We start from the raw sequence: 121,981 nt of genomic DNA, 5'->3' as shown, positions 1-121,981 counted from the left end.
TTTATTTATTTTACCTTTAGGGGTCCCGGAGACCATAAAGGGTCTCAGTCATTAAAATGTTAAAAATAAGTCAGATTATTATTTTTTTAAAATTATTTAACGCTTACAGTAAATCTCTATATCAACTTCAAGTTGATATAAAGTAATACAAATAAAAAAAAAATGTTTTATGGCTTTTCTGTCAAAAACAACTTAGTTTTTTTTATAGTAAAACTGAAATATGCAGTATTTAGTAATTAGAGCCCTAAAAGATCAATAATGCAGGACACCATTGATTTTAATTATTTCATATTTTTGAGTAATCACAGTGAAAAGATAAATAAAAAATCACTAAATATATTTGGGATCCAAAAGTTGCCCCACTCATAAAGTGATACATTTTTTATTAGGTTTTTCTTTTACTTTCAACACTTAAGTTACGAGATCAACTTCAGATATATCTGTCGATTTTATGCTGGAACAATTATTTTGTTTGTTTTATGCGCTTTTGTCAAAGAAAACTTTGATGTTTTTATATGGCTACTACACAATATATGCAATATTTACCACATAAAACATTTTAAAGTGAAATATTTGAAGTAATTGGAGCCCTGAAAATAATTCATTATAATATGGATTTTTTGTCATTATTTTTTTTTTTTTGAGCAATGGCAAAAAAAATAAAAATAAAGAAAGACAAAAGAAAAAAAAACAGCCTGCATGGCAGCTTTTGTGTCAACATTGCAACTTTTTCTCGTTAGATTTCACCTCATTCCACTTTTTTTAATGTTCTTTTTTATTTTTACAATAGTATTTCTGGAATGTGTGGCAGGCCGGTAAACAATTAGCTGCGGGCCGCAAATGGCCCCCGAGCCGCACTTTGGACACCCCTGCTTTAGATGCATTAAAAACATCCATACATCTTCTTCTTCCGCTTATCCGAGGTTGGGTCACGGGGGTAGCAGCCTAAGCCGAGAAGCCCAGACTTCTCTCTCCTCAGCCACTTTGTCCAGCTCCTTCCGAGGAATCCCAAGGCGTTCCCAGGCCACGTTTGGCCCACGGCCCATTTTCACTTGGGCCCTTAGAGGCAAAAAGTTTGCAATGTGTCCTTGGATTTCTCTGTGCCCGAACCACCTCATCTGGCTCCTCTCGATGTGGAGGAGCTGCAAAATTCATTTAATGCTTTTGATACTCAGTGGCCTTGTGGTTAGAGTGTCCGCCCTGAGATCGGTAGGTTGTGAGTTCAAACCCCCGTTGAGTCATACCAAAGACTATAAAAATGGAACCCATTACCTCCCTGCTTGGCTCTCAGCATCAAGGGTTGGAATTGGGGGTTAAATCACCAAAATGATTCCCGGGCGCGGCCACGGCTGCTGCTCACTGCTCTCCTCATCTCCCAAGGGGTGATCAAGGGTAATGGGTCAAATGCATAGAATAATTCCGCCACACTTAGTGTGTGTGTGTGACTATCATTGGTACTTTAACTTTAACTGAATGCTCTGCGGGAAACCTGTATGTGCTATTTTCAACTTGTTGTGCGCCGATGATGAGAAAGTTTGTAGCTGCAATGCCAACACATTACCTCAGTTTTATCTTAAGTTCCATCGGATTGTTTTTAAGTTAAATTGGCCGCCCCTTATCACTCATCTTAGAACCGTGTAACAATAGGCGCCGCCTTCCGGGTTTACGTGCAGTCAACACAAATAATGATACATTTTGCTTCATTTATTATAACGCGATATTTTTTTTAATTAATCACGTGCGTTAACATTGACAGCGCTAAAAAAAAAAATCTAATCGAGCTAAACAGTCTTTCCATCTTAATATAAGGTCCAACCCCATAACGTGCTATATGATAAAAGGGGCCTGCATTCAATGCTTATGTTCAAGGTCATGGGTAAGCTGAAGCCTAACTATGCTGACTTTGGGCAAGAGGTATAGTACACTGCAGTGCTCGCAAGTCAATTACAGGCAGGGCAATTCGGTGTACCGTTTTGGAGATTGAATGATGATGACCTATGAGGAATTTTATATTTTCTGACTTATGTTGTTACAATGTTGAATGCTTGTGTTAAACAATGTCAACGCATCAAATCATAAGGTTAATGCTTTTTAGCCTTAGCTTGCACACAGATAGACATACTTATTTGGACACTAGGTCAAGCTGTCACAGACAGAGCTTAGGCTGTGAAGAAACATTTTAAAAAAGTCAAGACAACGTATTATTCTCATCTAATTTGGCATGTGCATAATAACACTGACATGTGACATGCAGTGACATAAATACTGTCAAAAGCACCTTTTATACACAAAGTTGAATAGATCGGAGTGAGTGCAGGTGTACCTAATGTTGTGACCGGATGAATTTGTGTTTATTTTTGACCGTGTCTGGAAAAAAAAAGCGGTGACGACTAAAATATATATATGAAAACAGTGTACGATTTAAAAAGATAAATAATTATACTTTTGGAGCGATTGCATGGTTACACTTGCAATCTGGGAACACCTCCAGAATTGAACATCTTGCAGAGAAACTCTAAAAACGTGTTAATAAAACTGACTGTGGAGCAAAATCTACACCTAAGAATATCCATTTTGTATTATCTGGACCACAAGAAAGTGTTTAAAAGTAGATTAAAATCATAATAGGTCGCCTTTACTGATACACACTGATTATAAGGTGACTCAATATACCAGAAAAGCTTTACTGAAGTGTAATAATATGGAATAATGACAACATCCCCAGTATTCAAACAGGCCTTTATAGTAGTAAAGTATCGTTTAAGCAAATCAAAAAGTGTAAATCATTAAGATTCATGAAGATATTGAATACAATTAAATGAATGTAGTTACAAGGTGTGATCTGGTCTGAAAGCATTCCTTTGCGTTGGTTTAATTGACTCTTTTATATACAGCAGTATTCTGATCTATTTTTGCAATTTAAATCTTTTCATTTGAGCGCCAGGTGTTGGGTTATCCATAGAGCACTGTTCACAAACCCATCAGACTCAGCATCCACATTGGACAGGGAGTGGTTGTTTCCTGGATACATCAGTAAACTATACACGCCAGAGAATGAGAGAATGAACAAGTGAGACAGTCAATGAAACTCGTATCTGATAGAACATACAAAACTGGTCATTAGAGCTGCTTACCGGACTGGGATCTGCTTTGTTTTCAAAGCTCTGTAATATTCAATTCCTTGTTTGTGGGGCACACGCTTGTCCTCTTCTCCCAATAGGAGTAAGACAGGTGTCTGCACCTGGATCAGAGTAATAATAGACAGAATATATGAATTATCACACACAGAAAACATTAACAGACACACAAAACATGCTCATACTTGTGGGATATGTTTGATTGGAGACTTGTCCAACATTTGTTCCCAAATCGCAGGCTCATACAGAACATCTGTAACATAGTCAAAGCCAGCCTCAAACATACACCTGCCAAGAAACAAAGGCGTGAGAGGAAAAAAAGTGTTGTTTCATTGACCACAGAACATGATGTTTTGCTGTGTGCTAAAGACAGTAACATTAACAAGGAGGTCAAGCTGTACCAGTCTGGGATGTCTGTGCAGCCAACCATGGAGGCCAAATTGACGACAGGGTTGAGGACTACACAAGCCTTGTAGAAATCGGGATATTGGCCAATGAGATGACAGGCTAAGAAACCACCGTGGGAACCGCCCATAACTGCAAGCTTCTGTCTATCGAACACATCACCTTTGAGAACACTTTCAACTGCAAACTGGTCGAGAAAAAACATGAACACACCAGGTTAGACAACATAAATAACTGTGGAGAACTTTATCATTGATACTGTCAACCTGTCATAATTACACGATATAGGGTTTCCAGGTAAAATCATTTGAATGAGAAATAACCTTTTGGGAAAACAAACCACAAGACCACAACAACATATAACTTGAAATCAAAAAGCATGTACTGTTAAGTACTTATAAGATAAGATAAACTGTTTTAATCCCCTCAAAGGGGATTTAATTTTGTTTTTACTTGAACATCTTTGACGTCTTGAGTGCCAACATTGCCAGGCAATGACAGGATATTGTCTTGGCCAAATCCGAGTGAGCCACGATAGTTCACTGAAAGTAAGCAAAAAAAAAAACATGGATTTCTGTAATTATTAGTAATTATTACCTATTTATAGTATCAGTGCTAAATATCAAAGTGAGCAACAGGACTGTTGTAGGTTAAATTACTGGACTACATAAAAAAACGAAACAGTCTGTGACTATTGGAGCAAGTATAGATAACATGGCGGATTTGAAATTACCTAATAATATAGCAAAGCCCACTTTGCAGAGCACACCGGCAGACAGAAGCCAGTCAGCTACGATCACTGAGTGTGGACCACCTAAAAAAAAAACGGAAGTTAAATACAGATGCTTCCAAAATGTTTTCATTGTTGTAAACGAAAATGTCAACCTGAGCTATATTATACATGCATTATCAATAAATAATTATTCATGCATTATGAATCAATTGAAGCCCTAGACTAGTATGTGTGTACATTCAGAAAGGGACAATTAAGAATACTCTTTCATGGAAAAAAAATAATTTCCCCCCCAAAAATACCCATTGTATAATTACATAATATTTATTTACATATGTCTAACAGGTGAAAAGTAATTCAGAGTAAGATGTTTTATTGCATGCTTATTGCAGATTGACCGGTATTTGGCATTTTGATGTATATTGTATCGGCCTCCTTTTGTCTGTATTTTTTTTTACCACTACAACAGCAGATACAATATACACACAAAATAGCAGTAATTCATATTTTATAAAATAAATCATTAGTCAAGTCGATATTTATAGAAACTGCTCCAGCACCAGCTCGTTTGCCCTGCTTGTGAAGAGTTGCCTTTTTTTATCCACTGCAGCGCTAACGCAGCTACGATCCTGACCCGCTGAATTAGATACATATAATAACGTTGTTGATGAAATCCCCTGATGTTGTTTGGCGCTAAATCAACAACAACAGTAGCGCCGCGTTAAACATCTTGTCGCTACTGGTCCGACTTTTCTTCAAAAATAATATTAAACAGAAAACTTAAAGCGTTGTCCAGCTGTTTACGGACGTATCCTGTTCATGTTTAAATAACTTTTACTGCAAAATAATACTGGCTCTAAATATCGGCTTCCTTGAATACTACGGTAATAATCGGTATCGGCCATGAAAAAAACATATCGGTGGATCTCTAGTGCTTACAGACAATGTTTGATGTTTTTTTAAGTGTGCAGGAATAAGGTGCACGTGGCTTTCGGTATACGTGACCTGATTGTGCAAAATTTGGGACTGACTAATCATTGCTAAAATAACCACGTTCTCTGTTTTGTTTCCTCAGCTAAATTATTAAGAATCAAATAATAAAAACTTGACCAACCGTGAGGATACACAATAAGAGGCAGCTTCACATCATCTTTCAACTCCTTTGGTTTAATCAGCAAAGCTTCGAAGTCGAGGCCAGCTGAAAAAAAGAAAACAATTCAATTATGGAAGTCCTCTCTCAAATTAAAGCTAAAAGTCTGCAGTTATAGCACATCTTGTTGTTTCATTTAATTTCAAATCCATTGTAGTGGTGTATATTTACACATAGATAAACACCCAATAATAACGATATAAACTATCAAAATGTATTGGTTGGAGGAAAAAAACGGTGGCCGCGTATGTTTTGCTCTATTTTTCAATTGTTGCTGCTTATTGTGTACAACGTACTTTGTTAAGAATTTTTCAAAAGTCCAGAGACTTTTTCCAGTCCTTTCAAAGGACTGTCCTCTTATATTTTGTAGATCGCTGTCCGCGGGTATATCTCTGATATATCAAAGTACGTCCACATTGCTCATGCTGCCTCTGATCCAGACAGTCCCGTGCGTACTGCTTACGTCATCACAACATCTGGTATCGGCAGCGCTGTTTTGGTGATTTAAGTATTTTTTTGTCCACCGAATTTTAGGTGTATATGTGTATATATATATATATATTAGGGCTGTGAATCTTCGGGTGTCCCACGATTCGATTCAATATCGATTCTTGGGGTCACGATTCGATTCAAAATCAATTTTTTTTTCAATTCAACACGATTCTCGATTCAAAAACGATTTTTTCCCGATTCAAAAGGATTCTCTATCCATTCAATACATAGGATTTCAGCAGGATCTACCCCAGTCTGCTGACATGCAAGCAGAGTAGTAGATTTTTGTAAAAAGCTTTTATAATTGTAAAGGACAATGTTTTATCAACTGATTGCAATAATGTAAATTAGTTTTAACTATTAAATGAACCAAAAATATGACTTATTTTATCTTTGTGAAAATATTGGACACAGTGTGTTGTCAAGCTTATGAGATGCGATGCAAGTGTAAGCCACTGTGACACTATAGTTCTTTTTTTTAAATAAATGTCTAATTATAATGTCAATGAGGGATTTTTAATCACTGCTATGTTGAAATTGTAACTAATATTGATACTGTTGTTGATAATATTCATTTTTGTTGCACTACTTTTGGTTTGTTCTGTGTCGTGTTTGTGTCTCCTCTCAATTGCTCTGTTTATTGCAGTTCTGAGTGTTGCTGGGTCGGGTTTGGTTTTGGAATTGGATTGCATTGTTATGGTATTGCTGTGTATTGTTTTGTTGGATTGATTAATAAAAAAAATAATTAAAAAATTTGATTAAAATAAATAAATACATTTTAAAAAATGAGAATCTATTCTGAATCGCACAATGTGAGAATCGCGATTCGAATTCGAATCGATTTTTTCCCACACCCCTAATATATATATATATATATATATATATATATATACGGTACACATACATATACACATACTGTATATACACACAAATATGTATCTCCAATGTGTATGTTCGTGTGTTATAATGCTCATTGCTCCCATGATTTGTGAACACACCGTGTTGGCAGAGAATGAGGGAGTGTTGTGTTTCTGGGAGTGAAGCACAAAGACGGTTGGAATTGGGCTGGTTATTAGCATAAAATTGGCAATAAAAGTTAAAGAGAGCGTCAGACTTTGTGTCTTTTTCTGGATGCTACAATACATTACTTTAATGATTTTTCACATTAAAAAAAACCCTAATGTTTAAGGTGTGGCGATATATATTTTGCCGTGGCGGTGCGCCACGATCAAATAAATTAAGAGGAAACCCTGATAACTATCTGCAGATCTTTCAAACAAAATAAATACAGTATATTAATTTAGGCTGTAAATTTAAGAGAATAATAATCTAATAACTGAATTATTAAATCACGATTATTCTGAAACGTGTACATTTTGAGAGAAATTGAAAGGAGAATGATATATGCTAGAATGATACAGAGAGGTGTGTAGTAACGCGCTACATTTACTGCGTTACCTTTACTTCAGTAACTTTTTGGATCAATTGTACTTGTCAGAGTAATTTTAAAACAACATACTTTTTACTTTTATGTGCATATTTTGGTGAAGAAGAAACGCTACTTTTGCTCCGTTACATTGAGTTTCATTCCTAATCATTACAATTATTTATATCACAATTTGGTATAATTCATTGACTAAGGCTTGCATCTTGTTTTGTTTTTTTAAGTCGCTCATGTGAGTTATACGCACACGCACAACCATCTACACAAATGGAACCAACCCATGTAAATTAACTTCATGATCTGTTGTTAAATAAGGAATAAAAACATGAGATAATGTTGCACCTTTCTAATGACACAAAGCAAAAAGTCTTTCTTGTCAAAGATGTCCCATAAACTGGCGGTCCGACAGCGAAGCTTATCCAAAACAGCTGACTATCATTGGCGCTGCTTGGCGCGTCGCAAAGCCCATTTGAATGCGTCTTTTTTGTCAATGTTGAGTAAAACTAGCAGTATATTTACATTCAAACATACAAGCCGTCCTCTTATAATGTGTTTTGATCCAACAAGGCAGTGCTGTTGAGCTTTGGAAATAACAGAGCACAACCATGATATCATCAGATGAGTACAAGTCTCTGTTTATGCTGTCTACACACATACGCTGAGCGGAGAGTTTTGGAAGTCTACACCTTGTCCAGCGTTTACAAACATCTGCGTTTTAAAGGACAAAAGTATGTGTTTGCATGTGGACAAGAGGCCTAAATGCAGAGATAAGTATGCCTTAATTAAGTATCTGTGCTCGTGTGGATATGGTCTCAAATAGCATTTTTTTGTATGTCTCTGATGAGCATAATAATCACAACTGTCATTTAAACACATTAAAACAATACCAACAACACCAAATAGCAGTGGAAAATACTTATCTGTTAGATCCAGAGCTTGAAATTTACTAGTGCTAGCTAATTAACATGTAGTGTTCTCTGCTTCTACGGTATTGATGTATTACTGTACTTATTGTCACATAGCTAAACAAGCTGAAATGACCACAATTTCCCCCTGGTGTACGAGGGCCAAGTACGTATAGCCAACAGTCACATTAGAGCTAATAGCATGGAAACTAGAACTTCACATATACTGTATGTTTGAAAACAGAAGAAACTGAATTATTTGACAAATCTAACTAATATAGTGCATAGAAACGTACAGACTGTAAAAACTGACATGACGTTAGACAAAGCAGCACACATCTTCAAGCGAGTAAACAAACATTTATATCATGTGCTGTCATCTGTGTCAGTAGAAATGTTCACATTTCTGCCTACGAGAATTCTACTTCTGACAGAGAAAACATGCTGCAGTAAATTGTATATGCGTTTTATGTTTTACGCACGCATGCACACACACATACACCTAGGGAAGGGTACCGTTAACATTTCAACCGTGACTGGTGCCGTATGGTCGAGGGGCCCCCGAATCGAACCCACATTGCTCAAGTGAAAGACCATCGTACTACTATTGAGCTAAAACACAGACAGTCTCCCGGACCGCCAACACTTGACTCAAAATGTACTGGCTTCTATTACACTTGCACGGACATGAACATGGAATGAAATGGGTAATATTTTTGCATTGTTGCTGTCCTGATGAGTGAAATCATGATTTTTTTTTCAAATTGTGTTTTTGGGCAAGGGGTTATTGAGGTTTGGGGTGAGGGACAAAAGCCCCTCAGCCCCAGGGTCACCCCTTTTAAGTCGGCCCTGCGTATGGTACCAGTTTTTGGTACTTTTGTGTATGAACATATGTTATCAAATATTAATTTCTTTAATAATAATATACCGGTAATTGTTTTTATTTGTGATTTAACAATGAGCTGAAAATAATGATGTTTTCTAGGTGTTAAATCTTTATTTTTTACTTCTGAGTCAAATTTATAAAATGTATTATTTAGTAGACTTTCCATGCATTTGCAATTCCAAGAAGTTAAATCATAGTACATACTAAAATATTTCTAAAACTCTCTTGAGACCGAGACAGGCATTGTAGTTCTGTATCGGCTGTGCATACAGTGTGTATCAGCTGACATTCACATACAGACCACGCCCTTTGGCTCTTCCTCACAGCTATGCTCGGATGTAAGAGAAACGGCTACAACTCAAGGAGAGAGTCCGCAAAATATCTTAATGGAGCCATGTTTCAATGAACACCATCGCCATTTGATTACCTGTACTCAAAACAAACTTTGCTTTTCAATTTTCATCTTTAGCGATCGGACATCATTGTTTAGAAGGCAGCGGCAGTGTTTCCTCCTCCCCGCCACGGTTCCATATTCCCCATCGTTTTTCCTCCTCTGCGCCGTTGTTTTCCCCAAGCCGCTTGTATTTTCACATCATCGGACAGATCAGCCGGTGAGGGAGCTCCCAACGACACAGGGACAACAGTGTGATTTTGAAATAACAGTGTCTTTGTCACTGCTCGTGAACAAGCAGCTGTTTAACATCCGCGCCAGTGCAGTTTTTGTCCAAAAGTCGCTATGGTGGTCAGTCCAACACAAACTTATTGCAGTCACACGATGCAGAATAAAAGATTACACTTAAACAACAACAACTGAATGGCATAACAAATGGCAGCAGCACAAGTAGTCAGGAGAGTAGCTCAACCAGAAGCGTGCAAATGCAATAAAGGTATCAAAATATGAAAATGTTTGGTTTTATGTGAATCGATACCCGGTAGTACCGAAGGAATTCAGTCGGTGCCTATGAAAGTACCGAATTCGGTACCCACTCCTACACACACCAACTACGGTTGTAGTCGAAGAACCAATAAAAAATTGCTACAAAATAAATCAAAAGTTACTCACAAGTTATTCGATAAATCAAGTAATTATTTTGATGACTACTTTTTACTATTACTTACCATATTATTCTAAAGTAACGGTACTCATACTTTAGTACAATTTTTTGGGTACTCTACCCACCTCTGATGATACATTAATTAAAGGGGAACTGCACTTTTTGGGAATTTTGCCTATCATTCACAATCATTATGAGAGGCATGACGACGGATGTTTTTTTTTTTTTTTTAAATACATTCTAAATATTAAATAAATGCGTCCAAAGTCCGCTTACAATGGAGTCTAGGGGAGCCACTCAATTCTGCCTATAAAGCCCTTAAAAAACATCCATACACCTCCATTAGGGTTTTATATACATGATGTAAGTGTATATGTAATGTAGTAACGGGAACATTTATAATAATATTTAATATTTACATATTTTGATCATTTTAAGCATATGGGGCACATTAATTTCAACAAAGCACAACGTTTCCTTTTTTTTTTCTTCATCACTTATTACTACTCACTGCAGACTTCATGAGAGTCAACAAACATAATAAAACATTTACTGTAAAAAGTCTGCTGTCATTAGGATGCCTACTCCTGGGATGTTCATATATATTACCATTTTGATGAAGAATGTCTGATAACCGGGTTGGGTGGGCGGCTGGAAGAAGCGCTTTTCGTGTCGTTCCAGGTCCTAATTGGCTGTCAAACTGCACCAACTTGTCGGATTACATCCTCAGCCATCTACTTTCCAGTTGAGAGGCATGATTTATGATCTACAATAAACTTCCAAGGAGCAGAGAAGCGAGGAAGCAGCAGACCACTCGATGATTTAACATAGGTACACCCAGTAGTGATCACGTCACCGCCATAAATAGTTTGTCTGCCTTAGCGCTTATAGCAACAATATCACTAATACTTGGTTAATATTCAAGTCACGAAATGTAATTGGAGTACTGTTGCTGCTTTTGAATGGTTATTTATTGGATTTTATGGGCGAAATAGAGGACCTCCTATTGGTTATGCTGTAAACTGACTTTTATTTATGTTTATTTAAATATTTAGAATGCATTAAAAAAAATTCATCCATCATCATATCTTTCATAATGATTGTGGACGATCGGCAAAATTCACAAAAAATGTGCAGTTCCCCTTTAAGGTAGCTTGCAATTTTACACTTACGGTATTGACTGTTTTCTTGCTCTGAGGGAGGAGTGAAAGTCAAGATCTGCCAATCGATTTCTGGCAATGGCTGAGATTCCTCCAGTGTAACCCAGACCACTTTCTCCTGAGAATCCCTGCCCGGAAGGAACCCCACCCTCTGGACAAAGAAGGGACATAGCATTAGAGGAAGCAAAACACAAATTAATAGCATATATCAATCTGACCTTTAACACGTTTGATCTTATTTATAATAAATTGATAGAAACTTGTCCCTGACATTTTTGAGAATCAATTAACATTAATTAACAAAAAAAAAACGCTTCGAACAACGCAACCAATGTATTATTATTTATCAAATCCTTTCGATATGCATACAACAAATAGCAGGGTCTCAGCATGTTTCAATAAGTCAAATTTAACACTTTTTAAGACCACAATGAAACAATTTCAAGACCATTTCGTATCGATACTGACAAAAAAGTACAAAGACGAAAGAAAATCAGGGGCCCAGAATGAATTGTAACTACTGTATACAAATTCATTGACTGCACTTTCACATTGGAAAACAAAATGTTTAACATTGCTTAAAACACCAGAAGCGTCTCTATTGTTAACTAATATTTGTTGAGACAATCCCTGTACAGTTGTACAGATGTTTTTGTGGCGTTTGAGCATCTTTTGGCATGGACTTGTACTGAACTTGCACTTTTAACATTTTACACACATAACTTGGCTTTGCTGTGGGCTTTCGTAATGTCTGTATAAATTCTGATCAGGCTGCACAGCATATTCATTAGTTTTGTTTAGTAGTTATGAATACTGCCCCTAAATATTTACCAAAACATTCATTAACATTTTATGCATTTGTTCCAAATGAATATCATATAATTTATATTACCTTTGATGGTCGTATGTAAGACTTTTTATGCAATTTTGAAAGAATTAAAGACGTCTTAAAAAGTCTTAAACCCAATAATTGGAATTTAAGGCCTTAATAACCCACGTTACACTGAAATACTTGAATAAAGATTGTGCGTCATGGATCCTACCAGACTTGGAGGGCAGTTTGGAGAAGCGCAGCTTGTCACTATCAGGTCTCTCTCTACAGTCAGCAAAGACCAGGAACCCATGTCAGAATCTACAGTTAAAGAGAAAACAACTATTACTGTTGATTACTGAGAGGGCCTTAAAAGGGAACTGCACTTTCTTAAAAATGTTGCCTATCGTTCACAATCATTATGAAAGACAAGACGACGGATGTATATATATGTTTTTGCATTCTAACTTGTGTATAAACCTAAATAAAAGTTTGCTTACAATGGAGCCAATAGGAAGTCCTCTATTCCGCCCATAAAAACCAATAAATAAACATCCAAATACCACCAACAATACTCCATTTATATTTTGTGACTTGAATATTAACCAAATATTAGTGAAATTGTTATTATAAGTGCTAACGCAGACATTTATAGCAGTGCCATGATCACAAGCTTATGTAGCTACGTTGACATCATCGACTGGTGTCTGGCTCGTCTCAGTGCTTGTGGAAGTTTATTCTAGATCATAAATCATGTCTTTCGCCTTGATAGTAGAAGGATGACGACATATTCCGACAAGTTGGTACACTTTGACAGCCAATTTAGACACGAAAGACACTTGGTTCCACCCCCCTTTTCTTCGCGAGGATTATGAGTCATTCTTCTTCTAAATGAGATTATAACAAGATTCTTTCAGTTGGCATCCTAATGACAGCAGACATTGTACAGTAAGTGATGTTTTATAATTTTTGATGGCTCTCATGAAGTCTGCAGTGAGTAGTAATCAGTGATGTTGTTGAAAAACAAAAGGCAAACATTGTGATGCGTTTTTTAAATTAATGAGCAAAATAGGTAAATATTAAATGTTATGATAAATGTGCCCGTTAATATATTACATATATACTTACAGCATGTATATTATACCTTAATGGAGGTGTTTGGCTGTTTTTAAGGGCTTCATAGGCAGAATAGCACAACTTCCATAGGCTCTATTGTAAGCAGACTTTTGATTGCATTTATTTACTATTTAGAATGCATAAAAATGTGTTCTTGTCTTACATAAGGATTAAAGATTAAAAAGATTAAAGTACCAATGATTGTCACACACACACTAGATGTGGTGAAATTTGTCCTCTGCATTTGTCCCATCCCCTTGGGGAGCAGTGGGCAGCAGCGGCGCCGCGCCCGGGAATCATTTTGGTGATTTAACCCCCAACTCCAACCCTTTGTTGCTGAGTGCCAAGCAGGGAGGTTATGGGTCCCATTTTTATAGTCTTTGGTATGACTCGGCTTGTGAATGGTAGGCAAAATTCCCCCCAAAAAGTGCAGTTCCCTTTTAAGTACTGGAGGTACTGTTTAATAATTATATCACAACATTTTATTTTGACATTAAACTATGAATGGGATGTACAGCAAGGTGCATTGCTTTTTAGTTACATATATTGAGGAAGAAGGAATTTTGTTGAAAACTATAAGATAGTCTTGTTCAACCTGAACAGAATAAGCAGTAGAAAACGAACACTCAAATATGTCACAAGCACATTTTCACATGCACAGAAATAACACTATTCTGCTGTGATATCAAGCTGCATATTGATTTAATGAACTATGTAAATGGATTATTATAGACATTTATGTATCTAACTGTATACATTGAACATTAGTATAAAAATATTTGATGACTCACTCGAAGTCAGAGAGGATACACTCTTTGTGTTTATATCCACCATCAGAAGCTCCTTCAAAATAGACAAAATAAGCCGTTATATAGAGGAAGAGCTGTAGACACGTTTAAAAGCAAAAAAGGAAATACTAACGCTTGCTTTTTTACTTTACTAATTTATGCTGTAAGTACCTTGCGGCTGCGCTGAGGACAGGCAACAATAATATGTTGACTATCAGCTGACCAGCATTGAGGTGGCAGCTGAGTGCAGTAAATGCCAGTGAAGCCATCTGTAAAACCAAATTAGGGCACATTTCACACAAAAGGTATAGGTTAAAGACTATAAATGTTACTTGCCTTCTCCTGGTCTCTTCACCACATCCACCACCACTGAGGTCTGCTTAGTATACCAATCATACTAGAGAGAACATAAGAATATAAGAAAACCATGCTTCAACATAGCCAAAAGTGAAAAGGAGAAAGTAAACATGTCTACTGTGGAAAGGGCTTTACCATACACAGTCGGCTACACTGCATGTGCGGTCCATAAACTGAATATTCCTGATAGACAATCCGACACTGGTCTGGGCTTAACCTGGGAGAGCACACTCCACTCGTTCCAGATGACAACTGCTCTGAGGGACACAACAAATGCAATAAAATGATTGTGCTTATTTTTGAGTTACACTTTTGCTACCTAAATAACCAGATTCATCTCATTAGCCGAAACAAATAAAATAAAAAGAATAGTGGAAGACTTTTGACAGTAGGGCATATCCTTCAATTTTGACAATGAGTTGAAGAAATGCTGAAACTGTAATACACCAACTTCCCCACTAGGTTGTGCTCCTCATAACATTTTGAAATGCATACCACTATCCAGACCATGCACAGTATGGTACGATGGGTTTAAAATTAGTTTAAATTTTTGTTCAATAATCACTCCATGCGTCTATTTTCTACACCTATTTTCTTATTCAGGGGCAGAGGACACTCTGGACTGGTCGCCAGTCAATAACAGGACACATTTACACTGTGTAGGAACTGAACCCCCAAGCTGGCTGCACAGAAAGCAGTTGCCTGAACTACATGCAGTGACTCTTGGTAAATTGTTTCAAATACATAATGTTCATCTAAATAGATTAAGAAAAAGAAAAGTAATATAACAGATCTTATGCGAAGGTGCACTTACCACATTTCCCTCCAGTGAGGTCCACATAGAACAAGGACGACCTGACAAAAAAAAAAGAAACATGAGTTATATACTAAATAATGCTTTTAGTTCCCATGCAGATTTTAACTCCACAATCACCTCCTGTTAGGACAAAACTTGAGGCCAAGTCTAAAAGGCTCATGCCACCATCCAACAAACACCACACCTGTGTCACCAGGAGCCCAAAATGCCTGTAGAAACAGAGAGAAAAAATAAGTGGACTTTTAAAAAGCTGTTTATTTGTCAATCAAAGTAACAATCCATTAAAATAATCTCCCCAAAACATGTCAAACACAAACAATACAGCCACATTATTATATATTACTATTATTTTACAAATTACATATTTTTTGTGTGTACATTTTAGAATGCGTAATAAGAAAATGTGTTTTACTGTGCTAAAACTTGAATTTACCATTAAAAAACAAATTCCTTGAGATTAATTTTCAATTGGTAAGTCAAGCTAATGTTTTATTAGTTAAGTACAAAATAATAAAAGCAAACAAAACCATCCACATCATCACACCAACCTGTCCTGGTGATATGTTCTCAGGTATTCCTTCTAATACAGACACATTGTCACTCTCAATGTCCAGAACACAGAGCACTGGGTGGCTCTTTTGAACTAGTGTCTCTCCCCAGTCCTCATAGAAGACAAACTGCTCCCCCTGTACATCAAGCAAGGAGGGACATTACATTAACCAGACAAGACGACAAAAATAAATGTGTCAAAACGCCTCATTTAATACTTTGACAGACTCCTTTTTCTCTGAAGTATTGTCTTCATCCAGAGTAGAGGACAACACCGAAGACTCTTTCTAAAATCAGAAAATAAGACAAAACAATAACAGTGATATTTTGAGTGATATTTTGAGTGACACTTTGCGAGCTGACTTGTGCATATAAACTAGGTGACACAATTAACACAATTGATGGTATCAATGGGGTGGCTGTTCTTTTCTTCTTGCCCCCCCTAATGTATAATATTAAACAACCAACTGATCCATTTTAAGGGTCACAATTAATCACTAAGTAATTTGGTATGAGGGGTTCAACATAGACCTCCAAGACAGGACATCACACATATACCACGCAAAATCAAGATAGTTGGGTATTATTCAGTTGTTCCAACTGTGGTAAAGAGCCAGGATGGCAGATGGTGGAGATGAGCAATAAAACTGAGCGCTCGGAGCCCTCGAACCATGAATTGTGTATATTGGTCGTACCAGGTACGGGACATAATATTGTGTATTTCATTATCTGTCAGGATAGTTTTTGACGTGTTTTGTGTATTTCTAAAGACGAGTTGGACCCATGTGTTGTGTCTCTAAATTTGCTGGGTGAACAAACAATGACACAAAAGCTAAATACTTGCTGCTTACTCAGCTTCAAGTAATTCACAGCAGAATACAAATGTAAAAAAGTTGTTGTTCTAATGCTGAAATGCTGCAAGTTACCGGTACTGTATTTATAGGGAAAAGTGAGTAAGATCTGATTGACTAAAGATTGTAGGACGTTGTAATGTTAATGAGGTACCGTATTTGTATGTCCAAACAGTGTAGATCTCAAACTTTGTCCTTCTTATGGCTGACTCAATAGATGTTAAAAGCACACTGGGAACATTATACTGGTCTATTATGTTTAACCAATTAAGTTACAACTAATATCCAAATACTTAGAATGTGAAGTACACTTTGAAGGCCTGAAGCCAATGCTGGTTCAAATAATTTTAGCAGTTGCTTCTCCTGCCAATATGGCAATGGAAACAAAACTCGACATGTAACGTCTGCAGCTGTAACAAAGAAAATTGGTATGGGTTAAAACTTTAACCGCATGGCATAGAGATGTAATTCGGGTTTAATTCGTCACTTCCTGTCAATGAGAAAGGACGCAAAAGAGAAAGGCTCCGCTCTTGCTACCGGAGTTTTTTTGTTAAATCTGAAGATTTTGACCACTGATTTGCGATCACAGCCACAGGAGAGTACCCTGGCATCTTCAATCTGATTCTGGTCAGTTGAGAGGCACTGATGCGCTGAAAGAAGGCGAGTTGGGAGAGCCGTTAGCCTCAAGCCAAAGGCGCCTTTGCCGCAGTTCAAAGCGGTTGCCTAGCAACCAAAAGCTACGGCGAGTTTACAGCTGTTTTAAAGTGATCCCGACGTCGCAGAGTGATATAAGTTGACAGGCTGACACCTCAAATTGATCTCTGAACGGCGCAAGATACGAAATTGTTGGAAAAAACAAGTTAAAGTGCCGCAAGTCGCTAAAGAAGCAACTGCCGTTAAGACACAAGCAAGAGGCAGTGACGTCAGTGACTGCCGCGATGCGAAAAGGTAAAGGAAAGATTGAAATCCCGAAACCTTCGGGGTCAGCTGATACAGAACACAACTGGGAACAAGATTTGAGGTTGGACACAGGACATGATGGGAATCAAGAAGTGATCCTACAAAAACTTGAAGAAATGAAAGAAGAAATGAAAGAAGAAATGAAAGAAATGAAAAAAGAAATGAAAGAAATGAAAAAAGAAATGAAAGAAATGAAAGAAATGAAAGAAATGAAAGAATTGAAAAAATATCTGAGAAAAGTAACAACAGAACACAAACAAGATGTGAAAAGTCTGCAGGAAAATATAGAAAATCTGCAATCTCAGAACAACAGAAGAAATAATGAAGCCACTGAAATGGGCAAACGAATGAAGACCCTTCAAGAAGACAACAACATGTTGAGGAATATCATAGACGAAATGGATCAGGACAAACGAATGAATGATATCGTGACAGGGCACCGAATTAAACCAAGATCCTATGCGAAAGCTATGAATAATGAAGGTGAACCTGATGAAATGGATATGATCTCAGCAGAACAGCAAGTGGTCAACTTTCTGCAATCAAAGGAAATTGAAATTGACATTAACACCATCGAAACATGCATCCCACTGAACGGAAGAAACAACAACGCCACTCCAGTCGTGCTCGTGAAACTCGTAAACAGAAAATCTAAAATGGCATTGCTGAGACAGGGAAAGAAGCTGAAGGGAACAAATGTGTACATGAATGAGCATCTCACAAAACGCAATGCTGGAATCGCCAAGAAAGCATGCGACTTGAGAAAGCAGGGAAAAATCCAGGGAACTTGGAGCACCAACTGTAAAATCTACATCAAGCTGAATGGAGGTCCAGAAGCAAGAGTAATTGTTGTCCATGACATCAAGGACCTGGACAATTTTTAAAGTTTACACAGCTACCACAACAACGATGATAATGGACTCCGACAGAAAACAAACACCCAAATTCAGCATCGACACTACTATGTTCCAAGGGACGACTAAACAAGAGGACCTACATTCAGGATTACATCCACCTACACTTATTGAGATTATTGAAACAACATCAAAGATTGTTGAACAAGAAAATATGGAACTAAAAAATTTCTGCAACAAAGATTACAAAAACCAGGATTTGGAAAATGATATAGATCCAGATACAAATGTTTTCTCCCACATCAGTAATAATTGTTTTTATTATACAGATGATCAATATAATAGCAACATTACATGCAATAACAAATTGTCAATTATTCATTTTAATAGCAGAAGCTTGTATGCAAACTACAACAACATTAAGAACTTTTTGGAACACATCAACGAACCATTCAAAGTGATTGCTGTCACAGAAACATGGATTGATGATAAAAAAGGAATAGATTTTGATCTGGAAGGATATGAACTAAACTACATCAACAGAACCAACAAAAATGGAGGAGGAGTAGCTGTGTACGTGATGAAGAACCTGAACTACAAAGTGGTAAAAAAACATGTCATTTGCTATAGATAATATCTTAGAATGTATAACCATTGAAATATGTCAGGAAAAAAGCAAAAACATTTTCATCAGTTGTATATATAGATCACCTAAGTCAAGTATAGAAACATTTGAAGAATGGATCAAGGCTACTTACATGGATAATGGTCAAAGAATAATGTTCTTATGTGGTGACTTTAATATTGACTTATTGAACCCTAACAAGCACAAGTCTATTGATGACTTCATTGATACAATGTACAGCATCAGTTTATATCCAAAAATCACAAAGCCAAGCAGAATCACAGCACACTGTGCCACGCTTATTGATAATATTTTTACCAATGAGTTTGTCAATAACACTACAAGTGGTCTACTTATAACCGATGTTAGTGATCATCTGCCAGTTTTTACAATATATGATGGACACTACAAGAAGAACATGGAAGACAAAAGGACATTTCGAAGACTGTGCACAGAGAAGAGGATGACTGCTTTCAAAAGTGAGCTACAAAAGCAAGATTGGGACAATGTGTACAATGAAAAAGAGGTTGATGAAGCATATGAACATTTCTTAAACAAGTTCATAATACTTTATGACAAACATTGTCCATGGATACAACTCAGTAACAAGCAAAGAAAGAATAATCAACCATGGATGACAAAAGGATTAAAAAATGCTTGTAAGAAGAAGAATACACTATATAGAGAATTTATAGCACAAAGAACTATAGAGGCAGAAATTAAGTACAACAAGTATAAAAACAAGTTAACAGATATACTACGATCATGTAGAAAATAATATTACAGTGAATTATTGGACAGGAACAAAAATAATATGAGAGCAACATGGGGCATCTTCAATAGCATTATTAAAAATGGCACAAAGAGGGACTACCCTCAATACTTTTTAGACGGAAATAAAAAAAATGACAACATAAAGGAAGTAGTTGAAAGCTTCAATAATTATTTTGTAAATATTGGACCAAAATTGGAAGAAAGGATTCCAGACCCAGTTCCAATTGAGGAATATAATGATACCATAGAGCGAAATCCCAACTCCATGTTCCTCAGTAATGTGACACAGGAGGAAATGTAAATCTAAGACTTCAACTGATTGTAATGGAATTGATATGGAAACGATAAAAAAGGTTATAGAAGAGATCGCAGGACCATTAATGTATATTAGTAATCTATCATTTCAAACAGGTACATTCCCAAACAAAATGAAAATAGCTAAAGTTGCACCAATTTATAAGACTGGAGATAAACATAAATTTACAAATTATAGACCTGTTTCTTTACTTCCACAATTTTCTAAAATCATTGAAAAACTGTTTAATAACATATTAGAGAGTTTCATAAATAAAAATAGAATACTCGAAGAGAACCAATATGGATACAGAGCTAATATCTCAACTTCAATGGCTTTAATTGAAATAACAGAGGAAATTACCAATGCAATAGACAGTAAAAAATGTGCAGCAGCAGTTTTTATGGATCTAACTAAAGCATTTGACACAATTAATCACAATATTTTAATCAAAAAACTAGAACGATATGGCATCAGAGGGTTAGTCTTAAACTGGATAAGAAGTTATCTAACGAACAGGAAACAATACGTGAAGCTAGGCGAACACATGTCTACAACGCTAAATATATCCTGTGGTGTACCTCAGGGATCAATATTAGGACCTAAATTATTCAATCTCTATATAAATGACATTTGTAAAGTTACAAAATATTTAAAGTTAGTATTATTTGCGGATGATACAACAGCCTTTTGTTCAGGAGAGAACACACAGGAGATAATACAAATAATAACAGAAGAAATTAACAAATTAAAAAGATGGTTTGACAAAAATAGATTATCGTTGAATCTCAGCAAAACTAAAATAATGCTATTTGGTAACAGTAGTAGAGAAAGTCAAACACAAATACAAATAGACGGAATAGAAATTGAAAGAGTAAATGAAACCAAATTTCTAGGTATAATGATTGATGATAAATTGAACTGGAAATCTCACGTAAAAAATATACAACATAAAGTAGCAAGAAACACGTCAATAATGAATAAAGCAAAACATGTTCTAGACAAAAAATCACTTCATATTCTCTACTGCTCACTAGTGTTACCATATCTGAGCTACTGTGTGGAAATATGGGGAAATAATTACAAAAGTACACTTCATTCATTAACGGTGTTACAAAAAAGATCAGTTAGAATAATACATAATGTTGGATATAGAGAACATACAAATCCTTTATTTATTGAATCAAAGATACTGAAATTCCACGACATAGTGAATTTGCAAACAGCTAAAATTATGCACAAAGCAAACTATAAACTGCTACCCAAGAATATACAACAATTCTTCTCAACAAAAGAGGAGAAATATAATCTTAGAGAAAAATTTAATTTAAAACATTTGTACGCACGTACAACACTTAAGACCTTCAGTATATCAATATGTGGAATTAAATTATGGAATGGATTAAGCAAAGCAATCAAACAATGTACTAATATGATCCTCTTCAAACTTAAAGTGTTTACAAAGTACAAAGAAGAAGAACCATGACAAACATTCTCAATTTATTTCATCCATCCATTCATTCATTCTTAAAGTAATCTTACTTATCTCATCACATGAAATATGACTTACTTCACCAATTATTATTATTAAATTCTTACTATTATTTATTTATTTATTTTTATTGTGATTACCTATGGAGTTATTGTGAATAAATTGAGAACAGGAAGTGAATAAAAAAGTTTCAGCAACTGTTATGTAAAGAAAAGGGGTAGGATTAAATAAGCTCTGCTTCTTCCTACTCCTTTTCGAACATGTTGAAAAGAGAAACTGGAAATTGTGATGTATCATGTTGTATGCGTGCATGTTCGAAATAAACTCAAACTCTAACTCTAATTTATTACCAAAAAGTCTTGACCAGCGACGTGCGGTGGGATTTACACCAAGTGAGGCAATGAAGCCTTTTGACTTTTAAATTAATAAGCTCAAATCAAGAAGAAAAAAAGACAATAATTTACTTTCATGATAATGCTGTTGTCAAGTACTTTAGTCCTATTTATTTACTTTTATAAACTTAAAAAAACATTTGTGATAAATAAATGATAAATGGGTTGTACTTGTATAGCGCTTTTCTACCTTCAAGGTACTCAAAGCGCTTTGACAGTATTTCCACATTTACCCATTCACACACACGTTCACACACTGATGGCGGGAGCTGCCATGCAAGGCGCTAACCAGCAGCCATCAGAGGCAAAGGGTGAAGTGTCTTGCCCAAGGACACAACGGACGTGACTAGGAAGGTAGAAGGTGGGAATTGAACCCCAGTAACCAGCAACACTCCGATTGCTGGCCCAGCCACTCTACCAACTTCGCCACGCCGTCCCTTTAATTGTATTTTAAGTGCATGTGCCTAACCTTCTTGAAGGAAACTTATTTTGCTGTAGTATGATCACCTTCTGTTTTGTCTGAAAGTCCAGTTTGTATATTTATTTTAGTTTGGTTATATATTGCCCCCGAGCATTAACATATATTTCCTGCATTTGACTTGTTACCAAAAAAAGAGATGTTACCAAGTTGCAACATGCCATACTCTCTCTATACATGGCTGTAGCACCTTAAAGAGTCGTGTATAACCCGGTTTCAGGCAATCTCTTCAATGATTGGTAAAAAGGCACTCACGTACATACAGGGCGCCATGACAGCTACCAACTTTGGTTGATGCTACAGTATGTGACTGCGACGCTTCATTGTTAGTTTTTCTGTGTGTAAAAATGCCCTTTTGTGCAGCATGGGGCTGCTCCACCCACGAGAAATGCGGAAAGCGTTTACATCGATTTCCCAACAACCCTGAAATTAAACAAGTATGGGAAGAACACTGAAGAGCCACACACTACAGTGTCTTGTGCGAGGTAAACACACGGCAATGTCTGCGTTTTGTTCAGGACAGAACACCCTGAAGCTAATAGAAATAATACAAGAAGAAATTAACAAATTAAAAGAGATGGTTTGACAAAAACAGACTATCACTGAATCTCAGTAAAACTAAGATTACCGGTATGTTATTCGGTAATAGCAGAAGAGAAAGTCAAACACAAACACAAATAGACAGAGTAGACATTGAAAGAGTAAAATAAACACATTTTAAGTGTAATAATGGAAGATAGTGGATTAATAAAGTTTGTCAAAGTCTAAAAGCACAGGCATAGCACAGTGATTACAAACAATACATTAGAGGAAGCCCCCACAGTTGACATATTTGACACAAAAGTCATAATTTCTTTGTGACTGTTGGTCCAAAGCTAATTTTTGGTCGTTCTATGTATTTTTTTGTACGTTTCTTGCACCATTGGGTGCATGTTATAGAGCCTGCTGGTCACGAAACACTGCATGAATGTAGAAGCAGATTGCATCAAATACGGCAGCAAAACTATAAAGCATGCTTTATTGTACATTTATGAGTGGGACTATGTTTAGAACTCTATTTAAACTGGGGGGGCGCTGCTGCGCTAGGACAATGTAGGACGTGTTTTGTAGTGGCTGCGCAGAAATGTGACATTATATATACATTTTAAGTGCACTTCTTAATAATTTTAGCCGTCAATAGCTTCTTTCATTGTTGTAGTCTTTTTTGTTCAACTTTTTGTCCAACACTGGTGGAATTTGCGATGTTAAGCCGAGGGAAACTTGACTCTGCTAAACCACGCCGCAAACTACTGGCCTCTCCAGAGCATGACTCTCCAGTAAGATCAGTGGCTGATTCGGCTCAGCTCCTGAGCATAAGGGAGATGATTGACGAAATACGCACATTTTTGATAAACTTGAGTCCATAGTTTTGGGCACTGTAAGAAGAAAGATAGCAGCTGCTCTGGAGCCATTCGATTTGTGTGGTGGGTCTCCCTGAGGGCTTTGACGGACCTTGTCCCACTGAGTTTATGGCCCAGTTCCTGCAAAATAGGCTTAAACTAAACAACATGCCCAATTTGGACTGGGCCCATCACACTTTAAGAGCGAGGCCGAAAGATGGCAAGTCTCCTCAACCCTTGTTGTCCAAGTGAAATTATTTCAAACTCGTAACCAGATTTCACGCTGGGCTGGCAAAGCTTCCCCGCTCTCCTTCATGGGCAACAGGATCTCAATCTTTCCCAACTTTACGCCGACTGTGACTCGGAAACAGGCTACCTTTGCCCAGTTAAGAAGAGGCTACACTCCTGCCCCAACGTGAACTTTGGTCTTCTCGACCCAGCGACGTTACGGATCACGCTACTCAACGACCAGACCCACAAATTCGAAGATCCAACACAGGAAACTACCATCCAGTTGAACCGGGCGACCGGGTCTGTTATATTAGCACCCCGCTATGTTAAGAGATATGATCTAGCAAATCATATCTGAGGCAACTCCCACAGGAGGCATCCTAGCATGCTATCTAGCAGTCACCATTGTGCATCTTGAAGACTACAAGTCCCAGAAGCGTAAGATATCTCGTCTTACTTTTCGATCGTGTTTTAACTCACTGAGATGGTATTGTTGCTGTGTTCTGTCAAAATGACTACTAAACATTTTTTATCTTGTTGACTAATTTTGTTTTTTATACAATGTAGTACAAGGGTTTCACAGTTTCATTTTCATTTACAGTGTATTCGTTCAAACATTGAAAGAAAAGGTTCTCACAAATTCAGTGAAAGGGTTTCTGGTCTCAGATAATTTCTGTTGAGCTGGGAATAGTCTGTATCTGAGCCTCTCCAACAGCAGTAAAGACATTACCTCCTTCAGCCATTGCATAAACGATGGGACCAGATTTCCAATGGAAGAGAATAAGCCTACGGTACGGGTAAGTAAAGTGGCGAATGCCATGGCATGTTTGAAATGTATTGGCCTTGTAATGTGGTGGGTTCAAAAACCACAATCTTAAAGTCCACTGTTAAGTCTTGTCCAGCAATATGAGAAAGCACCTGAAATATTTGCTTCCAGTAATTGTCAAGGCTAGGGCACGACAACATCATGTGACCCTCTGTAGCTGGGCTATGACTGCACCTGAGGCAGGCAGGGTCCAGCTCAGAATACATTTTTGCCAGTTTTTCTCTTGTGTAATGCAGACAGTGAAGTACTTTGAACTGGATTAGACTATGTCGAATACACAGGGAGGAAGTATGAATACGGACGGGTGAGGCAGGATTTCCACTCCTCATTGGAAAGACTAATACCACTGTTTTTTTCCCAGGCAGATTTCCACTTCTCCCATTGAATAGGATTAATTTCTTGCATTAATTTGTATAAAACGGAGACATGTCTTTTTGCCAAACAGGTCCATGTCTAGAATAGTATCCACCGGGTTCTGTGGCAGTAAGTAGCGGAATGAAGGAAACAGTGTCTTTTTAAAACTACGTAGTTGAAGGTACGTGTGTAGCCGGTATGTTGTAGTCTCTGAGTAAAATGTCGAAAGAACTAAATGTGTCGTCTGAGAACAGATGACTGCAAAATTGAAAACTTTTATTATGCCAAATTTTGAATGCGTTATATGATACTGAGGGCATTAAACATAGGTTCTGAGCTATTGGGAAGAATATACTGGTTTGCTGGCGAGAGAAATGTACTTCTGAACTGTAACCGTATTTTCAGAGAAGACTTGACACAAAGGTGTTCGTCATTTGGTCCTTATGTTCACAAGGCGGTGAGGAAGTCAACAAGGGCATTGAATTGGATGTTAACTCCATGTGTGAAATACCTATAACTTCATTATCTATTCTTACAGCTATAGCTAGGGGTTTGGTGGCCAAATTGAACAGATCGGGAGAGAGGCTACATCTTGGTCTGCAACCCCTGCGCAGATCAAAAAAGTCTGAGTCAACATTGTTTGTACGCACTATCGCCAAAGGGGAGAAGTACACTGTCTGTATCCATTTCTGAAAGGTACCTCCATTCAAGGCGGTCGAATGCCTTTACCGCGTCAAAAGAGTTGTTTTTTGTAGTTTTTCTTCTGAAATGCGGTGCAATAATTGATCTGGCCTCTGAGGTAGGCCTTTAAAGCCTCCCAGATAGTACTAATTTTCTTTCCTGGGGTTTAAGTTAAAGTTAAAGTACCAATGATTGTCACACACACACTAGGTGTGGTGAAATTTGTCCTCTGCATTTGACCCATCCCCTTGATCACCCCCTGGGAGGTGAGGAGAGCAGTGGGCAGCAGCGTAGCCGCGCCCGGGAATCATTTTTGGTGATTTAACCCCCAATTCCAACCCTTGATGCTGAGTGCCAAACAGGGAGGTAATGGGTCCCATTTTTATAGTCTTTGGTATGACCCGGCCGGGGTTTGAACTCACAACCTACCGATCTCAGGGCGGACACTCTAACCACTAGGCCACTGAGTAGGTTTGATTGAGGTTCATGAAATAATCTCTGAAATCATCTTTAAAACGAGTTTTTAGTCATGAGTAGGGGATCAACCGACCATGTTTGACTCGGCCTTGGGCATTCAGGGAAACTAACATCCAGTTGGACCGGGCAACCGGGTCTGTTATATTGGCACCTTGCTATGTTGGGTAGTAACCTCACTGTCTATGGCAAAAAAATATATTCTTAAATAATGTACCGGAGAGAAATTGTTTAGTAGTTGGGTTACTATTCCTCCATGGGTCATAAACAGCATATACTTCCATAAAATTCTGAAGAACAGTACCCACTTTTGAGAGTTTACAGTTTGGTCTAGGGTTCAATCAGTACAATTGTGGGTTAAGTACATCATTAAAGTTTCCCCCTAAAATGATTTGGTATTCGGCAATGTCTGGTAACTTTTCTATTAAAGTGGAGAAGAATTGGGGGTCATCCCAGTTTGGCCCATATACATTTGCTGAGGCTGTACGCCTTCCATATAGACTGCCTTGTCGATAACATAACTACTGTCCGCAATGGTTGATATTGGCATGAAAGGAATGCTCCTCCTTATTAGTATGGCTGTACCCCAGGTACTATCCTCTGATTGAGAGCAGAATATTTGTCCTATCCATGATTTTTTGTAGTTTGACATGTTCATTAAATCGAAGGTGTGTTTCCTGCATGTACAGTTGTGGTCAAAAGTTTACATACACTTTTGAAGGACATAATGTCATGGCTGTCTTGAGTTTCCAATAATTTCTACAACTCTTATTTTATTGTGATAGAGTGACTGGAGCACATACTTGTTTGTCACAAAAAACATTCATGAAGTTTGGTTCTTTTATGAATTTATTATGGGTCTACTGAAAATCTGACCAAATCCGCTGGGTCAAAAGTATACATACAGCAACATACATTATCAATTTTGGTGATGTAGAAAAGTTACAATCAAATCAAATTAGCTTCATGGCATGGCCTCTTAACTTCATGTGAGTGATTATGATTGACGACACCTGTTGACTTCTCTGAGCCCATTTAAATAGGGCTCATGTGATGCAGTCATTAGACTCGGTTACAAACGTGACAATGGGAAATTCAAAGGAACTCAGCACAGATCTGAAAAAACAAATCACTGACTTGAACAAGTCAGGAAAGTCACTTGGAGCCATTTCAAAGCAGCTTAAGGTCCCAAGAGCAACTGTGCAGACAATTGTTCATAAGTATAAAGTGCATGGCAGTTTTGTCACTGCCGCGATCAGGAAGAAAACGCAAGCTATCACCTGCTGCTGAGAGAAAATTGGTCAGGATGATCAAGAGCAACAAAGAACCACCAAAAAGCAGGTCTGCAATGAATTGGAAGCTGCTGGAACACAGGTCTCAGTGTCCACAGTCAAGCGTGTTTTGCATCGCCATGGACTGAGAGGCTACCATGCAAGAAGGAAGCCATTGCTCCAGAAGCGACACCTTAAAGCTCGTCTTAAGTTTGCTGCTGATCACGTGGACAAAGATAAGACCTTCTGGAGGAAAGTTCTGTGGTCAGATGAAACAAAAATGTTGCTGTTTGGCCACAATACCCAGCAATATGTTTGGAAGAGAAAAGGTGAGGCCTTTAATCCCAGGAACACCATTCCTACCGTCAAGCATGGTGGTGGTAGTATTATGCTCTGGACCTGTTTTGCTGCCAATGGAACTAGTGCTTTACAGAGAGTACATGAGACAATGAAAAAGGAGGATTACTTCCAAATTCTTCAGGACAACCTAAAATCATCAGCCTGTAGGTTGGGTGTTGGGCGCAGTTGGGTGTTCCAACAGGAAAATGACCCCAAATACATGTCAAAAGTGGTAAAGAAATGGCTAGATCAGGCTAAAATCAAGGTTTTAGAATTGCCTTCCCAAAGTCCTTACTTAAACCCCATTGAGAACATGTGGACAATGCTGAAGAAACAAGTCCATGTCAGAAAACCAACAAATTTAGCTGAACTGCAGCAATTTTGTCAAGAGGAGTGGTCAACAATTCAACCAGAAGCTTGCCAGAAGCTTGTGGATGGCTATTAAAAGCGCCTTATTGCAGTGAAACTTGCCAAGGGACATGTAACCAAATATTAACATTGCTGTATGTATACTTTTGACCCAGCAAATTTGGTCTGATTTTCAGTAGACCCATAATAAATTCATAAAAGAACCAAACTTCATGAATGTTTTTTGTGACAAAGTAGTATGTGCTCCAATCACTCTATCACAAAAAAATTTGAGTTGTAGAAAATATTGGAAACTCAAGACAGCCTTGACATTATTTTCTTTACAAGTGTATGTAAACTTTTGACCACAACTGTACATCACATCCGGATTTAAAGATTTTAGGTGTGTGGAAAGTCTGGTACATTTAACCGGGTTATTTATACCTTTCACGTTCCAACTTATCAATTGTCTTTGTGTGACTCAACCAATATAAAAATACAAATACAAATTTGGAAATAAAAGATGCACCTGTTGCTAAACCATGAAATAAAAATAAAAAGGAGCATTTGGTGGTGGTGGCCGCAGGCTTCTATGTGCTCAGTTCAGCATATGCCCAACATCTCCTTCAAAATCGTGGCAGTGACATCTGCAGGCTTCCCATTGTTCTCGTAACATAATGGGTGCATTACATCTGCGCTGCCGTCCCTCCAAGTCGTCTAACTTTTTGGTTAGCTTAGGAAGCTCGGCCTTTAGCTCGCTGACATCGCCCTCCAGCACGGTCAGAATATTTGTTTAGACTAGACTTAACCTCTTGTAGACGAGTTTGTGGTTTCGCTGAGTTATCTTTTATTGAGCCAATTTTTTTCATTTAGGTCTTTCGTGCTTGAGCTAGCGATAATGATTTATATTTATATAGCGCTTTTCTCTAGTGACTCAAAGCCCTTTACATAGTGAAAACCATTATCTAAGTTCATTTAAACCAGTGTGGGTGGCACCGGGAGCAGGTGGGTAAAGTATCTTGCCCAAGTGACTCAGATGGCGGAAGCGAGGATTGAACCTGGAACCCTTAAGTTGCTGGCACGGCCGCTCTACCAACCGAGCCACGCCACCCTACCTCCATAGCCACCTCCGTGATCCAACTTTATCCGCAGGCGGGAGAGCAGGGCTTGAGGCTTTTGCGGCCTGTTCCTTCCCAGATCTGTTTTGCTCATAATTCAACCAGAGTGATCGCAAATGTAAGGGATAACGGCGTCAGAGCAATTTCTCAAAGCTTTTTTGCAATGCCGAGCAGTTTGTAGTAAATTCGGAGTGGTTACATACAGTGGGGCAAAAAAGTATTTAGTCAGCCACCCATTGACAATCAATGGGTGGCTGACTAAATACTTTTGCTCTGACGCCGTTATCCCTTACATTTGCGATCACTCTGGTTGAATTATGAGCAAAACAGATCTGGGAAGGAACAGCCACCCATTGACAATCAATGGGTGGCTGACTAAATACTTTTTTGCCCCACTGTATGTAAAAAGGTTATACCTGCTGAGGAACTTGGCAAATTTTTGCACATTCAATTGAAGCTTTTGAAAGAAAGCTGTAATTAAATGGCCTTTTTTCATCATATTCAAAGATATACAGTACCTTAGTGCACTTTATTTGCTAACTCGATGTCACAATTTTGGTGCCTACTGTGTTGTTTGTTTCTAAAGTAGAAGAGGCGCGATGGTTGTTTTTTGTAACGAGGGGATGTTGCACACACCCTGTTTAGAAGGATGCTTCTGCAAGAGTTTGGGGGAGGGCTGGTGGGGGACACTGGTTTGTTTTTCTTTTATTTGCATCAGTCAAGTATGTTTTTTTGAGTTCTACAAGAGACTTGCTTTTTTGTACACTGTATATTTGATGCTTGCACCTTTTTGCTATGACCCAGCCTAACCTAACAGCGAAGTCCGGCGGGTGTGGTATTGGTTTACCAGTTTTAACTGTCAAGTGCTTAATAATCCTATAAAACGAGAGAAGATATTATCATCTTCATCATTTGGGAGCCCAAGTAATCTTTTTGCAGGAGACTCTTCTTAAACCTTCTGATCACTTGAGGCTGAGGAGAGGATGGATAGATGGATGGACTTACCATTTTTCCTTTTCGGGCAATTCGAGGGGAGTTGCTATTTTGCTACATAATTATGTTCCTTTAGTACACTTGAATAGTATTTCTGATCCAAACGGGAGGTTTGTTATCGTCACTGGCCAGATTTCCAACAACCCAGTAGCCCTCGTAAATGTTTATGCTTCCAACTATGACGATGACACATTTTTCTGAATCTCACCGATTTGTCAATGTACTATTTAATACCAGATTGAGACTTTAACTGTTAACTTGATCCCCAGCTTGATTGCTTAACATCCAAAACTTGTCCACCACCAATGTCTGCTAAGGTAATTCAGTCTTTAATGGAAGAATTTTCTGTTTCAGATGTCTGGCGTTTTTGTAATCCCTTTAAAAGGCCATATATTTTTTTCTCTAACGTACATCACACTTTCACCCACATTAACTACTTTTTAGACTTAGACTTAGACAAACTTTATTGATCCACAAGGGAAATTGTTCCACACCGTAGCTCAGTTACAAAGGATGGAAAGGGTAAGGATGGAAATGATAATGCAGGTATAAAGTAGACTAAAAATGTACTATAGTAGCAATATAAAAAATAACATATTTAATATTTACATATTATATATACAATATATAATATATACTGATATATTATATTACATTATATTTTTATATGATATATATATTATATAAAAATATAGTTTTTATAATTGTATATGAGATATATATATATATATATATATATATATTATATTTATAATTTTGGTTAATAATAATTTAATTGTGCAAATATGATGCAATTGTTATCTCTGATCATGCTCCGATTGCAATGGATTTAATTTTTAAAAACCTGAAAACCACATGTGCGCTACGGCATCTCAATACACGATTACTTTGTGGATTTAGTTTCACGTCAAATTGATTTTTTGTGCTCTTAAACAAGGCTTCCGGGGTGTCGGCCTCTGTACTATGGGAGGCGTTGAAGGCATACATTAGGGGGGAGATAATATCCTATATAAGTTAAGAGAAAAAACTCTTAACTTAAATTGACCTGTTTGACAACGCAATTTTATCACTCTTTCTTGTCTCTGCTACTCACAGAGACATTAAACAAGCGCACGTTCTTACATACGTCACATACTTATACGCCCTCGCGGAGCAGAGAGGTGCGGCATGGGTACAGTTAGCTGTGGTGCGAGTGGTAATACGAGAGTAAAAGGTGCGAATCTGGTAACAAATGAAGGAAGAATGAATTCCCAAGAAAAACAGCACGGGGTCCATCGTCTGGCGGTGATTTGGGCTTCAAGCGGGACTATGTCGAACAGACTACCGTAATTTGTCAAGTGTGGGGCAAAAGTGTTGCTACAAAAAGTAGCATTACTGCTAATATGTAGCATCATTTCAAAAGTCACCCGCTAGAGAATGAGTGCTTGAAACTCCGCATGTCAACATCTCCGTTCGGTGCCACACCAACAAAATGCCGAGGCAACCATTTCCACATCAACACCGTATGAAAAACATAGTCAACAACAGAAGGAGATAACGTCCGCAGAATCCTACCACATAGCCAAGGACATACACTATTTGATTTCCTATTATGCAGCTAATTTTTATTTGACAGTTATTGAAATATCTTGTGTGACATCATGCACAAAAGTACACTTTATTTGTTTTAAACAGTTGTAGTGGCGTTCTGTACAAAAAGTGCACTTAAATTTAGTGTTGTTTTGATATGTCATCTTAGTGACATCATGCACAAAAGTGCACTAATAGCTTGTTTTAAAATGTCTCTGACAATCTTGCACTTTCTGTTTTGAAATGACATGAATGTTTGTGGCACTGCTTAATAACTGTTTAATAAATACAGTTTCTGTCAATTGATTTAGTTGTGATTTCCCTCTCTGCATGAACGTTTAAAATGAGCATATATTAATGCAGTATGAACAAGAATGTTTTAATGTAGACACATAGAATCATCATACTGGTGTGATTTTATGCATCGAGTGTTAATTCAAGGCTAAGGCAAAATATCGAGATATATATCGTGTATCGTGACATGGCCTTAAAACATCGAGATATTAAAAAAAGGCCATATCGCCCAGTACTACTTATTTCTAACCGTTTTTTTTATATTGCGCCCTGAGTCTCTGAAGTAAAATAAGTAGATTTTAAATAGAGTTCAGTGTTTCCCATAAACTGCCAAGATACCTGTGGCGGTGGGGGCGTGGTCACCATGACATCATCGAGTAATTTGCATAATTTATTACAATGATATGATTTTCTCTAAAAAGGATCAAAAAATTTATACTTACTAATTAATAATAACAGTTTTGTTTTAAATGTCCATCCATCCATCCATCCATCCATTTTACAATATAATTACAACACTTTATGTACATATTTATATACAGATTTGAACAATAAGTTATTCACTGAAATATATTTATTAATTGTGGTTCTTACAAAAAATATATCTTATAAAATAAAAGCTAAAATTTCTCTTAAAGCTCTGCCCCTTTAATTAGTGCATACTAAATAATTTAACTTTAGCCTACTACTACAACCATATTATTTACCAGCAACATAAAGTAAAACAGAGGCAGAGGTGTCCTGCCACAGTCAGTAACAAATAAACAGAAAACAGTAGTGGTCAAATACAAATAAGGCAACAAGAGAAGTATCCTACACTTCTCTTTTGTAAAGTAAATCTGAACAGCCTATATGGGCATCTACATCAACTATATGATTTGCCTGAGAAGCTGGACAGGACAAAAAAATAAAATAAAATAAAATAAAATAAAATAAAATTATTTTTTTTATTTGTGGCGGACGTAATTCTTTCGTGGCGGGCCGCCACAAATAAATGAATGTGTGGGAAACACTGGAGTTCACATGTCTTTTTTTTGTGCCAGATACAGCCTCATTCAATGCATGCTAATACATCATACATATTATACCAAGGTCCGACTGGTTAAGATGTATGATGGAATATCCATATTATGTGATCGGTGTCAACAGTCTCCAGCTAACTTAATACATATGTTTTGGGTCTGCCCATCTCTGTACAGTTATTGCTTCTATGGATTAGTTTAATTAGTAAAATATTCAGACATGGTTTCCGGAATAATGCTGTGATAGATCACACATGGGAACGACGCACCTATTGGTAATGTAGGTTGCTCTGTGGTCGATGTGGTTTGTGTGTTTGTGTGGCGGGAACTGCGGAATGCTGAGAGTGATGTTCAAAGAAAAACAACAAGGTGGAAAGCGAGCCTAGGGCCCAAAGAAGACAAAATAAGTTTTGTGATAATTTCAAACAGAAAAAGACAGTGTGGTGAAATGTTTTCACTGCCAAAGGGAGGTTGCAATTCACAATAACACTACATCAATGCACATTATCAGAAAGCATCCTGCATATACTGGACACAAATATAAACGCAACACTTTTGTTTTTTGCTCCAATTTTTCATGAGTTGCACTCAAAGATCTAGAACTTTTACTATATACACAAAAAACCTATTCCTCTGAAATATTGCTCAAAAATCTGTTTAAATCTTTTTAGTGAGCATTTCTTCTTTGCCAAGATCATCCATCCCACATCACGGGGGTGGCATATCAAGATGCTGATTAAATGCATGATTATTGATCAGCTGTGCCTTACGCTGCCCACAATAAAAGGCCACTATGAAATGTGCAATTTTGCTCTATTGGGGGTCTGGCAAGGTCAGAAAAGCAGTCAGTATCTGGTGTGACCACCATTTGCCTCACGTAGTGCAACACATCTCCTTCACATAGAGTTGATCAGGTTGTTGATTGTGGCCTGTGAAATGTTGGTCCACTCCTCTTCAATGGCTGTGCAAAGATGCTGGATATTGGCAGGAATTGGAACACGCTGTCGTATAAGCCGATCCACAGCATCCCAAACATGCTCAATGGGTGACATGTCTGGTGAGTATGCTGGCCATGCAAGAACTGGGATGATTTCAGCTACCAGGAAGTGTGTACAGATCCTTGCAACATAAGGCTGTGCATTGTCATGTTGCAACATGAGGTGATGGTCTCGGGTGAATGGCATTAAAATGGGCCTTAAAATCTCTTCACGGTATCTCTGTGCATTCAAAATATTGTCCATAAAATACGCCCATACCATAACCCCATCCCCACCATGGGCTACGCGATTCACAACGTTGACATCAGCAAACCGCTCTCCCACACACGCTGCCTGCCATCTGCCCTGAAGAATGAAAACTGTGAGCATTTGCCCACTCAAGACGATGAAGACAATGAACTGCAGTCAGGTCGAGACCCCGATGAGGACGATGAGCATGCAGATGAGCTTCTCTGAGACAGTTTCTCACAGTTTGTGCAGACATTATTTGGTTATGGAAACTAATTGTTGCAGCAGCTGTCCGGCTGGCTGGTTTCAGACGATCATGGAGGTGCACCTGCTGGATGTGGAGGTCCTAGGCTGGTGTGGTTACACGTGGTCTGCAGTGGTGAGGCCAGCTGGATGTACTGCCAAATTCTCTGAAACGCCTTTGGAGACGGCTTATGGTAGAGAAATGAACATTCAATTCATGGGCAACCGCTCTGGTGGACATTCCTGCAGTCAGCATGTCAACTGGACGTTCCCTCAAAACTTTGGACATCTGTGGCATTGTGCTGTGTGATAAAACTTCACATTTCAGAGTGACCTTTTATTGTGGGAAGCCTAAGACACACCTGTACAATAATCATGCTGTTTAATCAGCATTGTGATATGCCACACCTGTGAGGTTGGATGGACTATCTTGGCAAAGAAGAAATGGTCACTTACACAGATGTAGACAGATTTTTGAACAATATTTGAAAGGAATATGTATTTTGTGTATATAGAGTCTAAGTTTTAAATGTTTTAGTTCAATTCATTAAAAATGGGAACAAAAACAAAGGGGTTACGTTTATATTTTGTTCTGTGTATGCAAGAGCATCAAACAACCAGAAACAAGGTAAACTTTTATTTAATCTTATATGTTCGATTGCATAACGAATGCTGTATTAAAACATATAGGGGCTTGTGAGGTCTACTGTTTGTATGTTAATGCTAACGAGTTGTTTGTCCTAAATTCCAATGCTACTTCTCCAATTAATACCTTTTTAAATATGTATGTGTTAATTGGTTAAATACAATGTCACTCAATATATTATACTTAAACTTAGTGTTTTGATTACCTGGTATTAGGATGCACATTTATTTTCTAATATAAGTTATATATAATGATGCTTCAATGGTAATAGTGCAATTTTAATGTAGTGTGCCGTAATAGGAAGAAAGACTAAAGGTCATCTCAAAAATTCTTGTTTATTTCAACTAGTTTCCCTAAAAGACGCAACGTGGCTAGAAAGTGTGTTCCGTTTGATAACTCGAAAAAATTTATATCACTGAATTACTAAAATATTGGATAACTGTAGCCCTACTGACAATGTTTACATACCTGGAAGTAAGACTCTGCATTGGGTCTCTTTTTTTCAGCCACATATAAGAGGTGTGTCTCTGAGTGGGACCACACCAAGGAACTAAATTGCTCTGAGGATACAAGACACATACATTGTGGTTATCTTTATTCTGAAGAACCCTTTCCAACACAAACTGGGGAGTCACATTAACATTTCAGTGAACCGTGGAGTTACTTACCATCTTCATAAACTTTTCCATGTTTCTTTAAAGATGTTAGATTGATGCTTTTCACTTTGATGTTTTTACTCCAGATCTGGGAATTGCAGGCACAGGAGAGGCTAGGCATAAGCTCAGTTTCAAAGACCAGAGGGGGAGTATATGCTAATTTAGCAAGATACAGGTATACAAAAGTGACTACACCATGCACATTTTTGTAGTTTTTTATAAATTAATATTTTCATGGGACAATAATAAAGAAGTGATACTTTGGTAATGTTAAGTACTTGGTACACAGCTTGTATAACCGCGTAAATATACCATGCCAAGGCCTGTTCTCAGTGGAACCTGTACTGTTAAACCACTGTGTGGTCTTGGCTACTGTGCCGAAGTTTCTTGGTTGCCAAAAAGTAATGCAAAGTAGTATTTTGACATTGACACAAGTTACATTACTAGCATAACTAGGAGATGCACATATGACATGTGTCAATAGCTGGGTTGCATATGACGTCATATCCGGTGTTCTTCTTCGCTGCTCAATTCACACGATGGTCAAGCAGTTTGAGCGTAGCTTTAAAACAAGTGTGAGTGAGTGGTGAGTTTGAGCAGAAAATGGCGTATTGCTGTATTGTTCCTGGGTGTTTCAATCGTTCAAATAGAGCAATAAGAAAGAGCTTTCATAGAAGTGGTTCATAAAGGTAATAAAGTCAGGGAAAAAACAAAAGTTTGTCGAAGGAAATTACTCTTAAGAATAATCACTTTCATCATCTTATGGAATACAATCGAACCAATTGTGTCTGCAGCGATCACGTTGTAAAATGTTCGTTGGAACATTTGATTTGAGAAACTTTCTGTAATGCAATCAAATTTATTCTCCACAATATTAGTAATGTTTGCAACAGAACTAAATTCAAAGAAAGAACAATAAATCCCATTGTGTTCTTTTGTGGTTGCTATGCCTAAATATACCTACCAAGACCTGGTTGTGCAAATAAACTAACGTCATGTTAAGTACTAGTACTATATATATATATTTATATATATATATATATATATATATAGATTAGGGCTGTCTAACGATTAAAATATTTAATCGCGATTAATCGCATATTTTTCATACTTAACTCAAAATTAATCGCGAATAATCCCATATAGGTATAATTTTTTATCATTAATAAGTGTACCCTAGACAGATACGTTTCAGGGGGGGTGGCTTTATATCGCTGCATGACAATGTTTTAACCTTCTTTATTAATTAATAAATTTGTAATATTAAGCCTGCTAATCATTCTGTAATTGAAGACTCGACCAGAACATGTTATAAAAGAATTTACACAATATTTTAGCCAGGCAGAAAAATTGTCCCCCCCACCCTCATATTCCTAAACTGATGTACTAGCATTTCTTTAGGTGCAAATATCACAGAATAACATTACAAAACATCTCTGACAAACCATGATTGTAATGGAAGACACTTTTATTTTGTTGATGTCAGGCTTTCCCCTAAATTGCCAAAATACCTGTGGCGGTGGGGGTGTGGTTAGGGTTGTGGCTGATATGATGTAATCGCATGATTTGCTGTGATGCATATATTCTTTAAAAAGGCAAAAAAATGTGAATATACATTTAAACACACATGTTATTATTAAGTATAGTATTAACATGTATATTTGTCTTACATAATAACGTTTGGTTCTATTTTTAAAATGTTGCTGCATATTATGCAATGTACTTTGTTGACATTTTTTTTTTTTTTTTTAGAGATTTCTACAATCCTTTTAGTCACTTTTTCTGTAATAAAAACGATTGGCAACAAATCAAGCATCTATTTTTGGTGTTACTAACGACTGACATGCTGCCCCCGCTCCAGACAACCCTGTGCGTATGGCTGGTTTTAATGTGTATGTTAGTGTGTTATGTATGGCGGTCCTTTTTCTCATGGTCTGTGAACACAGCGTATCCGCGGATAATGAAAAAATGTTGTGTGTCTGGGAGTGAAGCACAAAGGCAAACGTAATACTTGTTGGAATTGGGGCCCATTGTTGGCATAAAATTGGTCATAAAAGCTAAAAAGAGCGTCAGACTTTGTTTTCTTCTGTACGCTAAAGTACATTATATTTAGGGATGTCCGATAATGGCTTTTTTGCCGATATGCGATATTCCGATATTGTCCAACTCTTAATTATTGATACCGATATCAACCGATACCGATATATATAGTTGTGGAATTAACACATTATTATGCCTAATTTGGACAACCAGGTATGGTGAAGATAAGGTCCTTTTAAAATAAATAAAAAATAAATAAATAAATTAAAAACATTTTCGTGAATAAAAAAAAAAGTAAAACAATATAAAAACAGCTACATAGAAACTAGTAATTAATGAAAATGAGTAAAATTAACTGTTAAAGGTTATTACTATTAGTGGACCAGCAGCACGCACAATCATGTGTGCTTACGGACTGTATCCCTTGCAGACTGTATTGATATATATTGATATATAATGTAGGAACCAGAATATTAATAACAGAAAGAAACAACCCTTTGTGTGAATGAGTGTGAATGAGTGTAAATGGGGGAGGGAGTTTTTTTGGGTTGGTGCACTAATTGTAAGTGTATCTTGTGTTTTTTTATGTTGATTTAATAAAAATAAACAAAAAAAACCATACCGATAATAAAAAAAAAAACGATACCGATAATTTCCGATATTACATTTTAAAGCATTTATCGGCCGCGGACATCTCTAATTATATTACTTTATTTTGTTAGGTGTGGCTGCTAATATGAAGCCTGTACATTAAGGAGAAACCCTAAACATAGTTAAACCGGATGTATAGCGTCACACTTTTATTTTGAAGCCAGAAAAGTGTGTAATTGGTTTGAGAAAGTGTCCTGACATTATTTGATGTCTGATCGCCTGTTTGCAATAAAAAAAAAAGTCTACTTTCGACATCCTGCTGACCGTCTTTCATTTCTGTTGAGCTTTTATGACATCTTACTTACTAAACAGAAACAATCTAAATGGGATGTTATCACTGCACCTTAACCGTAATCTGAACAAGGAAGTGAAGCACCACCCACCTCTGAACTTCTGCAGATTCTAAAGTTAACAAAACAACACACCTCCAAGAACTGGTTGTCCTCCCCTTTGACTGTGCTCTTCCTGACAACAGCCTTCATTTCTCCAGAAGGGGCATCTTTACTTAACAACCTGCCATTGTGGGGAAAAAAACCACAATCATACTTGTGTCTATTAGAATAATAATAACAAAACTCGTACATACACTCCTTGGACCTCGGTGCAATTTCCTGATGGCGCTGAGAAGACCACTGATTTGTCATCATGGAACACAATGTACTGCTTGCAAAACTTGACACTCTCACTCCTCTGCAGATCACGCTGGCTCCATTCTGCAACACATATTGTATAATCAACATCTATAATCATGCTGAACAAAAAACAAAAAAACAAAATACTAACTCAATGATTTTGCGCATTTACAAACAACTAAAATTATGCACAAAGCAAACTACTACTACTTGTTGCCCAGGAATGCACAACAATTATTCTCAAAAAATTTGAAAAAATTTAACCTCAGAGGAAAATCTTATTTAAAACATGTGTATGCACTTATAACACTCACAACATATTTAGCATATCAGTATGTAGAATTAAATTATGGAATGGATTGAGCAAATAAGTCACACAGAGTACTAAGATGATCAAGTTTGAGAAGTTGTTCAAACTACAAGTGTTTGTAAAGTGCAAAGAGGAAGAAATTTGATAAACATCTGGAACCTTGTTGGAAAAAAAGATATTACTTGCCTTATTATATGAATCATTAAAAGAACGGTTGTATTTAGAAGTCACTGATGTACATTGTGTTACAAAATGAGAATAGGAAGTGAACAAATGTGTTAGTAATTGCTATGAATTGGAAAAGAAGTAGGATTAAATGTGAATTAAAGTTATATAGCGCTTTTCTCTAGTGACTCAAAGCACTTTACATAGTGAAAATGAGCTTTGCTTCTTCCTACTCCTTCTCTGAAATGTTTTAAAGAGAAATGTGTATATGTAAATTATATGATGTATCATACTGAATCTGTATACATATTTGAATTTTTTTCAACCATAACAATAACCATACTGGCAGCTGCATGCATGGGCACAAACCTGTGTATATGTTGCTGTATTTGCCTCCATATTGGGAGGTAATAACAGGTCCCACGTCTGCCCTGGTCAGTGAGGGGAAGAGGCTGAGCTGTCTGTAGAGTTTGGCAATATCCTCAGGGTTGGTCATCACCTGACAAGAAGCAGAACAACTGAAACTACGCCTTAGTAGCAACAGTTCCCCCCAGGCGGACAACAATGTGTTCATTTTCTAGGGAGACAAGCTAACTAACCAACAACCAGCACTCATGGAATATTAGGAATAACACAAAAGTCTGACGTCCACGTCTACAAACTGGAGAATTGCCAACGATAGCAACTTAATACTTATGGAAGAAATGATATACAATGGCGTCCAACATTGTAACACAAGGTTGTTTCAATAAGGAAGTTCTTGTCAACGAAATAGGAACGAATAACTAGACTACCAGTGCGCTAGCTTGACTTGAAATGCTAGCCAAAAAATACTTAAGTTTAATAGTATAATTAATGGCAATTTAACTACCACTAGAAATACATTTCTACATAAACCAGTGTGATACAACGACTAATTTACCAACGTATACCTGTGGATCCATGTTTGGGATGTTGGTCGCCGCTGTTGTCGAAAGGACAGTGGAGTAAATGCCAACTGCTTCCTTTCTGACATTCCAAAATAAAATAAAACAATCCGTACAAAATGAATATAATGGAGAGGGAAGGCCAACATACCTTGATTTTCGAACTTTAGAAGAATGTGCCTGTAATCGAGCGCACCAATGTAAAGGTTGTTATGACCATTATTTAATAGAAAGTGTTCCTGTGTGGAATAACAGGAAGCAGTAGGAATTAAGAGCCGAAAGTTTAACCTTTCAAATACTTTGTTTTGTGTCGATCTTGAAACATTGATGATGCCGATAATGTAGATATTTGTCATTGTGGCATTTGGTGTTTTGCTTTTGGGTGCATGAAGCCACGCTTTTAATTTTTGGTGGTACATCGTATTGGACGTCAACAATATTAACATTGGTTCTCTGTCAGTTGGAGTAGGTGGGGTCACGCAGAGCCAAGATGGCTGACTTTGAGGAACCGCTGTCAGACGAAGAGAAGGTTTGAACATTGTAAAACGATTCCTTAAACGCCGCTAGCTGCATTTTTATGCTCAGAAGTAACGCCGACACTGCGTATAAATATCTGTAGTCGACTATGCCGATAAATTATGCATGATTGTGTATCCCAAGCTGTTTTTAGTTGGCCATTTAGCCAATGCTAGTGAAGGCTAGTTAGTTGGCTAGCAGAAATAGATACAGGTACTTGACTCATAAACAATTATGTAGGTTTGCAGACATTGGAATTAAAAGCGCATTGCTCCAAATATAACATGTTTACATTTAAATTAGTTGTAGTACGCAGTCACCGAATGCATGATACTAACCTCATCAACTAACGTCGTTTGCTTGGGTCAGATAGCTACAGTTGCAGCTCAAATATTTGCTGGCCTCATATGACTTGAGGTAGATATTTCAGGCCGTTTAGTTTGGTTGGAGCCTGCGAATCTTCTTTTAACCGCAGTCGCATAGATGTTGGAGCCAACGCTCCAACGAATAATAAGGGTTGGGAATATATATTAAAAAGTTAATGTGATCAAAGTGTGAGTGTCAAAATACAAACGTGCAGGACATACCTACTGTGTACTAATGTAACAACAAACATTATACAGTAAGACCAATTGGCTTGTCTACGCGAATAATAACATGACCACTTGGTGTCCCTTCAAACATGCAAATTAAAGAAGAAAATAATTATGACTTTATCAAGTATTTGCAAATCTGTCTTCTATTCTCTGTAGTCTTTTGGACATACAGGTAATTGCGCTTCATTGGATGCCAACAGATGTATGTTGCAACAAACATAATTCAATACTATCACAGGTGTCAAACTCAAGGCCCAGGGGCCAGATCTGGCCGTCATATAATCTTATGAGTTTAAAATGCTAGTCCTGACATTCCGTGCGTTGCATGGTGGGGCTCCTCAGTACATCACTGACTTGTTATGCTCCTACTCTTCAGGGCGCAGCCTCCGGTCTTCAAGCCAGGGTCTTCTAAAGATCCCGAAAAATCGTTTTATAAACCCGTGGAGACCTGGCATTCCAGGCTATAGCTCCCAGACTCTGGAACAATTTGCACCAGTCTCTCCATGAGCTTGACTGTGTTGAAACATTTAAAAACTTTTCTTTTTGAGTAAAGCTTTTAGTTAATACACCTTTTAACTATAATTTTTAATCAAATTTGTATCATTTTTATGATCTTAGACCTGTTGTTTTAAATTGAATTGTTGTTTTACTTTACTTATGTTTTGTACAGCGCATTGTGATTTTATCTGTGAAAAGCGCTTTATAAATACAATTTACTTACTCACTTTCTTATGTGGCTCGCCAAAGCCTGGACATAATGTGCCTTAATAAAGTACTTTACCTTTCTGTTATCTCCATTTTCACAGAAAAAATACATATACTGCACACTTAAATATTATCTAAGAATTAAGATACATTCCAAGTTAAATCCAAATACATTCCATAGTTTTTGTTAAAACAAAAATAAATACTTAAATATCTGCTTGACTTAGGCTTTCGAAGCAAGTTATTCATCAAATTATACACTGTAAAAATGAAAATTGATTGTCGGTAGAAAAAAATGCCAGCTCAGTCACCAGAATTTTACAGTGAAAAAAACTGATGTCGTTTTGGTGTCAAGGTGATGGCTCAGTTTGATATTCATTCTGTGTATCTTTTTTATTTTATTTAACTCATAGGTTCGCATAGCTGCCAACTTTGTGACCCGTGCCCCGCCTGGCGAGTTCAACGAAGTCTTCAATGGTAAGGGGTGTCAGTCATTGCCATTATACACTACCGAGGATGAGTTATGTGTTTATTAACACAAATATTTTTGAAGACATATGTAATCAGTGTTTTTGTCAGCTAATAAACATTTTTGAATAAGTGAAACAGTGCTTCACACAATTAATCAAAATTAATATGATCCTAAAAATCGGTTGTTGCCTTATGGTTTTAATGATATGTAATAAGGGCATAATTTATGTTTTTCTTAACAGATGTGCGACTTCTCCTCAACAATGATAATCTCCTCAGGGAGGGAGCATCTCAGTAAGTAGCATTTTCCACCAAATTCATCAAGAATGTGGTGGTACATTTAATAAAAATAAGAAGATTGGTTTTGCCTTTGTCAGTGGAAGGCTTCTCAAACTAGATTTTTTTAAAGGGCTGTGTTGCTACGTGAAACATTACCTAGCAAAATAAACCCAACATAAAACAAAAATTTAAATAGAAAAAATAAAATATGATAGCCAACCTTCGAGTGTACGATTGTACATATACATAAAAATGGACAGTGAGCAGCAGATGTAAATGTGATTTGTAAATATTGCAAGATACTGCAGTGCAAAATGTAACAAGCAAGCAGCAGTAGCAGATCAATTAGTGGAGTCTTACGGCTGAGGAAACAAAACTGTTTTTGTAGCAGGAGGCTCTGGTCTAAGTTGACCTTAGGCCCTATCAACACAAGAATGTTTTTAGGTGGGAACGGTATTGTATCGTTTCAGCCTTTCATCCACACAGGAACAGCAATTTGGGTGGCTTCAAATGATAGTTTCTAAGAACGGGCTCCAGAGTGAGAAAGTGATGACGCCGCCTTGACGTTATTGTGTGGACAAGCAAACTACTACTTTTTGATAAAGCAGACAAAGCTGCGTCGCCACGTGACCAGAAAAAAAGAGTGAACACACGCAACAGCTGTTAACAACAACAACAACAATGTTGAACAACAAAGCAGTTTGTGATGACAACAAAATCTTGACATCTACTAACTTGATGTGCAGCACAGACACACAGACAATTGATGATAATAATAATAATAATAATAATAATAATAGACGTGTCATATTATATTAAATACTACCACAATGTCAAGCTAGGACCACCAAAAGAATGTTTGCTTTGTTGTCTCTTTTACTATTTTGTGACTGCAAAAAACAGTGTTTTACCGTCATATACTGTACTATTGTTTACTACTGTGTTGTATGGTAATTTTTGAATATGATTTATGTAAAAAGTGGAATGAAAGCAAGATGTTGTTGGTCAAAATGAATAAAAAGCACAACCAAAAGCAATACAATATGGTAAGGAAGGGGTTGCCCTGAAATGTACAAAACCAAAACAATAAATAAAATGACTAAATAAAGTATTGACAAACAAGGCTGCACTTCAATATTGAACATGTAGGCAGAGATAGAGTTGTACATTACTTAACTGACAATTAAGTTAGGACCTTTTTTAACAAAAGTGCAGAATAGCTATATAAACACAACAGTCTAAGTTGATCTACTAAAGTACCAGTAGAGGGGAAAAACAAGTTGACTTTATATGCTTAATTGTGTTTTATTGTATCCATTAAACCATGTCCAATTGTATTTACAAGCCGCAAAGTATGTGAAAATACTGTCCAAACTTCACAAAATGCCACAAATTCAGTCAGGTTTTGTTAATATTTTGTTTCGAATGTTTACGGTAATTTTTGTAGATTAACGTCACTTTAGTAACGCTTCTGCACTGTGACCATGTTATCAGAGCAGTCATACAAGAAATTTGCACAAATTAGAGAGATATGTGCTGTCTGTCGTTCACAATCCTTATATAAGACATTAACTTTTTTATTTTATTCTAAGTTGTAAACACATAAAAAGTCAGTTAAACAATGTAATCAATGAAGGCTCCCTGTTTCGTCCACAAAACCCTCTAAATAACCATCCAAAACCTGCCAATAATACTCAATATACATATCGTGGCCTGAATATTAACCAAATATTAGTGATGTTGTTATTATAAGCGTTAAAGCAGACAAACTATTTTTCTAGCGTCGGATAGATAGCACACAGCTAAGTAAATAAATCTTGAAGTTGTTCATCTGGGACATTCAATGTTCACCCGGAGACGTAGACAAACGCACACAACAGAAGACAGTCAAGTGTCTACAGGGAGACTTTTACTTGTTAACCCTTCGTGTGCATCATGATTAATTCTTCATATAAATTGGAAGATATGGACATCCTATCAGTCGTCATTGAAGTAAGAGCAGACATTGTACAGTAAGCTATCGTTTTTTTTGATTTTCTTGTTTAGCACTTGGCAATATTCCTACATGATGCTTAGTGTTTCATTAAAGCTGGATCTGTTTAGCAGAGTTTCTAAAACTTGTAAACCATCATCCTTATATTCAGGATCAAAGATATAAGGTTCTTGATCATATTTTTTCTCAAAGTAATTGTTACTGGCTCTCACAAAGTCTGCATGATTTGCATTGTTGTTGTTGATTAAGGGATCTGTGGTTCCCAGCGCTACGTCACACGATGACGTGTTTGGCTATCTTATTATCTCTCAAAACGGCCCGGGACTCTCGTGAGATTGATACTATTTTGATCATATCTATTTAATCGCAAACTTTGTATGTCTTTCGGTGTCAAAATCATATATATGATAATAACTTTTAATATAGAGGTACCTTGTTTTTCCACTCTCCTGGTACCTAAAAACCCCACTTAAGAACTTTCAGTTTTAGTTAATTTTTGGAGGCGCCAGTCGACAAAAGCGGTAGTGTTTTGCCAGAAGGAAGACCATAGTTCCCATGAGGACCAGCACATGGACGGCGTGGCGAAGTTGGTAGAGTGGCTGTGCCAGCAATCGGAGTGTTGCTGGTTACTGGGGTTCAATTCCCACCTTCTACCTTCCGAGTCACGTCCGTTGTGTCCTTGGGCAAGACACTTCACCCTTTGCCTCTGATGGCTGCTGGTTAGCGCCTTGCATGGCAGCTCCCGCCATCAGTGTGTGAATGTGTGTGTGAATGGGTAAATGTGGAAATACTGTCAAAGCGCTTTGAGTACCTTGAAGGTAGAAAAGCGCTATACAAGTACAACCCATTTATCATTATATAGCGTCAAACTGACATGATGTCCACTGTAATGTTGGCACAGATTACAAATATTAAGTCTCTAATGGCTATGCTGATGTTAAATAGCAGACACTATCAAGAAATGGTCTTGGATTACGCTACAACATGACGCTACTACCAAGAAGGTATTGGGGCGGATGCAGGTCCGAAGCAAAGAAAGACCTGGCGGGAGAGTTTTTTCGTAGGAAGTAGTGTGGAACTGCGAACTATTAACTGGTGGCTGTTTTTTGCTACCACGCAAATTTCCGATAGCTAACATTAGCATTACCATTTTGATTTGAGCATCGAAAGTCGCTCACTCGTTTGGCAGGAACATAGCCAAAGCAGCATCGACATAAAATCCCTCGTGATCTTTGAGCTCACGCTAGCGAGTGAAATCCGGGCCAATGTTGATCCTTGACTGTCCTTTTAACCTCCCTTTTTTCTTTTTTTGTCTCCTCAGACAAAACTTTTTTCTTTGGTTGTTTTGCAGCTTCAGTAATGATATCAGTAATTGCACTTCGGCGTTCTTCTTCTTCTTTTAATTTTCTGGAGGCACGCAGGCGTTCGCATCGACTTCCGTCTTTTTAACAAATGGGGAAAGGGGGAGTGACTTATGCCGCAAAGCAAATCAGCACATTTGTAGTTTTTTGCGTGGCAGGGTACCTGCCGCCCTTCTCAAAGTTGCTAAGGGCCAGTGAGAGCAATACAGACCCCCTCAGGCCATGACAAAGGTGTCATTCCACTAGTTGTAAGTCGATGTATCATCCCAAAAGTTGTGAACATATTTTATGAGAGTTAAAAAGTTACTCTGTGCTGCTTTAACAGGTCATATGCAAAAATAAAATAAAAAGGTCTGTCAGATTCCAAGTGAGGAAACACCATCATGACATGACAACATGACAAATGTCTGTCAAACGTTTGCAGCATTTTTAGAAACAAGAGTATTAAAGGGCAGCGTGTCTTTGGCTATGTTGTGTTTTGAACCACATTTTCTGTGAGTGCACACCAATTCAACGCTGTTTCCTTTGGACTGAATTTGTACACCAAATGCCTCCATAAGTGTGGACTGACAGGTGATTGGTTGTGTTTCAAGTGTGTGTGCAGGTTTGTCGTATTGGAGCACATTCGGCAAACTGGCTCCTCGTTGTTGATAGGCTCATCGTGTTCCGAAGGTTTGAACTGAACTATTCCCACAGTGGTGCGGTGGTATTTGATTTTGTGATCATTTTGTTCATGTTCGCTACTACAGTACATGTGTTGGTTACGGGCTAACTTGTTGCACTGTGTGATGCTAGCACGCCAGCGGCCCCGCCTCGCCACACAGAGTCCATCCATTTTCTATCGCTTGTCCCTCTCGGTGTCGTGGGTTTGCTGGAGCCCGTCCCAGCTGCATTCGGGCCGAAGGCGGGTTACAATGTGGACAAGTCGCCACCTCATCGCAGGGCCCACACACAGAGACAGTCCTTAATGAAAGACAAGAGAATTCCCCCCCTTTATATAATTCCGCTATGGCACAGACACTTGCAGCTGTTGAAACCGGTGAAAAGCGTGAATGCTTTTGAAGCACGTAAACTTGCATGCACATAGCGATTTATTTACGCTGGAAAATTTACCGACTTAATTTTCATTTATCGTTCAGGTAATTGACTTATCGAATATTGACCTAGACCTAACAACATAGTCCTCTTTATGATTCCCTTGCCTGCACCTCCTCCATACACTTTCTCTTCAGTCAATCCCCTCCGCAGCTGTTGTATGTCTATGTAAACAAAGTTACCAATTTATAATGTTCACCTAATGGCAAACATTGTTAGGAAATGTGAAGAACGCACCAACACAAAGATAATGCATTGTAATTTACACATTAAAAAATGACACCGTGCTAGCTAGCTCTGATGTAGCATAACAAACAGCACGTAGCAGTAAGATCAGGGATGTCAAACATGCAGACTGCGGCCGAATCAGGCCCACGAACGGTTTAAATTCAGCCCGCGAGATGAGTTTATTAAGTGTAAAAATTAGCTGCATTTTTAGAAGAAAGAAACTGCTGTTCTCAATGTGTCCACTGGATGTCGCAATAGCGATTCTGTTGGGCAAGCAAATGGTTTATACCAGGGCTGAGCAAGCAAGAGGTACACAGTAAAGCGAGGCTGCGGCTCCTCCCCCTCGACCCAATGTAAAACCTGCCGTTTTAAGTCTTCTGCTTCAAACACATCATGCTTTAGCAACCTCATTTCCACAAAATGTTTCTGTCAAAAAAGGAAAAGTGGATGCAGAGTGTTCCAAGAAAAATGATTATCGTCCTATTTATTTTCGTAAATGAATGCCAAACCACTCATCTTTTGTGAGCAAGTTTTCTCTATAACGAGCATTAATAAAACAAATATATAAAATATTGTCTTCTGTGGAAATTTAATGAAAGTGAACAGTGTGATTTACTGCAGTAGTGTAAATCTCTTAAATTCATACATTTGGTTTGTTGAAATTATTCATGCATTGCACAGCTTTTATTTTTCTATCAATACACAATGATGCTTACAAGGCAGGAAGTAATTCGACTGAATAGTTTTTATCTCAGTTTGTTGAGTTCGCACAGGATTAAAATGTGAACATGATAAATGAGGTATTTGATACATCGATGAGTTTTTATTATTTATTTTGTGTTTTGTTCAATCCCAGATAGGCTGTACACTCTTTATACACGACTCTGGTCTGTGTTGGAGTCGTCTATAAAGAGAGTATGGCCAACTAAACAACAGCCGCCATGACTGCTACTAAGGACGTGTGTGGCTGTGCCCGGATACATGCAATTGCTGTCATATTGACGTTGGTTTCTCTGATGAAATAAACCATGATATGTCTTTATATCGTTCTAAACCTACTCGAGCTCACAACTTACAATTGCTTTTATTTCGTGTAAGTATATTTTTGCAGCTGTATCTGACGCACTCTGCTGCTACATTCCTGCAGTGTTTCGTGACCAGCAGGCACTGTAACACACACCCGAAGGTGCAATAAATAATAATAAAAATATACATAGAATGCCCCAAAAAATTTACTTAGAACCCTAATTTTGCTGAAATCTTCATTAGCTTAAGACCAAAAATCACAGAGAAAATGTACTTTTATGTTAAGTATGTCAACTGTGGTGGCTGCCTCCAATGTATTTTTAATTACTGTATGTATTACTCATTATTGCACAACAGGGCATTCATGCACATCGAAAAAGTAACAAGGAAGTGCCGAAAACACATAGCATCAGCTCAAAGTTAGTGGCGGTCATGGCACTCTAGTCACATGAGTACCTTTTTGGCCAATCATTGAGGAGATCATCCGACTCTGGTCTGTGTCTGCTTACAGCACGATTTGTGGCAAAGCATTGTATAACATCATTTTCACCCAGTGACGCATTCCCATCTGTTCCTTGACTTGTTGATACAACACTGTTTGGACGCATTTATTTTTTCAACCCGGCAGCATAGTCTACTTGCTAAGGGGAGAGGGTCACGTAGGCTTTGATGTAACCTAGAACTGCACCAATGTCTTTGGTGGCAGCATGAGTCATAACTCAACCACTGTCTTAATGTGGCTTGTCATAAAGGTCTTAACCCATTACCAACCTTCACAAAAGTATTTATTCTCTTCCTTTTGCCCAGCTCTTTTGCCCAGTACAATATGGATCAGTTCACGCCTGCCAGACTAGAAGGCTTTGATGACCCGGTATGTCTTCCTAATCTTTCCTTTCAGTCAATACCTTTTGTAACCCTCATTGGTGTTATACACAGGTCCTGATTACAGAGCATGGAGACTTGGGTCAGGGGCGTTTCTTGGACCCTCGGAACCATTTGTCGTTCCACTTTGACCACCTTAGGAAAGAAGTGAGCGATGTTAAGCCTTATGAAGGAGTCACCTCTCTTAAATCCTGGAGAGATTCCTGTGACAGCATCCTTAGTGCCTATGTCAAAGAGCACTACCCTACTGGAGTCTGCACAGTAAGATGCACACAAGTGCCATAAAGTACAATACTATTTTAATTGTATTAACAATAGTGATAATTATAACCTTTAGTAAATACTTATCAGTAGGACCCTTTCTCCCACCTATGTATATAATGTATGTGTTTCACAGGTGTATGGCAAAAATGTCGATGGTCAGCAGACGATCATAGCCTGCATCGAGGGACATCAATTTCAACCCAAAAATTTCTGGTATGGTAGGGCTATCTTGGAGCTTGGTATATTCAATGTGTAGGCCATTGGGTAATCTGTTTATATTCTATATCAGTGATATAATTCAGTCCTGTTGATACTTACAACTGTGTAATGAAGGATATCTCTTAAATTATCAAACAGGAATGGGCGCTGTAGATCGGAGTGGAAACTCACTATTGGCCAGTCCACTGCACAGGTGGTGGGAGTGTTGAAAATTCAGGTGAGTTAACTTGAGTCTGCTTTTTTTTTTTTTTTCAACCAAAAAGTAATTTATTTATTAGCTCAAATTTAAAAAACAATTATATTCAAAAGTGTAACACCACCACCACAGACCAGCTGTGTTACTAGGGATGGGTACTGAAACCAGTACTTTTATAGGTACGGACCAATGTCAGTAGGTATTATTGGGTACATATTCACATAAAATCAAACATTTCGATATCTTTGTTGCATGTAACGTCAAATTTAGTTGCAGATTGGCAGAGGCTCAAGCACTTAGTCAGGAAACCAGCAGTCAAGCACTGGGAGCTAACTCAGCCGAACTGCTTCAAGGTAATGTTACAATTTTCCATGCCAACAAAGCAAGAAAGCGGCGCTCAAAAGTACAGTAATGCTCCAATTCTCAAAATGACCAGCTTGATGCTAATTTACCCTGGATTTGCAATAGATATAGGCTCCAGCACCCCCTCGCGATCCCGTAAGGTACACACAGTAGAACATGTATGGATGGATACTCTTAAATAGCATTAGCGATTTTACATGGCGATTTCAACACCTCCAAATTCGTAATGAAAACTACAACTAAGATGAACGTTATAATCACAAAGCTGCTGTGTAATAATCATCAATCAAATATTTCAGATATAGCCCTTAATCACAAATGTCTCAAAGGGCTGCACAAACCACAACGACATCATCGGATCTGATCTCACATCAGGGCAAGAAAGAACTCAACCCAATGGGAACAATGTAAAACCTTGAGATAGCCAATAAAATGCTTTTCCTCTTCAGAAGAGGAAGTCAGAAGGCCCCGCCAAAAACGAAACCAAAATGTGTGGCTTTAACATTTTTCCCTTTAAGTTCCTTAAAGGGAACTGCATTTTTTTTTGGAATTGTGCCTATCGTGTACAATCCTTATGTAAGACAAGAACATATATATTTTTTTTTAATGCATTCTAAAGAGTAAATAAATGTGTTTAAAAGTCAGCTTACAATGAAGCCAATTGAAGTTGCTCTATCCTGCCTATTAAACCCTTACAGAAACCTCCAAACTCACCTATTAATGTTTTATATACATGATGTAAATATATATGTGTGTAAGTAACTACATCATCTGCATACATCTGAAGAAATACATTTGGGCACACTGATGGAAGGTCATCAATATATAAAGAAAATAATAGTGGGCTTAAAACGGAACCTTGTGGGGGACCCCTTTGGACAGAGGGAGGAAGGGAGAATATTGATAGCAGACTGTACGCAAATAATAGGCTGTTGATATCAATTATTATTGTAATGATCATCTAGTGTTAATGTTTTATGTTTGTTTGGTTTGGATTTGATGTCAGTTTTTCCCATGTTTGCAAACACACCGTCCGTGCCTGAAGAGCATTGTGCCTGGGGAAGCGCAGAGACAAAAGTGTTTGCACGGGAGGTAAAACCTGTTGGAATTGTGCCGTTTGTTATCATAAGATTGGTAATACAAGTTAAAAATACCATCAGACTTTGTGCGAATTGTTCTCGGGGCTACAATACATGATATTACTTTATATGGGTTTCAAGTAAAAAAAACATTATTTTCAAGGTGTGGCGACAATGAAAATGCCGTGGCGGCGCGCCACATTTAATTACATTAAGGGGAAACCCTGGTAATACCGTATTTCCTTGAATTGGCGCGGGGAATATAATGTTCGCCTGCCTACAATTACAGCCGGGTCAAACTCGTTTCGCAAAATAATTAGCGCATGCTTGGCACTTCCGCCGGGTCAAACTCGTTTCGCAAAATAATTAGCATATGCCTAGAATTTCCGCCGGGTCAAACTCGTCACGTCACGAGTGACACTTCCCCTGTCATCATTTTCAAAATGGAGGAAGCTGATTTCAGTAATTTGAAATCGCATAAAGGGAAGAAAAATATTAATATTGTGTTATTATATACCGGTAATTGCAATTCTTATTATTAATATTGTTAGTTTGTAGTGGTGGAGAGCTGACTTTTTGTTGTTGGAGTTGCGTCTTTCAAAGCGCTTTATTATGAAAAACCGGTATGCCTCGTTTCACTGCCGGGTCAAACTTGTCACGTCACCAGTGACACTTCACCTTTCAAGGCATCATTTTTCAAAATGGAGGAGGCTAATTTCAATAATTTAAAACTGCATAAAGGGAAGAAGATACAGAGCTATTCAGTAGGATTTAAGGTCCAAGCTATTGAATATGCTAAAAAGAACAGTAAGCAGCTACCGTATGTTTTATTAATATACCGTAGCTGTGTGTGTCAAATATGAGTCATTAAATGACTCCCGCCTCCTGGTGGTAGAGAGCGCTAGTGATCCTTCTTGCGACTACCGGTACTGCAGAAGACCGGTACTGCAGAAGAAGACAACAAGCAGCAACAAGGAAGCGATCGTTTTCTTGCACTTTTAACATGGAGGATTACATATCTAAAATAAAACAGTTTTCTAAACTGGACTTTCAATCGAAGCAGGAGGTAATACTTAAAGGAATATCTCCATCGAGACAGAGAGACTTTTAAAACTGAAGAAAGATAAGGAAGACTTTGATCAGAAGCAGCTGCGCATGGACTCATTTATAAGTAAAGGTAAGACCATAATAACGTTTTTTTTTATTAAATGTGCTTTTCATGATAAGGTAAGCGCCGGAGTGAGAAGAGGTTTTAAAATAATTAGCGCATGCTTGCCTATCCCGCATGCCTTTGGTAAGCGCAGGAGTGAGAAGAGGTTTTAAATTAATTAGCGCCCCGGCGGCTATTCAAAGAAATACGGTACCTTAATTTACGAGCTCAATGGATTCATGACCAAGCTTCTAACTTAAAACACTCTTAAATCTTAAACGTGCTTAGCCCTCAAAAGAGCACACTTTTAACATGTAAAATGCCTTAAAAAAAAAAAAATCAGACTTCTAGATAAGAAATATTATATAAAAAACAATACAATAGAATGTACTACAAACAACTTCAGTAGTTTTATGAAGTCATGTAGTAGTAATGTAAAACATTTACCTTGGAGAGCAACTCCAGTGAAGTTAGTTTCACGTTGATTATTGTATATTCGCCGACGTCATGGATGCCAAACATGCTCAATCCGGTCCACAAGATGAGTTTGCGAAGTGTAAAATTTAGCTGCATTTTTACATGAAAAGAAACTGCTGTTCAATATGGATGTCGCAATAGCAATTCTGTTAAGCAAGCAAATAGTTTATACCGGGTTGAGCAAGTATACCAAGCAAGAGGTACACGGTAAAGCGGAGCTGCGACTTCTCCCCCTCGACCCAACCTAAAACAAACATGAGTAAAATAAATAATTGGTAACCCCACTTAAAATGCTGCATGAGACATTGCACATTGATATAGTTCTGTGAAAATGATGGTCTTCTCTGCAAATTTAAAGAAAGTGAACAGTGTGTGATTTACTGCAATACTGTCATTAAGTTTTTATTTTTGGTTTTTCGAAATTGTTCAAACATTGCACTGCTTTTTTCTTTTTAATCAATACACAGTGGTGCCTACAAGGCAGGATAGAAACTCAATAATCTAGAATGATGCCTACCTCAGTTTGTATGGTTTGTTGAGTTAGCACAGGATTAATACGTAGACATGACAAATGAGGTAGTTGAAACAGAATAGTTTTTATTTATGCTTTATTTTGTTATTTGTTCAATCCTAGATTGGCTAAGACTTAAAGTTTAATTGGTTTGTAAATACAATGAGATTAAGTCTGTTATTTGTGTTCTTCATTGTGTTTTTGAAACTGCACACATTTTTCCCTCAGAATTTTCAACTAACTTGAAGTGTTTTGTCAAGAGCATTATTTGTGATATGTACATTTTCAGAATGTGCCTGTTCTATATCGGCCTGAACTAAAACAAAGAAAAAAATCTGAAGTTGTCTTAATTATATTTTAAAGTTATTATGCCATGATGTTACCCGTTTGGCCCGCGTGGGAATAGATTTTCCTCAATGCGGCCCCTGAGCTAAAGTGAGTTTGACACCCCTGACCTACGTAGATAGAGCGGCAATTCAACCTCATTGTGCACAGATGCTGTCATGGCGGGAGGAGCTTGCAGGAGAATTGCCAATCAAAATGCTGTTCCTTTATACTTGGAACAGCAGATTTCTGCGGTGTCTCCTTCAAGCTACTTCACTGTTAGGAACACCATCAGTAGCGTCTCCATATTTTCATGGAATGGATGGGCACCTTTTTGATATTGTCTTGCTGGTGCGGAAACTGCTTCACTGTGGTGCTTGGGCAGCCTTACAGCCAACTGCACGGTCGGTCGTGTTTTGTTCTTCCAGTTCAGTCGGTCTTGTCCTGCTTCTCAGACCGAAAGTTTTGGGGTGTACCCTAAACATTTCAGCTTTTTCCTCATTATGTTAAGTTGTTTTGCAAAATGTTTCCATTTGTACTCTTTTTTTAATGTTTATCTTATTTCTACAATATGGCGCGAGTTCTTTAAAAAAAAAAAAAGCTGCATATTGCAAATAGCTCCCACACTTTGAACATCATATTCCACCAGGAAGGCATAGTGTGGCCAAACGACAGAAGAGTGTCCCTAAGCTGTGTCTTCTTGGCACTTATTGAAGTGATAAAAGTTAACTTGCAACTAGGTATATTGCACGGATTGCACAGGGGTGATAATGCACACTCCTTGTCGGGCTTGTGGTGGCGAATGTTATGCCTTTCATGACAGCTTGTACAGTGGAACCTTGATTTACCAACTCCTATGTGCAAACTTTAAGATCACGCCAAATAGACCTCTGTGTGAACTATGTCTCTGTGTGCGAACACTTCATTCATTCATGTTGTGTCCCGCTGGCAGCCATTTTGTTTTTGCTTGTATTGAAGAGACTAGGGAAGCTGGATTTGTACAACAAGTTTTAGTTGTGATTAGAACAGACTTTTCTGGGAAAAGATGCCAAAGCGGACCGAGTTCACAGCGGCGGAGAATATTACCTCTCGTTCAGCATTGCATTTTCCAAGAGCACATGCCACCCTGCCCCTCTGCGTCGTCCTCTTCTCTTGCGAGGAGCAGCTCACAAGAGGCCCTTTGCCAATGTTAATTAGTTATTTTTTTAAATGTTTACTATGGTTGTTAAAGGCCTACTGAAACCCACTACTACCGACCACGCAGTCTGATAGTTTATATATCAATGATGACATTTTAACATTGAAACACATGCCTATACGGCCGGGTTAACTTATAAAGTGCAATTTAATGCTATCACGTTAGCTCAGTAGCTAAGTGTGTCACCGATGTATTGTCGTGGAGATAAAAGTCACTTTAAATGTCCATTTCGCGTGCTCGACTCTCATTTTCAAGATGATATAGTATCTGAGGTGGTTTAAAATACAAATCCGTGATCCACAATAGAAAAAGGAGAGAGTGTGGAATCCAATGAGCCAGCTTGTACCTAAGTTACGGTCAGAGCGAAAAAAGATACGTCCATCACTGCCTCTCTAATCCTTCACTCTAACGTTCCTCATCTACGAATCTTTCATCCTCGCTCAAATTAATGGGGTAATCGTCGCTTTCTCGGTCCGAATCTCTCTCGCTCAATTGTAAACAAAGGAAAATTGTGAGGAATATTGCCTCCTGTGACGTCACGCTACTTCCGGTACAGGCAAGGCTTTTTTTTATCAGCGAGCAAAAGTTGCGAACTTTATCGTCGATTTTCTCTACTAAATCCTTTCAGCAAAAATATGGCAATATCGCGAAATGATCAAGTATGACACGTAGAATGGATCTGCTATTCCCGCTTAAATTAAAAAAAAAAATTTCAGTAGGCCTTCTAAAGTTAAGGATTTTTGTGATTTCTGATAGTTTGTGAGGGCACCAAAGGGACTTCATTGTGTGTGTGTGTGTGTGTGTGTGTGTGTGTGTGTGTGTGTCATCGTTCGCTGGTTAAGAAGGACAGTTGATCCATTACTTCCTTGTTTGTTTGATAAGATAGTACTGTATAGCACCTTTTATATCGTGTTCAAATTGTACAAACCTCAACTAGAATAAGGACTTTTTGTCGAGGCTGGAAGTAATTATTCATATCTACATTGTTTATTATGGAGAAATATGTTTTACGATACAAACTTTTCCATTTTAAAAACCTGTTCATAAAAACCAATGAAGTTTGTAAATTGAGGTTCCACTGTATTTGCAAATAAAATGCATGAACAAGACACACTCTTTCATTTTCTTCTCTCTTTTCACTTTTAATGCATACTTCGCTAATTAGCAATGCAGATCCCTTCTGCTACTTCAAGTCTTATTCTCTGGCAAACCAGGCGTGTATGAGGTGTGTTGTGAAGCAACCACTGTTCCATTATAATTTGTATTTGGAAGAAAGGGTGAACCAGAAGCTCCAAGCCAAGTCAACATTTGTGGCAGGCTGCAACGAATAAAGAGATATTTAAGAAACACTGGCATGTTTCCTTAGGGCTGCAGATGTTCTTCCTCAGCGGTGACAGCTAAGTGCTCACACGCCGAGATGTTAGGAAAATGTGTTGTACATCATTCAGTTGTGTCCATCCATCCATCCAACCATTTGACATACCGCTTATACTCACGGGTAAGCCGGAGCCTATCCCAGCTGACTCCAGGCAAGAGACAGGATTCACCTTGGACTGGTCACCAGCCAATCGCATTCAGTACTACAATCACCAATTACATTCTTTTTCTTATGCCTTTCGGTGTTTATTTATATAACAACCTAATTGTGGAATTACCAGCGTTGCATCGTGTAGCGAACACCGGCTTGTAACAAATAGTTCCTTTTATACTTCAGTGTTGAACTTTGGTAGCCCCGTGTTCTCTACAACTTTTACAGCGTTTGTTTGTTCCATGTAGTGTGGCTTGCATGCTTGGAGCAGGAAGAGGGAAGATATAATACTTTTGCACACTTTCAAAACTTTAGGAGCCCCTAAGATCGCAAACAGTCTCTTTAAGATCAGGCAAATTAATAAACTAAAAGATAAGTAATAATGAATGTCTTGTTTCCAGGTGCACTACTATGAAGATGGAAACGTGCAGCTGGTTAGTCATAAGGAGATAGAAGAATCTGTACCAGTGACTGTAAGTAAACCATTAGTCATTTCCTAATGTTCACATGTTGACTGCCTAGTTACTGTGTATCTGGTTTTGTATTAAATTGACTGACTGGATTGCATTTAAACAGAGTGAAACTCAGACATCCAAGGAGTTTGTTGACATTATTGAACATGCTGAAAATGACTACCAGGTAAACTGCTTTATTGCTGATTTATTATTTTAATGAAACACTTTGAAAGCTAAACAAAATACTTTATTTTGCCACCAGACTGCAATCAGTGAGAACTACCAGGTTATGTCCGACACAACTTTCAAGGCTCTACGTCGCCAGCTGCCCGTCACACGCTCCAAGATCGACTGGAATAAAATCCTAAATTACAAAATTGTTAAGGAAATGCAAAATGCTTAGTGGAAGGTCAGGGACTGGCCAGGGAGATGCTGGCTCCACTGGTCCAACGTAATCATACCCAAGGACTTACACCAAAGCAAAACTATATCAGTTTGGGGCAAGGAATCAACTAAAACAAGTCATCAAAACAGAAGACTGTAATACATATGTATATCAGATTGTGGGACAACTTTGTTTGGAGATAATGGTTACTTCTGAATGTGTGGTGATTGGTCAGTGTGTGCAGGGCTGTGCTCAGGACAGCTACAGTAACACCTTTATTTAGCTATCTAAGATGTAAGAAGAGCATGTTGATGAAGACCAGTAACCGCAGTGTATTCACACACGCTAAAGCCAGGCAGCACAACACATCTGATGTGAGAAACACAAAGAACACCGTCATATAAAAGGGTTTATAGTAAAATAAAATTAGTTTTAATGTGGTTGACATGCATTTGGGCATAAATAAGCTTGGATATGCACCAACATGCCCATGTAAATCAGACTGACATGGATGAAAGTAAAAGTCAAGTTTTGCTCATTAAATTAAAATTGGTACCCACAATCCTTAGCATAGCTCTGCCCTGTAACCATCAATGTACTGTATGCCTGGCAAATATGAAACTGTTTTTGGGTTGTCCTCTAAAAATGTGTCTTCACACATACGGCTGAAATCATTTGTTATCTAGTCTATATTGCGCTCTTGCATTGGCAGTTTCATCTCTACTTGTATCCTTTTCTGCTCTGAAAGGAGAACATATTCATGTTAACCAAGATTTGTTTGCCAAAATCTCTTTCCTATGGTAAAGAACTCAATTCTCTTGCCTATGTATGCAAATTTCTATTTTACAATTCTGTTTTCTGTTGGAGTCTTAAAATAGTGTACTGTGACAAATTCTGTGTTGGTCAATGCCAAGTGAACGTAAATCAGTTGCCATGCAAAGTAGTATGTGTTTGACATCCGTATGGCCACATCTAACGAGAAGAATATACCATGAAATCAAAGCAGAAATTTTGGATGGATGAGCTGTGTTAAACCCTTCCATTATGCTACTGACTGTGTGTCCATCAGTGATGTGTTGCCTGTACTGCCCCATTCTGTCATATGAATAAAAAGACTGAACAACTTCTGGATTGTCACTGTTCGTTCACACACTGCAATTGAAAGATTTGTTGAATGAGTGTTCAAAATACGTTTTTAACAAACTAACCACAAAACCTTAGATTATTGACATTTTTTGTGAAAATATTAAATTACTTTACCCAAGGAATTGAATTAATTGTGCATCTGATCACTGAGCAATGTACATTTTTTGAAATTGCCTTGAGTTGTCCACAAAAACAGTGAACGCCAGTAAAAGCAGCTCTAGGGGCATGTGTTCTTGGTTGAAATATCAGCATATGTTATTCTTGCACACAAAGTCACCTAAAATAATATCTGATGAATACGATGTTAATCATTTAATAGATACTGTATATAAGTAGGTCTGTTTTGATTCGGTCAAAGTAGAAGTGTGAATGGGCTAAAACACAAGACATACAAAATGTTGCAGTAGTTCACTGCTTAGTGTACTTGCAATCATATACATGACCATTTAATTTACAGCTTAATGTCGTCTTCAAACAGCAATACAAGTTTTAACAAAACATTGTGTTATTTTGTGAATTTGTGTCAGCTATTAAGTTCTAAGGGCTGCTATTCATCCATAATGTCCATAGAGCCGTGTCTTTGCACTGCATTCTTTGTATGAAGATAACCAAAAAAATCAGGCGTGGGTCAACTATCTGCACAGGGGTGTATCGTTTCAACAGTCCCACAGAGCTTAGCTTACTGGTCCAGTGAAGAAATGTCTCCAAAATACCAGCCGGAGGTCCTACTAATAGAATGGTGAATGGTACTTACAGAGGTCACCTATCGTGAATACATGTAGGTTCTCGGTGAGTAACATGAGAATAATCACAGATGGTTCCTTGGTCCTCATTTTGCTGCCATTGTTATTAATTCTATGATAAACGTGCCAAGACTAGTTCTCCTTAAAAATTTTTTAGCTCGATGCATCTATGCATGGCTCTTTAGCCCTCCAGATATCAAAAAAGGCAGAGACATGATATAGTGCATCAGGTAGAATGTGTGTTCTCTGTGTAGCTCATGGGTTTTTAAGAAAGATGTTAACTACTAGAAGATAAAACCAAGTCCATTTCTGTTGATTCATCCTGTCTATTGTTACTGGGTCCACAGTTCCCTGTCAGCTCCGGGAACAAGCTGGTTCGGGCAGAATGACTTGGGGAGCCTGGAGTCGGACTCATGCCTGGCTTCTTGGGAGGAATCGGAGGAGCATGAGTCCTCTCTGATCGCGGGGTAAGTGGGGAGCGAATACCTGGAGATAAAGGCCCAGAAGGAGACCTTGCTCCAGTTGGTGAAGCTGCTAAATTACGGTAGTCCGTACCAAATGGGGAACTGCTGATTGGTACCAGCTTGACACCAACCTGCTGGTTAGTGAACCGGGACAGAACCTGTGTGACAGTGTTGCGGGCCAGTTGCTTGGCTGCACTGTGCTCTGGTTGGGCAAGGTTATAAGAGGTGGTGGGTGAGAGGTCCCTGGGGGAAAGGGGACCACCATGCTGTTGTTGTTCCAGTTCAGCCTGGGATTGGAACTTGTGTCTGGCAGCCTGGAATCTCTGATTGACTCCAGCCTGGTAAGAGGACTGGTGGAAGCCTGGGCTGGTGAGACGTTTAGCTAATATTGGGGAGGAAATGGGAGAAGAGGACAGGGAAGAGGAGGCAGTGCTGGACGGAGAGTGGGGGTAAGCGTGAGGATGAGGTTGGAGAGGTGAATGTAAACTTGCTCCTCCACCATTTTCCAGCAGCCCTGTGTTGTCTGTTCCTCTGCCTTCCTGAGTCATCTCTGTCTCTTTTAGAAGGTGATGGCCATTGACCTTTGACACAACGGATATTTTCGCCGGTACAGTTATTTTTCCATCAGGCTCGGTCTGAACACAGGTGGTTACTGTGGCCATCTTGGAGGATAAGTCTTTTACCTGCGTCACTGCTTTCTTTGCCCCTTCTTTGCTGGTGTCACCCAATATTTTTTTCAGCTGTTCCAGCTGTTCCCTCAGTTCCTTGCACTTTTCCTCTTCCTCTCTGAGCCTGGCTTTCAACTGCTGTTGCTCTGTAGCAAAATCAGCAAGATTCCTCTCAGAATGAGCTTTGAGCTCTGCCGCTCTGCCCGTTTCCTCTTCAAGAAGCCCCCTGAGCTTTTCCACAATGCCCGTCTCCTCTTGAAGCAAAGTACGGAGCTCTGAGACCTTCTGAGCCTCACCCTGTGCTTGGTTGCTGGCCCTCTGGAGCTCTAAGGTGAGAGTTGATGAAAGCTGCTGCTGCTGGATCAGCGACTCCTCTGCCTGGCGCACAGCCTGATCTTGGTCTCTCTCAAGCCGCTGCACTGACGCTCGCTCAATTTCAAGCTGAAGAGAGGGTCAGAGATTAAAGTCAAACAAGTCTTACTTTGGCCACAAGGAGGCACAATAACACTGCTTTGTTAAATTGTCAAATTGGATGCAATGAAACTGTATGGCAGGGATATTCAACTAACTTGTTTTGGGGGCCATGTTTCCAGAAAGCTAAGGACCGGAGAGCTGGATTTCTCCCTTCTCTATTATTCTTATTTTGTATATTTCAGAGAACCAGCGTCTTCTACAGTAAACAATTGATTTTAGTCTTGTTTACTTTGTCAGAGTTATAGGAGCGCTCTGCTTTTTTTAAGGACCATCTGCAAAAATGTGAGTCTCTCACAAGTTTATTAAACTGAACTCAGATGATGAAAAAGAGAGGACCTAATATGGACCCTTGAAGAAGACTACTTACAAATCAAAATCATTTGAACAAATAACTACCGACCACATCTGAAATAAACAAACTAAAGCAACACTTTAGCCAAACAGGAGAGGACTTAAAGGGGTGCTTTGAGGAGAGTCTCAGTTATGCAAATCAAGTTGGACCAGTGTTTTTGTTTGTTAGCAAGGTTAAAATGTCAATGCAAGGATCTGCCAATGTGTTTACAGTGGTCCACGTTATTTTATACAACAGGAACACGCTAGTTTTTTAGGAATTTGTCTCCCAAGTTTTGAACCAAACTTAGGGGCTGGTATGGAGTCATTCCCGGGCCGCATTTGGCCGCCAGTTGAATAGCACTGCTGTATGACAACACATTCTTTTGAAATGTGCAAATTACCTGGTTCAACAAAGATCCTGATATTTTTTTTATTTATGTATTTATTTGTCAGTGACAGTACAATTAAACATCGCTACCCACAGATAACCGATGTCAAAGTACATAAGACTTCTAGCCACAGGCTAATTTACAACCCTTGTCCCTGGTTAGGCTTTTAAAAAAAAGTTGAGAAAAGTGTAAAACACATACAAAAGGATTAAGACAAGTACAAAAATAAAAACACATTGAAAATAATTGGCCCCATTTGTCCATACTACATCCAGTTGTAGTGCTCACACTTCTGATTTTCCTTTGGCCACTTTTTCAGTTTTGTGGAGAAAAGTTTAATGTCCGATTGTGACTTTAACTCCAGTGGCAAAGGTATACACTGCAAAAACTGAAATCTAAGTAAGATTAAATATCTCAAATAAGGGTGATATTTGCTTATTTTCTGTCTGATAAGATCATTCTTCTCACTAAGCAGATTTTATGTTAAAGTGTTTTACTTGTTTTAAGTGTTTTTGTCCTAAATTATCCCAGTAAGATATTACAGCTTGTTGCTGAGATGTTATGACCTATATTGAGTAAAACATGCTTGAAACTAGAATATCAACAGCTGCAAAGCTGTGTCATCAACACTCCCAAGTATAAAACTGCTTTTTTAAAGTAATAATTTCTTATTTCGAGCATGAAAAAAAAAATCATGACTTTGACACAATTTTGTCTCATTAAAACGGATGACAGCCAAATGGACTTTGCTGTTTTATTTTCAATGAAACAAGAGAAAATACGTACTCTCATAGTAGTACAGTTGGCACAGTACAGTAAACTGACAGTTAATATTTAACATGTGACATTTCTAACAATTTTGAACAGAAATAGTTCATGCACATTCAGATAAATTCTTCAAAATTACAGTTAAAACATTTTTGGCCGGGGGCCGTATATATGCGCACTAATTGAATGAAAGAGCACGCACTTGGCGCGATGATGTCAGGTTATCGATGGAAAAATGCATTTTTAGACAATATGATTTGCCTGAGCGGCTAGGAGACCCCGACAGTAACAAGCGGTTGCCTTGTTGCCTTTCCATTAAGAACAATAAATTAGTTTTTAGTATAAGTTTGCTGGTTTCAAGTAATGTAATGCCGAGTGCATATTATGTCAAGATAATGGCACTAGCATTTACTTAATTTAAGAATATTTTTCAACATATTGAGCAAAAAGGTCTGTTTTTTTTCTACCAAGAAAAGTGCACTTGTTATTAGTGAGAATATACTTATTTTAAGATATTTTTGGGTTCATTGAAGTTAGCTAATTTTACTTGTTTTGGAAAGTCTTGACAAGCCACATTTTCTTGTTCTATTGGCAGATAATTTTGCTTAGTTCAAATAAAATACCCCTATTTTTTGTACTTTTTTTTCCTTGTTTTTCAACACTGACTTTTTGCAGTGTATGTTTAGAAAATTCATTTGTTCTGCACATCTACAATGGACTCTTATCCTTTATCTATGGTACGTTGTTCATATTTTTTAGTAAATGAAACCTATATTTAAGGATAATTAAAGGGTAACTTTGTGACTTCAAAAGCTTGGTTGTGTTATAAAAGGAATACGATGGTGATGCAACATAATCTTGAGTGCATGTGGTTGTTGGACATACAAACTTAACTTGGGCAACTGGAATTGGACAATAGTCTTACATAAGGCCATAATAATCTTATGTTGCGCCTGATATTGTGCTCACTGTGTGTGCATGAGATGACCTCATATTGGACCATGATCTCATGTTTCCTGAGGCCATAAACCCCAGGCAGGACTGCTAAACAATGGGCTCTTCCTCATCTGTTTCCTCTGTGAGGGCCATGTGCTTGTGCATAATGTTGCCTGTGTATGTTCTTGAACTTTAACAGGCTTAACCCTGCCTGCCCCACTGAGTTAGACAATGGAGCCCCACTGATGCTTTCCTGCTTGCTACAGTTTCAGTCGGAGAGGGAAAACAGACAGAAAGGAGAGTAGAATAAGACAAATGAAAGCAAAAGCAATCTCTTCTCTCTGATCATGCATCAGCAAGTTGAAGAGTGAAACACAAGACATAACCATATTGAGTATGTGTCGGTCACACCTGTTGCAAGAGGTTGTCTCTCTCTGTTTGCAGTATCAATGAGAAATTGTCCCTCTGGGTAGATTCATGGGCATGTCGCTGTTTCTCCTCCACTAGATCAGCTATCATCTAGGAAACACAGAACAATTGGATAACATTATAGGAGTGAAACATCTGAAAATACTTTGTCTCCAACTAATCAAGCTGCACAGTAGGGCTTAATTACATATAAATAATTAAAATGTCTCACTCATTGTAAGCCTTTTTCATTATATGAGTTATTTGATTAGAAAAAAGCTATGATTTATATTATGTTGCTTTGCTTGATCGTTAAATGTGTGTTATTAATACAAGTTTATCAAATCCGTGTGGCACGGAGAGTGTGGAACTTTAAAAACGTGGACATCGGCACGGTTGTGGCAATGAAGCATACGATAGTGGTAGTGCAGTGATGCCAAAGTCAAGGCCCGCGGGCCGGATGAATTACCTATGGTCCCCGGGATGATATTTGGTTAGTATTAGAACCGGCCAGCAGGCCACAGCCGCCTGCTTTGAAGGAAGTTTGTTTTTGTCTGTGAGCCTGTTGAAACATGTTTTCACTTGAAAGTAGTTATAGAGCCATACAAAAAAAAAAGTTGGATTATTCATTTAATCATTAAACAAAATACAGTACACTGTGTTAGTTCTTGGTTCCTTAAGTTATGTGCAATCATTTTAATATGTTTTAATAAACATTGGACCAGTCTGGCCCTCGGGTTGTAGCAAATTTGTTTTTTGGCCCTCAGATGTATTTGACTTTGACATCCCTGTGGTAGTGTGTGGGTGGCGTTATCTATGTGGCGGCAAACAGCATATCACTTTTTAAATTGTCTAATGCACACATGTTAAAAGTGCAATTTCAACGTTGATGATTTATTAGAAAACAATGAAGGTTATGGCAAGCAAAAAAATATTGTTTATTTCAAGTACTTGAAATAAAATACGCATTGAGGCTATATAGCAGGGTTTTTAACCTTTTTGACCTTGGGGCCTAACTTTTCCACGACAGAGGGGCCAAGGGCCCACTCAAATATTAACACTGAATTAGTCATCTTACTCTTAATTTTAATCGTATTCAATAATTATATCTAACCTACTGTACTTACAGTTAACAACCTTTACAAAGGATATGGAACCATGTGTTAATCACAAATATTTTTATTTATTTAATACATAAACCTTTGGCTTAGGTCAGGCTGATTAGAAAAATAAGTACTAACCAAATATACTGCATAAGAAGGGACACATAAGTAAATGACAAAATAAGCTTACATACAATTATCCATCCATGTTGCGCTAAAATAATTTAACCAAATTAATACTGAATATGTTTCTTAACTAAACTGTTGATAAAATAAAAAAGACAAATTTACCAATTTAGTCATAATTTTTGCCTTTAAGAAACTTTTCCATGACTTTAGCTCCAGACTTCTTCTGTTCGTTTGATATTGTCATTGCTGCCACTAGTGGTGGAAAAGTGTATTACAACTGAGTACTGCTGCGGCCTGTACGGGCAGTAAACTGAGAAACAGATTTTTTTGGCTATAAAGTGTGTTTTATCCAATTACTCGATTAATTGGACAAATTAATTGCTAGATTACTTGATCAATAAAATAATCGTTAGCTGCAGCCATAACATCATCAAAGGATGAACTCTCTCTAAAAACCTAATAGGAACCCTTTGGAAAAATTCCTACCAAGCATTAAAAAATAAGTTTGAGAACCCATAATAATAATAACAGAATGCTTAGTATCTTTTAAGTTTTACATATTTGACTGTTCAACCCTCCATTAGGGCTGCAGACATCTGCTAGACCTCAGCATATACCGCAAAACCTTTGGTGATTAACTTACAGTGTTGAAAACATGAAGCACAAATCCATATTCACGCGCACAATCAGCTTATTGTACGAGCATAAGCCTCTTTGTGACGCTTGCAGGGTTTTTTAGAATCATGACAACAAGCAAACTGAAATGCTACTGGGTGAGCATTTACAACCTAAAAACGTACCTTTTTGTGTCTGCTCTCAGTCGCTGCCAACTGTCTCATCATCCTTTCCTGCATCCTCTTACAGTGGGCCATGACCAGTTTCAAGACAGCTAAAGGATTTGGGCCCACTGCCTGTTCATGCAGGTGTGCATGAGTTTGGGCAAATGTGTTTTGGTTCTTAGTTGCATTGCCGTCCCGTTGTAAGGCCAGAAATGGATCGCTGAGGTCATATTGGCCATAACGCTCCTGGATGAAAGCATCTTTGTGTTGAGCCTAATGGACACAAACAACAGATGTTGAGATGTTTAATTCGCTGGCATTCACATGTCCTTGCATCAAATTATTCTGATTCCTCAAATAGTTTTTTTTTTTGTATTTTCACACCTACATGTAAAGTCCCAGTGTCCATGCACACTCCCTAATGCGACTATTGGTCATACCCTGTGTTCTTCCCGTACACTTATTTCCTTTTAGCGCGGTTAAATGTATTACTTTTTCGGTTGACCGATGACGTCCCACCAAAATAAGCCATCTGCGGCGCCATTCAAATCAACAGCTTAGCTCTGTTGTACCTGTTGTCTGCTGTAATATTGGCACATATTACAAATATTACATCTGTAATGGCTATGCTGATGTTAAATAGTCGACAACATCGAGGTATGTTTTAAGAACGCGCTACAAACATGACACTATTATCAAGAATGTCCTGGAGCAGATGCAGGTCCAAAGCAAAAAAAGACAGGAGAAAGTTGTTTCTAAGGAATTTTGAGATGGAGAATCATGGAAACAAAACTTGAATGTCTTGGAGTTAATAAGCTCTGTGGATTGATAAGAGTTTTAAATCCAAAGGAAAAGACTGTTTGTGCCTGTTACAGATAATGGTTGCTATTGTTGTGTAAAAGCTTGCCAGTTGTGTGGAATACAGCGTTATTGCTAACCAGTTTGGAGTTCACAAATGCAGCGTAAAGAATTTTGTGTACGCTTTATTCTGTGCCTTGTAATATATATACCTTCTTCATTCTCTTTCATCTCATTTGATTTTCATTTGGGAGTCTGCATGAAGCCGACATTCTCCATTTCTCTGTTTCTCTTTTTGTTCAATTGATCTGTACTTTCTTTTAATTTGTGAAGCAAATAAACATTCGCCTTCACATTCCAGTTGTTGCCCATGTTTTACTGAATAGTATCTGCTTCCGGGTTGTATTCCGCGCATTGAGAATGGTGTATGTGCCATACCAAGGGTCCCTCTGGCGTCACACACCCACTCGAGTGATCTGTTTTTCAATCGCATAATGCAGGTGTGTTTGTCCGACTTTTTAAAAACCAAACACCATCTTATTAAGTTGTTTCAATGGGTTGTAGAATGCTTATTTAGAGCCAAACTTTGAATGCACTAATTTAGTGCATGGACATGTATTGACTGATACACAGACGGGTAGTAGTCTGGAGACACAGTATGTACTACAGGAGAGGTTGCTAACCCGCCGATCGCGATTAACCAGTCGATCTTGGGGACTCTACTGGGCGATCGCAAAATCATTAAGAAATTTTTTTTACTAACATGACATCAGTGACACTCCCAACCGGAGAGTGACCAACACACCCGCCAACACGTGCACATTTTAACCCCTGAACAAACCTGCACGCCTCCCCTCTCTTCAGCCTCAAATCCCCCCATCTCTCCGTACCGTGGCTACAACCCCCGAGAACGGCCGTACATGACACCCCATCCCCTTGCATACGTGTGTTGTAAGAAGGTCTTCCCCGTTCATGCCCTCTTTATCACAGAGGAAAAACTCACCAGGTGAACAGCTGATTTTACTACTTCCAGCATTGACGTAAGACAACCATGTGACTCGCGTCTCATATGTGACCACAGGATGAACAATTATAGAACTAAGACTGGCCATAAACAGTTAGCTTCTACAGCAGACGTGCCCAAAGTGGCCCGTGACCCGTTTTGTTTGTATAAATATATACACTACCGTTCAAAAGTTTGGGGTCACATTGAAATGTCCTTATTTTTGAAGGAAAAGCACTGTACTTTTCAATGAAGATAACTTTAAACTAGTCTTAACTTTAAAGAAATACACTCTATACATTGCTAATGTGGTAAATGACTATTCTAGCTGCAAATGTCTGGTTTTTGGTGCAATATCTACATAGGTGCATAGAGGCCCATTTCCAGCAACTATCATTCCAGTGTTCTAATGGTACAATGTGTTTGCTCATTGGCTCAGAAGGCTAATTGATTATTAGAAAACCCTTGTGCAATCATGTTCACACATCTGAAAACAGTTTACCTCGTTACAGAAGCTACAAAACTGACCTTCCTTTGAGCAGATTGAGTTTCTGGAGCATCACATTTGTGGGGTCAATTAAACGCTCAAAATGGCCAGAAAAAGAGAACTTTCATTTAAAACTCGACAGTCTATTCTTGTTCTTAGAAATGAAGGCTATTCCACAAAATTGTTTGGGTTACCCCAAACTTTTGAACGGTAGTGTATATATATATATATATATATATATATATATATATATATATATACAGTGGGGCAAAAAAGTATTTAGTCAGCCACCCATTGACAATCAATGGGTGGCTGACTAAATACTTTTTTGCCCCACTGTATATATATATATATACACACAGTCTATATATAATTTATTTTTAAGACAGCATTGTGTTGTTTTTAATGGCTATATATGTGTGTGTACATATATATATATATATATATATATATATATATATATATATATATATATATATATATATATATATATATATATTATATATATATATATATATATATATATATATATATATATATATATATATATATATATATATATATATATATATAATTTATTTTTAAGACAGCATTGTGTTGTTTTTATTGGCTATATGTATGTGTGTGTACATATAAATGTACATATATATATATATATACTGTACATATAAAATATATACTTTACATATGTATAAATTATACATATATATATATATATATATATATATATATATATATATATATATATACATATATATATATGTATATGTATATATATATATATATATATGTATATGTATAAATATTAGGGCTGCAACAACTAATCGATTACAATCGATTATAAAAATCGTGGCGATTAATTTAGTCATCGATTCGTTGGATCTATGCTGTGCGCATGCGCAGAGGCTACTTTAAAAAAAAAAAAAAAAAATGTTATTTTTTTTTTTTTTAACAGCTGAGAAACAATAATCAAAATAAGTCTGGTGCCAGTATGGTGCCAGTATGGTGCCAGTATGCTGTTTTTTTCAATAAAATACTGGAAAGGATAGAAATGTAGTTTGTCTCTTTTATCCGATTATTAATAAATGATAAATGGGTTATACTTGTATAGCGCTTTTCTACCTTCAAGGTCCTCAAAGCGCTTTGACACTATTTCCACATTCACCCATTCACACACTGATGGCGGGAGCTGCCATGCAAGGCGCTACCAGCACCAATCAGGAGCAAGGGTGAAGTGTGTTGCCCAAGGACACAACGGACGTGACTAGGATGGTAGAAGGTGGGGATTGAACCCCAGTAACCAGCAACCCTCCGATTGCTGGCACAGCCACTCTACCAACTTCGCCACGCCGTCCCCATAATAATCAATTTATCGAAGTAATAATCGACAGATTAATCGATTATCAAATTAGTTGTTAGTTGCAGCCCTAATATATATATGTTGAGTTTCTGGAGCATCACATTTGTGGGGTCAATTAAACGCTCAAAATGGCCAGAAAAAGAGAACTTTCATCTGAAACTCGACAGTCTATTCTTGTTCTTAGAAATGAAGGCTATTCCACAAAATTGTGAAGCAAATTTTACTATTGCCAGTTCCTATGACATGATGACATTAATTCACTCATTCACTCCTGGCCTCGCTGACAACAGGAAGTGTCTGTGTGATTATATATGTTATATATATATATATGGCCCTGTGATGAGGTGGCAACTTGTCCAGGGTGTTTCCCGCCTACCGCCCGAATGCAGCTGAGATAGGCTCCAGCGACCACCCGCGACCCCTAAAGGGACAAGCGGTAGGAAATGGATATAGCCACCTCCTCGCAGGGCCAACACAGATAGACAGACAACATCCGCGCTCACATTCACAGACTAGGGACAATATACGTATGTATATACACTATATTGCCAAAAGTATTTGGCCACCCATCCAAATGATGAGAATCAGGTATCCTAATCACTTGGCCCGGCCGCAGGTGTATAAAATCAAACACTTAGGCATGGAGACTGTTTCTACAAACATTTGTGAAAGAATGGGCCGCGCTCAGGAGCTCAGTGATTTTCAGCGTGGAACTGTCATAGGATGCTACCTGTGCAACGATCTAGTCGTGACATTTCCTCACTCCTAAATATTCCACTGTCAACTGTCGGCTTTATTATAAGAAAATGGAAGAGTTTAGGAACAACAGCAACTCAGCCACCAAGTGGTAGGCCACGTAAACTGACAGAGAGGGGTCAGTGGATGCTGAAACGCATAGTGGAAAGAAGTCGCTGACTTTCTGCAGTCAGTTGCTACAGAGCTCCAAACTTCATGTGACCTTCCAATTTGCCCACGTACAATACGCAGAGAGCTTCATGGAATGGGTTTTCATGACCGAGCAGCTGCACCTAAGCCATACATCACCAAGTCCAATGCAAAGCGTGGGATGCAGTGGTGTAAAGCACGTCGCCACTGGACTCTAGAGCAGTGGAGACGCCTTCTCTGGACTGATGAATCACGCTTTTCCATCTGGCAATCTGATAGACGAGTCTGGGTTTGGAGGTTGCCAGGAGAACGGTACATTTCGGACTGCTTTGTACCGAGTGTGAAATTTGGTGGAGGAGGAATTATGGTGTGGGGTTGTTTGTCAGGAGTTGGGCTTGGCCCCTTAGTTCCAGTGAAATTAACTTTGAATGCTCCAGGATACCAAAACATTTTGGACAATACCATGCTCCCAACCTTGTGGGAACAGTTTGGAGCGGGCCCCTTCTTCTTCCAACATGATTGTGCACCAGTGCACAAAGCAAGGTCCATAAAGGCATGGATGAAAGAGTCTGGTGTGGATGAACTTGACTGGCCTGCATAGAGTCCTGACCTGAACCCAATAGAACACCTTTGGGATGAATTAGAACGGAGACTGAGAGCCAGGCCTTCTCGACCAACATCAGTGTGTGACCTCACCAATGCGCTTTTGGAAGAATGGTCGAAAATTCCTATAAACACACTCTGCAACTTTGTGGACAGCCTTCCCAGAAGAGTTGAAGCTGTAATAGCTGCAAAAGGTGGACCGACATCATATTGAACCCTATGGGTTAGGAATGGGATGGCACTTCAAGTTCATATGTGAGTCAAGGCAGTTGGCCAAATACTTTTGGCCATTTATACACATACATTCCGCGTATGTGTGTGTATATATATAAATATATATATATATATAGGATATACATTTTCGTACCGGTACCAAGATGTATATAGATTCTTTTTTATACTTTTCCAAATAAAGGGAACTATGAAAAACTGTCAATTTGGGCTTTATTTTAACAGAGAATCTTACAATACAAGAAACATATGTTTCCTATTGCACTCAAAGAACAATTTAAGAAGGTTGAAATTAAAATTATATATTATTAAACACATGTTATTACCTGTATTGTAAGTATAATTATTCTAGGTTAAAATAATAATGTTAGGATTTAGACAAGCACAATAAAACTTTAATAATATTAAGTACAGTATGTGAAAATAGACACCACAAGACAAGTGAGGATTGACCTGCTGATAACATGTGTGAGTGTGCACACAATCTGTGCAGGGATGTTTTTGTCAGTGTGAGCGTAGGCAGATGGTCTTTCCCCTCAACCAAAACACAAAGAGATGAGGGTGCTCACCCCCCACAAAAAGCAGATGTTAATTCTTCCCCAGGAATCAGGCGTAAACGATCAGGCCATGAAATCAAAGAGACATGTTAGCTATTGGATTGTGCCTTCGCTTTAAAATAGATTTTCATCTCAAACTAGGCATATTTATCCTGGAAGAGCCAAAGTTGTTAAACAGATGTCAAGAAATGAAGGGTGACTTTGCACTCATGTAATTCTGAAACACTACTGAGATCCAAATACCACGCGCTAAACAGCAAGTGCGGACTATACAATTGGGTGTACTATTGTTGTTGCGTGTTGCGTGTGATCTACTTACAGAGGTGGGTTGAGTCGCCATAAAATTGTACTCAAGAACAGTAAGCGTACCGTTACTTTAGAGTAATTTGACTCAAGTAATAAGTAATCATCAAAATAATTACTTTAGTAAGAGTAAGTATTCTGTGAAAAAAATACTCAAGTATTGAGTAACTTGTGATTTATTTAGGAGCTATTTTTAATGATTCTTAGACTACAACCGTGTGTGTGTGCATGTGTGTAAAACATAAATATATTTTACAACTCACTGCAACATGTTTTCTGTAGTTGGAAGTGGAATACCCGTGGGTTGAAATTTCCACTGACACAGATGAGAGCGCATATTATAATGTTCTTTGTCCTCATTTGTAAGTACAAATTGAATAGTTGCGCTGCCTTGTTTGACATCATGTCACTTTTATAGTCAGTATGTTTTCATGCACTAAATTAGTCTGACTTGTCAAATAATTCAGTTTCTTCTATTTTCAGTTACATTTAAAGTTCTAGTTTCCATGTGTTACCTCTAATGCAGGGGTCTCAAACATGCGGCCCGCGAGACGTTATTGTGCGGCCCCCACCTTAATATGAACGTTTAATGTTAGTGCGGCCCGCGAGTTTTATATGAATGGCGCTTGACAGCGTTGTGTGCGGAGTTGAAGCATTCTTGCCAACTCTCCCGACTTTCACCCGTCAACAATACTGAGGACAACAATATTGAAGACACAAGGGTTAACATCCCCTTTTCCTCCATACTAACAATGTGCCTGCACAGTCACATGTTTTATGCGGTCTTCAACAGACACATGTTAGTGACTTCAATGCATACTTAGTCAACAGTAAAACATGTCACACAGAGGGTGGCCGTTTAAAAAAAACTTCATCAATGTTACAAATATGCGCCACAATGTGAACCCACACCAAACAAGAATGACAAACACATTTTGGGAGAACATCCACACGTAACACAACATAAACCAGAGGTGGGACCAAGTCATTGCTTTGCAAGTCACAAGTAAGTCTCAAGTCTTTGCCCTCAAGTCTCGAGTCAAGTCCCGAGTCAAGACAGGCAAGTCCCGAGTCAAGTCCAAAGTCAAGACTAGAAAGTCTCAAGTCAAGTCCCAAGTCCTGCATTTTGAGTTTCGAGTCCTTTCAAGTCCTTTTAACCACAGACTAATATTTTTACACAGATTGCGTATGCTTTTAAAACGCTGTATTTATTTATTAAAACAAGTACATTTGAAATTGCAGGAAAAAAAATAGTGCTGACATTGCAATTCATAATAGCACTATTAACCAGTCATTTTAATAGTTTAAACAATTTTAAACATTTAACTCATTCCTTTACAGAATAAACACATTTGCAAAAACAAACATTAACATACTATTGGTTGTATTTTATGAAAATAACATTACCACAGAGTTGAGAAGGAGCAAAGATCTTCAATATATGTATGTGAGAATCACAAAGAAATCTTCCAGGGGAGGATGACACCCCTACAGGGGTTTGGTTTACAAACTTTCAGCCCCACCTAAAACAAAATTCACCAGCCGCCACTGATTATGATGCATTCTCATTTTAGGCAAAGTATAAGACAATACTTTCTTATCAGTATAATTGTAACCAGGAATAAGTCTTCAAGTAACAATATTCAAATACTAACATTGTTGGGTAAAACAGCATTTGGTTTTATTCTGAATCCAGTGAAACAGATTGGTGGTTTTAGCTGATATAAAGACTTTCAGGTGTTTATATATGTTTAAGTATTTGGCAGACGCTTTTATCCATAGCGACATACATAAAAAATAGATATAAAACAATCACTGTAAACATTATCATTTAAGGGAAGAATTTAATACAAAATATCAATACAAAGTGTCAAGACAGAATAAACTCTCTGCTGCTGCAGCAACAGAGTTACAGTCTATAGGTCCCTAAAATATATAGATATCTAATGTATTCATACATTGTTTATGTAGGATATACGCATGTATATATAACATAATCATATTGTTTCTTCAACTTAAAAATAGCTGACCGTTTTTTTTCCCCCTTCTCTGGGATTATATTCCCAGTTTTGATCTCGGACGTCTGGTCACTTATAGCGTATAAGAATATTATATTACTGTTAAGCAAACTATGAATAATAAAAACGCCAAAACATGTGTCCGTTATCATAGCTACACGTATGACAAAAAAACGCGTGAAAATCAGTGGTATTCAGTGAGGTAAAATGAATTAAATGCGCTGACAGTTCATTGCTCCTGCCAAATGAATTGCACTGAGTGGAGAGGATCACCACTCCAAGATGGCGGCTCCGCGTCTCGTCTGCGCCAGTAGGCAGTAGCGCTCAATGCTGCGTACCCTTATAAGATGTCTATGGTTATAACGTTAGCAGTGAGTTTGCAGCCTCACTGATTTAACTACACAGCAAATAAAAGTCATGTTACTTAGCCAATAAACGTCATCTTACATTCAAAACTTACCCTTCTTTGTGCAACTTCAAATGTCGAACGAAGTTGGAAGTTGTTGCGTCTCCGTCTGTAATATTTGAACTGCGTGATTTGCATACGGCAATTCGTTTTTTGTTGACCAAGCCGTAGTTTTTATACCCGAACGAAACCAACTTTGGCATAATTGTTTCTCACTGCCGCATTGTTTGACAACTCTTGTTCGGTGGTTGTCCTGCAATTGGATTGGATGAATGCTGTGTGATGAAAACAACGTATAACTAATTTGATTGGCTGTTGTACTGAGAGCACACCAGCTGAAAAGCAGCACACACGCTTATAGACACAGACGTATAAAATGAAAAATACGGAGCGCTCCCAAATAACTTTTTAAGGTTTGGGTTTTGGGGAAAGTAGCAAGTCATGTCAAGTCAAAATGCTCAAGTCCAAGTGAAGTCACAAGTCATTGATGTTAAAGTCTTAAGTCGAGTTGCAAGTCTCTTTACATTTTGTCAAGTCGAGTCTAAAGTCATCAAATTCATGACTCGAGTCTGACTCGAGTCCAAGTCATGTGACTCGAGTCCACACCTCTGACATAAACACAACAGAACAAATACCCAGAATTCCTTGTAGCCCTAACTCTTCCGGGCTACAAGGAATCTACCAATCATGGTGTGGTAAATGGCTCTCGAGGGCCGAACATTGACGTCACTTGCGTGATGCAAGCAGATACACGTTTTGCTGCTTTTCCACGAGACCCGGACACGCTCTACCTCCTTCCCTCCCTCCCTCGCTCTCTCTCTCTCTCTCTCTCTCTCTCTCTCTCTCTCTCTCTCTCTCTCTCTCTCTCTCTCTCTCTCTCTCTCTCTCTCTCTCTCTCTCTCTCTCTCTCTCTCTCTCTCTCTCTCTCTCTCTCTCTCTCTCTCTCTCTCTCTCTCTCTCTCTCTCTCTCGCTCGCTCTGTCACTGTGTGTGTCTTTCTCACTTCCGCCGGTACGGGCGGGGGAGAGAGCGGTCCGGAGCACTCCGCCGAAGGACCGAGCGACAATACAAAAGTGTGGTGCACTGGACCCCAGCGCTGATACTCCGACAGAGAGTCGCTGGGCGAATCGGACGTATAACACGTTAGTCGTGATCGGGGCTAATTGTGCTACCGTGACTGTAAACGCCACAGCGAGACCCCCAACCCCCCGCCCCCTCCCGTTGGCTCCAGACAAAGACGATTTTTGTTATTTGGGTCCAAAATACCCCTGCGTTAGTGGAAAAGCGGCAAATGAGTGAAAGGAGAGGAACGTTGCCATGGAGACGAGGGTTGTCTTACGTGCTTGGTTGCAGTCACACGGCGACACCTCTCCGTCAAGTCCCTGATAACCTGGACCAATTCAAACCGTTATTTTTTTTTTTTTTATTGTTTAATTTGCATTGCCTCACATGATGAACACTACATATATTTTTATATGACGCCATATAAAACTCCGGGAGCCGCCACTTTTTCCCGGTACTTTCCGCCGACCGCCGTGTTGCTGTCGGGAGGAAAAGCGGAACGACACACATTGCGGAAATAACATTATTCTCCGTGCATTATTCTCCGTGCGTCGGTTAAATACAAATATATTCCACAACCCCAAACATGTCTTTTTCAAAGCGTGCAGTGAAGAGAAAGGTTAGTGATGAGCAAAGACAATTCCAGGAAAAGTGGGAGATGCAATATTTCTTTGTTGAGCACAGGGGCACTTTGACGTTGCGGTGCACAAGAAATACAATTTAAAACGTCATTATGCAACTAGACATGCTGAGGAGTATGCAAAATACCAGGGAGATGAGAGAGTGAACAGGGTAGCACATTATGTGTATGTGTATACATTGTTGCTGACTGGAGAAATCGAATTATTATTGTTAGAATAGAATAAAAAGTACTTTATTGATCCCTGGGGGAAATTCAGCACCACAGTTCGCTCTCAATAGACAAGAATAACAATAAATAATATAATATATTATATATATAATATATAAATCATATAAATATATTCTACAAATACTACATATACTCTACATTTAAGTGCAGTCAAGGAACATATGCATTATACAGTCTGATGGCTGTCGGTATAAAGGACCTCCTGTGTCGTTCCGTGTTGCATTTTGGGAGTCTGACTCTGAGCCTTCCACCAAACGTGCTCATTCTCCCCGCAAGGTCTGAGTGCAGTGGGTGGGAGGTGTTGTCCATAATGGCTAGGAGTTTTGCTAGACTTCTCCTCTCTTGTTATTACTTATGACTGATTTATTTACTTAATTCTCATTTTGTTCATTTATATTCTGATTTTATTTTGTGTTGAAAATTTAAAAAAAGACGTTTAAAAATAATTTTTTTAAGAAATCTTTTCTTGCGGCCCAGACTCTGCATCCAGTGGCCCCCAGGCAAATTGAGTTGGAGACCCCTGCTCTAATGGGACTGTTGGCCATATGCAGTGTGCGTCTTGTACACTAGGGGTGATTGTGGCCATTTCAGCTTGTTTAGCTATGTGTGAATGTAAATACTGTGGAGAGAGAATGCTACATGCTAATTAGTAGGGACGTCAAAAAAATAATTGCGATTCTCAATCAATTAAAAAAAAATCAAAATTAGATTAAAAAAAAAAGTATATATATTTATTTTAATCTGTCCTGTCCAGCCACTTTAGTAAATGTTTGAGTAGAATTTTATCAAACAAAACAAGTTTTCTTTTAAGTAATATAGGAATTTATCAGAGCGGATTATCTATTTTATGGAGGAATGTAGTTAATCATAGAATTGGCACCCAATGTTTTTAAAAAAAATATTCATTTTGAATCGAAAATTTGCATTTTCTCCTCCAAATATCATGAGCGTTTTGATGATCAGCATACATTCTGCATATTCATGAAGGGATTCACACGAAATGCGCTGCGCTTCCTATTTCTCTCACTTTAAAGACACAATCCTGTGCACACCAGTTTAGTAGATCAGCTTTGCGTGTGCTATCAAGTTTGCACGTCTGTTAATACACGCAAACTTTTAGTACAGTAGATCAGGCCCTTACATTTTTGGAAGCAAGGATGTGACTGTAGTTCACACCTCGACCTTCTTGACAGTCCTGGCTGCCCGCCACCGCGGTCTTCCAAGAAGCCCATCATCTCTCTGCTCAAGGCAGTATGAATGACAACAAATTCTTCTGCCAGTGGATTGTTTCGTTTCTAAGAAATAGTCTCTCCATGGCCACATTCTAGGAGTCTTTTGCTTTTACTTGCTCACAGACGCCAACAATGTTAACACACACGCGCACACACACAAACACTAAAGGCACAAGTAAAGACGCTAATGTTCAGTCTCTGTTGATTAAAGAATGTGACCCTCAGAGTAGAGATTGCACAAAGATACTGTCTCAATACCTTCAGTCCCACCCTTTGTCTCTATGTCTGACCGGCTGGGCTTCAATATGACAGCTGGTGCCGAATGTCTGTCTTTTCTTTGTGTGTAACAGAATGTGTGACCACTCCTTTGTAGGTTTACCTGTGAGCAAGTTGTTTTGTGGTAACCAGCCTGCAGTGCTCCTTCTCTGGTAAAAGGAACCTATGATAATGTTTTACATTTTTCTGACATACAGGATACTCTTGTATGCCAAATGTCAAAGCACTATCAAAGCGTCAAATCATAAGGTTCATGCATTTGAACGTGAGCTTGCACTCAGTTTGTGAAGCCTCTGAACGCTGAATGTTTGTGTTTCTTTTAATAGAGAATACAGTGTGACATTACAGTGAGGTGGACATACTTATATGGACATTTCTAGTATTTCTATGCTCGCAGAGCTTCTATATTTGCCTGTTGCCACAACACAGCTGTTCAATTTAGCTAAAATCTGCTTGTGTGGTAAAGGAAGTCATTCACAAACACAATATAAATGATCCCTTTACCTTCAAAATAAAATACTACGTTTTTAAGGCGGATCGTATTTTACACTTTGAAATGCCCTAATGGACGGCAACAACATGAAGTGAACTTGTCAAAGGCACACAAATGGATGAGGACATGCTGCTTCTGGAGGTCCAAAATTAAATAGTTATATACAGGCATATTCGAGGCAACTATATGGGGACATGATGCACTGTGTCAAATACTAGCTCATACAGGGGCCCGGGAAAGCAGGGGAGTGGCTCGAGAGAGTTGAATGAGGTGTGTGTGCGTGTGTGTACAACACTCGCCAGGGTTGATGTTCCTGTTATGTTGTTGCTTGCTACAAAAAAATAAAGTAGTCGTTCTGCAAGGCAAAACTTTTGTCTTTTCCACAAGTTCAGTCAAGTCAGTGGCGCCACTGACTTGTGGGTATTGATGAACAGCAAAGTTTGAGACGTTCTGCTGTGTTGCCATTCAGGAACTGTTAATGGCAGGACCGAGTTTATTTGATTCTGCTGCTCTGGAAGGACAGTGGTTCACTTTACAACAACTCCACTTATCACATGATCACGCGTGGATTCCAAGAGCACGTAAAAATCTGCGCTATTATACCGCACAACTGAGCCGCACCAGAACGGCGGTGGGAATTGCCGGACTGCGGATGGCGGTGCTGTTTCATGGTTACGCTGTTCAGCTGTCGTTACGCATCCAGTGGGAATCCGGGGTTTTTGGTACTGTCTGAAGCCTCTGGTGTTATTCCTTCTTGTCTCATGCCCTCTCGCCTGCTCTGATGTCTATAAAATAAGTATTTACTGGTTTATTTGTCCGCAGCATTTTACACAGGACTGTTTTGTTAAGATGGGCCATTACAAAATTGGATTAGCTACTAAAGCCTGGTGAGAAAAGGTGGCATCATTTCTACTTGGTTTGAGGGACCACAAGATAAGGTTGGATAAAGTTTTATTTAATCTAATCTAGAGATGCACAAAAAAATTGATATGCAGCTCTTTATCTATTAGAGTGTGAGTAGGTGTACCTAATTTTGTGGCTGATCAACTGTTTATGAAGTTTATTGTTCATCCGTGTCTGATAAAAAAAATAGCAGTGATATTCATCTTCAGGATATATACTGTATTTAAAAGTGTACATCTTTGAAATATAAATTGAGACTTTTGTAGAGGGTGGGGCTCAGATGATTTCAATTGCAATCTAAAGGACACATTTTGACACATGAACTGCTTGCAGACAAACACAAGAAGTGTAACTTTGCGCAAAATGTACACCAAAGCATTTCCAATGGATATTATTTATAGACCACAAGGAAGTGTTTTAAATGTTGTTTAAAATGATTATAGGTCCCCTTTAAGAACAACATTTTAAACAAGCCCTACAGCCTCTGGGGACAATTTAAGATTACACTAAGAGAACCATATTTTTAGCAAGATAATTATGATTATAATAACTGCACATTATCTTTCACGAGAAGGTTACAAACTCTTATCTCTGTGTAACCAAAAATTACTGCGCTATCTGAACATATGCCAAGAAACAATAATTATGAAATTTGTATATGTAGCAATTATGTAAACAGTCCTCTACTACTTCCTAGAATATTTTATATCACACTGAGCAACTAATATGATGTGCAACAGACAGATTTTCACACCTGCAGGGATCTTCTGTTAGTCAGTTAACGACCGCCTCAACTTCCTCAAGGCACAATCATAGCCTTGTGTGAGTCAACAGAGGCCAAAGAGTCTTGTTACCACAGTGAAACCGTGTACTCTCAAACAATGAACTGCTGCAGGCGTGGACATTACCCCTTTGAATGGTATTACTGAGTGCATTTTTCCTGTTGCGATATTCAAATAAAGCCTTTTATTTCATTCCTGAATAATCCTGGGGAAGATGTTAACAGACGTTCAAATAAGGATAAATGGATATGCATGCACCTGTGTGTGCAAAACTTAGTATGCAGACAACCACATGTTAGCGTAACGTTCAGAATTCGTCTCCAGGCTAACATCTCAAGTCCTCCAACCTAACAGTGTGAGGTGGTAATGGAAATACGTATGCATTCTTTGGGAATTAGCTCTTTGCTGTATCATTTAGACACAGACAAAAGGGCTGCAAGACCAGACCTGTCACATATGGAAAGCCTCTTTAGTAAAGCCTAAACTTTCAAAAAAAACATTTGCCAGTTTTAAATGATTAAAATTTGTTAAGTACACCACAGATAAAATAGGCTATGTGAAATGTTTTAGAGGAAAATGTATTTGTTCTATTCTAGTGATATTATATTCCTGTTAACCTATGCTAAGCTACTCTATTTATATCATATTCTATTTTAATTATTTCGTACATCTTATCCTTCTTGTGGTACCCTTTGGGCTAAATCTGGGACCTCCGGTAATAAATAACGTGCCATCCAATGTGTATGACAAAAATGTTTCTTGAAACAACTGTCTAAGCTAAGAGTCTTGACATTAATGACACATTCCCTGGGGGCCATAGTCTGTTTTTTTACGCCTTTGGAGCTTTGCCCGTTTCTCCTATTCATATTCTCAAAATGAGGGCAGCACGGTGTGCCAGGGGTTAGTGTGTGTGCCTCACAATAAGGTCCTAGGTTCGATCCCCAGGCTCGGGGTCTTTCTGTGTGGAGTTCGCATGTTCTCCTCGTAACTGTGTGGGTTCCCTCCGGGTACTACGGCTTCCTCCCACCTCCAAAAACATGCACCTGGGGATAGCTTGATTGGCAACACTAAATTGGCCTTAGTGTGTGAATGTGAGTGTGAATGTTGTCTGTCTATCTGTGTTGGCCCTGCGATGAGGTGGCGAATTGTTCAGGGTGTACCCCGCCTTCCGCCCGACTGCAGCTGGGATAGGCTTCAGCACCCCCCGCGACCCCAAGAGGGACAAGCGGTAGAAAATGGATGGATATTCTCAAAACGTGACACATGCGTAAGTTTTTAAAGAAGGCGGGCTTATGTGACTCAAATACTAAGGAGGCAGACTTTGCCATGATGCCTTTCTTTTGGCTTAGTGAAATAAATGGAACATGGATTTGTTCTATTACTTGTGCATGTCATTGAAAACTGTGTAAAAGATAACACTTTAAATTTGAAAAGTCCTTATCCATCCAGGCAGCACTTGTTGTTGTGTGTGTCCATGGTTATTGGAACAGTGTTTTCTTCCAGCTCAATGTAACTTCATTGATTAACTTTGTTTTACTTGTTGATATATGCTAGCCACCCTGATGTTATGTCTGATGTTTAGAAGTATTACAACTGTTTGAGAAGCCTTGACATGTTAGGAGGGGTTTAGACAGCTGTTTGTGTGCGTGCGTGCGTCATTAACTGCCCCCAAAAAATCAATCAAATCAATTAATTAAATCAGGGGGTTCCCAAACTGTTTGATTCGGGGACTACAATGGGTTAAAATATACATGTTTTTTGTCTTTTCCTCCTCTTGTCCCCACAATTTCCACCTTTTTCTTCTTCTCCTGAAATAAATGTTTCATTAATTCTGCTTGCTACATCCTTGCTGATCATTGTGTTCAATAAAGCATTTAATGATGATCACCTTCTTTTCCTTTTTATATCTTCTGATAGACGTTACAGAATATATGTATTTTCCACGTCCCTCCCACTCAAGCAAAGACACAGCCAAATAAGCAATGTGCATATTGGAATTTGTTTGTTAATGGAGAGTGGCATTTTATTCTCATCTCAATTGATTTTTGCAGGTGTCTCTATTTGAAGAGATCAGAATAGATTTCAACGATTTCTGCAAGTTTCTTTTATCATTTTATTACGTGTGGTGTACATTGCATCCAAACTTCAAGCGTAACATAATGTTTCACCTTCCCGTGGCACTTAGGTGTAAAATAACTTACAGTAAGGCAATGGGAGAATATGCGCAAAGCCAAATTTAAAAGGAAACGCCCACATTTTAGGGTTACTCCACCCAAATCGTGTTTCTTGGATAAAGGTACGTAGAGACTTGGATGACCTTTGACTTAGAAGAGGGAGAATGCGCACAACTGCGCAGCTTATTCCGCTCGAGCACATGGGAAAATAGGGCCCTGAGCCTTACTAAACTGACCATGTGCAATGCTTCTACTGTAGTTAAGCAATTCAAGCAAGTTGCATGTTGTACATTTAAAATTTGAAAAATGGTTTAATCTAAAACTGTCATTCAGGAACTTAAATATAGTACAAGCAAATTGTGGGATGACATCATGCCCCAGCCATATCCAGATTGGATTTAAGTCTTTCATGTTGACTTTCAACATGACTGCGCCCTGCTGTTAAAGATGAATGAGATTTCCAGTGTATGCTTTTGGAAGCAAACTGGTGTGCTTCAAGATTATGCCTTACCCTCCATGCCTTAGACACAATGACCTTACTCAAGCTTGTGTGTTGTACAATGATGAAAGTACTTGTTACGGCTGAACCGCATTCAACAAAATAATGCATTGATCCCTTATTGACATAAAATATTACTTTTATCTTACATTACCTTCATATTTTAGTGATTAAAACACAAAACATAATTGTGTAAATCAGTTAATTCAATTAACATTACTTATTGTAATAATCCACTTTTTGCTAAAAACAAACACTAGACAGGTTCAACCAATGTTTTCCTTTGATAAATACAAATAGCCACTATTTAGAGGATAGCTTCAAGCTGTTTCATGGTTGTGCACTAAGGAGATATGTTTTGTTTTTCTGTTGGTTGAGTTAAAAACGAATGTGGAATCAAATACACACACTGAATAGAATCTAAGGAATATCAAGTAAATGGGCTTTTAGTCTCTTAATTACCATGCTGTTCATGTGTAAACATTTCACTCAGACCAGTGTATATTAACACAAGCTATGTATTAGGTATTATAACTGTATAATTTTATTTGACATTCAGAACGACTGCTGATAACAAAGACCAACCAGCCTTAAAGGGGAACTGCACCCAACAATGACAAATAGAAAACGTTCGAAAGTGTGGCTTGTCCTTTCCAAATGCGATGCCGATGCAGATTACACTCACTGCAATATTTGTGACGTAAAAATCAGGCAAGTGGCGGAAATACTTCCAATCTGAGGAAGCAACTGGTTAAACACAGGATTGTTCTAATGGCTGAAGAGTGCAGATTTTTTGACAGACAAGTTAGATATACGGCTGCAACTCCTGCAGTTGGCACCTTTAGAGACTCGGCTGCAGCAAACAACACGGGGGAAGAAATGGCGGTAACATTTGGTGACAATAATACCAACATCATTCTCTATGTCTGCTCCAGGTAAAAAGCCTACCGTATAAGAATACATCCGTTTTGCATTTTAACTTGCAATAGCTTAACTTGCATAATCAGCTTGGTTCCTCGTACTGTACTTTGGAATGTTAATGTAAAGTTTTTGCTTCACTTTCTTTTGTGGTTTAATACTTTTGAAAAAAAAGGTCTTTTACTCCATCCTCTTTTGCTCCTTTGTTTTTAACTTACAAAACCCAAAACCAGTGAAGTTGGCACGTTGTGTAAATCGTAAATAAAAACAGAAGACAAATGATTTTCAAATCCATTTCAAGTTATATTCAATTGAATAAACTGCAAAGACAAGATATTTATTGTTCGAACTGAGAAACTACATTTTTTTTGCAAATAATCATTAACTTAGAATTTGATGTCAGCAACACATTGCAAAAAAGTTGGCACAGGAGCATTTTTACCACTGTGTTACATGGCCTTTCCTTTTAACAACACTCAGTAAACGTTTGGGAACTGAGGAGACCAATTTTTGAAGCTTTTCAGGTGGAATTTTTTCCCAGTCTTGCTTGATGTACAGCTTAAGTTGTTCAACAGTTTGGGGTCTGCGTTGTCGTATTTTAGGCTTAATATTGCGCCACACATTTTCAATGAGAGACAGGTCTGGACCACAGACAGGCCAGTCTAGTACCCGCACTCTTTTACTATGAAACCACGCTGTTGTAACACGTGGCTTGGCATTGTCTTGCTGAATTAAGCAGGGGCGTCCATGAAAAAGATGTTGCTTGGATGCAACATATGTTGCTCCAAAACCTGTATGTACCTTTCAGCATTAATGGTGCCTTCACAGATGTGTAAGTTACCCATGCCTTGGGCACTAATACACCCCGATAACATCACAGATGCTGGCTTTTGAACTTTGCGCCTACAACAATCGAAATGGTTCTTTTCCTCTTTGTTCCATGATGTCCACAGTTTCCAAAAACAATTTGAAATGTGGACTCGTCAGACCACAGAACACTTTTACACTTTGTGCATCAGTCCATCTTAGATATGCTCGGGCCCAGTGAAGCCGGCGGCGATTCTGGGTGTTGTTGATAAATGGCTTTTGCTTTGCATAGGAGAGTTTCAACTTGCACTTACAGATGTTGCGACAAACTGTAGTTACTGACAGTGGTTTTCTGAAGTGTTCCTGAGCCCATGTGGCGATATCCTTTACACACTGATGTCGCTTTTTGATGCAGTACCACCTGAGGGATCGAAGTTCCATAATATCATCGCTGACGTGCAGTGATTTCTCCAGATTCTCTGAACCTTTTGATGATATTACGGCCCGTAGATGGTGAAATCCCTAAATTCCTTGCAATAGCTTGTTGAGAAATGTTGTTCTTAAACTGTTCGACAATTTGCTCACGCATTTGTTGACAGAGTGGTGACCCTCGCCCCATCCTTGTTTGTGAATGACTGAGCATTTCATGGAAGCTGCTTTTGTACCCAATCATGGAACCCACCTGTTCACAATTAGCCTGTTCACCTCTGCGATGTTCCAAGTAAGTGTTTTATGAGCATTCCTCAACTTTCTCAGTCTTTTTTGCCACTGTTTTGAAACATGTTGCAGGCATCAGATTCCAAATGAGCTAATATTTGCAAAAAATAAAGTTTTCCAGTTCGAACATTAAGTATCTTGTCTTTGCAGTGTTTTCAATTGAATATAGGTTGAAAAGGATTTGCAAATCATTGTATTTTGTTTTTATTTACGATTTACAAAACGAGACAACTTCACTGGTTTTGGGTTTTGTATATTATATGATGATGTATAGTTTAACTGTGGGTCCCTGTCCATAAAATGTGCGCTTCTAGGGATTACTTTAAATAAATACATTTGCAAAAAATAAATAACAAAGATTACCAGATCAAACGTTAAGTATCTTGTCTTTGTGTTGTATTCAATTGAATATAGGTTGAAAAGGATTTGCAAATCATTGTATTCTGTTTTTATTCCCGATTTACACAACGTGCCAACTTCACTGGTTTTGGGTTTTGTAATTGTTCCCATAGACCCCCAGCACATATTTTCCAGATGGAAAAAGAAAGAAGTACATGGAGCCGGGATTTATTTTTTGCAATACTAAGAAAATAACACCGCATTGTTGTAGTTAAGTGTTTTATGTTGAAGAAATGTGTAAAACAATTGCAAACATGTTACTGTACAAACAATTGGATATTGTTTTAATATATTCGATGGTCGATCGATTAAGAGAAATAAATACGTTATATTTAAACATTTTAAGATTTTTTATTACACAAATAAAAAATGTTTACCACATGAACACACACAAAAGTACAATTGGTACCGTTGAGTACCGGTATCGATTCCCAAGTACGTTGTTGAAGAAATGTGTAAAACAATTGCAAACATGTTACTGTACAAACAATTGGATATTGTTTTAATATATTCGATGGTCGATCGATTAAGAGAAATAAATACGTTATATTTAAACATTTTAAGATTTTTTATTACACAAATAAAAAATGTTTACCACATGAAAACACACAAAAGTACAATTGGTACCGTTGAGTACCGGTATCGATTCCCAAGTACTGGGAACCGGTACCATATCGATTCAAATGTGAACGGTACCCATCCATATTTGTCAGAGATGTTTTGTAATGTTGTTCTCTGATATTTGCACCTAAAAAAATGCCAGTACATCAGTTGAGGAATATTTGGGGGCAAGGTGGAGATTTTTTTGACTGGCTGAAATATTGTATAAATACTTTTATAACATATTCTTGTCGAGTATTCAATTACAAAATGATTAGCAGGCTGCATATTACATTTGATTAATTAATAGGGAAGGTTCAAATATTGTCATGCAGCAACAAAGACCATTAACTTGTACAACATGTAATTTACAGAATATCAGAAGCATTTATTCAGGTGGAAATATAACAGATTAAAGCTGGGATAGGCTCAAACCCCCCCACGACTCCAAACGGGACAAGCAGTAGAAAATGGAAGGATGGATATTATCAAACATCTTTGACAATCAAAGCATGATCAAAACAATCCACATTTTGTGTTATTTATGCGTGAAATTGTTATCTACCCATGGAAGTGTACCTCCTCTTCTGAATGCAAGTGCTCCTAAAGCAGAAATACAAATTCTGTATTTCTACAAAATACTAAATCTGGTGAGAAATTAACACACAGTATGCCTTTTTTTATATATTGTCTTTAAATCATGTTTGTCCTTTTTGTGTTGAGCAGTTTAAAAAAGCATAAAGTTTAAAACACATTCAATTAAAGCAAATTAATTGCCGTCCATGGTGTTAAAACTTTAAAATTATCTGTCTAGGGTACACTTATTAATGATGAAAAACGACACACAATCTGCACACACTAGTGAGACTTTATTTTTTGAACTTAGAAAAACACCTCTTCATAAAGTACTGTTTGACTCAAAGAGGATATGACATAATATGACTGATTTTAAAAAGCTGTGACGGTGGACCGCATCATTTTAATCATGTAAATGTAAAAAGAAAAATCTTACAAGCAAAAGAAACAAGAGGACCATTGTTTAAATATTTGGCATTCTAAGTTTAGGATGAATAAATAAGTGCTCCAGTAAATTTGGCATAGAAGAAAAGCTCTAAAACCAATTTCCTATCTTAAAATCGCATTCCTTTTGAGATACCAATCCCTCTGTGACATTCATGTTAGACGGAGCATATTTGCTTTTGACATTTGATAAAGACAACTCAAAAGATCTGCCACTCCCATTGAATCTGACCTGGTGTCATGTTCTTAAGAATGTTCCCTCTCGTGAACTTGCTTATCCAAGTCCTTTTAAGTGGAAACTAAAACAGATCTTCTGTTGGTGCAATATTTACAGTAATTAAACACAAGACCAGTATCATTTGTTGTTTTTTATAGCTGAGGTGATCACCTTAAAATTGTGTCCATTATATGTGCTGCTGAGAAAATAGATAAGTGGATAGATCTAGTTTAGCAGCGCTATAGACAAACACATTGGTAACCTTCAAGGCTTCTTCTCCGTTGTGTCAATGAAAAGCAAAACAGGATAATAAAGTGTGTACTGCTGACTTCCTGGATGACAAATCATTCATAATGAGGCGCTTTAACTTTTATTAAAAGTCAGACTTAATGCTATACTCCCAGCAGATATACTTGTACACGCATTAGAGGACAGGCCACAGAGGAAGAAAGGAAGTCAGTGATTACAGCAGACTATATACATCCGCCACATAGTCAACACACAGCTTCTAAAGGGCTCACTAGAGACCACTGGTGAATGTGTGTGTGTGGGCGTGTGTTTGGGCAGATGTCCTGTAATGTTGCTGTGTAACACGAGTAAAGGGGAGGATGTAACAAAAGCAATGAATAATCAGCAAAACTTTGCTACCTAAAGAGAGGATGGACAATGAGGGACAGTCCGTTTCCCCCAAGTACAGTACTTGGTCCTGTCACACATGCATCCAGTTTGGCGTATTTTAGATGGACTGTAGCCTTTATTTTCTGGCTGAATAGTGGCAGAATGACAACATACCCGATGCAGCTATCAGCATTACCGTCTTTTCTCTTATCAGGGCTGACAGAGACTCAAAAGCGTGCAATAAATTGAAGGGTGGTGGATAAGGCTGAAACGACGCGTCGACGTAGTCGACGTCATCGGTTACGTAAATACGTCGACGCCGTTTTTGTGCGTCGACGCGTCGCATATTTACGTCACACTACCGTCATGGCGGACCGCAAAGCAGACGGTGCGAGCGAGGGGGAAAAAATCACGCCAAAAGTCATCAAAAGTGTGGGAGTATTTCAATACATGGCCTAATAATGTTGTTGTATGCACACTGTGTTGAGCGGAAATGGCCTATCATAGCAGCACAACGGCTATGAACGAACATTTGAAAAGAAAACCTTCAACTAGTCAATCGTCCGCGTGAGCATACGTTGTCATCGTTACACAAAAACATGAATGTGTCATTTGTATCTGCTAGGGGTGTAACGGTACGTGTTTTGTATTGAACCGTTTCGGTACGGGGCTTTCGGTTCGGTACGGGGGTGTACCGAACGAGTTTCTAAGCTAAAGCTAAAGTCTTAACAAGCTGCTTTGCTCCTTCTGCTTCTGTCTCAGCACGCAGCATTGTCCCACCCACACAGCCATCTGATTGGTACACAGAAAGCGTTATCAGCCAATCAGCAGTGCGTATTCAAAACGTTACCAGCCAATCAGCAGTGCGTATTCAGAGCGCATGTTGTCAGCGCTTCAGCGTCGAGCAGATAGGTGTTAAGCAGGTGAGCATCAGGCAGCGGACTCTCCCCAAATGATAATAAACACCTCCCAGTCAACTACTAGTAACATCACTATGAGCCCGTTGACCTTCTAGAAACTTACACTGCAGCTCAGCTCACTCGCAGTCCTGGCTTGAGGTGAAGGCTAATTACCTCTCAGTTCCAGCCACATCGACCCCTTCTGAGCGCCTATTTTCTGGCTGCTGGGAATATTGTAAACAAGAAAAGAACCAGAGCATGTAGACATGCTAACCTTTCTGCATTACAACTGTTAGTACACAATTACCAATTCTACTCTGTGTTGGACTGGATGTTTATTTTGCACATTTTAAAAGCAATACTTAATGTTTACAGTGCTCCAGAATATTTAGATTGGCACTTTTTTGTATTGTATATTTATCTTTATTTTTGCACATTTTAGCAAATAAGCAATACTTTCACTTTTGTTGAAATGTTTACACTGTTGTTACAGAATATTTCGTTTTGCACTTTTTTGTATTGGATGTTTATCTTTATTTTTGCACATTTTAAAGCAAAATAAGCAATACTTTTACTTTTGAAATGCTTATACTATTGCAGAATATTAAGATTTGCACTGGATGTTTACTTTTATATTTGCCCATTAAAAAGCAAATAAGCTACTTTTAATTTTGTTAAATGTTACCAGCACCCCCCGCGACCCCAAAATGGATAAGCGCCAGAAAATGGATGGACGGATGGGTTAAAAGTTTTAAATGTTTACATTGTTACATAATATTTTGTCATGTTGTTGTCAATGTGGACTGAGTGGCCATACTTCTTTTTTTTTGTAAATAAAAGCCATGCCTTTTGAAAAAACGGGCCTACATTTATTTTTTCATCTTCATTTTAAATAAAAAAAAAATCGGTAAAAGGAAAAATAATCTATAGATTAATCGAAAAAATAATCTGTAGATTGACAGATTAATCGAAAAAATAATCTATAGATTAATCGATAGAAAAATAATCGTTAGCTGCAGCCTTAGTGGTGGACTTGCCATGCTTGTCAGTTATGTGTCATCCCGGTCACATAACTGTGAAACAAAAGAGCTGTTGTCGGGGAAAAGAGCTGCTAGTGGTCAGTATCAGACCCTACTATCTTCCTCGGGAATTCTCTCACATCGTCGCCATTATTGTTTACATCTCTCCGCGCTCTGAGCCAGAAACAGCTTGTGATATCATACAGGATGCAGTCGTTAAAATACAATCACAACACCCGGCAGCTTTGATTGTAATATCCGGGGACTTTAAAGGCCTACTGAAACCCACTACTACCAACCACGCAGCCTGATAGTTTGTATATCAATGATGAAATCTTAACATTGCAACACATGCCAATACAGCCGGGTTAACTTATAAAGTGCAATTTTAAAATTCCCGCCACACTTCCGGTTGAAAAACTCCTTTGGATATGATTTATGCGCGTGACGTCACAAAAGCAACGGAAGTGGTTGGACCCCATCGGACCCGATAGAAAAGCCTCTTGTTTTCTTTGACAAAATTCCACAGTATTCTGAATCTTTTGCAATTTGTTTAATGAACAATGGAGACTGCAAAGAAGAACGTTGTAGGTGGGATCGATCGGTGTCTTAGCGGCTAAGTACAATACTGTAATATCCGTGATATTTGCATTAGTGCACTGTCTTTAAGGGTTTGGGGAACGCGCATGCGCGAGTGAGTTGGCGGAGAACTTGAGTGTGTGTGATCGTGACTTTTGGCTAACAGCAGCTCGTGTATGTGTGTGCGTTACTTTTTGAACTACAACCAGTTACCGCTTGTTAATAAAGCGATTGAGCAATTTGTTTAATGGACAATGGAGACTGCAAATAAGAAAGTTGGAGCCGGTGGAGCAGCGGACTACAGCAACACCAACACCAGGAGGTTGTGTTGTGTTTTGAGCAGGATAGCAGACGCACTACGGTGAGTACAGCTTTGGCTTCCAAACATTTGATCGATTGCCCGTACGTACGTGTCGATATGTGCATGTGACGTACGTAACTTTGGGGAAATATATGTTTCTTGCCGACTCTGATGGCGGCCGGGGTGTCGTCAAAAGCGTACAACGCCCGCCGCCGCATCTAAGTTAGCTACGCAGCTAGGTTAGCTTCTGTTTTTTTAGCTTCGCCAAGCTGAATATTATTAATCGTGTATTTACATGTTCATGGTTTAATAGTATTATTGATCTTCTGTCTATCCATCCAGTCAGGGTTTTTTTAAATGTAGTTTCTATCTGCATTTGAGACTGGCGCTATCGTGTTGGCTACGTAGCTAGGTTAGCTTCTGTTTTTTTAGCTTCGCCAAGCGGAATATTATTAATCGTGTATTTACATGTTCATGGTTTAATACTATTATTGATCTTCTGTCTATCCATCCAGTCAGGGTTTTTTTTAAATTTAGTTTCTATCTGCATTTGAGACTGGCGCTATCGTGTTGGCTACGTTGCTAGGTTAGCTTCTGTTTTTTTAGCTTCGCCAAGCGGAATATTATTAATCGTGTATTTACATGTTCATGGTTTAATAGTATTATTGGTCTTCTGTCTATCCATCCAGTCAGGTTTTTTTTAAATTTAGTTTCTATCTGCATTTGAGACTGCTGCTATCAAGTTGGCTACGTAGCTAGGTTAGCTTCTATTTTTTTTAGCTTCGCAAAGCTGAATTATTAATCGTGTATTTACATGTTCAGTCACTGTGAATGTCCATTTCGCGTTCTCGACTCTCATTTTCAAGAGGATATAGTATCTAAAATGGTTTAAAATACAAATCTGTGATACACAATAGAAAAAGGAGAGAGTGTGGAATCCAATGAGCCAGCTTGTACCTAAGTTACGGTCAGAGCGAAAAAAGATACGTCCATCGCTGCCTTTCAAGTCCTTCACTGTAACGTTCCTCATCTACGAATCTTTCATCCTCGCTCAAATTAATGGTGTAATCGTCACTTTCTCGGTCCGAATCTCTCTCACTCCATTGTAAACAACGGGAATTGTGACGTCACGCTACTTCCGGTACAGGCAAGGCTTTTTTTATCAGCGAGCAAAAGTTGCGAACTTTATCGTCGATTTTCTCTACTAAATCCTTTCAGCAAAAATATGGCAATATCGCGAAATTATCAAGTATGACACATAAAATGGATCTGCTATTCACGTTTAAATAAAAAATAATAATTTCAGTAGGCCTTTAATAAGGTTGATGTGAGCTCACATTTGGGTGGCTTTACACAGTATACAGTTAGACCCTTGATATGTTATTGTGTAAAAATGCCTATAGTGTAGCTGCAATGCCCCCTTTAGGTGAGTGTACAAGGTGCGACTGGAGGGCCATGAGGGCCATTACTGGCTACAAAGAGAAGCGCAGTGAGGTGGCTGGTAATGCGGATGAGTTCAACTGCTTTTACAACAGGTCTGACTCCTCCCCTGTCCACTCTTCTACTGCTGTGACCTGTCCCGCTCCACTCAGCGGCTCCTCCACCTCAGCTACTGCTGTGACCTGTCCTACTCCACTTAGCATCTGCTCCTTCTCTGCTGCTGTGGCCTGTTCTGCTCCACCCAGCGGTTACACCATCTCTGCTGCTGCTGTGACCACCTTCACTGTGGAGGAGGTCCGTAAGGAGCTAAGACAGCTCCAGGGGAGGAAGTCTGCCGGTCCTGATGGAATAACACCAAGGCCGCTTAAGGAATGTGCATCGGAGTTAGCAGTGCCTCTTCATACCATCTTCAACAAAAGTTTTTAAATTGGATGTGTCCCTGCCTGCTGGAAAACTTCCTGCCTTGTGCCCGTCCCCATTGTGAGGCCAGTAAGATGCAAGGACTACAACCAGTGGCGCTAGCATCTGTCATTATGAAGACCTTTGAGAGGTTAGTACTCCGTTTGCTCAAACCACAGGTAGAGCAGGCTCTTTACCCTCTACAGTTTGCCGACCAGGAGGACATGGGAGTGGACGACGCCGCCCTCTACATGCTCCATTGGTCCGTGTCCATCCTGGAGAAAACTGGAGGCTATGTGAGGCTGATGTTCTTTGACTTCACCAGTGTGTTTAAAACCATCCAGCCTCTCTTACGAAGGGAGAAACTGGTGAGGATCGGAGTTGACCCTATTTTTACCAACTGGATCTATGACTACCTAACGAGACGGTCACAGTATGTCAGGCTAGGGAGGAGTGTTTCTGAAACTGTGGTAAGCAATACGGAAGCACCACAGGGTACCGTTCTGGCCCCCTTCCTTTTCACAATTTATACTGCAGACTTTGCACACAACTCTGCTACATGATACTGCTGTTGTGGCATGTGTGAGGGCAGGGTCCTGGTGGCTGCTTTCTCAGACTGGAGCAAGAGAAATGGTCTAATCCTTAACATGTCCAAGACCAAGGAGATAATCATTGACTATCGAGGTAGTTCCTCCCATCAGCCGGTCACAATAAATGGACAGGACATTGAAGTGGTCCAGTCGTACAAGTACTTGGGAGTCCACCTGGACCACAAACTGGACTGGTCAACACAGGCAAATGCTGTGTACAAGAAAGGTCAGAGCAGACTCTTCTTCTTGAGGAGGCTGAGGTCTTTTGATGTGAGCAGTCTGATGTTAAACATATTTTGACACTTTGGCCGCTCAGAGAAGTAACCGTAGCAACAGGCTCCTCTCATTACACTGCAGAACGGAACGGTTTAAAAGATATTTTGTTCTTTTGGCCGTAAAACTGTACAACAGATCTGTCGGAACTATACATGTGCATTTTACTACTGTTGTCGATATCTTTGAGAAGTATTTACTTTTGTTGTTGGTATAAATGGATATTTTTTATGCTACTGGACACCCGAATTTCCCCTATGGGAGATCGATAAAGTGTATATTTATCTATCTGTCATATGGATAGATCGGCTTCATTGGCAAGATTGAAACATGGCTGCTTCGCTCATTAGAACCTCATCTACAAGACATGTTTTGAGGGCATTCAGCATTTAGCCACTCCATCCAAGCATGGATCAGCTGCTGTGGCCGTGAGTGTGAAAAGCGGTCAGAGGCCTCGAGAGAGCCAAATAAGCCAGCAGCAAAGCATTGTAACTTTGGGTTACCAACTAAGCGCATCTGAAGAACAGTCTTCAATGTTACTGATTTCTCAGCAGCTGTGGGAGATCAAAGCAGAATTAATTGGACCAAGTTTTTAGAAGGGCCTGTCCCCATGTTCCAAACCACTTGTAGACTACCTGTATGAAAATAACCATACAAACAACATCTGCTTTGTTGATTAATGGAATGCCTTGGAAAATTGACCGAGTAATTATCCCAGTTTGGACTCTTAAATGGAAATGGGTCCAGTTAATATGCCAGAACTAGAGACATTTACAGTTACAGGACCATTTTTCAAGATTACAACATATGTGAACAAATCACCCATTTCACTCCAGACTCAGTAAACAGTAATAATGTTGACATTGGTGGAACGAGCAAGAATCCTGCACCATTGTCTTTACTCGCACTCTGTTTCCTCGTTTTCCTGTTTACATTTCCACTCTATGTTGGCTGACATTCTTTTGGCAAGTGTAATGCTGAGTCAGGTTCATTTTAGCCATTAAAGGGTACCTATAATGAATTTAAAGGCCTACTGAAACCCACTACTACCGACCACACAGTCTGATAGTTTATATATCAATGATGAAATCTTAACATTGCAACACATGCCAATACGGCCGGGTTAACTTATAAAGTGCAAATTTAAATTTCCCGCCACACTTCCGTTTGAAAACGTCTATGTATGATGACGTATGCATGTGACGTCAATGGTTGATACGGAAGTGTTCGGACCCATTGAATCCAATACAAAACGCTCTGTTTTTATCCCAAAGTTCCACAGTATTCTGGACATCTGTGTTGGTGAATCTTTTGCAATTTGTTTAATGAACAATGGAGACTGCAAAGAAGAAAGCTGTAGGTGTGATCGGTGTATTAGCGGCGGACTACAGCAACACAACCAGGAGGACTTTGAGGTGGATAGCAGACGCGCTACCTTGAGTACAGCTTTGGCTTTCAAATATTTGATCGCTTGCCCGTACGTGCGTGTCGCTATGTGCATGTCACGTACGTAACTTTGAGGAAATATGTTTCTTGCCGACTCTGATGGCGGCCGGGGTGTCGTCGAAAGCTACAACGCCCGCCGCCACCGCCGTCCCGTAGCTAAGTTAGCTTCAATGGCGTTGTTAGCAACAGCATTGTTAAGCTTCGCCAAGCTGGAAATTATTAACCATGTATTTACATGTCCATGGTTTAATAATATTGTTGATCTTCTGTCTATCCTTCCAGTCAGGGGTTTATTTATTTTGTTTCTATCTGCATTTGAGCCCGATGCTATCACGTTAGCTCAGTAGCTAAAGAGCTTCGCCGATGTATTGTCGTGGAGATAAAAGTCACTGTGAATGTCCATTCCGCGTTCTCGACTCTCATTTTCAAGAGGATATAGTATCCGAGGTGGTTTAAAATACAAATCTGTGATCCACAATAGAAAAAATAGAAAGTGTGGAATCCAATGAACCCTTGTACTTAAGTTACGGTCAGAGCGAAAAAAGATACGTCCTGCACTGCACTGTAGTCCTTCACTCTCACTTTCCTCATCCACAAATCTTTCATCCTCGCTCAAATTAATGGGGTAATCGTCGCTTTCTCGGTCCGAATCTCACTTGCTGCATTGTAAACAATGGGAAAATGAGAGGAGTCCTTCCTCCTGTGACGTCACGCTACTTCCGGTATAGGCAAGGCTTTTTTTTATCAGCGACCAAAAGTTGTGAACTTTATCGTCGTTGTTCTCTACTAAATCCTTTCAGCAAAAATATGGCAATATCGCGAAATGATCGAGTATGACACATAGAATGGATCTGCTATCCCCGTTTAAATAAAAAAATGTCATTTCAGTAAGCCTTCAATATACCTTTAAGATACTTCCTTGTGGTCAATACAATATGTATATGATATGCTTTGCTGTAAATATTGCATGAATTTTGTCCCTCATTCACATTTACAACCCCTTTTTTTGGTCTGTCTGCAAGATGTTCATTTGTGGAGGTGTTTCCAGATTGCAGTTTAAACAGTCCATGCCTCGCCCTCCCTAAGATAATTAGAATTTATATTTAAAAATGTTACACTGTTAAGGCAAACATTACCGTCATTTTGTTTTCAGCCACGGTCGAAAATAAACTTCATAAACAATATAGACTTGCCGGTCACAACATTGGGTACACCTGCCAACTCTTGGAACAATACAGCATTGCATAAAAAAGGCAGTTTTGCCAGCTTTTATGTAACTGCATGTTGCACGTTGGTGCAAGATCAGATGAAAATAATACCTTATCCTCCCTTAACTTGTGTTTCCTCAAACCAAATAGTAATATCGCCATCTTTTTTCGTCGGAATCTAGTGGGCAATCCAATTTTGTAGTCACCCAAGGATTGTGGACAAATGAACAAGGAAGTAGTGAAGTGAAGTGAATTACATTTATATAGCGCTTTTTCTCAAGTGACTCAAAGCGCTTTACATTGTGAAACCCAATATCTAAGTTACATTTAAACCAGTGTGGGTGGCACTGGGAGCAGGTGGGTTAAGTGTCTTGCCCAAGGACACAACGGCAGTAACTAGGATGGCGGAAGCGGGGATCGAACCTGAAACCCTCAAGTTGCTGGCATGGCCGCTCTACCAACCGAGCTATACCGCCCCATGTATTTATTTTATAGTATTATTTCTATAGACATAGAGCAGGCGGGAGGGTATGAGAGGAGAATAAATATACGGAAGCTCCAGTGGCAGCAGTCTCACTTAGACACAGCATGTCCAAGAATGACCACATATGTACATCCACCTCACTGTAATGTCACAATGTAGCCAATCATAAAAAAAGACTGTAAAATAGAGTGTTCAGAGGCATCCAAACCTGCATGCAGGCCCATGCCCCCAATGCATGAACCTTATGAAGTGACGCTTTGACATTGTTCAACATGAGTATCCGACATTGTACCAATATTTATAAGTCAGGAAAGTTGAAAATCATCATTGGTCCGCTTTAAAGTAGCTGTGGAGTGGAAAAACAAGTTGACACAGTTTGTGTTTTATTGTATCCATTAAACTATATCCAGTTGTAAATACAATCCGCAAAGTATGTGACAATACGGTCTAAACATCACAAAATGCCACAAAGTTAGTCAGCCTTTTACATTATTTTGCTCCGAATATCTTTGACAATTTCTGTAAATCAGTGGAGTAAACCTTCTGCACTCTGACCATATTATCAGATTAGCCATACTGGAATTACGCAAAAAATTTGAAAGAGATGTGCTGTTTATCATTCATAATCCTTATGTAAGCCATTAAAAAAATAACTAACAATTGGGTCAACAGATCGAGGGTGCTCTGTTGCGCTCATTATACCCTCTCTAAAGACATTCAGAAACTGCCAACAATACTTCATTTACATGTTGTAACCTGGAAATTAACCAAATATGGGTGTAGAGATGGGAATTGAAAACTGGTTCTTGTACAGAACCAGTTCCCAGTGTCTCAATGCCTTGCAATCACTTGCCATTTTGTCAAGCAATTCTCTTAACGGTTCTTCAAAGTGCGTAGGGACGTCAGATCGCAAAATAGCGTTGTCCGGTCACAACAAACACTAACATTTTACAAGAAAAGATTGCAACAGCGCTACTTGTAATAAGTATTAGGCTGCTATTTCATAAAGAAGAGGACATACGAGCAATATGCTAAAACATTTGAACACACAGCATGCAACATTTATAAATGAGAGTCGCGTTTTTGAACCGCTCCAATCTCATCCCAGGCAGCAGTAATGCGAGCACATCATCTGAACACAACAGGTAATAACTCACCGCCTGTCATGTTAGCGCTATTATTTGTTAAATTGAAATGAATGCTTTCTCATTTAGATGAGCATGACGAGAAACAGATTCTGACCGGCTCCGAGGCGGGCATTACTCGCTCCAGTTTACATCTGCCGTTAGACGAATGTCACCAAGCAGAAACTAAGTTTGTGGTCAAAAGCTTACACCCATTTGCTACGGTAGATACATACAATTTTCGGCAAGTGAATGTTCAATTGTAGTCAGAGAAAAGTTGTATGTTTTCCTTCCACCAGATTTTCTCTCAGTCATTTTATTATACAGGTGAAACTCCAAAAATTTTAGCAATTAACTTCAAATGTGAAACTAAACTGTGATGTTAACTCATTACATGCAAAGTGAGGTATGTCAAGCCTTATCATTTTGACAATATTGGCTTACATTTTTTGAAATCACACATTCTCATTGAATCCCATTGGGTTTAGTTTTTTCTTGCCCTGATGTGGGATCTGAGCCGAGGATGTCATTGTGGCTTGTGCAGCTCTTTGAGACATTTGTGATTAAGGGCTATATAAATAAACTTTGATTGATTGATGGATTTTCAGAGATTTTTAAATAAAAGTTTTTAATCAACTGTAAGCCACAATTATCAAAAGTATAACCAAAAAAGGCTTGACACATCTCATGTTGCATGTAATAAAATATCACATGTTACTAAATGTTACATTGTTGTGTAATTTCCACATGATTTATTTTGTTAAATTCTACAGAAGAATATTTATTTATTACATTTATTTTCAAAAAGTACCTTTTTTTCTTTAATGCTATGTATGTGACCTCACTGTAGGCTTTGTAAGGTCATGTTACATCTAAACTAAGGAACCAAATCTTAAAGCAGAATCGAAAGTGGAATCAGAATTGGAAAAATCTTATCACTTCCCATTCGCAGACAGACTATTTTAGTGGTGCATTGTTAGCAGTGAGCTAATTCTTTTGTTGACACACTGCTTCTGCTTTGTATCAAACTTGCTAAAAGTAAATTGTAGATTATAATTCATGCATCTCTCACCTGGTAGTAGACACATGTGGCTAGGGACAGAGAGGCTGGTTGAGTTTCACATCCCCAAGGTGGCAAAAAAGACACAAAAGAGCTTGTTGCAACAACATTATTTTAACCCTTCGTGAGGATTTCAATTGAATTTTCATCGAAACTGAATTATGTGAGCGTCCCGTCATTCGACATCCTTGACAGAGTGGAAATATTACAGTAAGTGTTTATTTTATTATGGTTTAATATGGTTTGTATGTTTAGCACCTAGCAATGCTGCAGATGCTAGTGTCACAAAAAGCTGCATCCGGGTAGCAGTCAGCTTTCTAAAACTTATTGCTTATCCTCTTTGTGTTTGGGCTCAAAAATATAAGGTTCTGGATCATAATTTTCCCCAAAGTCATCGTTGTTGGCTCTCACAAAGTCTGCTTGATTTCCATTGTTATTGATGTGGAAAGGATCTTTGGTTCATAGCGCGATGTTACGCGATCACGTAAACTTATTATCCCTCAAAATGTCTCGGGAATGACCGTGGGATTGATACTATTTTGATCATATCTATTTATTCGCAAACTTTGGAAGTCTTTTGCTGTCCAAAATCTGATATAATTATAGCTTCAATATAGAGGCAACTTGTTTTTCCACTCTATTGGTACTTTAAAGATAACTAAGACACATTAGCGGCTAGTGAATATCAGTGTCTAATGATAGATTTGGATGTGATAGTTGTACTTACCCTAAAGGCATGAATGACCACCTCCTGGGCCTCCAGCTCTCCCTCTAAGATACTGAGGAGCGTCAGCAGCTCTGCTCTACTCAGAGCCTCCACATTCATCGTGTCCTCCTGAAGATAGTGAGACATGTGGAGTGGAGTGAGAGACCTAATACCTAAAAGCTTAACAATTAGGGATTTGCTAGAACTATCATACTGTTTACTACGTAATTGATGCACTACAATACACACAAACCCTGACTTTAATATTCTGGTAAAATTATTTGTGGAATGTGTTGTGTCAAGATTATCTTGTGATGTGTCGCTGCAGTGATTTGCGCATGTGCTGGTGAAATGTCCTTAATGTTTCTGAACAACAGCTCAGTCTGAATGTAATATATAGTGCTTTTCATACACAATTCCAGTCTCACAGACTTCTTTTCTGGGCTATTAACTAGGAGACATTAGCATTCCTGCATGTTAAATCACTAAGGAACCAAGGTATTTTTTTTTTTTAACCCCACCACCTTTTCTTTTAAGACAACACATTTCCTCTCTTCTTTTTTCTTTTCATTAAAAGGGAATTACATTATTTTTGGAATGTTGCCTATCATTCACAATCCTTATATAAATAAGACAAGCACAAATACATTTTTTATGCATTGTAACTAGTAAATAAATGCGATAAAAAGTTTGCTTACAATGGAGCTAATGGGAGTTGCTCTACTCTGCCTATAAAGCCCTTGAAAACATCCTAACACCTCCATTAAGGTTTTATATACATGCTGTAAGTACAGAATATATGTAATGTTTTTACAGGCACATTCATAATAACATCAGAATCAGAATAGATTTATTGCCATTGTTTGAGAACGAGTTCACAAACTAGGAATTTTTTCTTGGTACAATCGTGCAACATAAAAACATATATAACACAGAATAAGTAATAAAAATGAGCTACAAAAATTCTAAAAACTTTAATATGGAGGGGGGGGGAGGTTTATATGTATTTATTTTTTTGTCACCAAAAAATACAATCATGTGTGCTTACGGACTGTATCCCTGTAGACTGTATTGATCTATATTGATATATAATGTAGGAACCAGAAATATCAATAACAGAAAGAAACAACTCTTTTGTGCGAATGAGTGTGAACGAGTGTAAATGGGGGAGGCTGCGATACCAGGGGGTGCCCGTGTGACCTCGGGGAACATGTTATTTTTTTGCCCTACCAGGATGTGATTAAGCGCTTCACTGTAACCACGGTGGGAGACGAGGAAAGACCGGTGTGTTGTTTCCTTTAATGTAAATAAGCTTACAATGTTATGCAGAGGTATAGTTATAACAATGTTATAGACAAATTATACTATTTATAGTCACAGTGAGAGTGTGTGTGTGGGGGGGGGGGGCACAAAATATTTTCCTAGGGGGGGGCGTGACAGAAAACAATTGAGAAGCACTGCTCTAACCACAAGGCCACTGAGCAGGTGATTAGATAAATATTTTCATTTTCTAAAAATATTTTTTTTGTTTTTGTTCTTATGTTATAAATTCAGATATGGACACAGAAGGGCTTTAATAGCAAAATGGATTTCAATGAGTAATATATATTAGTTTTTTGATTGACTTTGTTTTGATCAAGCAATTGTATGTAATAAAAATGCATCAGCGTCATAAATCGGCAGCATAAATCCCTGATTGGAATGTCCCTACTTGTAACTGCTCAATCATTGATTTAGCAGTGGACTAAAGTTTCAGCATTAACAAAGTATCTGCTCGCCACCTCCTTGTCTTTGCACTGTCTTACTATCCTTGTATGCACTTTTAAATGGGCCACAGCATTGACTCACCAAAATTCCTTATTTTATCCTGTGGCAAAAGTGAATTATTTTGTAACAAGATGTATTTTTGTACGAGATTAGATTAGCTGTGGTTTACGGAAATGTAAAATATAGTATACACATTTTTGTCAACTGACTGCAAACTGTTTCTTTTCAAATTCATTGGCTATATTGGCTTCTTTGCAGGCAGACCCAATCCTAAACTGCAATATTATAAATTAAGATTATAAGAAGCAGGGTGGTTCAGACAGTTGCCTGTCAATGTGGTCAAATAATGCAGGTTACCTGATACCTTTAGCTCAACTTCCAGCAAGAATCATTCCAACATTCCAGGGATGCCCACAGAATGGGAGTCAGCACTACTAAACTTGCAATATGTTTCAAGTCTCAGTCTCAGACAAAATTGCCCTCATTCTGCCCTTCTGTGCTTGTTCCAGGAAGGACCTGCCTTAAGATTGTACAGGTACATGTCCAAGACTGACTTGATTTGTGTGTTCAAAGCAATAAATCACTGTATGGTTGCTCATCAACAGCGTAAGAGCCTCCTAGTCTAACACAGGGGGAGGCAACTAGTTACCATGTTACATGTAGAGAAGGTGCAGCACTTCGTGTAAATATATCACATTAGTTAACTTAACATTGATTTGAGTGATAATAGTTAGATCAATACTGCATCAATATTTTTGCGGCGATTGCTCTCTTTACTCAAAACATTAATTTAACATGAACCTGGCGATAAAAGGAAATTACTAGCCATTATTTACACATGTGATAGCAAGTTTCACGCAATCACAACAGAGGCGATTCAATTGGAGCTGATGGGTCACAAAATATGCTGTAGTTCTCCCACCCTTTTAACTCAAAGCACCAAATAAATACGTCAACAAACAAATGGAAATACTTCCACCCTGCCCCGTGCTGAACATACCTTCATACACTCTGTCCTGTCGCGTAAAAAACTCCACAAATGTAGAAATTGTTGCCCCGGCAATGGCTGAAACGGAGCGGCAGACCGCTGTCAGAGGCGCCTACTCCCAACCCGAACAACAGACATTTATTGACAAAGTCGACAGCCAATAGGAGGCGTGCTGGCTCTTAATCTAACCAATGGGAGCCTCGTTTCACGCTTGGGGTCGGGGTTAGGGGCGTTCCCATTTTAGGTTGACAAAGCTCTTTGTTTCGGACGTCCAGTTGTGATTGTGGCTCATAACGTGTATTTATATCCTTTTATTGATAATCCACATATGAACCTTTTTACAGCAATGTATATATTTTGCACATCTACATGGTTTATTTTGAATGCACATGAAGATCCTGTGCTGGATAAATAATGACAAGTGCGTGGCAGATTATAGTCAACACATTTTCATCCCCTCTCCATTGACACTTCTAGTTACTTTAAATGCACATACTCATATTTGAGCATTATTACCTTGACAGGGAAGCATTCAGGGGTTTAGCGGCTCTTAGTGGTAAAGAGTCGTTACTACAATAGTAAAAACAACAGTACACCGGCCATTACATTTACCGTTTTTACCATTTGCTTACACACTATTTTACAAACTGTGTGTCTTTTTTCAAAATATATACACACTTTTCCAAACACCACATTCAATTTTCTTAATTCCTAGATTATTTGCAATATGACAAACTTCGGTCAAAACATATGCCCATTCATCAAAATAAAGCAAGCATTTGTAAAAAATGCAGTTTTATTTTCATCTCACTCACACAAACTTCAAATGATAAGACACTATTGGAGTGAGTTACCCAGAAGAGTGATAAATACAAAACACATTTGTAAAAAACAAACTATTATACTATAAGAAATCAAATGTTTGGGGCATTTTACCTAACCTTTTTAACATATGTGATGAATGATTACTGTAACTTGACAAAATATATTGGCACATCCATAGCAATTGTCATTGTTTACTTCGAAGTGAACCTATATACGTAAGGACCTAAGGAGAAAGTAATTATATACTGTCATCTTTTCAGGAACTGCTCAACAATGATGCTGCAAACTGAAAATATGTATTTTTACCACAGTCAGGTAAAGTTACAAATAACAGTAGTCAACAATGACATACAATCTGAGACAAATAAAAAGATTTTAAAAAAAATGTGGGGATAAATAATATATAGGCTACATGTGCATGCTTAGGCAACAGCAACTCTATGAAAGAATGTACTCAAAAGCCTCAGTGACTGATTCTAATCATCACCTGCCCGTCTAGCTGGATCAGGCCATATATCTCATCCACATCACATGTGCAAGATGGGCAGGTGTGTCTAAAGCATTGTGTGGAATATTTCGCAAAAACTGTGAAGTTGAGTCTATGCCTAATATTAGGCAAATCTGCACAGTGGTTTTGCTTACTGTGTGTAGACTTTGTTAACTGTGTGAAAATTAAAAATTTAGTTTGTAAGCAATTGGAAAAAATTGTATTAGGCATGCCGAAAAAAATCTCAATACAACAGCTACATTAATCCTGAAAATCCCACTGAAAATTGAAATAACAATAAATCATTTTAAACTATAGTGTGAACAGAAGCTTACGTTTGCGGAGGACTTTGCAAACACTTTGTGTTAGATTTGAATTAGTGTAGGTGTTTGACCGCTTGCACATTGCACATATAATTTCATAAGAATAACATTGTAACTCATAAATCCAGTTTAAATTGCGGTCCAGGGGCCAGAAAACTAACAATAATAATAACCGCAAAAGTGAGGAGAAAAAATGGACCAAAATGATGTGGAGAAAAAGTGGAAATGTTGATGCCAATAATACTAGCTGTTTTTACATCAATATATCACTTCTTTGTAGGCCTACAGTACATTGGTTTGGATATTGGGTTTATTTAGCCTTTTTTTTTTATCAAAAAGGTCCCCAGCATGCTTAGATTTTTCAGACTGTGGCGCCCAGGGGAAAATAAGTTACAGTATGAAAATGTTGTGAATATTTAATTAGCTTATGACCCAAGTCATTTAAGATACACTATACTAGAATATCATGACAGTCAAAACAGTGAAGAGGTATTCTAAAGAGTAAATTGAAGGAAATTCACTGCCTTGAAACACAGTCTGTTTTTATTGTAGTTCTATCTCATTTACAGAAAAACAGTAATCATCTTCCATTTTCTTTTAACTGTCTTTCCCCTTAAATGTATTATGTTATGCATTGTTTACATTATGTATAGCATAGCATGTGTGTGGAGGTAGCTGCAGCCTGTGATTGGATAAGCATCAAAGGAATTTAAGTCAAAGATAGCATTTCTGTAGCAGGCATAAATATACAATAAAGTTTGTTGTTAGTTGCGTGCAAACATATGCCAAATTTACTGTTACTTCAATTCGATTAGTTTCTTTTTTAAAGTAACTGTGACTTATAAAGATAAGATACTGTATGTAGAACATAATCAACCTTTGATTGATTGAGATCATAATGTCAATACTGACGCAAAATTACGTACGTCCCATGTCATTCTTGTAAAAGAAAAAATATATGAAAGAAAATCACATTTCTCTTGAAATACAATCTGGAGCATCTTCCCTTGCCACTAGTTTCAGTTTGATGGGATTCGTAGGTGATGTAAATTGTTCGTTTGACAGCGTCATCGGAATCTAAGAAAATATTTTCAAATAAGATTAAAAAAAAATTTAAACATTACAATTTTCAAATGTTTGTAAATGCCTACTCACCTCCGTTTCCTTGCAGGTGACAAAGCTGTAGTGCTGCAGGATCTCCACCAAAGCCAACTTCATCATTAGGAGAGCGAATCGCATGCCAATACAGTTCCTTGGCCCTGCTCCAAATGGCAAGTATGCGTAAGGATTTATGTTGTCTTTGTTCTCTTTGCTGAACCTAAAAACAAAAAGCAAACAACAAATATACTGTCAGGCAAGTCACAAAAAATAAACTGGCAGTACCTTCCCTGACTTTCTGTTCATGACAGTACCTTTCAGGTTTGAAAGAGTCAGGTTGCGGCCATAAAGAAGGGTCATGGTGAAGAACGTAAACCGGCACCATGATCACAGTTTCCTTGGGAATGGTCATTCCGTCAACTTCAACTGAGGTCTTTGCTATCCTTTCCAGACGACTGGCGATAGGAAACAGCCTTGCGGACTCATTCATTACCATATCCAGGTACTCCATCCGCACCAGGTCTTCATACTTTGGTCTAGCCTAAATTGATGTAAAGTACAGTTGTAGGGCACTAAACTAGTTGCTTAAAAGGGAAAAACATTTTTGAAGTGACCTTGTCTGGAATTGTTTCATCAATCTCATCTTGCAGAACCTTTTGGATGTCAGGATGTGTTGCTAGATTGTAGGCTAAGAAGCACAGTGAGCTGCTACTGGTTTCATAGCCAGCAAAGATAAAAATCATGGCCTGAGAAAGGATTTCATTATCAGTCAGACCTGAAACACATATGCATTGTGATCAAACACAGTACATCATGGAAACAAGCTGTAGCTGAGCACTATTCAACTAGCGGCTCGGGGCCAAATTCAGTTAACACACCAGCCCTCTAGTTCATTCTGAAACATCGGACAGATTTAAAAATTTTTGACCAGTGTAAACACAGTGGCATATCCTTGTATTGACATTTTAACCTCCTAAAGATCCCAGAGATCACATGCTGTCAGTAAGGAATCGTCATCCGTGGGAGAAGAGTCGTAAAATGTCAATTAATGTCAATAAATGTCAACTCAGAGCACAAATTTTACTGCAAAATTATACATAGCTCCTTCATGCCCCATCACCGTTAAGGATGTAATAGCAAATGTCCGCGGCGCTCAGCGTTACTATACTGGTTTTGTAAGCCAGCTGTACTGGGTTAAATTGTCAGTAGAAATAGTTCAAAGGTTTGCTAATTTTATGGTGCTACATCAGGGTCAAAAGTCTTGTACCTGAAAAAAATGACTTTGAAACCGAAAGTATTTTCGAATAAAAACAAGTTAACAGTTTTTTCAGGTTGAATATAATTTAAATTCCCACTTAAAATTATTTTGAATTAATTATTTATTTTAATTTTTCACTGTCATATATTTTGATATTTGAGCTTGTGTTTTTATCCCAATTTTTTTTTTTTGACTTAAAAAAAAAATCATATTCAAACCCTTTTTTCTTTTAGATTCAAATATAGATTTTTCAGATTCAGACATTTTTGTATGTGGAGTGCATGCAAAGGACATGGCCTCATGACAGACCAATCAGCAAAAGGATAAGGAGCGTCCCTAAACACGTTGCCTTCAGGTAACTTAGGAATTCAGTTCAAGCCAACACTTTATATAGGCTACTGTCAGTGAGAGAAATGACAATAGCATTTTCAGATTGGAAGGCCAGGTCTAAGAAGAGTTGTGGTCATTCCAAACTTCTTCTATTTCAGGCCATTGTGCTCTAAGGTACCTTGAGTGCTCCAGAAATTATTTTGTAACCTTGGCCAGTTCTGTGCCTTGCCACAATTCTGTCTTTGAGCTACTTGGTAAGTTCCTTCGACCTCAAGATTCTCATTTGCTCTAACATGCACAGTTAACTGTAATGTCTTAGATAGACAGGTGTGTGCCTTTTCTAATCAGTTTAATTAAACACAGCTGGACTCCAGTTCAGGAGCAGAACTATCTCAAGGAGGATCAGAAGAAATGGACAGCATGTGAGTAAATCTAAGTATCACAACAAAGGGTCTGAATACTTATGACCATGTGACATTTTAGTTTTTAGTTTTCAATAGATTTGCAACAATTTCTACATTTCTGTTTTTTTCTGTCAAGATGGGGTGCTGAGTGTACAATCATGAGAAATAAAATGTTTTTTTTTTAATTGTGATTTTTTTGTGATTTCAGAATATGGTCAGCCTAACCTATGGTGTTTATAACCTACTCTATGTATATCACATTTTATAAAGATTCTATTGTTGTGGTACTCATTGGGCTAAATCTGGTACCTTGGGTACTAAATTTTGTGCCATCTCATGATAAAATTCCTTAAATATACGATTTGTATAGGAATATGCAGCACAATCCTCTGGCATCTTCTTTCTGCTGCTCAAATACGAGGCGAAGATCGGTTCAAGATGGTATGTCGGCCAAATTTCCTGCGCCCCAATCATATACTGTATGATGACTATGGTCTGCAGAGCTGGACGCCATCGTTGCAATCAGCGAGTGGATCACTGTGTGTGTGCGGCGCGGCACTCACGGTTATATCCGGAAGTGGGAATTTCAAGCTTGGCTGTTGAAATGCATAATCTGGCATAATTAGTTGCTGCACTGTGCATAATTAGTTGCTGCAGTCCTAAATGCTTTTTAGAACAACCTTCGTGTGTCACTGGCATCATTTCTGTGACTGACAATTGCATGGTGTAGCCTAAATAAAGTGTTTGTTTCGGGGACGCTCCTTATACTTTTGCTGATTGGTCTGTCATAAAGCCACGCCCCTCGCACGCACTTCACGTAACAAAGGGTCAAAAACTAAATTTTAATTTTAAAAAAAGGTATTTGAATCTGAAAAAAATGTTTAACTATTAAAAAAAATAAGCATCTGAAAAAAAACAAGCTCATTTGTCAAAATACATGAAAGTAAAAAAATGACAATAAAATTAATTCCCAAAAAATTTAAGTGTGATTCATAATTATATTCAAACTGAAAAAAAAAAGTTTAACTTCTTTTTATTTGGAATGCACTGATGTATTTTTAAAATTCAACATCAAAACTTTAAGTTTCGGTTTCAAAGTTATTTTTTTAAGTACAAAAGTTTTGACCCCGAATTAGCTCCATATAATTTATGTTTTAATTAGGTTTACATTTGGTTTGTGTTTTTGCATTAAAACTCATAATTAGGTCCAAAATGTGCATCATAACTAGAAACTCAAGTTTGGGCAAGGGGTGGCTGTGACCGACGTCCACTACAATCTACGATAGACACTTTTATTTTCCATAACATAGCTATTTTTTCCTGAAATGTGTAACTCTGATTAAATAAATAGACCCAAAAAAACGTTCACTATGGACAATGCTGGTTCTCAAAATAAGAATAATAGTAAAGGGACATTTCTGAGTTGCAAGACCCACGGTCAAGATTGCAAAGAACTATAAATAGTTGTGTGTATGGGTGTGTGCATACAGGAAACCCACTTTAGCAGGATATCGAACAGTCTCTATTTGAATGAATAAAATAAGTCTTCTGGGTTTCTACCTTTGTGGTTGCTTGCATCTCCTACGCTGGAGTCTGACATTTGAGAATCTACCATCAACTGCATGAAATCAACTCGGTTCTAAAGAGAAGCATTTTGGTTTTGGGTAAGTGCTCCAAATCCTACAAATACTCACATGTGCAGCCAACAATTTGAAATTCTTACCTCGTGTTCATTTTTGTTCCGGTCAGATTTGATCGTTTTTAGGAAGTTATAGAAGAAAGTCAACACTTCAGCTGGGAAGAGTGTCACATCCATCTTTTCAATCAGTGGCCGCAGAAATGGAAAAATAACTGAAATCGTAGGGAAAAGATTTACTCTTACATAAAGGGGCACAGCAAAAATAGAGACATTACTAAGTGACAGTGTGTGACCTACCAACAAGCACAAGGAAGGGGTTGAAGATGTTGACCTTGACCATTCTCTTAATGTTTGAGACAAATGGGTCAGAGGGATTGTTAATGGAGTCAATGTCCACACTGAATGCAGTACTGGTCACAACATCCATACTGTAAGGTCCAAAAACTCTGCAAATATTCAGTTTGAATTAGTCATACATAGCTGGTTGATAGCACCATTGCTTAAGCAAGTGTTAAAAAAGACAAATGTATTTTTTGTGCTTCTTGCAAATATGTTTTAAACTATTTGAAAGTATGTGCACTTCCCTTTTAAATTAAGCCCTATTTAAAGGTAACATACATTTGAAGGATGACCTGAATGACTGAGTTGCGCTGCATTCATGTAAAATGTGCTACCTGGACATATTCATTGCCAACACTAAAAAGCTATTCTGCTGTTTTTGTTGACTACTGTTTGGTGTTCTCTGATTGATTAAAATGATAATTTTCATTGTGGGCCACATTGCAGGTACAAGGCCTCAGATGGCTGCTTTGTTATAATATTCAGTCCCGCCAAGATTTTACGATCGCTCCAATCCACGCAAATTCCGCCAATCTCAACTAAGTCAATGGATGCCAGTGTGACTGATCGCTCTCCTGTCAAACTCATTGCTACTCAACTTCTCTGGCATCCGTTCCTTTTGCCTTAGCTGCTGTCACTGCCTCAGCGTGGAGCTACAATTATATGCGGAGTTTCTGGTCATCAAACTCCAAAAGTTACTTTTTACCACTGTGATTTTGTTTCATTGTGTCATCTCATTTTCTGTTTTAAGTTAGACAGGTCAAATGTACTTTGATGGAGAAATATGTTTATTTTTATATGTTTATTTTTATTCTGTTAAGTTTAGCAGGGAAGATTTATATTTAAGACAAAAATATTTATAAATATTATTAAACAATTTGTTTCCCATGAATTCCTATTACTCCAAAACATGTGCATCTAATTACATTATACTTGGAGTAAAATAGATGTACTAATATTTTTGTAGATTGTCAGTCAAGTTATATAATCCACAAAGGTCAATTCTGAAACATCGTCAACAAACCCGAAGAGTCCAGTTCCCTTCATTTAACCTTTGTGGATAGTATACAACTCTTTTTACACAAATGAAAAAGGCCCAAATAAATTAGGTTGACTCGCCCAGCAAGTATTCCCTTCTTTTTTGCAAGGAGTTGGCAACCCTAACTACACAGAATAATGACAAACGGTGCAAAAACATCTTATGGTTAGTAAAGTATTAGTTTCACATTTTAATTATCATAAAACCGAGACATGCACCTGGGGATAGGTTGATTGGCAACACTAAATTGGCCGTAGTGTGTGAGTGTGAATGTTGTCTGTCTATCTGTGTTGGCCCTGTGATGAGGTGGCGACTTGTCCAGGGTGTACCCCGTTTTCCGCTCGATTGTAGCTGAGATAGGCTCCAGCGCCCCCCGCGACCCCGAAGGGAATAAGCGGTAGAAAATGGATGGATGGATAAAACCGTGATTGACTACCACACTGTTACGGCTCAAGCACCTGCTCAAGCACACACATTGAAAAACGTAGTGGTTCTGCTTATTTCCTAGAAAAGTAGCTAGTACAGTAATTGCTAGTTGGCATAAATGCCAGCATTAATACAAGACACATTTTGTGTGGATGTACTTTATGAGCAAATTTAACAATAACATGATAGAAATAATGATAATCGTGATGATTTGGGTCACAATACCCGTGACATGATATTTTCATATCATTACATCTGTATTGTACAAATTCCCCTTCATATTATAATTTTTTAACAACAAACTTATGGACAACTTGCTTTGGAATCAGAAGTCAAAGTGACGAGCAGATATATTAGTTCAGCTAGTGTAGAATTTACTTTGAAAAGGGTTTCACTGACAAAAAACAAAACAAAAATAGCTTCTTGTTTCAAATAATATCAAGTCAAGAACTGCATTTGCATGCATTAAAAAAACATTCTGTCAAAATTGAAATACATCAATTAATAAATGCCTTATTGACGCATATTCCCAGGCTTTTGAAGGCCACATAACATGATGTGGCGAGCTAGATGTGGCCCTCCGTGCCTTGAGTTTGACACCTATGGATTCGATGATTGAAAATGTAAATATAATTTTTTCAGAAACAGTAAGGAGCCTAATTAGTGAGTGGCCACAAAGCTTTGCACTCTGTCTTTATCCTGGTCAAACACTACAGTGGGAAGGAATTTCACTCCTTAACAAATAGCTATATATTAGTCATTTGAAAAAAAAAATAGCACTTCAAAGCTCTTTCCACATGTGTCCACTTGGGTTGAGGTCAGGACTATTGGCAGGTAAAAACTGCTCGGGTGAGTGTTATAATTTCATTTTAGTATTACTCATGACGACACGCCTCGTTTTATTTTTTTTTATATAAATGTTATTTTGTTGGTGGAGCATTCTGCAAAAGCATGTTATATGTCTTCACACTCATTCTACTTCCAGATTCTAGACTCATTAACTGTTTAGGTTCAATTATAGGTGTTGGGGCCAATCAGGCACCTGCAATCACATGTTGGAATCTCAAAACAGTAAATAGCAACAGCCGAAAAAACTGTTTGGCTTCGGAAGTTAATATTAGGTACATTAACTTTTGTTTTATGTCATAATGCATGCATTGCACAAAAGTAGTTACTCACTCTTTGACTTCAATGACCTCATCTCCTTCTGCTTTCTTCCGAAGACATCTGAACAGATTGCTTGAGTGATGCAACATTATTCCATACATCTATTGAAAAGTAAATAAGAAACCCTTAAATATGTACATAAGGAGAAAACAACAGCAACAAAATAAAGAAATCAGTGAGCTTGTTGACCTCTTTCAGTCGGCCACTTGTGAATGACGGCGAGAGCACACTGCGGATCCTCTTCCATTGGTCATCTTCTACGATTGAAACAGCATCACTTAAAGGTCCATTTAGGCCCAGATCCTAAAAACAAACAGCAAAAGAACACCTTCTTTAAAATGTAGTCTTTTATTGTATATAAAAAAATCTTAACTTGTTTTTTTTTACCCGTCTGTTGGTGAAGACAGAATAACACTCCTTAACCAAGACGGTTTTAATCATACTTGTGTCCATTATAGCCATGACGGGTTGTCTGCCATCAAAAATCCTTACAGAACCCATTACAGTGAGTCAGTGTATTAATGTTAAACACACATAAGATGTATACACTTACCCCCAGACTTTTCCATACTTTTGAAAACATTCCATATCAAAATTGTGGATGCCCTAAATAAAATAAAAACATAATAAATTAAATGCCAGCTATAATTAAGCCCTTACTCTGATATTACTGTACATGATCTCACCTTTCTGTACTCCAGAAATGTCCCAATATACGGCAACGGTTTGGGACCTTTGATCCCGATTTTCTTGAAAAAGCCATAGGGTGCATTTCCATAGCTGATGAATATTAACAACACTGTTAGACACATCAGTTGAAATTAACTATCATTTGAAGACATTTAAAACATTCTGCTCATGAAAAATGGGAGCAAAAACAAGTGTTGTGTTTATACTTATGTTCAGTGTATAATAGAGCCAGTCTAAACGCACCGCTGCCACTTCTATTGTGTCGGCTGTGGCTTTTGCAATCACGCTGTCGTTGAAAGTTATGATATTGAAATGCCCGACAGTAGAGAAGAAAAGACAGTCAAAGATACACTTTCTTAACAAGCGGTAACAAACTCAGGGAGTTTAAACACACTTAAAGGCAATAACTGCTGTCCGCCACAACTCACGTTTTGGAACTCTACACACAGACACCCAAACTCTCGCGTGACTCTGTTAACGCTGCCACACACATCAAACCCAACAGCACCTTCTCTTAGAAATGCAAGCAGACAGAAGGTGGAAACAAAAATAAGAGCGCCAAACAGTAAAAAAATTTAAAAATGAAACTAAGAAAATTAAATACGATTCCAAGACAGTCATGAAGGATCATGAACATTACTATTATAACAACAAAGCAGAGGTGTAAATTTATATTTTTCCAAGGAAATACGCCAAAGAAGTGTGTAAATATGTACTGTATAATGAGTATCATTGTTGATTATGTTTGTGCATTTTGTGTAATGTTACAGCGGCCACTAATAGTGAATATGCGTGTTAAATTAAACATCTGCCTTGTTTTTTAATTAAATACTTAGGCCTACCACGCTACTGCATTTTAATATTGGTCATTATGGTGTTACATACAGCAGTGTTTTTCAACCTTTTCTAAGCCAAGGCACATTTTTTTCATTGAAAAAATCCAGAGGCACACCGCGAGAAGAAAACATAAAAAATTAAACTCAGCAGCCGATATCGGTTATATAATATATTGACAATAAAAAGTCGTTCTCGCAATTGTTGGATATGAATTCAAACAATAAACAAGCATGCATCATTATAGCTCTTGTCTCAAAGTACGTGTACTGTCACGACCTGTCACATCACGTTGTGACTTATTTTGAGTTTTTTACTGTTTTCCTGTGTGTAGTGTTTTAGTTCTTGTCTTGCGCTCCTATTTTGGTGTTGATTGTCATGTCATGTACGGATGAACTTTGTGGACGCCGTCTGCTCCACACGCTGTGAGTCTCTGCTGTTGTCCAGCATTCTGTTTTTGCTTACTTTGCAGCCAGTTCAGTTTTAGTTTTGTTTTGCATAGCCATCCTTAAGCTTCAATGCCTTTTCTTAGCGGTACTCGCCTTTTGTTTATTTTTGGTTTAAGCATTAGATACCTTTTTACCTTCACTCTGCCTCCCGCATACTGTCATCGCGACAAACCGTGTTCCCGACATCTACAAAGCAATTAGCTACCTGCTGCCACCTACTGATATGCCGAGCTCTAGACAGCATAGACACTCAACAACGGCACATTATTTGTGGATTATAATTACTGGTTTGCATAAAATATTTCTAACCCAATTAGGTGAAATGACAATATCTCCCACGCCACACCAAACAATATCTCACGGTACACTAGTGTGCCGCGGCACTGTGGTTGAAAAACACTGACTTAGAGAGCCAAGTGGTTTCTGAGGGGATACTTGGTGAAAAAAGTTTGAGAACCACTGAGTTATAAAGTAGGAACACAAAATAACTTGATTTCATTCAAGCTAGTTTCCACAATCAGGAGCAGATACCCTATACTCTCGACTATTTTAACTTAAAGGATTAATTAATTTAGGTAAAGTCTCTAATATACTTAAACACGGGAAGTGCACAAAGTAATAAGCTTGCTTCTTACGATTCATTTTTGCACATGTTGAAGTGAGCAAATGACAGGACTCTAGTGCACACAGCGTTTATATGCCAGTTTTTTCTCTACGTGCATTTCAAGTTGCTGTGCTTCACACTGAATTGATTTAGCAATATCTTTGAATATACCATTAAATAATTAAACGCAGCCTGTAAGCGATGCGGTAATGTGATGAGAAACTCACAAATACAAAACTCATTTTCTTTAATTGGACTCATGACGACTTTTGTCGGAAATGTTGTTTTAATCATTGTCGTCATTTAAATTAGCCTTTTTAGTAGCAAGTTCAGACTTCCCATATGTGCCCTATACATTATTCGGTATCCATCGTAACCTTCGAAAAACATGTTAAAAGTTAAAGAATGCTATACTGAAAACATCACAAACGAATATTGACGTCGAACTTGGGAGTTTATGTAACGTTGACTTACAGCACCAGCAGAGCAATAACAATGGCGATTAAAGTCCATGTCTCCGCTGAAAAATACAGAAAAAAAGCCATCTCGTTCTCAGAAAGGTCCGCCACAGTCTGGGTGAGAACATCTGATGCACTGCAGTGTCGTTCTTCAAGAAAAACAGGCTGTTACGTAACAAGTTATCATGGCCATCAGTCCAGTTCAGCCCAGTGGGTGCGGATCAATAAACCTATGTAGCCACTTGTAGTTGAATACAACGCAATCTCTACTAAAGTAAAGCATAGAGCGCACATGTTTGTTTTGGTGCAGTTAAAGGTATCGTAGACTCAAATTGTTATTGAGTTTGTACTCACTTTTTATCAAAAAAGTCAAAAAATATATATATATTTTTAAATTTAGATGACATCCAACACATAACTTAGAATAATTTTCACAAGAAATATCAATCAAAAACTTTTTGGTTGGCCAGCGGTTTACGTTGTATTGCACACCCTGACAGCTAGTGTGGGAGTTTTTTTTTTATTTTTATTTTTTTTATAAACCTTTATTTATACATTTCAACATTTACAAAACAGTTGAAAATAAAAATAATAAAGTAAATACAAAAACAGTACAAAACAGTACAAAAACAGTACAAAGCATTGCCAGGGGGTTGTAAATTCAAAGTAACTAAAATAGAATACTATATATATATATATATATATATATATATATATATATATATATATATATATATATATATATATATATATATATATATATATATATATATATATATATATATATATATATATATATATATATTATAAACAAAGTGCAAAGCCCTAGGCTCACTCAATTTCAGTAAATAACTTAAATCTGGAACACAGCATCATCGTTTTCACAGCTTTTTGGTTGTTAGAGGTAAAGTGTTTTAATTTAGAGTTTTAAATATTTTTTAAAGGCACAAAAAATGGTTGGGTATTGAGAAACTTACATTTATGAATATAAAACTTAGCCAATAGTACAGGGGTCACCAACGCGGTGCCCGCGGGCACCAGGTAGCCCGTAAGGACCAGATGAGTAGCCCGCTGGCCTGTTCTAAAAATAGCTCAAATAGCAGCACTTACCAGTGAGCTGCCTCTATTTTGTAAATTTTATTTATTTACTAGCAAGCTGGTTTCGCTTTGCTCAATATTTTTCATTCTAAGAGAGACAAAACTCAAATAGAATTTGAAAATCCAACAAAATATGTTAAAGACTTGGTCTTCACTAACTGACAAAGAAACAGATAACAGATTTGGTGTCCAGTTTAAAGTGTGACATGATTTATTTAAAAATTTGAGAGTTGACTTTTGTATTTTACATGAGTTATTATTTGTACAAACATGGTGCAAAGTAATTCATGATTTGTTAAAAAATGTTAGTGGCTAGCTAGTTAAAATGGGATATTGTGATTTCACAAGACTGTCTTAGAAGTGATCATTTGAAAATGTTCAATTTGAAAAATGTGCACTTAGAAAAAATATAAAAATAAAGTGTTGCATATTGATATTTATCTGTTTCTATATATATTTATTGTGAGAAATCATTAGGATGATCAGTGTTTCCACAAAGATAATTATCATTAATTATTAATAATAACATAGAGTTAAAGGTAAATTGAGCAAATTGGCTATTTCTGGCAATTTATTTAAGTGTGTATCAAACTGGTAGCCCTTCGCATTAATCAGTACCCAAGAAGTAGCTTTTGGTTTCAAAAAGGTTGGTGACCCCAGCAATAGTATAATGAGGTTGCAAAGGTAATATTCCTTTTCAAATTTTTTTTCATACAGTGTAAATCCAAATAGCACATCTTTAATGCAAGTGTGGGAGTCGGTTCTGAAGTATGAAGTAAAGAGACGTAACTTCGTCACCTCGCCTGGTTATTGACTCCAACCTAGAATATTACACTGCCCATACCTACGCTCCTTCAAAGGCTGTGCTACTGGCTGCAAAGCATTGCACTTTCAAATACAACGAGTAGAGAGGAGTGTTATGTGAGTTATGTGTAAATAAAGGAACACTGAAATTCAAGTATTTATTTTATTTATATATATATATATATATATATATATATATATATATATATATATATATATATATATATATATATATATATATATATATATATATATATATATATAATATATAAATAAACGCCGGAGTGTTGCTGGTTACTGGGGTTCAATCCCCACCTTCTACCTACATAGTCACGTCCGTTGTGTCCTTGGGCAAGACACTTCACCCTTTGCCTCTGATGGCTGCTGGTTAGCGCCTTGCATGGCAGCTCCCGCCATCAGTGTGTGAATGTGTGCGTGAATGTGGAAATAGTGTCAAAGCGCTTTGAGTACCTTGAAGGTAGAAAAGCACTATACAAGTATAACCCATTTATCATTTATTTATTTTATATATATATATATATATATATATATATATATATATATATATATATATATATATATATATATATATATATAAATAAATAAATAAATAAATAAATATATATATATATATATATATATATATATATATATATATATATATATATATATATATATATATATATATATATATATATGTATATATATATATATATATATATATATATATATATATATATATATATATATATATATATATATATATATATATATGTATATATATATAGAATGGTAACAGCAGGATATTTCTGTGTAACAGAGGATTGACTGACTGATGATTGTGTGACAATATTCTCCGGTCTTATTCTTTTTTTTCAGATTTTTAAGATGAAACTACGAGTTTGTCTGTGCCTCGTGTTTTTTGACAATATTTTAGTTGCAAAAAGTGTCACGCGTTCGGCTGTATGTGTGCTTGGTTCTTTTTTTTAAGGAACCCTATAAACATGTATAGGTTGTTCAGCTTTAGTGAAATAAATTCCTAAAACGCCGTAGAAAAAGGTAAATGCTAAACACGATACAAACGCTCACATATGACTGATAAAATGCTAAAAATATTATGAAAGACCACCTCAAAAAAACAGAATTTAATTTTACAGCCTTTTCGCTGAATAAAAGAATGTATATGAAAACTAATAATGTGGGATTTGTAACATTAACTATCAACAATAAAACACTGAATAATAAAAACATGAATGTCAATAATCTTCACTTACCAGGCAAATGTCTCAAGATTGATCTTTTACAATAAAGCAAAAAAAAACAAATGTGCAAGAAAAAAGGCGAAACATGAACACAAAGGAAAAAAAACACCCACAAAGCCCTATAATAATAATCCATATAATATCACTTTTCTGCAAAACATCTTTGTTCTGGAAATTTGCTTGTGTCCCTCCCTGACACTCACATCCCAGGTTGTTTGTTTACAGCAGCCAGACTTATCATTGAACACTGTAACCCTGTGTCATTGTTGTTGTTATGTTGTAACTTGTTTCAAAGCTCAAGTCTTTGAACATCGGAGGGCAAAAATCCAAATTATTTAAATGAATGCCAATTGCAGTTTTTTCTTTGTGTTTAGTTATTTTGCATTGTTGACAGCATTACTGTTAATTAAATACTACTAAATATAATTTATTTCCATATATGGTCAAAAAAGTTATGTATTATGTATATTATGTAATGGTTCACGTAGCTGCCTATCATAAAGCTGTGGGGGTATATTTCCATATTCCATTAGAGTCTTGTGATCGGTGATCTTTGAGGGTATATAAAGAAATAAATCACCTGATTGACTAAGATTGTTTTTGCCCTAATGGTTTACAGCTACCCTGAAATATACAGCAAAAGTCATATCATAACAGCTGCTGATCGTTGATTGTACCCATCACAGTGATTTTGATGTTGCCTCACCATTAATTATCTTGTATTTATTGCCTTTACTATGTTCAATGTTCAAAGGCAAAACATTTTTTACAACAGTCATATCAGGACCATGGCTAAATATGGTAACCGCAACGTTCCAGGGCCACAGTGCAGCATGTTGTTAAACTCACCAACAGGTACACTGAAAATATCCACAAAATGTTAACTACAATGCATTAAATTGTCTAATAATTGTCATTACATTTTCTTTTCATACAATGGGGCATGCTTCCATCTACAAAAGTATTAACATATACCCTGAAGAGAGGCCACATAATGTATGTTGTCGTTTGTTTTGAAGTTACACCTTCCTTTTTAAGGCCATATCATTCTTAAGGCCATATCATCTGTGCATTTGGAATGACAATTTCAGATTCCGTTCGGGACCTAGGCAAGCACGCACACACGCGCATGCACGCACACACACACGCACACAAACACACTCACACACTGTATGATTACTTGCACTAAAAAACTAATTATTGAATGAATTTTGGTTGAAACTATCTTTTTAAAAATACATGAAAAAACCTTAAGGTTTTTGCATGCAACATGCAGATTTTCCATCCATCCATCCATTTTCTACCGCTTGTCCCTCTTGGGGTTTTGTATGGAAAAAAACATTAATAAGTATTTGTCTGATTATGTAGTATTATCACTAGTGGATAATAATTAACATAATAATATGTATTATTATGTTTTCCATAAAAATTCTGCATGTTGCATGCAAAAACCTTTAGGTTTTTCATGTGTAGAAGGTCCTGCGTTTAATACCTGGACTCTGTGTCTTTGTGTGTGGAGTTTGCATGTTCTCCCCATGACTGCGTGGGTTCCCTCCGGGTACTCCGGCTTCCTCCCACCTCCGAAGACATACACCTAGGGATAGGTTGATTGACAACACTAAATGGTCCCTAGTGTGTGAATGTCACTGTGAATGTTGTCTATCTGTGTTGGCCCTGCGATGAAGTGGCCCAGGGAGGGACAAGCGGTAGAAAGTAGATAGATAGATATATACATGATTATTATGATTATAATGATTAGTGCATCTATTGGGGGTTAAGCCTCCGCTGTCTTTAAAAATTAGTGATGCCTCTGTTTCAAACTTTTAGCAGAGTTCTTTGAACACGCCACAGTTATGTGCTATGAAATGTAAAAGTGAAACGTATACATCACCTTGTCCAGTGCTTCCACAAATAGATTTATCATATTTTCACTTTTCTTCTCTGGCCTCATCCTGGTTCCCAAATGTCAGCGCTATGTGTGAATGCATAAAAGTGAGTTTTTATGACTTTTTGACATCTGTGTTGAGTGAACAGTGCAAAGTTGTATGCTGGGTTTGTTGCTACCAGAAGGATGAACCATTTAGCATTTTTGTAAGCAGTTGTTGGTCGTGTTAAACATTTGTAATTTGATTCAGAACAACCTTATTATTGAACTTTGACAAAACATTTGATCTTATCTGAACTTTGTATTTTCTAACTGACAGAATTGAATTGAAGAAAACCATCTTCAAATCTTTACAAAAGCCTAAGCCATGATCATGTGCCTCCCCTAGTAGTTGTGGCCCGAAAAAATCGCATAGAGTCTTTACGCCAGATTCATTCCATTGAATGCAGTTTTTGGTGAAGGCTTTCCATGAAATATAGTTTGGTACCAATGCTTTTTGTTTTTTAAAAGTCAGAACATTAAGTTGCTTGCAATACTATCTGGTTTGACAGTGTGTCCTCCAGCTGTTCACTGGTAAACACAAACTGACCTGCTGGACTTTAACTTAACTTTAATGAATAATGAACCCCTTTTGTGGGTCATTTTAGAAACGAGTCTGGGACATTGAAATATATACTTTCCTACCCGTCCTGATGATGACAAACTTGTGAACCATGTAATAAAGCACCCACTCCCCCTTTAACAGACATGTTATAATTGTTATCACTCACACAACTGTAAAACATTTGGTGATAAATCTGTCAGGCCAGAGTGGGCTTTGCTCGCCTCTTGTCTTCTCTTCTCCACCACCTCTGCCAGCTTCTTCAGCACCCGGTCTGTGTCTGCCCTGAGATAGGATGTGTTGTATGGAAGCACTGAGGGTCCCACACAGGTTGCAGACCTGCCCAGTGCCCAGCCACTGTTGAAGGTTTTGAGGGGAGGGCAGAGTGTTATATGTTGCTCTGAATAGGAAGCTGAATTGAGCCTATGGCAGTTTCCAGAAATCTTCCCAGTTTACTCCCTCCCATGTCGTCCAGCGTTCATGCTTGCCTTGCGCCACTGCCTTGACCATATACTCTTACTCAGCCATCTTTGTCACTTCAGCGATCACAAGGTCCTTCCTCTCCTTTTTGTTAGCCCTGGACCACCTCATGGGCTGGTCTCCACATCCAAGGCCAGCACGCCCCATTTTTATGTATTTATTTATATATGTATTTGATGTGGATGTAAGTTCCATTGAACAAGTGTTATACCAAGAACATGCTCATTTTCAATACCAAGAGATACAGTATTTTGAACTTAGTAACTATCCCACTGACTGAGGATCTGGTGATAGGTCTGCGAGAGCCTTCATGTCTGACAGTCAGATTACAGACCAGCGGTGGCACATGATTAGTCAGGAATGAAAAAAAACAACATTTCAGTGTGCTACAATTTACAA

At 38.0% G+C, this 121,981-nt stretch overlaps 4 protein-coding genes across 6 annotated transcripts; 1 reads left to right on the top strand and 3 right to left on the bottom strand.

Moving 5' to 3' along the window:
- Nucleotides 1-2,722: 2,722 nt before the first annotated feature.
- Nucleotides 2,723-41,095, bottom strand: LOC133653938 (acylamino-acid-releasing enzyme-like). 3 transcript variants are annotated; one of them, XM_062053787.1, is made up of 23 exons: nucleotides 41,072-41,095; nucleotides 40,364-40,493; nucleotides 39,474-39,600; nucleotides 39,313-39,400; nucleotides 36,209-36,284; nucleotides 36,009-36,100; nucleotides 16,024-16,092; nucleotides 15,805-15,942; nucleotides 15,374-15,465; nucleotides 15,254-15,294; nucleotides 14,575-14,696; nucleotides 14,419-14,479; nucleotides 14,254-14,351; nucleotides 14,086-14,137; nucleotides 12,411-12,499; nucleotides 11,380-11,518; nucleotides 5,390-5,473; nucleotides 4,276-4,356; nucleotides 3,996-4,084; nucleotides 3,539-3,729; nucleotides 3,323-3,425; nucleotides 3,135-3,241; nucleotides 2,723-3,038 (listed from the first exon to the last, which is right to left on the bottom strand). In XM_062053787.1, the coding sequence occupies exons 2-23, from the start codon at nucleotides 40,488-40,490 to the stop codon at nucleotides 2,930-2,932; spliced, it is 2,175 nt and encodes a 724-aa protein (XP_061909771.1). In that variant the 5' UTR covers nucleotides 40,491-40,493; nucleotides 41,072-41,095; the 3' UTR covers nucleotides 2,723-2,929. The 3 variants fall into 3 exon arrangements, with proteins under 3 accessions (XP_061909771.1, XP_061909769.1, XP_061909770.1); XM_062053785.1 differs by lacking the exon at nucleotides 41,072-41,095 and adding an exon at nucleotides 40,927-41,002; XM_062053786.1 differs by lacking the exon at nucleotides 41,072-41,095 and adding an exon at nucleotides 40,917-40,959.
- A 132-nt stretch (nucleotides 41,096-41,227) lies between these two features.
- On the top strand, nucleotides 41,228-59,360 carry capza1b (capping actin protein of muscle Z-line subunit alpha 1b). The gene is made up of 10 exons (XM_062053789.1): nucleotides 41,228-41,449; nucleotides 43,151-43,214; nucleotides 43,451-43,502; nucleotides 49,998-50,061; nucleotides 50,127-50,333; nucleotides 50,470-50,549; nucleotides 50,694-50,772; nucleotides 57,783-57,854; nucleotides 57,958-58,020; nucleotides 58,099-59,360. The coding sequence occupies exons 1-10, from the start codon at nucleotides 41,411-41,413 to the stop codon at nucleotides 58,237-58,239; spliced, it is 861 nt and encodes a 286-aa protein (XP_061909773.1). The 5' UTR covers nucleotides 41,228-41,410; the 3' UTR covers nucleotides 58,240-59,360.
- LOC133653939 (CTTNBP2 N-terminal-like protein) lies at nucleotides 58,101-103,202 on the bottom strand. Its single transcript, XM_062053788.1, has 5 exons — nucleotides 103,095-103,202; nucleotides 100,349-100,456; nucleotides 66,583-66,834; nucleotides 64,554-64,661; nucleotides 58,101-61,683 (listed from the first exon to the last, which is right to left on the bottom strand). Exons 1-5 carry the CDS (start codon nucleotides 103,098-103,100, stop codon nucleotides 60,388-60,390), a joined length of 1,770 nt encoding a protein of 589 aa, XP_061909772.1. The 5' UTR covers nucleotides 103,101-103,202; the 3' UTR covers nucleotides 58,101-60,387.
- Nucleotides 103,203-103,876: 674 nt separating this feature from the next.
- On the bottom strand, nucleotides 103,877-115,660 carry LOC133653937 (cytochrome P450 3A27-like). Its single transcript, XM_062053784.1, has 13 exons — nucleotides 115,469-115,660; nucleotides 113,104-113,197; nucleotides 112,971-113,023; nucleotides 112,805-112,904; nucleotides 112,607-112,720; nucleotides 112,430-112,518; nucleotides 109,744-109,892; nucleotides 109,531-109,658; nucleotides 109,368-109,446; nucleotides 106,430-106,590; nucleotides 106,130-106,356; nucleotides 105,873-106,035; nucleotides 103,877-105,794 (listed from the first exon to the last, which is right to left on the bottom strand). The coding sequence occupies exons 1-13, from the start codon at nucleotides 115,537-115,539 to the stop codon at nucleotides 105,687-105,689; spliced, it is 1,536 nt and encodes a 511-aa protein (XP_061909768.1). The 5' UTR covers nucleotides 115,540-115,660; the 3' UTR covers nucleotides 103,877-105,686.
- Nucleotides 115,661-121,981: the final 6,321 nt, after the last annotated feature.

The sequence above is a fragment of the Entelurus aequoreus genome, linkage group LG07, assembly GCF_033978785.1.
Source record: "Entelurus aequoreus isolate RoL-2023_Sb linkage group LG07, RoL_Eaeq_v1.1, whole genome shotgun sequence".
In the NCBI taxonomy this organism is placed as follows: domain Eukaryota; kingdom Metazoa; phylum Chordata; class Actinopteri; order Syngnathiformes; family Syngnathidae; genus Entelurus; species Entelurus aequoreus.
Note: the sequence above shows the minus strand (reverse complement) of the source record. Positions and strands in the feature narration are given on the sequence as shown.

Excerpts from the sequence above, each read along its gene's own strand:
- LOC133653938 (XM_062053785.1), bottom strand. Across the intron at positions 39,401-39,473 it reads TGCACCGAGGTCCAAGGAGT|GTTGTTAAGTAAAGATGCCC; the intron begins GTATGTACGAGT and ends CCACAATGGCAG. Across the intron at positions 3,039-3,134 it reads ACAAAGCAGATCCCAGTCCG|TTTACTGATGTATCCAGGAA; the intron begins GTAAGCAGCTCT and ends TGGCGTGTATAG.
- capza1b (XM_062053789.1), top strand. The coding sequence starts at position 41,411 with ATGGCTGACTTTGAGGAACCGCTGTCAGACGAAGAGAAG. Across the intron at positions 41,450-43,150 it reads CGCTGTCAGACGAAGAGAAG|GTTCGCATAGCTGCCAACTT; the intron begins GTTTGAACATTG and ends TTTAACTCATAG. Across the intron at positions 58,021-58,098 it reads ATGCTGAAAATGACTACCAG|ACTGCAATCAGTGAGAACTA; the intron begins GTAAACTGCTTT and ends TTTTGCCACCAG.
- LOC133653939 (XM_062053788.1), bottom strand. Across the intron at positions 64,662-66,582 it reads CTGAGAGCAGACACAAAAAG|ATGATAGCTGATCTAGTGGA; the intron begins GTACGTTTTTAG and ends TGTGTTTCCTAG. Across the intron at positions 61,684-64,553 it reads GAGACAACCTCTTGCAACAG|CTTGAAATTGAGCGAGCGTC; the intron begins GTGTGACCGACA and ends CCCTCTCTTCAG.
- LOC133653937 (XM_062053784.1), bottom strand. The coding sequence starts at position 115,539 with ATGGCTTTTTTTCTGTATTTTTCAGCGGAGACATGGACTTTAATCGCC. Across the intron at positions 112,905-112,970 it reads AAGTATGGAAAAGTCTGGGG|GATTTTTGATGGCAGACAAC; the intron begins GTAAGTGTATAC and ends GGGTTCTGTAAG. Across the intron at positions 106,357-106,429 it reads ATGAAACAATTCCAGACAAG|GCTAGACCAAAGTATGAAGA; the intron begins GTCACTTCAAAA and ends ACATCAATTTAG.